The 129,871-nt window shown below is 43.5% G+C and overlaps 4 protein-coding genes and 1 long non-coding RNA gene across 5 annotated transcripts in view; 2 read left to right on the forward strand and 3 right to left on the reverse strand.

Moving 5' to 3' along the window:
* Positions 1-252: 252 nt before the first annotated feature.
* METAP1 (methionyl aminopeptidase 1) lies at positions 253-38,674 on the forward strand. Its single transcript, XM_030564415.1, has 11 exons — positions 253-451; positions 14,748-14,799; positions 17,956-18,068; positions 19,581-19,641; positions 20,914-21,005; positions 21,747-21,830; positions 27,666-27,804; positions 31,123-31,254; positions 32,941-33,084; positions 35,320-35,385; positions 36,698-38,674. The coding sequence occupies exons 1-11, from the start codon at positions 338-340 to the stop codon at positions 36,859-36,861; spliced, it is 1,161 nt and encodes a 386-aa protein (XP_030420275.1). The 5' UTR covers positions 253-337; the 3' UTR covers positions 36,862-38,674.
* Positions 38,675-41,521: 2,847 nt separating this feature from the next.
* On the reverse strand, positions 41,522-55,563 carry LOC115652419 (alcohol dehydrogenase class-3). Its single transcript, XM_030564417.1, has 9 exons — positions 55,453-55,563; positions 52,139-52,240; positions 50,997-51,138; positions 49,854-49,941; positions 47,782-48,001; positions 46,720-46,980; positions 45,834-45,969; positions 44,743-44,881; positions 41,522-41,888 (listed from the first exon to the last, which is right to left on the reverse strand). The coding sequence occupies exons 1-9, from the start codon at positions 55,462-55,464 to the stop codon at positions 41,864-41,866; spliced, it is 1,125 nt and encodes a 374-aa protein (XP_030420277.1). The 5' UTR covers positions 55,465-55,563; the 3' UTR covers positions 41,522-41,863.
* Positions 55,564-55,611: 48 nt separating this feature from the next.
* On the forward strand, positions 55,612-60,395 carry LOC115652420. The gene is made up of 3 exons (XR_004000642.1): positions 55,612-55,693; positions 57,851-57,923; positions 60,356-60,395. It is a non-coding gene; the product is annotated as an uncharacterized LOC115652420 (long non-coding RNA).
* A 1,601-nt stretch (positions 60,396-61,996) lies between these two features.
* LOC115652423 (all-trans-retinol dehydrogenase [NAD(+)] ADH4) lies at positions 61,997-91,700 on the reverse strand. The gene is made up of 9 exons (XM_030564423.1): positions 91,547-91,700; positions 75,284-75,385; positions 74,560-74,701; positions 70,552-70,639; positions 69,035-69,266; positions 68,104-68,364; positions 66,014-66,149; positions 63,270-63,408; positions 61,997-62,386 (listed from the first exon to the last, which is right to left on the reverse strand). The coding sequence occupies exons 1-9, from the start codon at positions 91,562-91,564 to the stop codon at positions 62,362-62,364; spliced, it is 1,143 nt and encodes a 380-aa protein (XP_030420283.1). The 5' UTR covers positions 91,565-91,700; the 3' UTR covers positions 61,997-62,361.
* A 37,028-nt stretch (positions 91,701-128,728) lies between these two features.
* The window catches only part of LOC115652425 (alcohol dehydrogenase 1-like), a 7,320-nt gene continuing 6,177 nt past the window's right edge, over positions 128,729-129,871 (reverse strand). Inside the window, exons 8-9 of the mRNA XM_030564426.1 lie at positions 129,697-129,835; positions 128,729-129,272 (exon numbers count right to left, since the gene is read on the reverse strand). Of these exons, the coding sequence (XP_030420286.1) occupies positions 129,248-129,272; positions 129,697-129,835 (164 nt within the window). The 3' untranslated portion in view covers positions 128,729-129,247. The remainder of the gene's footprint in view (positions 129,273-129,696; positions 129,836-129,871) is intronic.

The raw sequence follows: 129,871 nt of genomic DNA on the forward strand, positions 1-129,871 counted from the left end.
GGGGCGCAGTGGGGGGCGGGGTGGGGCCCGAGGCGCAGGGAGCGGTGTGCACGAGCGGGGCTGACAGCCTCTGGGCCGAGCGAGGACAGGACCCCTCCGCCCCGCAGAGCCGCTCAGACAGGGCGAGCCAGGACACCGGACACGCCCTTGAGCCTGAGCCGCCTGCCCGCGCCAGCGCGCAGCACGTTCCCGCCCCTGCAGCCCGGCCCTACGTGCGCGGCGAGGGGAGGCGCCGGCCCTGGCGCGGCTGGTGCTCCACCCCCGATTCAGTCAGAGGGCCCCGCCGCCTCCTCCTCCCCGGTTGCTGAGTCGCTTCTGTGGCAGCAGCGGTAGCAGCATGGCGGCCGTGGAGACCCGGGTGTGTGAAACGGCTGGGTGCAGCCACGAGGCCAAGCTGCAGTGCCCAACCTGTATCAAGCTGGGCATCCAGGGCTCCTACTTCTGCTCCCAGGTAAGCCCCTGCCGCGGCCCTCTGCCCCGGGGGGCCCCCTCCGGGGCTCACGCGGCTGCAGTCAGGGCTCTGCTTCCTGTCCGGACACCCCCGCCAGGCTCCCGCTGCTCTCCCAGCCGGGGTGCGGGGAGCCTGCTCTGAGCCGGAATCCCCGGCATCTCCCTGCATTGCTCTGGCGCTTGCCGTAGTTTCGGTTTGTCTGCGAAGTCCTGTGATTTTGGTTGCAGTGAGCAGGCGCTTTCAGGTGGAGAGAGGGGGCAGGTGTGTGACTCGGAGAGAGTGAGGAGCAGATGGGCCTGTGATCCCTCCAGCGAGGCTTCAAACTTTCTCCTCCCTTTCACTCTTTCTCCCGAGATCCGCGTTTACAATGGACAGGCAGAAACACACACTTGGGTTTTCTAGGCTTAGGCTGGATGGTGTGTTCCTTTCGCAAAGGCGAAGTGGGGGAAAGATTGTACTTGGACCCTAGAGGAAAGTTCACACCGGAAAATTAGACCCTGTAGGAAGATAGTTTACTAGGGGCCATGCCTCTGGGCTGGATGCAGGCATGTGGAAATGCTGAAACAGTTCTCCTTTTGTGTCTTTCACTACTACAGTTTAGCACCCTACCTCTCTTCAGCTCTGTTATCTGTTTCCTTCTCCCCCAAACCTCTTTTGCTGGACTTAATTAACTGCAAGTTACTTTGCAGTTCAGCTTGCTCTGTCAGATTCACAGTGCATTTCAGAAAGAAGGGAATGAGGCATTTCAATGTGGGGGGGGTCAGTGTACTTTTATTTTCACAGAAATCACGTTGTTATTGTGTAGGAAGTTAGATGATGTGGACTAGATTTTATGTGTTAAATCACTGCCTCTGTAATCCTTTATATGTTTGTAATATTCCAATCTCATTGAGATGGAGTAATTGTAGCATGAAAGAGTTTTTCTCCATGCCTCACATTTGTTGTGTCCTCTTTTAAAATATGTGCTTAATAATTTAAAATGAAACCCGATAATCAAATGGCTTTAAAAATGTTCTTGTGCCTAGGGTAACATGGACTTATTGCTTTGAAAATATGTCTTTTTTTTTTTTTTTAATGGATACGTTAATTAAAATCTTGGGGAAAAATGTTACAGGCTCTGTAGATTTAAGGTAAAATAGATATAATTCAAGCATGGTTAATCATTAGAAAGATATAAAATAAATAGTAAAACAGTTGAATCCTTGCCCATTGGCCTCAGTGAATAAATAGTAATGTTTTGGTGCGTAATTAACTGGTGCAATTAATTATCAGAAGTATTATTGATGATGAGAGAAATAAATAGGATTATGATACATTTATTTATAAGTCACATGAATCTTCCAGCTTCAGGGTATAAGCCAACTATTAACTGCTTAGGATTGGGAAGAAACTTCCCAAATAGGTAGGTTATTTCATATTTATCCTCTGTAGAATCCTGTATCTTCTTCTGAAGCATCTGGTACTGTCCATTATCAGAGACAGACTGCTGAACTAGACGTACGACTGGGCTGATCCGGAATGGTATTTCTGATTCTCTTGTTCCTAGGAGTGTTTTGTGTATAGAGGATTTGTGGGATTGGCTCCACCATCACTACCCATTGTAACCTGCTGCCTTATGCAGAACAGGCAATATAGATTCATCTTCAGTATGTACTATATATAGATATTACTTGGTGAATACAATGTGTTTTAAATTAGTAGCTAAATCAGTAAAAGTCTGTGGACAAATTCTAGCAGTATCCGTAGAGTTTTTTTCCCCTCTCAAGTCTTCAGAATGTAGAAAGGATTCTTATTTTCTACTCTTCTACCTGAATACCAAGTACTGTTGTAAGATACAAGGAAAGTTACTCAAAATTATAGTACAGCGTCTTGTTTTCTAAAGCTCAAATCATGTGACACAGATAAGCAATGTGACCTAGTGGATAGAGCACTGGTCTGGGACTTGGGAGACCTAGCTTCTGTTCTTGGCTCTGCCCCTGAATGGCTGGATAACCCTTAGGCAAGTCACTTCACTGCTCTGTGCCTCAATTTCCCCATTGGTAAAATGTGGATAATAAAACTCATCTCCTTTGAACGGTGCTTGGAGAGCTGTGGATGAAAAACAGTATAGAAAACCTAGATATTATTAAAAGCCAGGAAGCCTTGCAAGGAGCCACAGCGGGACAGGTATTGCACTACAGCTGTGCCACTGTAGTTCTGTAAAGTACATGCTGCCTACAGCAATGAAAGAGATTTTCCTGTTGCTGTAGTTAATCCATCTCCCTGAGGGTATGTCTACACTATGAAATTAGGTCAAATTTATAGAAGTTGGTTTTTTATAAATCGTTTTTATACAGTCAGTTGTGTGTCCCCCCACACAAAATGCTCTAAGTGCATTAAGTTGACAGACTGCATCCACAGTACCGAGGCTAGCTTCGACTTCTGGACTGTTGCACTGTGGGTAGCTTTCTCACAGTTCCTGCAGTCTTCATTCCCCATTAGAATTCTGGTTGGGGATCCCAGTTCCTGATGCAGCAAAAACAGTGTCGCGGGTGGTTCTGGGTACATGTCATCAGTCCCCCCTCTCCCGCCCGCCCTCCCTCTGTGAAAGCAACGGCAGACAATGGTTTGGTGCCTTTTTTCCTGGGTTACCTGAGCAGACGCCATACTACGGGAAGCATGGAGCCCGCTCAGCTCGCCGTCACCGTACATCTCCTGGGTGCTGGCAGACATGGGACTGCAGTGCTACACAGCAGCAGCTCATTGCCTTTTGGCAGCAGACAGTGCATGATGATTGGTAGCCATCGTCGTCGTACTCCTGGGTGCTCTTTTAGCTGATCTCAGTGAGGTTGGTCGGGGCGCCAGGTCATTTCCATTTTCTGCCGAGCACCCAGGAGATGATGATGGCTAGCTGTCGTACTGCACCATCTTCTGCTGAGCACCCACGAGATGATGATGGCTAGGAGTCCTACTGCTCCGTTTGCAGATGTTTTGATCCACTCTATCTATCTTTTACAAGAAATTGACCCAATTTGTTTTGTGAAATCAACGGCCTGCTAAACCCAGGGTTTTGAGTTCAATCCTTGAGGGGGCCATTCTGTGTGACAGTTGTTTGTGTTTTCTCCTTGATGCAAAACCACCCCTTTTGTTGATTTAAATTCCCTGTAAGCCATGTCGTCAATCACCCCTCCCTCTATCAAAGCAACGGCAGGCAATTGTTTTGCACCTTTTTTCAGCACAGAACCAGAAGCTGCAAAAGCAAACCCAGGCGAGGAGGCGATGGCAGCAGGGTGACAAGGGTGATGAGGACATAGAGATGGACATAGACTTTTCTCAAAGTACGGGCCGGGCAGTGTGCCCCGGCAATGTGCACATCATGCTGATGAGCTCTGCATGGTCACCTGTTCTGATCAGCTCGCTACGCTGGCCAAACAGGAAATGAAATTCCAAAGTTTCTGGGCCTTTTCTGTCTACCTGTCTACTGTCTACCTGGCCAGTGCATCTGAGTTGAGAGCGCTGTCCAGAGTGGTCACAATGGAGCACTCTGGGATAGCTCCCAGAGGCCAATACCGTCGAATTGCGTCCACACAACCCCAAATTCGATCTGGCAAGGCCGATTTCAGTGCTAATCCCCTTGTCAGAGGTGGAGTAAAGAAATTGATTTAAAGAGCCCTTTAAGTCGAAACAAAGGGCTTCGTCATGTGGACGGGTTCAGGCTTAAATCTAGGTAACGCTGCTAAATTCAACCTAAAATCATAGTGTAGACCAGTGGACGTAGTTAGGTCAAGAGTTCTTCCATTGCACCCAGGGTTAAGTTGGCTTAAGTAAGGCACTCGGATGTAAAAAATTCACAGGCCTAAGGTTCCAGAGAAAATAATAAATGCCTTGGGAAGATCCTGAATCCATTTATATTCAGTACATATTTCCACACTCAAAAATGGTTTCTAATTAGTAGTTTGTTTCCTCTTGGCATAGCCTGGAGAGGATAGTCTCTGTGTCCTCATATAGAAATCCATATACTGATTTATAGAACTGCCCAATATGGAAAATGTCTAAAAATATAAGTAATAATATATAATTCAATACAAACAGTTAAATTTATGCAATAGTAAAGCTGAGTGTTTAAATGCAAAGCAGTGAGGAAATTAAACATTTTTTTAGCTCTTTAGGGTTTTCTATAGTGCCCATAGTCATAGTATTTAAGTGTACTTTCCAGGTAAATTATATCTGGATGGCGAGGTCCTTAGTGGTCTATAGTCATCTTCATTTCTCTTTTCCCTGGTAAAGGTCACTTTTCTTGTAAATGAAGTTTTTCTCCTATCTTTCTCAGAGAGAGGAGGTTTTAGAAATTTGCCCTAAACATGGTTACTCTGAATTTGTCTGACCCTTTCTTGAATTTTGTTTCATGTCTTAGGCCCCTTTAGTCTATCTAAAATTAATCTTTCAGTTTCAATTGAAGATGGTATTCCTCTTTGCTTCTTGTCCTAAGCTGTTGGGTAATATCAATCTGTTTTGTTATCCAGCTACTCTGTTCTACCCCCAAAATTGCTTCATTTTAATGGTGGGTAAAGTCAAGGTACATTATCGTTACCTTTTCCAAAAGGTTATTGTGAGGGTTAACTTACAGTTATAAAGCATTTTGAGATCTTCAGATGAAAGGTGCTAGAAAAGTACAAAGCATTTTTTACTCTTCATTGTGTCTAAAGAATGATTATCTTTATTTATGATTAATCCTTTCCAGTAGCAAATTGAAACAGGTGTTTCGGTGTCCCAGATCAGGAAGTTGATGCATGGAGCTGAAGCAGGATCTGTTTTTTCTGGTAGTAGTAGCAAAGGCCTCTTTTTAGGCAGGAGTTCACGCAACAAATTATTTGGTGGTCCCAGAGTGCAGCCATCAACTCTTGCTGGTGGCTGCTATGGCAATTTTTCCTAAAATACTTAATTAACTTTAGGAAAAAGAAATAAATAGGCACATATGTGTCCAAATCACAGTAATTTATTTATGTACGGTTGGGATTTTTTTTTTTACAGACTTAATAATAACAACAATGAACAGTTGTCTCTATTCTTTACTGGACCTAACCAGAATAGAAACTCAAGGTTGCATGTTCTTGTCTTTTTTATTGTTGTTTCTTTTGCTTTCTTGGTTGCCTATTTTTTTTTAGATTTGCTAGCTAGAAAGTCTGCTTCTGTGAAAAGTGATATTTGTATGTTTGTTAATATCACAAACTTTCAAATATCACTTTTCACAGCAGACTTACTCAGCTGGGAGACAAATTAAGCCTTGGATGGCAATGTAGGTAGGGAGGCAGCGAGAGCCAGGGGTGATGGGGTGGATGGGTGAGGGGCAGGGGTTGGCAGCAGGGGCCATGGATGATTGAGGGAGAGGTAAGCCTGAAGCCCAGCAGCCATGGGACAGAGCCTATGGCTGCGCAGCCAAAGGCTGGAGCCTGAAGTCACACGGTTGGAGCCCAGGGCTGGGGCCAGCTGCCGCGTGGCCTTAGCCTGCTATCCACCACCCCAGGGTTGAAGATGGAAGCTTGAGCACCACAACCTCCAGGAAGGTGGGGGACTCACATTGGGTGTTTGTGGCTCCAGAGGGGGGCAGGGCCCAGTCCCTCCTTGTAGCCCCAGGGGAGAGGCCGCTGCTTTGCTATCCACCCCTGTCACCACCCAGGAGGCTGTCGTCGCAAGAATAAGCCCTGGTGGCCAGCCATGGTGGCCATATTTTAGAAACAAAGCTTTAAGATATATGAATAATGCGTGCACAAAGAGTACTGTACACACATTCCATAGACTTCTTCCTATGGAGATCTTCCTTCTAAGTAATGGTCAGACTCAGCACTACTTAAATTTAAAAACCATATGAAATTCAGCTACTGCATATTCAGTTAAGTTCCCTGTGATTTTCCTAATTTATTTATCACATTTTATTTCAAAACCAAAAGTTCTCAAACTTTCAAAAGCTCACACTCCTCATGAATTTTCTAGGGAAGTTGTTGAGTTCTCATCATTGGAGGCTTTTAAAAACAGGTTAGACAAAAATTTACCAGGGATGGTCTAGGTATACTTAATCCTGCTTCAGGGTGGGGTCGGACTAGATGACCTCTTTGAGGTCCCTTTCAGCCCTACATTTCTATAATTCTTTGTATGGGGACTATGTATTTAAGAGTATGAAATTTTAAGGCTTAACTGTTTTATGGGTTTTTTTAAAAAAGTTCATTCTCACATTTGTGCATTTAAAAAAGTTTGTTTCATATTCAATAACTAAAAGCTGTCTTAAATGCCCTCAACCCTTTCCAGTTGAGTCCCGTAGGCAATTTTTGAATATTGTGAGCAGTTTAAATATCCAATTTTAAAATAGAATGTGCCGCTTAACTCTCGGCCTTCTGGCTAAGAGAGGTGAAAACATTATCTAGTGTAACATATAATTCCACAGTAGGAAAAAGTAGACAATACCTTTCGGGGCCAGTTCCTTGACTTGTGCAACAGGGAAGTTGCACGAGTCACCTCAAGCAGAGTTGGGAATAGAACCAAGGACTCCTATATGGCAGACCCAAGTCTTAGCTACTAGCCGCAATGCCTTTCAGATTGAACTGATGTGCTAAATATATGTGCTTAGATTATTTAGCAATAGCCACTATACAACACTTGCACCTGCCTCTCTGAGGCTGGGTTAGATCCTAGGATTTCTGAACTGCAATATTTATGTAGTTGCAGGGTGGATCTGATTTAAATCAAATTGATTTAAATCACTAGTCAGGAAGACTCGATTTAATCATGGATTTCTACATAAAAGTGCATTCTTGTTGGTGGTTATAACCTTAATACATATTCTTCACAACTCATAGATGTAGTTGCATTTTTAGGAGGTACACACTGTACATTTTTAAAGTGATTTATTTTGAAAACTTTTCAGATTAGTTTTATAGTTATATCAGAAAATGAATGAATGATTGGTTATTTCATCTACCAAAAGTAATCGAAGCAGATATTTATAAAGTCATTGGGAGGTGAACAATCTCCAATTCACTAATATTTGGAGGATTTTCTTGCCATGCTGTTTTAGGAGGAGAACCTCACCAGAGAGACATTTAAATTGTTTTATTTAACCAAAACAACAACATTATGTATTCTGGACTTTCTTTTTCCAATAGCAAATATATATTTTAACAAAACAAGCATATGAATTTTGAATTTAGTTTAACATTCACGTTTTTTAAAATCAGGTTTGTATTTGTTAAAATTGTTTTTAACTAAAATAGTTTTTATAAGAAATATTTTGTGTTGTGTGTTTTTTTTTTTTAAATCAATGATGTCAGCCAGGTCAACATGAGAAACTTAAAATATTGGCTTCTGCAGCTAACTCAGTCATTTTCACTTTCATTTTCCTGTTTGTTCATAATCTGGAAAGGGAAAAAAGCTTTCCTGCTTATTGAGATCCCAAACAATTTCTCAATTTGGAATGAATTAGTCCAGAGGAAGAAGATATTATTTCTACACTATCAGAAGAAGCTACTGCTGTTAAAAATGAGATTATCGCTTCGACTCTGTCTGAATCCAAGTGCTTAAGTGACTTCCACCAATTCACTGATGTGACTTTCTTTAAAACATCATCAGCAAACATACATTTCTTGAATGGTTCGCCTTTAGCTCTGAAGTTTATTATAATTGGCATTATGGAGGGATGATTGCTCACATCATAGCCAGCTCCTCTTCTTCAGCAGTTAAGGTTTGACCCTGGTACTGAGTATTGAGAATATTTGCAAGAAAATGAGCTGGAGATAGTGCTTGTCCCATTCGCTTTTTTAACGCTTGTAATTTAACTCTGTCAATGCAGTGAGAGGCAAAAAGGCATCCTTTAAAAAGTGGAGGTTAAATCCTAGTGGGGGAAGTAGAAAGGAGGATAAACTCTGGCAAGTGAAGTGTAAAAATTATAATTAGGACGGCCAAAAAAGAATTTGAAGAACAGTTAGCCAAAGACTCAAAAAGTAATAGCAAAAACAATTTTAAGTATATCAGAAGCAGGAAGCCTGCTAAACAGCCAGTGGGGCCACTGGACTATCGAAATGCTAAAGGAGCACTCAAGGACGATAAGGCCATTGCGGAGAAACTAAATGAATTCTTTGCATTGAGCTTCACGGCTGAAGATATGAGGGAAATTCCCAAACCTGAGCCATTCTTTTTTGGTGACAAATCTGAGGAACTGTTGCAGATTGAGGTGTCATTAGAGGAGGCTTTGGAATAAATTGATAAACTAAACAGTAATAAGTCACCAGGACCAGATGGTATTCATCCAAGAGTTTTGACTCAAAATGTGAAATTGCAGAACTACTAATTGTAGTTTGTAACCTATCATTTAAATCAGCTTCTGTACCAAATGATTGAAGGATAGCTAATGTGACGCCAATTTTTAAAAAGGGCTCCAGAGGTGATCCTGGCAATTACAGGCTGGTAAGCCTGACTTCAATACCAGGCAAACTGGTTGAAACTATAGTGAAGAACAGAATTGTCAGATACATAGATGAACATAATTTGTTGGGGAAGAGTCAACATGGTTTTAGTAAAGGGAAATGGTGCCTCACCAACCTACTAGAATTCTTGGAGGGCATCAACAAGCATGTGGACAAGGGGGATCTGGTGGATATAGTGTATTTAGATTTTCAGAAAGCCTTTGACAAGGCCCCTCACCAAAGGCTCTTAAGCAAAGTAAGATGTCATGGGATAAGAGGGAAGGTCCTCTCATGGATTGGAAACTGGTTAAAATATAGGAAACAAAATGTAGGAATAAATGGTTCATTTTCAGAATGTAGAGAGGTAAATAGTGGTGTCCCCCAGGGGTCTGTACTGGTCCTTGTCCTATTTAACATATTCATAAATGATCTGGAAAAAAGGGTAAACAGCGAGGTGGCAAAATTTGCATCTGATACAAATCTACATAAGATAGTCCCAAGCAGACTGTGAAGAGCTACAAAAGGATCTCACAAAACTGGGTGACTGGGCAACAAAATGGCAGATGAAATTAAATGTTGATAAATGTGATGCCAGTTTTTGGAAACTTAATCCCAGCTATACATATAAAATGACGGGGTCTAAATTAGCTGTTACCACTCAAGAAAGAGATCTTGGAGTCATTGTGGATAATTCTCTGTAATCATCCACTCAGTGTGCATCAGCAGTCAAGAAGTGAACAGAATGTTGGGAATCATTAAGAAAGGGATAGATAATAGGACAGAATATATCATATTGCCTCTATATAAATCCCTGGTAAACCCACATCTTGAATACTTGGTGCAGATGTAGTCACCCCATCTCAAAAAAGATATATTGGAATTAGAAAGGGTTCAGAAAAGGGCAACAAAAATGTTTAGAGGTATGGACCAGCTTCCATGTGAGGAGAGATTAATAAGACTGGGACTTTTCAGCATGGAAAAGAGATGACTAATGAGGGGATGTGATAGAGGTCTATAAAATCATGACTGGTGTGGAGAAAGTAAATAAGGAAGTTTTATTTACTCCTCATGCCACAGAACTAGGGGTCCCTAATGAAATTAATAGGCAGCAGGTTTAAAACAAACAAAAGGAAGTATTTCTTCACACAACATGTAGTTAACCTGTGGAACTCCTTGCCAGAGGCTGTTGTGAAGGCCAAGACTATAACAGGGTTCAGAAAAGAACTAGATAAGTTCATGGAGGTTAGGTCCATCAATAGCTGTTAGCCAGGATGGAAAGGATGGTGTCCCTAGTCTCTGTTTACCAGAAGCTGGGAATGGGTGACAGGGAATGGATCACTTTATTACCTGTTCTTCTCATTCCAGCTGTGGCACCTGGCATTGGCCTCTATCAGAAGACTTGATACTGATGGACCTTTGGCCTGACCCAGTATGGCTGTTCTTATATTCTTATAATTAGTATATATAATTAGCTGACCTAAGCCCCAGTGTAGACAGCAGTAGGTGGGTGGAAAAATTCTTTCATCGGCCTAATTACTACTTTTTGGAGAGGTGGATTTACTACAGCGATGAAAGGAGTTCTTGCATCGCTGTAGTAAGAGTCTACATTACAGTGCTAAAATGGCACAGCTGCAGCATTTCTAGTGGAGCCTTAATCCCCTCATATGACTTGCATTCTTTTTAATTGAATTCAAGTCTGACTGCAAGAAATGATTTTGTAAATATTTAAAAGATGGTGTGGGTGTTTCTTATAAAGATTGTGAGAAGAAGGATGGTCCAGTATTTAGGATGCTGGTGACCCAGTTTCAAATCTCTGCTCCACCACATCCTACCTGTGTGACCCTGGGCACAGCACTTAGTATCTCCATGCCTCAGGCCATGTCCAGACTAGGTATTAAAATCGATTTTAGATACGCAACTTCAGCTACGGGAATAACGTAGCTGAAGTCGAATTTCTAAAATCGAGGTACTCACCCGTCTGGACGGCGCTGCATCGATGTCCGCGGCTCTCCGTGTCGATTCCGGAACTCCGTTCGGGTTGATGGAGTTCCGGAATCAATGTAAGCGCGCTCGGGGATCGATACATTGCGTCCAGACTAGACGCGATATATCGATCCCCGAGCAATCGATTTTAACCCGCCGATGCCGCGGGTTAGTCTGGACGTGGGCTCAGTTCCTCATGCGTAAAGTGAGATACTAGTGCTTCTCTACCTCACAGGTTTATTGTGAGGATAAATCTACAAAAGATGGAGGTTCTCAGGTACTGTGGTAATGGGGACCATTCAAGTATAATAGCTAGAAGTATCCTGAATGACTGCCGCAGCAAGAGCTAACCTGACATTTGCTGTATGAAGAGCAGGTCAGTGAATATGTTGTAGAATTGTCTGTTTTACAGCTTTTCATACATACTGTTTACTGATTATATGTAACATAACATTTAACCATCATTTGTAGTACACGTGTGCCAGAAAATGCTGTTGGCAGCAAAGCAATGCTCCAGTGCGTACCTGTGTGAACATTTCAATCAGCAGATGTTAGCTGGCTCCCTAAGGTAGAAGCCAGTTGGATCGACTGACAGAAGCTGACTCTGAAAGGGAAATAATCCCACAGATTTTAATATTGATTGTATTTGGTTACTCTTTTGGATTCAAGTTAAGTTGAACACATTGCTCCTAATGAGCATCAGGTTGAGCTCATGTCTAGGTACGGAATGACTGTAATTGTTTGTAGTGTTTTGAAACCAAAATAAAAGTGTGAATTTGAAAGGGGCAACATCAAATTAAAATTACAGTTCTGTTTTTCGTGCTGCTGTTTCAAGTTACATCTGAGATTACAATAGCCAAGAGTTGAGGACAGTTTTCCCTTTAGTTCTTCATTTTATTTTGTATGTAGTAATGTTCACTGTTTTCTCTACAAGTCAGTTTTCCCCTTTATGCGGTGCTCTCATACAGCAATAGAAGAGAGAAATACATTTGAAAAAAAAGGTTCATATGACTGTAAACCACAAAAATTGTCAGGAGGACTCATGGAAAATGGTTCTTCAAATGGCTTTTAACTTTTTAAAATTGATTAGATAACTTTTCCCATTGAAGTCAATCATCGTTTTCAAACATAGCGACACTTTAAAAAAATTTGTGAGTCTGTATGTTGTCTCATCTCCTCCCCCATGTCCCCCACACTTCACTACCCTGGGAAGAGAGAGGCTAATTGGGTCTCTCTTTTTTAGTGGGGGAGGGGTCTTCATTTTAATGTTAAATTGCATCCTGTAGTTTTCAGACCTGTTGTAGCAGTCAGAGGTTGAGTATGTGCACACACCGGTTTTAATAAATTGCTGGCTGTGGCTAGTAGTTTAAAATTATGATAATTCATCAGTAGCACTAGGCTTTCCTTATAAAGGAAAAAAGAGCTTATTTTTTCTCAGAAATTTCAGCTGTTGGTGTAAATCAGTGGAATTACCCTCTTCCAAACAGTTAATGTGATTAAATACAACCAAAAAATGTTCATGTGAATAAGACTTTCATCTACAAGAACAGACAGTTTAGAGCTAAGAATAGAACACCATTTGCAATTAGGCTTTCAGATATATAGAGGAAGATTCTCAATACCTGCTGTTTAGAGATGTGCGATGCTTAGCACAATGAGGAAAGTCAGTGACTTTCACTGAGGGCTGGCCTGGAAGAGTCAGGCACCCTGGCCATACTCTTTAGGCAACTCATCAAAGTGTGACTGAATGAACATCTTGAAAGGCATTGTGTGATACTGTATGTATGCATGCATGTATGTATATAGTATGCATGGTGTGTGCTATGTCTACGCTTAAGGTGACGTGTAGAGTATGCTGCATGCCCCCGAGCATGGGTATGAATAGCAGTGTAGATAGCGAGACATTGGTCAGGTGAGTAAAAACATGCCAGAACCTTAGGGTATATACTTTACATGGGTCTCTATGCACCCAAGCAGTGCCTCCCAGGCCTACCCTGCTACTTTCAGTAGTGTAGTGTCCCACTGCCTTCCTGCTGCTGGGGTCTTTCGCTGCCATGCTGAAAGGCTCCACTGGCAGGGAAAGGCTCTGGTAGGGGGAGGCAGCAGGGAAAGGCTCCAGTAGCTCCTCACCGCTGGAGCCTTTCTCCACTGCAGGGAACTGCTGCCTCTCTTCCCCCTGCCAGAGCCTTTTACTCCTTTGTGTAGATAACATACTGCAACGTGAGTGGAGTTCGTTTTTCTCTGTGGCATGTAGCTTACATGTAGGGTACATGCTGTCGCAAGTGGAGACAAGGCCTGTGTATGTGTAGAAAATCACACACAACCCATTGCTGTCAAATCCACCTCTTTCCCTACTTTCAGAAATCCATCTGCTGTTCTAACAGGGATTAATTTAGATTTCAGCTTCCATGCTGTCTTCCTCCCAAGTACCAGCCCCATTTAGAAATGGCATATGTTGGCCTGCCAGCGAGGGAAGGGGGTTCCTTTTTAGCACCTTATTCATCCACCCTTCTATTTTAATCTCTTCTTCCCTCACTGTTTTTTACCTTAACCTATTGCTTGCCCCCAAATCCTTTCCTTATCCTCTGCTTCTCTCCTTCAACTCTTATCCATTTTCTTTTTCCCAACCATTTGCTGTACCACCCGCTGCCCATTCAGTGCTAATTAATTCCTTTGCTTTTTTCCTATTTCCATGAAGTCCTCTCTTCATTCTTCTTTCCATCTGCATTTTCTCTTTCTTCTCCCCATATGCATCGTCCCATTTACACACACTTTTGCCATGCTTTACATTCAGGCTTACTATCTCCATTCATTTTTCTCCATTTCCTATTTCTGTTCTCTCTGTCTAGTGCATGCATGCACACATATACCCATATATTTTTCATTTGTGCGCACATTATGCCAGTTGAACCCTGTTGCTGCCCTTACAGAGGTACCCAAACAGAGGCAGGCAAAATGCATGCTGCAAGAGGAATTATCTTGGGATGGGATCTGAGTTACTGCAGAGAATTCTTTTCTGAGTGCTGAGTCTTGCCCACATGCTCAGGGTTTAGCTGATCGCCATATTTGGGGTCAGGAGGGAATTTTCCTCCAGGGCAGATTGGCAGAGGCCCTGGAGGTTTTTCGCCTTCCCCTGCAGCGTGGGGCATGGGTCACTTGCTGGTGGATTCTCTGCAGCTTGAGGTCTTCAAACCACAATTTGAAGACTTCAATAACTCAGGCGTAGGTTAGGGGTTTATTATAGAAGTGGATGGGTAGGGTTCTGTGGCCTGCTTTGTGCAGGGGGTCGGACTAGATGATCACATTGGTCCCTTCTGACCCTAGAATCTATGAATCTTGCCTCAACAGCCCGGGGAGGGGACCATCGTGGTCCCAGGCCTGGTTCTCAAACATTTTCATATTGCGAATCACTTCCTATGCTGGAGAACCTCTCCTTCACACCTTCCTTCCCCGTTGAAACACTAGGAAATGTGGTAAGTACCTAGCATGCATTGGCAGGGAGGTGGACTGGATGATTGAATGAGCCTTTCCACCTCTGACTGCTGTGATTCTGTGAACTGCCCGATACTACATCATCCTTGTTGCAACTATAGTGCTTGGTTACACAGAAAAGTAATAGTGGGACAATATCAAGGAGATGAGAGGAAATCAAGTTGCTGTAGTGAAATGGTTGCAGCTGTTTGGCTCAGTTCCCTCCCGTTTGCATTATAAACCTGTTGAATACAGTATTTTCCTGTCTTGACTCTGGCAGTTAAAGCAGTGTTCTTAAGTGTTGTTAGCATAGGTAATAGAATCCTTGTTAAATGTAGTTTGTCATTCGTTTTGTAGAGGTCACGTTCTGTCCCAGACAACGTTGATTTTTATATTATTTTCACTTTCAGGAATGTTTTAAGGGAAGCTGGGTCACTCACAAGTTACTACACAAGAAAGCAAGTAAGTAATCTCCTTATCCAGTCTTTATTCAGTTTTGAATTTGTATATGAAAATCAACTATTCATGCTATTGCAAGTGTTTTTTTCACACTGGTTTCAAAATGCAAAATAAGGGCTATATTCTGTCCTAAGTTATACAGTGTACTCTGATTCTACGCTAATGTGCATGCATGCGTAAGCATGGTTTTGGGTTTTTCTGAGATACCTGGCAGCGTGCACTGCACATTGGAGATTCAGCTTAGGCCCTAAACTGTTACTATAGATCTAGGTAAAACTAAAGGGTTTTGGCATATAAATCTCTTTATTTCTATTCATGCCACGCCCATGTCTGACCAAAGTACTGCTGAGAGCTAAACTGTCAACAGAGAAAGGAGAACGAGTTATGGCAGTGATATATTGCCAGACTTTTTGCATTTTGTGTTTTTAATGCCTGAGGCACAAGGAAAAAAAAAAGTTGGAATGGTTATACTAAAATTGAAACGTCCCAGACAGCCAATCAGCGTACAGCTATGCTGGACATTTAGTGCTTATGTATGTAGAAAAGCTCTGTAACATCTTTTTACATTAGCACTACCAGTGGTGGATGCTTTTGTGAAACCAGGTTACACAGTTTTTAGTAGGTGGCACAGTAGTAGAAATGCATGTGCTCGGCCTACGCTACAGGTTCCTCTATCAGTAGCACTGGTGCAGGAAAAGGCTGGCAAAGTTTCCCTAGTGTAAACTCATTTATATGTTCCACAACTGTACAGTTGTTTGTGTGTATGCAGTTCCTTGAACTCGGATTGTGGGTGTCTAATTTACATGCCTGTGTGGTTATTTCTCAATAACAATACTTCATATATTCAAATCGCTCTACTTTGGCTGTTATAATCCATTTGCTCTGACTGGGTGCATTACTCATAAAAGTCCAACATTTAGAAGAATGTAGGGAAGAAAAATACCCAACATCAAAGAAATAGATAAATGGGAGATCAGCATTAAAAATAAGTGAGAGGGATAGAAGCCAAACTCTTGACACCCCCCCCCCCCGTGACCTACCTTAAGCTTGCTAAGAGTCTTGTTCCCAGACTAAAATGTCATATTTGTTTTTATTGTTTGGAAGCAGCACAGAAAAACACTAATGAATTTTTCTAATTTAGACTCTTCCCCAGGCAACTCTTGCCACAGTAGCATTCAGTATTGGGTCACTTTGCACCATTGCAATGGCAGTACAGACCAGAAATGCAAGTATTTTAGATGCAGTGGTGCAATTAATCCACTCAGTGCTCCTGCCCACTTGTCAGTGACAATTTTGATGGCTCAGTGTAAAGCTACTCACTTTACGGTAGCATAAAGGCCTGAGAGCACCTGAGCAATTCTTCACTGGTCCTAACTCTTCCAGTTCCCCTTCCCCCGATGCCACTAACTACTGAATTCTAATGGATAATTCAAGATAATTCTAAATGCTACTATATTAAAGCTTTTCAGAAACCTGAAAACTGTTTTTGTTTTTTTTTAAATTGTCCCATGCGGGATTTACCAAAAGAACAAAAAGCCTTATGTTTATCAGCCATCGTTCAGGTAGATGCTCAAACACTAGACACACAGACTCTGATGAACTTAAATAATTGGTGTCAAGTATCAGGGGGTAGCTGTGTTAGTCTGTATCCACAGAAACAACAAGCAGTCCGGTGACACTCGTTGGGATTGCCATGGCAGACTGTTCTCATACTCCTGAGATCTCAAAATGGGAAAGCAGAAACAAGGAATCACGTCACTAGTAGCAGCAAGGCTACTCCCTTACCCCTGAGTAAATTCCTTCTCTCTCTCTGGTACTCTAGTACTCCTGTCATCTCCTCCAGCACTCTTAGCAGACTGATAAAGAACTGTGTTGCTTTAGCTTGGGGTTACGCATGAAGGAGAAAACTTATTGCACTACACCTCTACCCCACTATAACACGGTCATGGGGAGCCGAAAATCCCTACCGTGTTATAGCTGAAACCCCATTATATCAGGGTAGGGGTGGCAGGGCTCCAGTGATTTAAAGAGGTCCGGGCTCCAGACGCTGCGGGGAGCCCCAGGCCCTTTAAATGGCCGGTGGAGCCCCACTGCCACAGCCCAGGGGTAGGGGCGGCAGGGCTGTGGCGGTGATTTAAAGGGTCTGGGGCTCCCGCCGTGGGGAGCCCCAGGCCCTTTAAATTGCCAACGGAGCCCTGCTTCTGCAGTCCTGGGGTAGGGGTGGCAGGGCTTTGGCGGTGATTTAAAGAGCTCTAGGAAGCCTGGGCCCTTTAAATAACCAGAGAGCCCCAATGCTGCAACCCCGGACTAGCGGTGGCAGGACTCCAGTGGGATTTAAAGGGCCCAGGGCTCCCCGCAGAAGCCTGAGCCCCAGCCCCTTTAAAGCACTGCCTGATCATGGGGTGGTAAGACCTGGAAGGGAGCCAGGAGTCATATGTGCTGGAGAGCAGCATTTCCTCCCAGAGCTGGGTACGTGCCATAAGTCCCGGGAAGCCTCTGGCCAGAAGGTCCATCCATGGCCCCCCACAAGCCCAGCTGTAGGGATGGGAGCAGGTCGCCCTCCCAGCCCCCCTGTAGTTGCCTGCCCACCCAAATATCCCATGCTGGCTATGCCACTGTGGTGGGGAAGTAGCGGAGTGGGGCGGTTTCTGGGGCCGAGTGATGGGTTTGGGGATCCATGAAAAATTTTAAGTAAAAATGGGGGTCCTCGGCTTGCTAAAGTTTGAGAACCGCTGCCTTAATCGAAGGGGCAGAGATGTATTTTATCCCAAGAGTTAATAAAAACAAACACAGGACAGGGTATTGGGGAGTCTGAATGAAAATCACTTCCCCTCAGTAATTAGATTTCGCTTGCTTGGTGTTTCCAGTATCATTGTCCTATAAATCCTTGCATTTTCCTTAGAGTAAAAACAGATAAGACCTACATATCTAATGGGAAAAAAAACAACAGGGAAAATAAACTTGAAAACAAACAAATACACTTTCAGACTCTCTTTGTGAATATTGTAAAGAAGCCTTCCCCCCATCCCCCCCAAAAAAGGTGCAAATTGAGATGTTTGTTTTTCTTTTCAAGTCACCTTTCATACTCTCCTTATTTTTGGAATAGGTGGTTATTTTGTCCCAATATCCTGAAATTTAGTTTTATTTTTTATTTTGCAGAAGATGAAAAAGCTAAACGTGAAGTTTCATCTTGGACTGTGGAAGGTGACATTAACACAGATCCCTGGGCTGGTTATCGATATACTGGTAAACTCAGGCCACATTATCCCCTAGTAAGTGGCTACGTTATCTATTACAAGTGGCAGAAGTAATATCTGATTTTTTTTCAGATGCTTTCAGCAATGAAGTCAGAGAAGGGAAAGTCCTTGGCAATTGATCAGTCAGAGAAAGTGTGTGTGTGTATATAAAACATATAAAATTTTAAGACTACGTAGTATGATCTTTCCATTCATAGATGTCTAGTATGGGACATTTTATGGGGAAAAACAGGAAGGAGTGAATCATAAGGAATGCATGAGTTAAAATAATATTAGAGGTTGGAAATTAGTCCCACTGCAGGAGAGTAAGGAGAGGAAGTAGAATAATTAAAAATCCTCAAATAAACAAAACTTAAGTTGGTTGGAAATTTGTGAAACTATATTGGGGTAGATGTTCAAATTTATGCATCTAAATCCCATTGAAAGTTATGGATTTATGATATATCTGAGCTGTTTGCTCCAGTAGCAGTATTGTTGCCAACACCACACTGTTGTTCCCATGGCTACAAAGCATAAAAAAATTAAGCTCCTGATCTTGCAAAAATGTGTATATGTGTTTGACTTTATGCAATGAGTAGTCTCATCTAAGTCAAGGGAACTACTCCTGGTAGGTGAAGTTACGCTTGCGTGTAATGGCTGGTCTACATGAGAAAGATACACTGGCTTAATTTTAATCAGTCTAAAAACTGGTTTAGTGAAACAAAACGTTGTATAGACACTCATATTTTGGTTTGAGTGGCTTATTTTGGTTTAGCTTAAATTGGTAATGAATCAATTTACACTTAATCTATATAGGCCATTCTTAAACTGAAAAAGATGGTATACGCAGGATTTTGTGCTGGTTTTACTAAATCATTTAAAAACACACCTTTAGTTAAACTGAAGAAAATTTGTGGGTAGACAAGGCCTAAGTCTGCAAGATTGGAGCCTAAATTATGCAAAGGAGAGAAGAAACAGATACTCTAAAATACATTACAGTTTATATTGAGGCGTGGTGGCCTAGCAGCATTTTATTTGTGCATCTGTTTATCTAATTTACTTGTAGTGTAGCCTGCTTCACCAAAGTATCCTACTGATGTTTTTCTCAGTGTACTGTGGATAGGGATGTTATTTAAACAAAACAGTAAAATCTCACTAATTCATACTAATAACTGGAGGATCAATCTGCAGTTAGTGAACTTTGCAAGTTGGAGTAAATGAACAAACACTATGAAACAGCAGGGATAGTACATCTCAAAATCGACATGTGAAGTTTGATTTTTTTTTATATGAAGGCTACTAAAGGTTCTGTAGTATAAAAGCAACGAGGATGCAGACTTTGGAAGAGTGCTCTACCACTAAATCTCTGCTGAAAAATGAATGGAGAGAGAGAGAGATTTGTGTGTGTGTAAACCATACGGCATGGGAATTAGCAAGAAGTATGATTTGCCAGGTTTAATTGTATTACATTTTATGTATGTGTCTTTGCTTTTTTTATGACTATAACTGCTTTTACAATCTAACTAGCTTTGATTGTGATTCATTTAGATGCCAACGAGGCCTGTGCCAAGTTATATTCAGAGACCAGATTATGCTGATCACCCACTAGGTAATTTGAAACGCATCACAATTAAAAATTTTTGCTTTTGTTGATTTAGGCTGCATGTACTCTTAAAACTTCTTATAACAAAGTAACTGGAGAGAAGAATTTGTCTTTAATAGTCCTTTCATGACAAAATCCTTTCAGCAGTAAGGTTGCATATGTTTCATAGATACTCCAGAACTTGTAGTGAGTTGTCATAAACGGATGCATTTTGAACTCTGTTCTCTCAAAATACAGCACTAGGTCTGTGCCTTATTGAATAACAAAGTACATGTCATAAGGGTTATTTCAAAAGTTGACTCACATGACTTATTCCATAAAATTACTCCCAGTGACATCAGGGTCCCTGTTGCAAATGTACTGTAAAATGGTCTATAGATATTTTTGCATAACTTGTTTTTTTCACCAGCAATCATTGGAGAAGATGGACAAACTAAGACACCTGGCATTTTAGTGCCAGGCTCTTACTTATGGAGAGAGAGAGTCTTCAAAACCTATTTGGTTCTTCAATTATTTTGATTCTTTTTCTTTTTTACGTTAGAAAATGTTAATAAGTTAATGTTAGACAATTAAAAAAAAATATTAGAAGCCATTATTAAACCTTAGACAAACTTAAATTATTTGTGTTAAACTAAATATCAAAATAATATGAAGTATTGATTTTGATAGTCATTATTTTTAACTGAAATTGTAAAACTGTGATGTGGCACAAAGTCACAATGGGAATAAGTTGAACACTTTTCCATTGGATGGGTACAGCAATTTTTACAATGTTAGCTGCTATCAGAAGCCTTTGTAATGCTCTCTGCCTCCTGTAGAAAATTATTCATTCAACTAGCTTGTAACCAGTTCTTCAGTCACATGCAAACATATAGCCTTAACTCCACCCTTTGCAATATTATTATATTTTACCAATAGACAGACAGGTCTGTTTCCTTAAAACATCTAATGTTGGAGTTGTGTGTTTGAGCAAGACTTTGAGTAATTGGCTGTGGGCATTATGGATGATGGTATGCTGGAAATGGATGAGAGTTTGTGTGGAGATGAGGACCTGGGGAGTTCGTGTGGGAAGGCATGTGAATTTGAGGTTGGTCAGATGTTAATGTTGCCTTGACTGATGAGTTTATTGTCAATTTGTTTGTTGAAAAGAGGTACATTTGTATTACCTTAAGTACGTTAAGAGAGAGAGTGTGTGTGTGTGTGTGTGTGTGTGTGTGTGTGTGTGTGTGTGTGTGTGTGTAAATTGACCCTAAATATAATCTTTTTTTTTTTTTTAAGGCATGTCTGAATCAGAACAGGCACTTAAAGGAACTTCTCAAATAAAAATCCTTTCCTCTGAAGATATAGAAGGGATGCGATTAGTGTGTAGGGTGAGTTTGTTTTACAGAATGTGTATGCTCTTCATAAATGTAGACAACTTGTGATTTCACTAGTTTATGACGATTCTCCATAAGGGTATGAAATTTGAAAGTGCAGTTATACTCTGAAAAGTTACTGACTAAAATTGACATGCTTCTGCCTCTGTTTCTCTCCCAGCAACTCCAGATTAAATTAGCTTATTTTGCAAGTGAAAAGATAATTTTTCTACCTGTCACCACTGCAGAATCAACCTGAGATCTGAAAGTCAAGCTGGCTGCTTTCTGGCTCTGATATATCCAGTAACAAAGATTCTACAATGAGAACTTAGCCAATAATTCTGTTGATAATGTATAAGTGAGAACAGAATTCTCCCCCCCCCGCCCTACAATAGTTGTTGGTGGTGCTAACAGGACTAGGAGCCTCCAAAATAAGTAGATGTGTTGAATAAGAACTTTCCAATTGTAATTAGTTTATTGATAATAACTGCCAGGTTTAATTAAGTGGTTCATTTCACTTGGCAGGATTCTATGTCCAATTAATTATAAACAGAGAGTGGGATTTTCAAAGGTGTCTGAGTGATTTAGAAGTACAAGTCCCATTGATTTCCAAAAGTCCTAATTTTCCCTTTCATCCTAGCACCCTAGCTGTATGCACAGGAGATTGACTGCTCCTCCCTTGGGGGTTACTCAGTACTCTAGTTACTTAGGCTGTGTATATTTTTGAGTAAGTAGTTCCTGATCTCTCACTTACAGCTTGCTAGAGAAGTGTTGGATGTTGCTGCCATGATGGTGAAACCAGGCATAACTACCGAAGAAATAGATCATGCCGTTCATCTAGTAAGGCTACTTTAACATACCTTTGGATTTGTATGTGCTCTTTTATCCCTTCTATTTGGTAGGACTATGTGGTGTGTGTTACTGCCAAAATGTCCATCTGATTTTCTGTATTTCCAAACTACCTTCAACTTCCAGCTTAAAAAAACCTCACTCCCTCTCACTTTAAAGCTACTAGGTAATAGATATTACAACATTTACATAGCCAGAATGTTACATTTAAAACTCCGAACCCCACCCCAAATGTAGAGGCACCAAAGGTCCCTTACCAGGAATCACACTGGGGAGCTTAAGAGAACAGGGATGGAGCTGACTGTTATGCAGAATCCATGAATATAGCTCATGTTGACCCACTAGCCTCCCCTGCTTTGGAACCAGCTGCCGGGTACAATTCAGGCAAATTAAGGCCCAAATCCAGCAAAATACTTTAAGTCTAGTAAGTGCTTTGCTGGATGAGGGCTTAAGTTCTAAGTTATTTTGATTTTATGGTTTTCATAAAGTCCACTTAAGAATTTGTTTATATTGGGGCCAGGGTTACTGTGGAGTTTACAAAGTGTGCAGCAGTTCCCGCAGATCTTGTAATGTCGGATACAATTAGCTGATGCGGAGAAGCGTTATGTTAGCTACTTTGCTATCTGCATTTAGGGCAGCTGGGCCAAGAGCAAGAGGGAACAAACTGATTTGAGCTGAGAGGAGTGGAGGATGCTGAGCGCTCCTGAAGATTCATGTTTAATATGGTTTAACAGGGATGAAACTACCTTACTCTTAAAATTTTCAATAGGAGCAGCTAGCATGTAAATTATCAGAGGCAAAAAACATTAGTGGTGGGCTGGCCTTGCATAGAACCAACTGATAGCAGTGAGTATTGTTAATAGGGTTAATAACTGTTTCAGGAGCAATTTTATTTTTCCAGAGTTACATTGTGCTTGTCTACACTACAAAATTAAGTCGACTTTATCTAATTTGATTCCAAGCCTCTAAATCATAGAATATCAGTGTTGAAAGGGACCTCAAGAGGTCATCTAGTCCAAGCCCCTGCTCAAAGCAGGACCAATCCCCAGACAGATTTTTGCTCCAGATCCCTAAGTGGCCCCCTCAAGGATTGAACACACAACCCTCGGTTTAGTAGGTCCATGGTCAAACCATTGAGCTATCCCTCCCCCTCTTTAATTAAGTCGGAGTGCGTTCTCACTAGCAGTGCATCATGAGTAGCTTTCCCAAAGTGTAACTTGTCACAGTGTGTTTTGGAAAGTTTGTGCAATTCCTCATGGGACCAAAACATTGTTGCAGGGGAGAATGAGAACATTGCATTGGCATCCCATGATCCAGTGCTCCCTCCCTCATATCAACGGCAAACACCACAGTGGTTTTTGCACCTTAAAACTGCTGCGTGGAGGCCATAACCCCATAAGCATGAAGCCTGCTCAGTTGTGCACTCTTGCTGTGAGCATCTCAAACACTTCGTGCCTTCTCCTGCAGTATTTCCAGAGCCAAAGTAGGGTCCACTGCGCGGAACATAGTGCTGTTCTACAAACAGCCCTGGCTGCAAGCCATTGAAAAAAACAATTCACAGTTGCTGCTGGCAGTTGCAGAGCAGCTGCACTCTGAGCACCGTTTCTGGTCCCATGAAACAAGCACTGACTGGTGGGACCGCATCGTTTTGCAGGTATGAGAGGATGAGCAATGGCTGTAGAACTTTTGAATGTGGAAGGCCACATTCCAGGAACTTTGTGCAGTTTCCCCTCCCCTGTGGTTCAGATGCTCTGACAGTGGAGAAGTGGGCGGCAATCACTATTTGGAAGCTTGCAATGCCAGACAGTTATCAGTCGAGGGAATCAATTTGGAGTAGGTAAATCATCTGTGGGAACTGCTGTGCTCCAAGTGTGCAGGGCCATTAAGCCACTTCTGCTACGAAGGGTAGTGAGTCTGGGAAATGTGCAGGACATAGTGAATGGTTTTGCCGTGATGGGGTTCCTTAATTGCGGTGGGGCGATAGATATCCCCATCTTGGCACCCAGACCACCTTGCCAAAGAGTGCATAAATCAAAAGGGATACTTTTCAGTGGTGTTGCAAGTGCTGGTGGATCACGGTGCAATTCATCAACATCAACATAGAATGGTCGGGAAAGGTTCATGATGCGCTTATGTTTAGGAACTCAGGTCTGTTCAAAAAGCTGCAATCCGGGACTTTCTTTCCAGACCACAAAATGAACCTTGGCAATGTTGAAATGCCTGTAGTTATCCTGGGGGACCCCACCTACCCCTTCCTCCCATGGCTCATGATGCCATACAGAAGCCGTCTGGACAGCAGTAAGGAACGGTTCAACTACAGGCTCAGGAAGTGCTGAATGGTGGTTGAATGTGCCTTTGGTCGTTTGAAGGGGCGCTGGAGAAATCTATTAACAAGGCTGGACCTTAGTGAGGAGAACATACCCGTGGTTATAGCTTCCTGCTGTATGCTCCATGATATCTGTGGGGGAAAAAAGGGGGAAGCTTCTCCACAGGGGTGGGCAGTTGAGACAGATCACCTGGGAGCCATTTTTGAGCAGCCAGACTCCAGGGCAATAAGAAGAGCACAGCAGGGGGCGCTGCATATCCGCAAGGCTTTGAAAAGCCATTTCAGTAATGAGTCACAGTAATGTGAGCTGCTTGACTGCATTGTGCTTTCTCAAACCTTCACCTGGCTTGTATCACTGTCCCTGTAAAGCCACCGCCCCCCGCCTAAGCCCACTGCTTCTACTCAATAAAGAACAATTATTTCGTGAATCTATTTACTTTATTTAACAAGCATAAGTAAAGAGGGAGAACAGGGGGAAAAAAGGTAATCTTGGGGAAAAGGGGTTGTAAAGTTGGAATGGGAGAAACATTTTCAACTGTGTAACATAACACCACATTTCAGACCATCAAAGGTCTGTGAATGGGCGCCTTCTGTTCCTTGAACCCTCCCCCTGAGTTAAGTGAAGGGGATAATGGACTTTTCTCCCATGCCTCATGGAATGCTTTAGGGAGGGTGATTCTGCACCAGGCAATGCTGGCTGCCTGTCCACCAGGATCTGCAGACGGACTCTACCCCCCTGCTTCTGTTCTTGCAGTTCAACCAGACGCCTCAACATGTCTGCTTGGTCCCTCATCATCTGAAGCATCTCATCCTGTGCTGCACGCTCTCTCATTGCAAGTTTTCCTGCTCTCCATGTCCATGTCCAACTTCTTGGACAGTGAAATCCTCCACGCTTTCAGCTCTGTGTCAGCTGTCCCAGAGGCGTTCGTTATCTCAGTGAACATGTCCTGTGTTTTCTCCTCCTTCTAATCAGCGAAAGTCTGCTTTCAGTTGTTGATGACACCCCAAAGGACATATTTCCAGCTGTCAGTCATGGGGGATAAAAAAAGGAGCCATTGTACATGAATAAAATGTTTTCATAGTAAGGCCATTTCCATAAAAACAAACAACCTTATTACACTAGGTGCAAGCCGTAACATAATCAGACTCTGTAACCATTCACTGTGCCATTTTGCTGCTCCAGCCATGGTGAGTAGCGCTTCTTCCCCACCTCCCCGAAGGTGACTGCACTTTTAATGAAGTTTATGGCAGGCTCATGGCGGGAGCAGAGATAGCTAGTTGAACAATCAGTCTTTCCCGTAGCACCATGGGAAGCTGTTTAAAAACAGGGCAGGGAGGGAAGAGAGGGGAAATGTTTTCACTCCCAAATTGCAGAATCTCTCATGTGGGACCCCAGTCCTGTATCAGCCACTCTAAACTACTTGCTGACCCATGCTGAGCACAGTAAAGGCACATTAGCGGCAGTGTGGTTTGGTGATCTGGAATGTGTGTGTGTGTGTGGGGTTTCTACGTGCCCTCCCCTTCCCCTTCGTCCTTGTAAGAGCACTTTTAATGAGAACTTCCCTAGGTGACCCTATGTGATATCAGTCTCCTGAGGGTAACAGAGGCGGAAAGGAAGGAGATGCTGCAAGTGTCTGGGTATAGACCCGGTCCTTACGCTGCTACGCTGTGTACCGCAAGGATGCCAGCAGAATTAATTCAGGAGTTGCATGGGAAAGTGTCCTACCATGGTGGAAGAAATGAGACTGCCCTGCCCAGAAACCTTCTGCAAAGGATTGCAGAGTATCTCCATGAAAGTTTCCTAGAGATATCCATGGAGGATTCCCAGGCTATCCCAGTCCACATAAACAGTCTTTTCCAGGGGCTAACCTCTGCATAGCTAGAGGGCCCTCTTGTAAGCAGAGAACCACAGCACCTCACTTTTTCTTCACAGTAAACATGCAATTCCACTGAATGTGTGTGCCCGCTAAAGTTTAACTGGACTTTGATTGTAACTGTATACTCACCAGAGGTGCCTTCCCCAGCATCACGGTTAGCCGCTGTGATGTTCTGTGACCCACAGGTCTCCAGGGTTAAAAATATTTCCTGACTCTCTGGGAGAATGGATACACTGCTTACCTGTTTCCCATCTTCCTCTTCCTCATCCACCATATCATCCTCCTTGTTGTCTCTAGACTTTCACACCGGTGAGGTGTCCACTTTGTTTGTGGGGGTGCTGGTAGGGTCACCCCCAAGAATCGCATGCAGCTCGTTGTAGAACTGGCATGTGTGGGGGTCAGCACCAGAACGACTGTTCGCCTCCCTTGCCTTCTGGTATGCTTGGCTAAGTTTTTATTTTCACACGGCACTGCTGTGTGTCCCTCGTGTAGCCCTTCTCCCCCCATTCCCTAAGCAATCATTGCATAGATGTCAGCTTTTCTTCTGCTGGATTGGAGCTCTTCCTGCACAGACTCTTCTCCCCACACAGTGATGAGATCCACCACCTCCTGTGCAGACCAGGCTGGAGCGCATTTGGGGTGTGTAGTCTCCATAATCAGCTGTGCTCAAGCTGGCATGTGTCCAAGGCTGATCAAACTGGAAATGGGAAATCAAAAATTCCTGGGGCTTTAGCAGGGGAGGAGCTGTTTCCTGTGTACCTGGCTGCAGTGCAACAGAGCTGAGAATGATCTCTAGAGGGCTCACAGATGAGCATTGTGGAACACCACCTGGGGGCCAATTAAATTGAATTACACAACGCTGTGTCTGCACTACCTTGCAGTTGACCTATGAAAATCGAACTTAGTGCTATGCCTCTCCCAAGGTGGATTACAGACTTAATTAAACTGATGAAAATTTGTGGGTAGACAAGGCCCAAGTCTTAGGTCGGCGTAAAGGACCCATTAGTGTAGACGCATACATTAACAGGTCAATTTACGGTGGCTTCCTTTGACCTAACTTATCAGTGAAGACTGTGTCTGTATAGAACGTTTCAACTGTTAGAGAAAGACAAAAGAAGTTAGGTAATTTAAAAAAAAGTTTTAAAGGCATGCTGCCAACTTAAATTTTGTTCAGCCTTTACTTTTTGTAAAATTAAAATGTTATAAAGCTGTAGACTAGCCGAAATATTTCCATTGTTTAAAAAAGCACCCACTCCAAAATAGTTAGCTTTTAAACTAATAAATATGCCTACGAGATATTTAACAACCCAGACATTGCAGCATTGATAACTGGAAGTGAAAATGGCTATAAACAAAAGAAAATAAATGAAGCTTGTTTCATACTGTCAATATTGAGAGGAAATGCAAAAAATAAAAAAACAAACTAAACTAAACTGAGAGCGAGCATGTCAGGAGTCTACACAAATTGAGGGGAAAAAGTATTTGAGGAAATATTTTCAAGCATCGCTGCTAATACAGAGAGAATTTAAAATATCAGCCATACTGCAAATCTGTTCTACTCCTTTACGAATGTCTTTGCTAATCTAAAGTGTAATATGTGCATGTTTTCGAAATCTGTTTTAGGCCTGCATTGCAAGGAACTGCTATCCTTCCCCGCTGAATTATTATAATTTCCCTAAGTCATGCTGTACGTCAGTGAATGAAGTGATCTGCCATGGAATTCCTGACAGGCGGCCATTGCAAGAGGGTGATATTGTTAATGGTAGGTGATGTAAAAGTCAAACTTTTCAACAGCTCTACTTGCATCTAGTCTTTAGAGCTGAAACACTCAGTGGGGCAAAGTTTTGATTTAGGATCGCACATCGTGGTTGGAAGTTATTTCTTCAAGCATGTTTTTTTTCTCTACTCATTAGTTAGCTTTTTTGTTACGTTTAGCTTTCTTTACTCATTAGTTAGCTTTTTTGTTACGTTTACAAATTCATGGATTGCGTAAAATTTAAACTAATTAGAGTTGGACAAAAAAACAATTTTAACAGCTTTTTAATTATCATATATATTATTTATTATTATTTATTGTGATAGTGCCCAGGAGTCCCAGTCATGGATCAGAAACCTATTGTGCCAGGCACTGTACAAACACAAAACAAAATGATGGTACATTGACTGTTTTAATGGTAGAAATTAGTATCCTTGATTAGTTTGGGATAAATTGTTAGTAGGATGGTTTTTGATCATAGTTATTATCATGTTATGTCTATTGTATAGCATCCTAGTGGCTCAGGGTGTTTTATAGAGACACAAAATGGCAAGTCCTTTCCCAGAGGAGCTTGCAGTCTAAGTGCAATATTTTTGATTGTGATCTTCTGGGCCCGTGAATCTTTTGGCTGGATGGAGTACTTAAGAAGTAATTTTTTAATGTTTACTTTTTGCATTTTTTCTTAGCTTTGACAATGAAAATAAATGAAGCCAGTTTCACTTTTGTTCATAGACCTTTTCATCTCCGGTTCTCACGTGGGCTACTTGTGTGTATATGGTTAAGTGCATGCCCAGATGTTTCCTGTATGGGGGCCTGGGTTTCTGTTTAATTTTGTTTGTATAGCAATTTTGGATCATTTTGGGTTGAAGAGCATAACATAAATGTACAATGATATTTGATGGATACTGTCGCGGTGACAGGGCTAGCTGTATCTCTGTCTCCTTTCTCTGGTTTCTGAGTACAGCCCCATAGTATCGGGCCTCGTGCCTGCCCCTTTCTTGGGGTGGAACTCTTCCGCTCAGGCCCCAGGCTTCAGCCTTGTGTGGAACAACTGTGTTTCGCCAGAAGGCCTGACTGGGTTTGGCACCTGCAAGTTTCCCTTTGGGAGATGTGATCAGTAGTAAATACAGTGACCCAAAAGAGCTTTCTTAAATCAAAGTATTGTTCAGTCTTAGTAGTAGGAATAAAACATAAAATAAAAGAAAAGGGGTTTTAAAATACTAAAAGGACTACATGCATGTCTGTCTTTCCTAAAGCTTACCGTCCCTGTGGAAGTTTGGGAAGGCCTGACTTCTCCAGACCTCCAAGGGCAATTGTGTGTCAGTCTGTTGCCAGGGAACAGCTACTTGACAACTGTCTTCCCCCTATGGACAGAGAGTGACTTTTTTTTTTTTTTTTTTTTTTAACTGTTTAAAGTCCTTTTGATCCGTTGGCTCTCAGCACGGGGAAGACCAGTCTATAACTTGGCTGGCACCTGGAAGTAACATCTTTGCAGCTAAAAGCTCAGGCGTTGGTTTAATGACTCCCAAAAAGCTTACTGAGAGGTTGATTACGTGGATCCATTGTGATACTGTCCAGCTAGTTTCCCACAACTCTGCTATTAAACTAAACCAACATATGCACCTAGTAAACATTCCAGTCATTAATATAGTTGTCATATAGCCACAGTCAGATCCCATACAGTATTGATACATTATTGCAGTTCGTTCCCTTGTTCTTCACAGATACCTGCCGTAATCACTGTTGCAAAATAATTCTCATACATAACTCTTTTCACACGCTCGTAACTTTCTGAAACATTCCCCATTTGGGGCTGAAAACTTCCACGGTCTGTCTCTGTCAAAATTTAAATTTAGTAAACATTTTTTTAGTATATACTTTTCCCATTCAAATAAAGTTTCCATTCACACTGTCTTGGACAGGACTACAGCAAAAATAACTGAACTTTGTGATTTGGCATGGATTTAGGGTATGTCTTGATTGCAAGTAAAGGTGTGATTGTAGCACAGGTAGGGAGACCTATGCTAGCTTTAATATAAGTAGCACCTTTAACAATAGTAGTAAAGATGTGGCAGCACAGGCTTGAAGTTAGGATAGCTGCTTGGGTATTATCAGGTTGCTAGCCTGTGTTAAAGCCTGTGCTGCCACATCTTCACTACTGTTGTTATTCATGCTTGCTAGTTTCAAGCTAGTCATGGGTATTTTTACTTACGCTTTGCAGTGAAGACATGCTTTTAGTGCTCATTAAGGACTATGGGGTTTGATTTAACAAAGAGGTGACAGTTTAAAAATTATGTACTGAGCTTGCACAGTAGAAATTACTTACAATGGGCTAAAAGGTAGGGATATTGCACTGCTACTTAAATTTTGGAGTCTGGCAGAGATGCAAGAGATTCTAAGGCAGAGGTGGGCAAACTGCAGCCCGCTGGCCACATCTGGCCTGTGGGACCATCCTGCCTGGCCCTTGAGCTCCCGGCCAGGGAGGCTAGTCCCCGGCCCCTCCCCTGCTGTCCCTCCTCCCCCACAGCCATAGCTCGTCATGTTGCCAGCACTCTGGGCGGTGGGGCTACAAGCTCCAGCTGGGCTCCACGGCAGCGTGGCTGGCTCCGGCTGGCGGTGCAGCTGCCAGATGTGCTGCTCTGAGCAGCATGTAAGGGGGCTTGGAGTGGGGGGATTGGATAAGGGGCCGGGGTCCCTGGGGGCAGTCAGGGAACAGGGAGCAGGGGGTGGTTGGATGGGACAGAGGTTCTGGGGGCACGGTTAGGGTCAGGAGGTCCCAGGAGGGGGCGGTTAGGGGACAAGGAACGGGGGGGGTAGATGGGTTGGGTGTTCTACAAGGGGCAGTCAGGGCAGGAAGTGGGAGGGGGCAGATAGGGCATGGGGGCCAGGTTGGTTGGGGAGTCACAGCCTTCCCTACCTGGCCCACCATACCGTTTTGGAACCCCAATGTGTCCCTCAGGTGTGTATGTTGAATACGTTCCTCCTCCGTTTAAATTAAACAAAAAAAATGTGTTTCAGCAACATTTAAGGTTGTTAAATCAAGCACTCAGAAATAAGCTTGCTATGGCAGTATTGCACTTACGTTTTCCTTCAGCCTTTGTTAATATGAACAATTTAACTACATAACACTTATTAATTCATACCATAAAATCTATAATATGGATAGTGTGGCCAAGTCAGTGTTACTGGAGTTTTGGAATGTTCTTATTTCTGAGCACTTGGACATGTAACTCTAGCATTGCAACAGTACTTTGTATTTAATTACTATTGTGAAAAACAAGGGCCAGGAATTGAGAAGTTTTCTCTCTCTGATGTTCTTTGCAGTGGATATCACTATATATCGCAATGGTTATCATGGGGATCTGAATGAGACGTTTTATGTTGGGGAAGTTGATGAGGGTGCAAGGAAACTAGTTCAGACAACTTATGAGTGCCTAATGCAAGCAATCGATGCAGGTAAGTACTATTGCTGAAGCCTAAGGTGTAATGCTATATTAATTTTCAATATTAGAACTCTTGTGTGAACTAATACTTAGGAATTACTACTGTTACAGAACTGTACTCACTGCATGTTGCTAGTAGAATATGCTTATCTGTACAAAGCAGAGTCACTCTTAAAATACTGTATTTTAGTTTCTTTTGATGGTTGTTGCAATGTTTATTTGCAATGAGTATTGACAAGGAGAAGCAGTAATAATCTCTATTTGATTAACTGATCCATATATATGACACTGTTGTTTGTTGCATGCTAACATGTATTTGATTCTCTGCAAGATAAATAAGAGTCCTAGACCTGAGTTGCTCACAGTCTAGAAAAAAGATAGAGCGCACCGGATGCTTTGGGAAACCCAGGAGGGGGTAATTTTATAACTCCCCTCCCCCAACAATACATATTCTTTATCAACTCATATAACAAAAAGCACCATTTGAAAAGTGAAGAAAATTGGTTTTATAACTTGATAGTGCTATTAATTTACTAACTGGGAGCCTGCACCTGTAAGCTGTCTCAGTGATGGGCCTCCAGATGGGTTTAGCAGGGCTTCTCTCTCCCCCCCCCCACACCTCTAACAGGATAGAGTTCTAGTTAAATTTGTTCTCTGAGAAATATATATTGAATCTCTCTCTTTTAAAAATGCTCAAAATAATTATTCCAAACCATTTTGTTTGCTTAACTTTCTGCCTCATGTGGACTGCTAGAGACAGAGTCAAATTTAAATTTATACTCCTGAATGAATGTTTTTATCTGTTACTGTTACAACTAACATCTAAAATGAGATTAGAGAGACATTTCTTCTGTTTTTTCATTGTTTATTTTGTGTACCTGACAGCACTATGTGTACAATTGGATTCTCTTGTTGTTTGTGTGGGTCTTTTACCTAGCAACAATACAGAGAGGTTTTTTTGTTTTTGTTTTGTTTTTTAATAGGAAAATGTGATTGCTAAGCCCACAAAAATTGTCTGGGGAACTCAGGGGCAGGTGTAGTGTCTCAGACAAGTTTGAACTCTTACTTTTGAAATCTAGTTGATTTCAACTATGTTCCTTTAAGACAGGAGCTTGTGTTTATGAAAAATTCATTTTTTGATGGAGGAGGTATTTCCCTCTTTATCTCTCATTTGTCTTCCTCTGTGTGAGACTGAGACAACAGCAGACAACGCCCCCTTTGGTCTTCTCTTCCAACTCAGACTCAGCTCATTTGCACACTGAGCTTCTGTTGAATTATATTTAATGCTCTATGGTGCAAGAGGCTGTGCACAATGGCAGATGGACATACCGGCTATTGCTATTATATAGCTACTGGTAGCTGAAAGCCTGTGTTGTCACACTGGTATAATTCATAAAGTCATGTGTAAAAAATGGCTGAGAACTTAAAAATTGGACGGTAACAGACTGTGAATCCCAGTGATGCTTGTACCTGGTCATATTCTAAAAAAGGAGCCCTACGCCACACTTGTAGCTGTTTCCATCACTTCACACTGACTCACGAGACATTCTAGGCTACAGAGTGATGCCTAGACAGAGTGGCAATCCTGGAATCTTATTCTATAGAGAAATGCAGGTGGAAACCTTTGCCTGTACGAAGTAGATGGTAAAATGTGTTGAAGGAGGGCTCTTTTTAAAATGGTGCATGTCTTATCTTGCAGTAAAACCTGGTGTTCGATATCGAGAGCTGGGAAATATTATTCAGAAACACGCCCAAGCAAATGGATTTTCAGTTGTTCGGAGCTACTGTGGGCATGGGATCCATAAGCTTTTCCATACTGCTCCCAATGTGCCACATTATGCCAGTGAGTATTGTTCAGTTATCTGCTAGTGATGAATAAACATGTTTAACTTTTGTTCCTCTCATACTAAGGTTGTGCACATGGCTTGACAGGCTGTCACTTTGGATCTTTGTATTTACAGAGTGATTTCTTGAATGTTGGATTTAAAGTATGTTATGAACAAGCTGAGCCAATGTGCATCTGCTTTGAAGGGTGGGGAATGGTGGACCCTAGCTGTGGTGGATGAGTGACAGCTTACCACATGACCATTCACAATTTTGTTGATTCAGTTACTCAGTTTTCTTAGTGTTGGCTATTTGGAATGGATAGGGTTGAGCTGAAACTTGGAATTTCATTCCCAGTGGTGCAATTGCTGTAACCAGTACCCCACTTACTGCTGGTGACCTAGAGCCATGATCATCAAGTTTGGGCTGCTGTGGTAGCTGTATCTGTTTTGGATCCCTTTATCTCCACTTGAATTACTGTGTGATGTGGTGTGCTCTGAGATTTGGAACAGCAGATTTCACTGCACGCCAGTGTGTACCAAAATTCAGTGACGGGGAGGGATGTCAGAGGCTGGCACAGCTGGACTCAGTTTGGAAGATGACAGTGCACCAGCCAGCGGTTTGCAGTCACAGCAGGGGTAAAATGAGGAGTGAAAGTAGGGAAGAGAGAGAACTTGAAAGACCAGTGGAGAATTGAGGGAGGGAAGCAAAGGTCACTTAAACCAACCAGTTCTCCAATGACAAGCAACTCCAATCCACTCTAGCTGCTGAGCTCCCCTGACATGACACCTTCTCTCCCATAGCTGCCAAAATCCTTCAGCTTCCTACTCTTGACAAGCTCTGTATCACACACAGAGATGGTTGCGTTGTTGTCACGGATGATAACGTAGAAGTCACTGCCTCTTGCTCAGGCCCTTCTTAACATGTCAGCTTTAATGGAAGTGAAAAAAGAGATCATTTAATGGTATGGTGGAAAAGTAGTACTTCCCTTTTGTTTTAGTTTTCTCCTATAAAACTCTGTGAATACCCAGGCTCTGTGGAAAAGGAAGCATCTTATACCAACCAAAAAACAAATTATTTCTGGATGTTAGTGACAATGGACAATTTTTTTGATGGAGACAATAAGCAAACTTCATTTTGAGGAGGAGAGAGACATTATTTTCTTTAGGCTTCGGTGAGTGACAGAAGCAAAAAGGAAAGATTCAAAGCAGAACTGTTAACGAGAAAAGAGTGGAGTGGCCATTCTTTCTGGCTAAACTCAAATAGATGTATTTTTTTAAGGGGGGGAGGAACCCACCAAAACCACCCAATTTAGTCCTCAAACTCTGCTGAACAAGATTAGAGGAAAAATCTACAACAAGAGGATGAAACTGGTACAGAGACAAAAGGGTGAAGGCTTAGCGTAATTGCTTGTAGCATGCAACAGCAGCACATGATCAGGATAAAGGGAAACCTCTTTTAGTGTAAGAAAGATATACTGTACTATATTCAGTAAATCAGTCTGAAGAAATAATGGTTGAAATTTTTCAAAGCCATGTAGGTGACTTAGACATAACACTTCCATTAAAATTGATACTTCTCTATTCAAACTTTATTAATATACTTAAATCCCTATACTGCTTTGAAAATCTCTGCTAACATCTTAGCTAAATAAAATGTAATTCAAAAATAATATGTAACAGAATGACTCTTTACTTGCCAAAGTAAACACAAAAGAACTGTTTGTTGCCATGTCTCCTCTGGACAGCAAGATTATCTGAATCTCATCCCCTCTTGACTTTTGTATATCACATTGCTCGGGGGAGTATCAACAATGATGGAAACAAATTGACATTTTAAAATTTTCTTTGAATTTTTATTTTAAACAATTATACCATATGCTTTTTATTCAGACTGCCACTTGTGCTTTTTCACCATTAAAAAAAATTTCTGTAGGAGTGTCTACATTGTTTGCTCATCGCTTTCATGGATGAAAGCTGAAGTTTAGAAAAGACAGGAATGAATTGCAAGCACTTTGCCTGAAATAGACGCATGACAAAAATTTATACTAGATTGAGAAGGAAAGGAGGGGAGGAAGACAGAAGTATAAACTGGAAGAAAATGGGTTGCTCTGCAGTGCTGTTCTGACTTTTCCCCTCACCTGTCCTAGTTCAGGCATACACTGCATTAAAGGGATTCAACCTTCTATACACCCTCTGTCCTTCACTCTTGAAAGATGTGTTCAACCATAATTCGGATTCTGATTTCATTTCAGAAAATAAGGCTGTTGGTGTGATGAAGTCTGGTCATGTGTTTACAATTGAACCAATGATCTGTGAAGGTAAGCGGCCAGGAGTTCGAAAGGAGGCTAAGTAAATAGAGCGAGAATGTGGGTTTTTCTAGGGTTTCATTTGTTGTTATGGAACTTCCTCTAAACTAGGGGTGTCAAACATATGGCCCATGAGCCATATCCAGCCCTGAGGGCCCTTTCTTTCATTCTGCAGCTACCTTTGTAATTTACAAAGGGTTCCTACCTGCAGTTGCCTGGCTGTGGCACTTCTGAGGCACTGGGAGGGAGCTAGCATAGAGCTGCTGAGGGAACCTGTTCTGGACAGGACACAGGACACTACTCCCTTCCCCTCCAATATCCTAGCATTGAAGCTTCATGCAGCCAGTGGGGATGCCATAACCCCCTACATGCCAGGGTTCTGAAGAGGCACCTTTCCAGCCCTGTCCCTCCTCCCCTATTCTCCCCACCAAGCCTTGTTTCTCTACAAAATCCTGCAAGAGCTGGGCTCCTTCTCCCTTTTTTCCTTCCTCATTCCTTCCTGGCCCCTGCTGACATACCTTCATTCCCTGTGTTCCACTGTTGCCGAGTCCTGCAGGAGCAGGTTCTGGGAATTAGGTGTATTTCCATTCCCCCTGCTCCAGGGAACAGGATAGGGGTAGTCCTGGATGGGAGGAAGAGAGATCCCTCATTGGGAGGAAGATTGAGGGAAATGAGAGACTCTCTCACAGGTAGGGCAGGTGCGTGTGTTTTCACACACGCACCTGAGGCTGAGTAGGGAGAATTCATAAGAAGGTGGAGGGTGTGACCTGTATTTGGGGGAGGGGGGAAAAGCAGAGGTGAATTAATGGGCAGAGGGAAGGTTTCCTAATGCATTTTTTTAAAAATACATTTGTCTTTAAATGTGATATTGAACTTGGCTAGCTAGAGAGAGACACTGTGATCTGACTTGGACTCCAAAATGTTGCCTCTTGCCAGTCAACTTTATACCCTCAGCTTAGGGACTCTCACTGCCATGGTAAGTCTGCTGCCATCACAGGATGAGGTTGACAACCTTAATAAGCTCTAAAAGAGTGTAATGACTGAAGTGAAGAAAATTGACTTTGAAGACCCATCTGCATTTGTTGTCTTTTCATATGTTTTGCTGTGTATTATCAATAGCAGGCATGGTATGGCAGTGATAGAAGCCTACTAGATTATTATGCGCCAAACTGGAAGTTTTAAAAGGCTTCTGACTAATTGATTCAGTGTATAATACACATTCATATTTATAACAGTCACTGCATATATACTATTTAGAAGGGACACATTTAAGAACTCATATTGTCCATAATTTGTTTTAATCTTTAAATAATTATCTTTTTAGGTGGGTGGCAAGACGAAACCTGGCCTGATGGCTGGACTGCAGTGACAAGAGATGGAAAGCGGTCTGCGCAGTTTGAGCACACTCTTCTGATCACAGATACTGGCTGTGAAATCTTAACTCGGCGGTTGGACAGTGTTCGTCCTCACTTCATGTCCCAGTATTAGTTTAGACTGAGCTGATGGATCTGAATGATATCTTTTGTCTCTGTACTATGCATTTTATTAAGAGTACAGAACAGAGGGGGATTTTATCATTTGTTTTGTTCTCATTGACTGTAGATAAGAGAGGAATACAGCATTTGGTATATATCTTGAAGAACCTGACCCAACATCTGAAAAAAGGAGAGAAGTATTTAAAATATTTTCTGCTTCCCTTCTACTCACAACACTTGTACTGTATTTTTTTTATTTTTGTTTTTCTTCTGTTGCCTGTTTAGCACCTTTTTTCAATCAGACCTGCAGCTGTTTCTGTCACATGCATGGTATTAGGTAGAAAGTGCAGGTTACTTTCCCACTGGGAACTCAACGTATTGAGCATCAAGTCTTTTCTCACTTCTTCAGTGTGCCCGGCTTTTGTCTGTGTATGAATGGCACCTGGGATTTTAAGTGTTTCTCGTTCCAAAGACCTGCTTAGCTACTTCTGCAAAGAATGGGCTTTGTTTATAACCAGAGAGGGGGAATAGGTACTGAAAAAGAGGCACAAGTTGCCAAGACTCATCTACCTTCAAATTAGTTCTGTCCCATTTCTTTGTCAGTTGCCTCTGCTGTAATTGAGACCATAGACATTTCTCTTGCTGGAAATTTAGTGTTGATTTCCTGCTGTAAAATTACTAAAATTGCTTCCTGCAAAGAGCTGCCTTTTCTGAAGCGCAGTGGTTGGTAGAGTTCGGTGCTCCAAAAGTTCACTGTGAAACTGCTATTTCATACTTGACAGGGAAAGGAATGAGCCAACTAACCAAGGGAAAAAAAAGATTTACAAGCTCCTGTGTGTTTTTACTGAGGGGCCTCTCCCCTAGAGATATTAGGGGATGGGGATTGCAAAGTGAAAGACATTACAGCAAGATTAATTTCAAAACTATTTCAAAAGAATGCTCATGTTTGAGTGAAGAGGAAATGTCTTAGATACTACTGCTGCTGTATTAGTTGTTGTTTTGAATTTTAAGCAAGTTTTTAAGTGAATTTTGTGCTCTTGAAAGGTGTCAGGCTGACAGGCCTGGAAACTGAAGTGCTTTGCCCTCAGACCAGATACAGCGTGGGCAGCAGCAGTGCAATTTTCCCCATGCTTCTTGACTAGTATGTCACCCTTCTGATCTGAAAGCTACCATCTCCAGGACTATGGGAATTGATTAGCCTCTGCCCCCACCCTTCTCAATCTGTAGTGTCTCTGCTGAGATTTTTTTCTTTTCTGAATCAGTAATGAAAATGATTTCACCCACAGTTACAGACCTAATGTCTGTCTTCCTTATAACACTGTAGTGCCAGAAAAACTTAAACCAATGAAGACAAATCAAATCATAAAATCATGGGCATAAAGTGCACATTTTACTAGGTGTCTGACTTCTTGTCACATAGGGAGCCTGGTCTTTGAAGGTACTGAGTGTCCTCACCTCTCCTTGGCTCCACTTAAACTCAAGGGCAGTTAATGCTTCACAAAACTGGACCCATCGTGGTCACAAAGAAACACGAAACTTGCCAGAAAATGTCTTCTCTTCCCACAGTGCCTCAAACCTTTATTGCTGTAAGAGTATCATTGTGATAACATTTTCATTACCTTTATTATTTTTAATGATACAGTAAAAAATGACCTGAAATGGTTCACGTGTGTGTGCGCGTGTAGATTTTAACTAAAGAGACTGCAATACTTGAGTGGAATTACCTGTGTTCAGTGCCACGTATGTAATGTATTAAGGAGATTAAAAGTCAGGATGACTATCATGGAGATTTGCCCACCATGGCAGTCACCTGAGTGGGTACAATTGCCTTGTCTTTTTTATGTCTGCATGCATGACAGGAAGTCTTGACTTTGCATATAAATTAGTAGTTGTAGCTTTTTAATGGAACCTGTATTTTCATAATATAAAATGTACATAGCATCTCTGAGGCCTGGACATATGCAAATTTGTTTGAACTTGTCCAACTCTCTACCATAGATGCACTTAAACCAGTGTAGATAAATTCCATTAATTTAACGATGTGCTAAACTACTACAAGCCTGGTTTAATACACATCTATGTTAAGTATTTGCACCAGGATAACTAAACAGACCAATGCAACTTTTAATATAGACAATCCCTGATCTTGTGCATTCTCCAGGTAAGCTACAATTACAACAGCATTTCATATTTATACCTGCCTCTGGAAATTTCCATTGCATCTGTCTGATGAAGTGGGCATTCACCCACGAAAGCTTATGTTCCAATACATCTGTTAGTCTTTAAGGTGCCACAGGACTCTTTGTTGCTTTTTACAGATCCAGACTAACACGGCTACCCCTCTGATACTTAACAGCATTTCAGTTATCTCTGAATTAATGATTATTATATAGTAAGGTCTAAATTTAAATTAACTTTGTTTAAGACAGCCTCCTAGTTTATTTACCAGATAGCAAATCAGTCTGAAGCCTAGATCAGTTTGGTTTTTCTCCCCACTATTCCAGTATTTTTTTCCCAGTTTCTAGACATGTCAAATTGTAGTTCTCTTTACAAATGCATACTATATTTCTTTGTCTTCCAAATTTTGGAAATAGGTTAGATCTTATAAAAGATTTTAGGGAAACTGCTTAAATTTCCGTGTAGCATTTAGCAGTTTTTGCTGACTCTTGTGGATATTTTCCAGGAGACAGATTGTTATAATTAATGCTGAAGAACAATGCACTGTATGAAATCAAACAGACACCAGAAAGACTAGAAGGGGAAGTGGGGGAAAGAGAAGTACAGTAAACTCTCCATCCCTTAAATGACTGCCATCGAGCTGAGTTGGCCTACAGGCTTGTATTACTCCTAAATGGAGTTAGATTTGTCCCATAAAGTTCTTAAAATTGGTAAATCTTCCACATGCTACATTTCATGAGTAGAGTTAGTCCCTCATCAGCACTATTAGGAGAAAACCTTTTAATGATCTCTCCCTTCCTTATCTGTGTAATTCTTCAGCAGATGCTACCTCAAACAAATTCTCTATTTAATTGAACGGTCAGCTGGTCAACATATTAGGTAAGAACTTAACTATATGGCTTTTAGGCCTTTTTATTTATTTTGTGGGGGTTGGAGTCCCTATCAGTAATTGTCCAGGTATTACAAAGCTAGCTTTTCACTAATTGAGCCAGATATTTATAAGGTACAATTACAGTTAAATCCTTCTATCTCATTTTTCTAACAATGGGGGGGGGGTGTGTGGTTCTCCCCTAACTATCACGTTACTTATACCATGATATTTGCATGGTAGTAAAGGCAGAGATTCCTAGAAGTTATGGATGCTGTGACTTAACAAGGACTGATAGCTGACTGACTTTGAAGTTGCAGGTTAAGAAACCCTGCTTGGTATGGCTCCAGTGGGCCTTTTCATTCCCTACTTTAAATTTTTCCTTAGAATTGTATAGATGAAAGATCAGAGAAAGCTTTACGTCTAACAGAACTACAGCGTAGTTATAAGTGAATGAGGTGGTTCCTTCTAAAATTTGTCAGCGTGAAACCCTGTTTAAACACTGGGCTAAATTGCAACATATGAATATATAGCCAGGTGTATGGAATGATGGTATAATGGAAATCCTACACTATCTGCTACAAGGCCTCTACCATACCTTATTTACTGCAGATCTGCTGACAGTTGGTTAACTGTAATACTACAGCACAGGAACAGAACAGCACAGTAAACTGGAATTACCCAAATGGGAAATGAAGCAGAAGTGGAACAGCGAGAGATTCTTGGGAAGTTACCATGGGATGTTCATGTTACTTAGTCCAGCCCTTAGATTTGGTTAGATTTACTACCGCTTGCCCTACACATTCATGCTAGGGAGCAGTTTATTGGCTATTAGAAAGAAAGTGAATCCCCAATATCACTTCCTACACAGTGCTCAGTTTTCCTGCAACATTATTGTTGCAAGGAGGGCACTTTCTTCACCTCACTTTCATTAAGAGCAGACAAATCACAGCTCACATAGCTGTGGCTTTGGGCCTCAGACTAACAATATTATCACAGAAACCTTTGACTAGTTTTAATGATTTTTCAAAATAAAGGGTAAGTCTTAGACAAGTTTGGTTTTGAATTAGGGCTATTTACAGTAGCAGTGACAGGTTGGCTGGATGTTGGGCCTTGATTTAAATCCCTCCCTCCCGTGCCTCTGGGTTCCACAGCAGTTAAGTCAGGCTAGGAGTTTGCTCAGAGGTCTTCTCCTTAGACCCTACTATGAACGATAGTTTACATGAAGGATAAGGTCAGCTTCAGCCTGTATTGCAGTAGTTCACTGGCAGCCCAATCCTCTGCAGAAACTAAGCTTCCCATGATAAGAATCCAGTGGCTGTGGTTGAAAAAAACCTAGTTCTGAACTAAATAAAGTGGTATAAAATACTCCATCCATGGGGTTCTCTGCAATGTGACAGCTTAACTGCAACATTTAACTTTTACTGCTGATAAGCACTGCAGGAGGATCCCCCACCATGAAGATTAGGAAGCTGTTGCAGATACAGCTGGGTCTCCTCCCCATCCCATTTTGCATGGGGAAGGAGTTTCTCTGTACACCTCTGCAACCCACAGACCATTAGATCTTACGTGGTCCATCTAATAACTTTTTTAGAAGTAGAGAAAACTTTTAATGACTGTAGAGGAATGAAAGTTTCTGGGAGGAGTTTACCAAAAAAAAAACCCAAACAACAAACTATCAAGCAGCTTTAAAGATTTAGGCGCTGTCAGAATTCAGGAGTGACTAGTATAGAATAAAACATTAATTTCATGACCACAACCAGCATTACTTTCGTAACTGGATTTAGTGTTTATCATTAGTCTGAGATCAGGTTACCTATGATTTAATAGAGACTATGATCCTAAAGCAGATGGTTTTCCCATCACAATTGAATTTTCTCTCCAGCTGATCCTACACCTCTTCAAAAAGCTCCATTAACTAGTAGACACAGCATAGTGCTAAGACTGGCAGGTTCCATCTTCGGGATCCTTAAAATTTCAGGACACTTCGAATGCTTCAACAAAAGAAAAGAGACAAAAATAAGTATCAATTAACATTTCAAAACCGTGGTGAAAGTCTTCTTAATCCTACCTCATCTAAGCCTCCCATCCTCTCTCTCAAATTAATATTTCTTTTTTTATGAGTTATCTGGTAAGTTGAGAAACCAGTCAGTCATGTTGGTTAATGTCTTCAAATTCCCTACATTATACTCTTTAAACGCTCACTTCAAAGATGTAAATATGTTCTTCCACACTAAATTTAGTTTGAGAATATTTATTAAAAAAAACTGAAAATTCTGAAGTCAATTTTCAGTATTTGTGACTGTTTGTCAACTGAGTCAAATGGATGGCTTTAAATGCATTTTCTTCTTCCCCAGCCTGAATTTAAAATAGCTTTCTCTATTTAAATTTCAGAGGGTGTTCACATGGGAGCACAGAAGTGCACTAAATAGTTAGAAATTGGATACATTTTAAGTCTCATTTCCTACCTGTGGGCAATGCAGTGTCTGCAGCTGTCAGTGATTAGAAAATATACAATTTAAATTACTAGAAAAAACAAACATGTTTTTGTCTGATTCCTATCATGTCCATCAATTGATTTTCCCTTCTCCATTTATCCATGCTCTTAATAGGTAGGTGACCTGGACCATTTATTAATCCTGCTTCTATTTCTAGGGGGAAAGATTGTTTAGAAACTCAATTAGGAGTTGGATTTAAAGCTCTCACTATCCTGATGAATTCCCAGTAGTCTGGCCTTTGACTTATAGGCATGGGACTCATCAGCTTGGAGAACAAAACTTAATGCTATTTCTAAGACTGAAACTGGATGTTGCCTTTTCCTTTGAGTTAAACCTTCTTAGGCTCTACATCACAGCTGTGGATTCTGCGGTTGTGTCTATGGACAGGCTCTGTTCTCCTTCACATGCAAAGAGAAATGTTATATAAAATCCATGACTGGATCCAGCCTTTGGTTTACAGGGAGAGAACCAGATCATCCCTTTTACAAAGGTTGCCAGGGATATAAAAGTTTATTAGAGAATGTTTAAATAAAAATGATAAAGAGTTCAAAGCATCAGTTGTTGGTCATTGGGGGCAACGTACAGAGTATAGGGGGACGCTGGTATGTGGGAATTGGTTAGCACATAACATATACAGTCTGCAAGGTCCCCCAATGCGGGGTGTATGGTGGGTGGGATCAAGAAGCAGTAGGGAAGCAGTGAGGGTACATTGCTCATACAGTGGGTTACACGCAGTCATAGGTATAAGCAAGCGGGCCGGGTAATGGGGACAGGATGACCCTCGCATGGTGGAATCTAGTTCGGTGGCTTAGGGGATATAACTGGAACAGATCCTGGACTGTGTATTATGCTTTTGTGATATGTTTTGTATTCACCAGGTGGCAGAATTGCTCCTGTGCTGATTCACAATCTATAAATCATGTTTTTTCCTTCAGGCTTGTTCCAAGCTCAATGAGAGCCTCAGTTAGCTTTTCCTGAGGAAAGAAGTGTTTTGAATTTATTTACTGCTACAGCTGAGGCTTGCTTTGCAAACAGGAGCACAATCCTGCCATTTACCTAAAGCTATGGCTACACTTGACATTTCAAAGCGCTGCCGCGGCAGCGCTTTGAAGTGTGAGTGTGGTCGGAGCGCCAGTGCTGGGAGAGAGCTCTCCCAGCGCTGCACGTAAACCACATCCCCTACAGGTGTAGCGTGCAGCGCTGGGAGCCGTGCTCCCAGTGCTGCAGCACTGATTACACTGAGGCTTTACAGTGCTGTATCTGGCAGTGCTCAGGGGGGTGTTTTTTTCACACCCCTGAGCGTGAAAGTTGCAGCGTTGTAAAGCGCCAGTGTAGCCATGGCCTGAGACAAGAAGAAACTCAGGGCAAGATAACATGGGCAGAGTTAAGTCACATAGCCAGTGACTGAAGGTTCTTTAATTCTGCCTCCAGTCACGTTAGGGAAAAAAAATCCATTGGTGAACAAGATAAGGACAGAACAACTCCAGCATGTTAATAAATGTAAACTGGACATTTAACAGCTCACTACCACATAATTGTTAATATTGAATCTAACCTAGCTATCAGCCAATTATTTGATATTTGAGGAACATGAAATTCAAATCTTCTATTTAAAGAAGAACATTAGAATCTCAGAGTTTTGAACATAGGCATGGAGGTTGTTCATAACTGAACAAAATTTTGCTTTTTCAGAAGTTTACAACTGAACATTGACTTAATACAGCTTTGAAATTTTATTATACAGAAGAAAAATGCTGCTTTCCCTTTATTTTTGTAGTAGTTTACGTTTAGCAGTGCTGTACTGTATTTGCAATTTTTGTCTTTTTTTTGGTCAGCTGCTATCTGATTGTGTACTTCCAGTTCCAAATGAGGAAGGTGGCTGGTTGATTTGTTTGTAAGTGAGGTTCTAGTGTAATGCTAATTGTTCTGAATTAAGTTTGAGATTTTAATATCCAAGTACTTTCTTTTGTTGTTTCCTTTTTGGTTTCTACTTTTATTCTGGTGCTTGAAGTTAGCTTTTTTATTTTTGTCCTTTATGGCTTTAGTTCTTTTTTCCAGTTTGTTTCCTCCTCTGCTCAGACACCACAAATTGTAATTTTCCTTGCCTTTCACCTGTCCCCACCCAAAATAGAGGTTGATGTTGCAGCACTAACTTAAGAACAGAGAGTGAGCAATTAGTTGCTCTAGCTGTGCATAGCACTTCACACAGCATATCTGAAACATGAAGGGGATGCATGGGTGGGGGGAGGAGGGTCAGAATAACAGGTAGCTAGAGAGAAGGAACATAGGAGTGCCCTACAAACTCTAATTGAGCTATTCAATGTTACAGACATAAGACATTTAAACTTACCTCTTCCCTGCATGCATCAGTTCAAAAGCCTCATTAATTTTGTCAAAAGGCAAGGTGTGAGTCACAAATTCATCAACTTTGATCTTTTTTGACATGTATTCAGCCACTAGCTTTGGTACACTCTCTACACTCTTCCAACCTGAAAAAAACCCCAAACAAACTTTTTTTACCCAGTAAATTCAAAACCATACTAGGGCAGAGGTAGGAAATAAAATGTATCAACCCTACCCCCCAACAGTATTAGTCATTAATCATTAATAGTCATTAAAGCTCTGTTTTCTTGGTATGCGAGAGATCCTGGGATTATGTCATAATATCCGCACCCATCAGATTCTAGAATAGCACTGGAGTAAAGAATGCAAGAGTACAACTAAAATTACCAGTCAAAATGGAGGGCCTCATTTGCAAAGTTTCGCATTACCTTTCACTGCAGGGATCTGTGTTCAATGTCTAGCTGAGATCATCTCAGAAAACTGGCTCTGAGCCCTTGTCCTATTTTACATTTATGTATTTTGTAACTAGACCACAGCACAGCTTTGTATTGCGTGGAAGAAAGCTACATAAAAGTGGCACTTTGTGAAGACTCCAGCTGCTTTTCATTCCTGAATTATGTCTAAACAGTTTCTTCTTAAAGGATCCTGTTTTACTGTCTAAACCGCCCCCCCCCAGCTATGCATCCTCACAACAGAGCTAATGATTCCATTTGCTCAGTGATTAAACAGTGCAGTTACTTACACAAACATGTTTACATTATTCCCCATTTCCCAGGTGAGCAGTTCTTGTTATTACTCAAGTCTTCAAGTGATTAGTTGCACTTCAACCATGATACAACCATAGAACTGCACAAGAAAAATTCTCCCATTATGGCTGCTACTTGCATTTTAAATTCATAATGTGCAACAGAAGGCTGATCATTTACAGCTTGTCTGTGGGGGGACAGTTATTTATAAAAGGTAATATTTGAAAAGCCAGTATCGCATTCACTACGAATGACTTGATATGAACCAGTTTCTCTCACAAATACAGAGGAAGACAGTACTTTTCCCATCTTTTAGTAGATAAGAGAGATCATGAGTGTGCCAGAAAGTTACCTCCAAAGGCAGTCCCTTTCCATGTGCGACCTGTTACTAGTTGGAAGGGACGGGTAGAGATCTCCTGACCAGCAGCAGCTACTCCAACTATAACGCTGACTCCCCAGCCTTTGTGACAGGATTCCAAAGCAGCCCTCTTTAGACAGAAAGAAATATCTCATCACTGGTAAGAAGCATCTATTATATATTGATGCTATGTAGCCTGACAAAGATTTCACCATTTTTTTTTTTTTTTTAACATTGAGAGTAAGTGTCCGTGATGCTGTACCTAGTTAAGAAAAAAAATTGACAAGTATATATAATTTAATGGGTAAAATAGCCAATATTCCCACACCTTGCCTCACACTTCTTAGTTTTTAAAACACTGTGCACTCCCATCTCCCACCTGGAGTCAAATGGAGTCTGTCCATTTCAACGGATGCTGGATTGTACTTCGAAAGAACAACCTAGTCTATGCTGTTACTGAATTATTTTCCACCTAGCGTTACTTCCTAGCAACATTGTAATTAAGGTATTAAGTTTGTCATGTGGGATGAAAGGTGAAAATGTGAAGTCACAGGGAGTGTACTGTATTTGCTGATATTTTGTTTTTGAGCACTGCCAAGGTTTGCATGCCTAATTTTCTTCCAATAATTATATTTTAGAATATAAAGGAGCTGTTTTCCACAGTCTAAGCAGTCGACTTGTCTTTCATTTTATAATTAGAATTGGTCGAAATAGACCCTTTTAATCTACTGTATAAGTAGTACCAGGCTACTCTCAATAGAAATGAAAGATGATAGAATGCTTCCTTGTAAACAGAAAGGGGCTTGTCTTTCTTTTAAGGTAATTAACTATCTCAAGTCATACTAAACTTCCCTTTCAGTACTGCCATGTGCACACTTACCATGACACCAACATTCCCAATGCACTCAAAGGAGTAGTCCACTCCACCATCAGTAAGCTCAACCAGCACCTCCTGTATGGGCTTCTTGAAGTCCTGAGGGTTGATGCACTCAGTGGCTCCAAACTCTTTAGCTTTGGCAAATTTATCTTTGTTGAGATCAACACCAATGATCCGGGAAGCTCCAGCCACTTTACAGCCCATAATAACTGCCAGCCCAACTCCTCCCAATCCAAAGACCGCACAGGTAGAACCAGGTTCCACCTAACAAAGCAAGAGAAATCTGTTCAGGAGGGAGGAAAGTAAAAAAAAATCCTTCCACATGTATGAAAAATACAGATTATTTAAATATTAAGAAAAATAGAGAATAAAAATCTAGAGTTGTGAGTCAGATGTAGGGAAGTAAGCCAGAGATTTTTCTTGTCTACGAATTGTATTTGAAGGGCCATAATGGGCTAAGTTTACTCCTTGCCCAAAAGGTTGGCAATGGCTCAAGGTCTTCACTAGAACAGTGGTAAGTCCCCCCCCAAACAAAGAGGGAGAACTTGACACTTAATGGGATGATGGCATGAAAACAGGTGCAAGCAGAGATCACTGCAACATTTTCAATATGTACAAGTCTCCTTACTATAAGGTAACCCCAACTGACCCATAATATCCATCCACAAACAAATTCCTGAACAGTTCAAGATGGCTCCTGTCCACATCCACTTGCCTCCATCAAGACATGCTTCCTCTACCCCACTCTGCACAAAGAGAGCTGGGAGAAGGAGCAACTGGGTTTTTTATCTGACTTTGTCTGCTGAGGCTAAACAGGTGGGAAGCCCACGTCAATCTTCCTGTTTCCTACTAGGTCCAGCTCCCTGTCAAATTTGGCAGTGGAAGAGGAAGGAAGGAAGTGGTGAGCACATGTCCCTTCTCCCTCCGCCCACTCAGTGGCTCTTCCTCTGGTCTTACTTTCTCCAAGCTCAGCCTTAACAGATTTTCACTGCAGTACTTTATCACCAGTTTAATGTCATTAGTCACAGCTATGGGGAAGAGAGAGTGATCAGCTAGACCCCATACCTTGGCAGTGTTGATGACCGCTCCATAGCCTGTTGAAATTCCACAGCCCAACAGGCAAACTTTATCCAGAGGAGCTGCAGCATCAATTTTAGCCACAGAGATATCAGCCACAATGGTATATTCAGAGAAAGTGCTAGTCCCCATGAAGTGATAAATCTGCTTCCCTTTGCAGGTGAACCTGCTGGTACCATCAGGCATCAGTCCTTTTCCTTGGGTAACTCTGAAAAACCACAATACAACAACTGATATTTAATACAGTGTCACAGAAAGTGATAGGGGAGAGTCTAGGAAGTGACTTAATTTTCATCACGTAGTACAGTTTCTGAACAGTGCATGGAGATTTAGCTACATGATTATCCACAGAGTCAAAATTTTGAAGACATTTAAGTAAAGCTTGAGTTCATGAAAGTTAGAGACTACAGGCCTGTTGCAATCTTTCTACTGACTTTAACAGGCTTTGGATTACACTCCAAAGCCTCAATTCATCAAAGTTCTTAAGAATGCATTTAAGTCCCACCGACTTCAGTGGGACGTAAGCACTTCAGGTCCTGCTTCATCAAAGCATTTAATAACACTCGGACACAGACATTCAGTAAACCACACAATGCCTATAAACCATAACTGCTCTTTCCAACGCACCCCACTCCTGCCCCCCTGTATCCTCTGTTCTTTTAGTCCCAGGGTAGGCCTATGCTGCAATGGTGGGGTGTGATTTGCAATTTGTGCAGATCATACCTGAACTAGCTTTACTCTAGCTACTTTGGGTATCTGAGCAGTGAAGCTGAGGCAGCACAGGGGTCCTGAGCAGGCTCGTTTACCTGCCCAGACACATATACTGCCATGGCTTCACTGCTACTGGTTCCCTAGCTAGTTTTAAGCTAGCTTGAGTACGTTTATATGAACTAAAAAAAAAAAAAATCACGTCCTGTGATTGCAGTATAGACATATCCCAAGTCTCTTCTGAGCAGCCTCTGCCAATCCCATCACAGTGGATAGTGGTTTTGTGGTATGCATGAATGGAAACTGTGAAGTCATGCTAGTGTTTACATGTGATTTAATTGGGTCCGCTAAAATGGTAGCCACCATAATTGCTGGAGTTCTGCTGCTGGCTGAGTAGCTTACATCAGCGGTTCTCAACCGGGGTACATGTGGCCCTGGGGGTATGCAGGTCTTCCAGAGGGTACATCAACTCACATAGATATTTACCTAGTTTTACAACAGGCTACATAAAAAGCACTAGCGAAGTCTGTACAAACTAAAATTTCATACGACTTGTTTATACTGCTCTATAGATGATATACTGAAATGTAAGTACAATATTTATATTCCAATTTATTCATTTTATAATTATATGGTAAAAATGAGTGAGCAATTTTTCAGTAATAGGGTTGTGCTGTGACACTTTTGTATTTTTATGTCTGATTCTGTAAGCAAGTAGTTTTTAAGTGAGGTGAAACTTGGGGGTACACAAGATAAATCCAACTCCTGAAAGGGGTATAGTGGTCTGGGAAGATTGAGAGCCACTGGTTTACATGACTGAGATCTAAACATGCAACAACTTAGCAAAGGCTAACTGAAGTGCATCACATTTTAGGACAAAGACATTTAAAGGGTAGAAAACAGAATGTGATTCTTTTTTACAAAGGGAGAACTACTGTTCCTTGGGTTGAAGATATTGACCACAGCGAGACATTTTTTTCCCATTCAAAGGGCAGTAATTTTCTATGATAAACTACCACTTGAATCAAACAGAATTTTTAATACATCCTCGCTTACTAGATACCTTGACAAATGATAGTATTCATGGCACAGTATCACAGCCACACACAAAGAAGTGAATTTAAGTACGATCAGAAAAGGAGACCAAAAAACGACTACTAAGCTTTGAAAGGAGGGTATTGCATAACAAACCTAAAACATACATCTTTCCAGCTAAGTGACCTTGCTCTGCATTTAATCAGATGGTACATGAAGTCAAAACAATTTGATACAAATTGAGTTAACTTTGTTACATAAGTGAGCTACACTGAACAATTATTTTTCTGTGTGTATCAAGAAAAAAGTGCACCAACCTTATCTTTTGGCAGAGATTGGTTTTAGGGTTCAAACAGAACTTGCATTCTCCACATTGTGGGATGTACAGTGGGACGACTGTGTCACCTAGAGAACATAATGAGAGAAACATTTCACATGACTAACTGTTTAAAGGCTGAAAGAATAATATGGAAGAAACATACACACATTTGGTATGTGGTCAAATGTAACATGGTCAATACCATGACATTTTAATGGGGGCAATCATTCATGCAGTCTTATTTGTGCATTTGAAGTCTCCAATACACTTACAAATCTAGAACAACAAAGTACAGGTTTTGTAAAATGCTGTGTATAAAAAACCCTGATTCATCTCATGTCTGAGTAAACAATCAATTTCCATCTAAAGTTAAACAAGAACAAATAGGAACAAAGATGTAAAACCTACCTGGAAAAAATCAGAATATTTAGACAGCTGTTATCTCTAATTGTTCAATTGGTTAAAAACAAACAATGGACATTTTTAGAATACAAATAGTTTCTCCATATAGTATTACACTTATGAGGAGAGGCTGAGGGAACTGGGATTATTTAGTCTGCAGAAGAGAAGAACGAGGGGGGATTTGATAGCTGCTTTCAAGTACCTGAAAGGGGGTTCCAATGAGAATGGATCTAGACTGTTCTCAGTGGTACCAGATGACAGAACAAGGAGTAATGGTCTCAAGTTGCAGTGGGGAAGGTTTACGTTGGATATTAGGAAACACTACTGCACTAGGAGGGTGGTGAAGCACTGGAATGGGTTACCTAGGGAGGTGGTGGAATCTTCTTAGAGGTTTTTAAGGTCAGATTTGACAAAGCCCTGGCTGAGATCATTTAGTTGGGGTTCGTCCTGCTTTGAGCAGGGAGTTGGACTAGATGACCTCCTGAGGTCCCTTCCAACCCCTGATATTCTATGATAATCCTGTAAACAACTCTCTTCTGAATAGTAAACCAAGAGCACATTAGTTAGGCTACTATTGGACCACCCACATGAAAGAAAATTTTAGGCAGGTAGAGCCCAACAAAAACATCATGGCAGCTCGCTAATTCTGCTTTTCAATAGACAAGTCAGAGCAATTTATTCTTAAAAATTTCCAAAGAAATTTTAAAAAGCGGTTGTGAAGAACCAAATGTTTTCCTACCTGTCTTTAATTTAGTTACTCCTTCCCCAACACTCTCCACAATTCCTGCTCCTTCATGACCCAAGATCACTGGGAAACACCCCTCAGGATCAGCACCACTCAGCGTATAGGCATCTGTGTGACAGACAGCAGTGGCAACAACCTAAAGGAACATTATAATAATCTGAAATATTCTGGAGGTAATGAAGGAGAATCTAAAGAGAGAACTGGTATTGAACTATTTTTCCTGGTCAGTAATCCAAGACTTGTGCTAGGATGAATTCACGGATTCTGAAGACTTTTGTAGTAGTTTAACCAAAGTGTTTTTAGCTCCGGCAACTCACAAGATATATTGGACCTGAAAAAATAATCACATTGCTTTGATCTCTGCTTGTTTCTCATCCCTTCAATTCTGACGTGAAATTGGCAGCTGCTGGCTCAGGATCTGCTAAAGCCAGTGCTCTATGCCATTTGAAAACAACCTGGTACCCCAGATTTCAAATGGGATCAATCTCCAATAGTGAAAAGAAAATCACCCCGTAGAGAGGGTCCATATAACATTATAAGCACCACATAAATCCCATGTAAGTTCTTAATAGAAGAGTTAAGCAGCACACAGGACCCCATGTGGACTCTTTGCACGGAGGCACATTGCAGCCTATATATTAGTTTGGTAAATACTGCCTATTCAAAGTCTTGTTAGAATCAGAAGTGAAGATCAGGAGCATGCAAGATGCTAATCACAGTGATGAGTTTAAGGTCTGATAAATTATGACCTGAAATGGCAAGCACTGAATGATTCATACAGTTTGAAAAATTAAAATAAATAAATGAATGAGGTCAGGTTTCCACTGAGATAAAGCAAGTTTCTTGCTCAGATGGTTTAAAATTGCCACTGATCCCTCAGAATAGTAGGGATTTTTAGGCTTCGGCCCAAGACCAAAGTAAGTGTTAGGCCTCAGACCAGCAGCCATTTCATTTTATGCCATCTCAAAAACCAGACACCATCATTTTCTTTAGAGTCTTACCTAGGTATCAAACAAACAGAAAACACTATAAATTCAACATTTTTTCCTACAAGGGCAAACAAATTATTCAGCTTTATTATTTGGTCTCCTAAAGTACAAAGTGTAAAGCAGGCAATAAACATTTGCTTAAATTACCTTAATACGAACTTCATGTGCTTTTGGTGGTGCAACCTCTACCTCTTCTATAGAGAGTGGTTTACCTGCCTCCCAGGCAACAGCGGCCTTGCATTTAATAACCTAAATGAGAAAGAGGAGCAGAGTTATTGCACTTCATTTATAATATTTTTTGTGCACTGGAGGGAAAAACAAAAGAAAGGCTACTAATTTTTGGAAATAATCCCAGATATGAAGTTATAGGTCAGATCCTACCCTCAATTCTCAATGACTTTAGAACAAAGGGACAGTCGCCCTACATTTGCTTTCAGGAACTTAAACAAGAACCACCAAGATCTGGACTTAAAGTGTTATTTTAGTACTATGAAGACAATATGTTGTGGTAATGGGGGGGGGGGGAGAGTCATATGAAAAATGTTAGATAATGCTAGTGACATTTTAAAATAAACAATCAGCATTTATGTGAAGCACATGGTGTTTTTCTGCAGCTAGTGCCAGCAGTACACGTAATCAAGATTACAAAACTTGGAAAATGTAGTTAAGCCATTTGTCTCACAAGAGTTTGGATCAACAGAGAGGTCAATCTGTTGCCCCACACCCAGCCCGCTCCCATCGTGGCTTTCTGCAGCAGACTGTATGTGGCCAGCACAGAGAACTTTTATGCAATGCATAGGGGATACACAGATACTTACTTCTATGTGACCACTCTGCCAGCAGAACTGCCCATAACCAAGGCTCCATGTAGGCTTCAGCATCATGGATGAATTTCACCCTAAGACTACACTGCATTTATTTATCTAGGGAAGCTCACTTTTTCAATCAAGTAGGGTAGAAACATTTTAAAGATAAATAGAACTCAGATTCTTGAAAAAGCAACTTTTTTTTTGAATCAATGGCTCCAATTCTGCCTCCAGTTACATGGATGCACTTCCAGCTGAGGAAGTCAGCAGGAGTTACATCCATGCAACCAAGAGCAGAACTGGGTTCTGTGAGAATGAGGATCTGGACTGCTCTTAGATTTCCCTTTCAAAAGTCTGATGAGCTTCAGTTCCATTGTCTGAGGGGCTATGGAAAAATCTTATGCTGGTAGTACATGTATTAACCTAAATTATTCTCCCTTTTAACCACACAAGGCAGTATCTTTTTCAGTGAAATTCAAAATGCAATAGCTTGCCACAGAACACGGAGGCGTATTCTAATGAACTTTGAAGCTGAATTTAAGACTTTGTCTGCACAGGAAAATTGACTGGCATAGCTATAACTATTGCTTTGTGAGCAGAGTAATAATTCCAAAATTGAGTGCCAACATGGGGGAGCTATTCCAAAATAGTTACCTTATACTGAAATAGCCATAAATAACAATTTCCCCAAAGCATAAAAGGCCTTTGTTACTTCTTTCCCAGCCCTTTCCACAAACTTAAGGCTAGTTTATTCTGCATTATTGTCTGTATGCATATAATAAATGTAATATATTAACTTTGGGAAAGCAGCTGAATAGAAACCAACAAGTTACACTGCTGTGCACTTGGGGAACTGTGACTAAACTCCTGAAAGTTTGCCAGGAAATCTAGTCAATTTCTATGGATCAAAGTACAAGAGGAATTGTCAACCAGTAAATAACTTGGGAGTTTTCAATTAAGCCTTTTTTCACAATATGAAAACTGATTTACTCTTAAATGCTCACATTTAATTTGAATGAATGTTTTCAAAATGTGAATGAGTATGGGTTATTTAAATAAAGAGAAGGCTTAAAAAATAAAAAGTTATAGAATAGACATAGACCTCCCTAGTTGGCTGTGAACATTCAATGAACAAATACTACACCTCTTAAATTTACAATGAAAAAGGTAGAAGTTCATAGTTTTCCCTGCATAAATACCTCTAAAAATAAAAATGATCTTATAGCTGTAGAACAGCCATTCTCAAACTGTGGGCCAGGACCCCAAAGTGAGTCACAATCCCTTTTTAATAGGGTCACCAGTGCTGGCTTAGACTTACTGCCTGCTGTCAAAGCTCAAACCCCCACCACCTGGGGCCAAAGCCCTTGGGCTTCAGCTTTGGCACCCTCTTCCGGGGAGCAGGGTTTGTGCAGGCTCAGGCTTCAGTCCCCTCTCCTGGGGTCCTGTAGTAACTTTTGTTGCCAGAAGGGGGTCTAAGTGCAATAACATTTGAGAACCCCTGAGGGATAGATTGTATAATATACCAATCTTTTTCACAGCAACCACAAAGGGGCAAACAGGCAGATGATAGTAACAAGTTTCCCAACTAATTATATACCCAGCCTTCCAGATTGATGTATAAATACCCTTTGGGGCAAACACATTTATAACGATCATAATTCTTAGGAGTCAAAAATGCATGGATATTTCTCCCTGATCTTATCTGTGCAAGGCTACCTGTCATCTTAGGGCTATACTCCTGCAGAGACATACATGAAAAACGTTATGCATGTGTGTAATTCTACTGAACTCACTGGGGCTCCAGATCATAAGCTCTTTGGGGAAGGACCATGACATTGTATACAGCACTTAGCACCCCTGCTCCCAACTGGGGTCCTTGAGCACTACCACAACAGAAGCGATAGATAATAAATTCCATGCTGTACTCTAAACCAGGGGTCGGTAACCTTTCAGAAGTGCTGTGCCAACTCTTCATTTATTCACTCTAATGTATTACTGGCACACGAAACCTTACATTTTAATGTTTTTAGAAGGGCTCTTTCTAGAAGTCTATAATATATAACTAAACTATTGTTGTATGTAAAGTAAATAAGGTTTTAAAAATGTTTAAGAAGTTTCATTTAAAATTAAATTAAAATGCAGAGTCCCCCAGATCGGTGCGGTGTGAGTGCCACTCATGTGCCACCTTCGGCACACGTGCCATAGATTGCCTACCCCTGCTCTAAACGATGCTATGTGCTTCCATGGCAAAGCTTAAGAAAAACCAACAATACAATTTAACCTCATGCGATGGACTCTATGTAAGACCATCCTCGATGCCCAGCTTCCCGTTGCCCATACTGTGATTTAAGGAAAACGCCTACTTGTTCCAAAACCCCGGCCAACTCCAGCGTGAGCAGCCTCAGGGGCCTTGCAAACCCCAGCTCCAGCAGCTCGCCTGCTGGGAGTGCGGATGAGAAGAGCACTGCGGCCGTTTGGGAGCAGCCCGGCAGCACAGCTAGCGAGCTAGGACACGGCCCTCCTGCACGGCTGCCGCCTGCCCAGCAGCCCCCTTCCCCGCCCGCTCGAGCCCCGCTCGGGCTGGAGCTGGCCGAGGCGCGGCCGCGGGAAGCGCTCTCGTTCCTCCCCTCCCGGGGAACGTTCCATGCCCCTTACCCCGCTCGCCATGGGCCCCGCGGCCGGTCCTCCCCCGCAGCCTTGCCAAACGCGCTCCTCAAAGGGGCCGCCCGAGCCGGGGCACGCGCGCGCACTAGCTTGCTGCCGCTGGAGCCGCCTCTTCAGGGCCGGGCCACTGGCTGCCACTTCCCCTTAGGGCGATGATTGAAGCATCGCTCCGCCGGCGAGGCGCTGGGCTGCCCGTTTGCTTGCAGCGGTCACCCCAGAGAGGTGGAGCCCGGTAAGAAGCGTCAGGGACAGGGGAGCCTGCAAGGCAAGTGCATGGGCCCTACAAAACCTCGCTGTGTTTGAAACGTCAGCAGGACCGTCCGGACGCCAACAAGTTTCCGGGGGGAGGAAGGAAAACGTGACCCCTCACTAGTGTTCCTCTCCCCGCCCCCGTTTGTCCCTGGGCAGTGGGGCTCTTGTTATTGTGCAGTTATGCATCAGCTATATTAAAACTCACACCTACATCTACAAGCAACCAACGGGGAAACGCGCCTACAGTGTTCTCGTGGCGCTCTGGGGACAAGCTAGAGCCGGATGTTCATAAGACATGATGACTGTTCTTGAGGAAGATCTTCCAGCCTTTTCCGTAGGGGGAAAAGGTCTGCGGAACGTTGGAAAACTTGGAAATAAAATTATCTGCTGCATTAGTAAAAATATTGGTGCAGCGTCAGATACAGTTCTACCAGCTGGCCCCGCCCCTACAGGGTGCTCCATGCACCTATCCTGACCTGTGTCAGGGCTGCCCGGTGGCGGGGGGGGGGGTCTGCAAGTGGGGCAATTTGCCCCAGGCCCACAGGGGTCACCTGGAGAATATAGTGTTCTATAGTATTGCAACTTTTTTTTTATGGAAGGGGCCCCCAAAATTGCTTTGCCCCAGGCTCCCTGAATCCTCTGGGCAGCCCTGACCTGTGTTGTGGGAGCCTGGCTAGTAGGGTAACTATCTTGAAATGCGTAGCTAATAATAATAACGCAGAGCACTGTTCCAGCAGTGGGAGTGGACAGAAACATCTGCCAGTCTTGTCTTTATGCCCATCTTGTATTTATGCCCACCCATCTTGTTCTTGATACCCCCATGTCAAGATTCACTAGTGTCTCATGCTAGCTTTTTTAAAAAGAAGTTACATTGAAAGACGTTTTTATGCTTTATGTATTTCTCTTTCTTGTTTATTGCCAAGGTTATTTGCATGAAAATAAGTTGCTGTTACCTGGGAGTTCCATCAGGGTTGCCACCCATTGTGAATTTTATATCATTATGTTGCAACATTATTTTGTTCTTCAGAGTTGTTGCAGTAAGGGGCAACCAGGGGTTCTACATATCATCATGGTGTTTCCATGTGTCATTTGTGTGGTCACATGGCTGAGTATTCGTGACATTTTCACACTATTTTGAGGTTGTCTCATATTGTGATACAAGCATGTTTTTGCATTACATAGATTTTCATTATTCCCCTGCATAAAGCCATAGTCCCTTTTTTGTGGCATCACAACTGCTCCCCACTCAGGTATTATTTCATTCATGTAATGCCTATCCGAAACTAGTCGGAGAGAACCCTACCCTCCCTTATTTAAATCTCTCTTCAAGATTGTTTTTATTCCCATGACCTCCACGAGAATGGGAGTTTATATGCCTGCAAGGCCTTGGGGTATAACTGAGGTGTTCTTTTATTTTTTAAATATATAGAATGTATATACAGCAAATTATTACCTCATATAGAGACTTACTGGGCTATGTAGTTAACATTAGATAAGGAGAGGATTCTCCACTTTTGTCTCTCCCCTTCATACACTCTATGACACTCTACTTTCACTATTCTGATTTCTTTCTTTGACTAGCAAAATGCAGTACTAGGTATATGGGTATTTATATCAAGCTGTCCTTCCAAGACCTCTGTGAACACCACTGTCCTAAAGTAACTGAAAGTATCAAATTGGTTATAGATCCTGGACAGATCTTACGGGTTTCCTGGGAAGGCAGGATCCCCCAGACTATGTTATTTATCCCAACATACCTATCAGAACAGCTCTTTCTGTCCATCTTGAACAAAAATTTCCAGGATCAGGCTAAACATTTCTTTAGGGTTTTTTGGGGTGGGTGGGAAGGGGGGATTTTACAGCCATAATATGCCTGGCCATATGCCACTCTCTTTAGAGTGGGATGGCCCTACTTCACATTTCTTATTGGACATGCATCTGACGAATTGGATCTTCACCCATGAAAGCCGATGCTCCAATACGTCTGTTAGTCTTGGAGGTGCCACAGGACTCTCCGTTGCTTATTTCTTATTGAGCCTCCAGACTCAGCTTTCTTAAGGTCTGGTTCTGTACTGATGAGTAAGCTCTGCCTGGTTAGAGCTGGAATTGAAAAACACTTACAATTTGATTGTTGTAGGGAAGACAAGGAGCATCAGAAAATCCTCAGCTCCCATCAAGGTACGGGATTAGGCTTCACGCTACACCAAAAGGTGAATACCAGACTTTCTATTATTCCTATATGGTATTACCAACAGTTACTTCTTCCTTAGAAAATGATTTTTTGGGGAGGGGGAGAATGGGAGGGGAGATGAATAGTTAGAGACTTTGTACTTTTTACCAACTGTGATTCTGATCCAGCAAGTTGTTCCATGCAAGTGGACTCTTGTGAAGCCTCACAGGCTTCAGTGAGCCTATGTGTGAATGCAGCCATCCTCATGTAAGGGACTACTTATATAACTGATGCCTGTATTTGAATGGGAGAAGCCATGTGATGTCCTGCAATGAACTGGGCTAGGAGCCAGGGATGCCTGAATTATCATTTCAACTCGCTTACATTAACTTACTTCACAGGCGAGTTGGGAGGACAATGTTTGTATAACACTTTGAAAAATTAAGAGGTATAAATATTACTTATTTATTTCTATTGAGTAGAGCAGGTTGAAAAATGAAAACCTATCTTCAAAATGAAAATAATTTTGAAATATTTTAAGGAAGTGTACTAAATTGACCCACATTTAGTTTTTTTTCAAGATTTGTAATGGATTTAAATTTTTTTTCTTAAAAACATGGACAGTGTTATTTAAATAGGTACTGAAATTTTTGGTTTCAAAGGGAAAACCTTAGTTGTGATTTCAATAATGTTAAAGCAGAATAAATTTCCAAATGAATGGCCTGTGTGACAGTCAGATGTGCTGATCTCTTGATATAAGAAAGTACAAGGTTGCTTTTAAAGTTTTGCATTAGAGTAGCATGAAGCTGGCGTGCATATTGCTTATTGGTATTTGTTAGAGATGGAAATCAGTGCTTTGTGGATGATGTGTGATAGTGACAAGGAAAGCTAGAGCATTTCCCCATAACTTCTTACGTTCATGCTTTTAAGGTTTTGAATAGTTGGCATATGTCCTGATGCAACCTTAACTGCACAACCAAACACATTTTTTTTCTAATGTTTATATGGGTCCATTTTCTATTCTTTGCCACCCCATAAATTATACTTACTATTGCTATAAAAGTTTTTGCATTAGATTTTTTTTTCTTTAAAGAAACTCAGAAAAGGTCAGTCTTTCTCAGGTCAATTTTGGGTACATTACCTGAGTGAAACACTAACCATCCAGGGAGAAATTCAAAGACCACACTATAAGGTTATAGGCAACAAAACCATACCCCGCTTTAATTGAAGCCATACTTTTCTTCCCAATGGAGATTAATTTATATATATGTATTAAAGGTCTTTGCTAGTCCTTTAAATATGATTTTTGTTCAACCCAGAAGCCAAAGAAATTTTAGAAACGGAATATGATCAGGGGAACGCTACCGTTATATATTGACAACCTGTGTTTTACCCAAAGCCCTGACCAATCAGTGGTCAATATGATATACTGTAAGAGCAACATGTAGTTGATGAAAGGTTAGCAAAACTCCTATTGGCTCAGGAGGAGAGGATTAGGGAGTTTCATATTTTTTTACACACCAGACTCAGGAGATGCTAGTAATTGGATAAGTCTACTGGAAACAAATTGCCGTGTGTTTGTAATATGAAAAAATCAAATTAGTCCTGCATCTTAAACAACAACAAATTGTACCAAAGAGAAAATAAAATGAGCACTAGATGTCACTGTAATAACTTGTGTGAAATGTTAACTTAATTGCATAATGTTTCCTCACAGGAGCACTTATACAATTCTTAAAACTGAAAAGTTTAAAAAAAAAAATAATTGTAAAACTTAGTGATGAAGTCCAGTAACAAAAACTGGTGTTTGTAATAGTAATATTTATTTTTACCTAGTTTTAGATAGTTGTTACTTTTATGACATGGAGCTAAATAAAACAAAATTGGTTAGATTCAGTCAAATTTGCAAAACTCGACAGTAATACTCAATGGTATGGAGATTAGAATTTATTTATTTATAACACAGAGGTGAGTTGTTAATGCGTTAGTTAATATTTTAGGCCCTGGTCCCATAAGAACTTATGCACATGCTTAAATGTGAATTGAATAAATCAATTGCCCTGAATAATTCAACTGAATAATTCGACAGAACTGGTACAGGTACGTGGGGGCTGGAGCAAGTTTTATATTGGGAATACTGAAAGCTAACAAAACTGTAAACACTGTGTATGATGGAAGCTCTGCATTCAGTTCCTATTATTACTTAGAGCTGGGAGGGATGCTGTATCTCTAATGCCAGTAGTTCCAGTGGCCCTGCATTGGTGGAGAGTTAAGGATTTACCTGCAGTTTGCAGGATCAGTGCCATTGATGTTATTTAAACATTTGTCAGAAAAATGAGGCCTTGGATGTTTCCTCTGTAACTTTCACTGGGGGCTTGCCTAAACAGGGAAGTTTTATTATGTCCAGACTACCCACCGGATTGGCAGGTAGTGATCAATATATCGGGGATTGATATATTGCGTCTCATCTAGATGCGATATATCGATCCCCGAACGCACTCCTGTCAACTCCGGAACTCCACCAGGGTGAGCGGCGGAAGCAGAGTCAACGGGGGAGCCGCAGCCGTCGATCCCACGCTGTGAGGACAGGAGGTAAGTCAAAATAAGATACATCAACTTGAGCTACGCTATTCCTGTAGCTGAAGTTGTGTATCTTACATCGACACCCACCCCCCAGTGTAGACCAGGCCTTATTTATACCAATATAATTAAACTGGTATAGTTAAACCAATATTGTAATACCAGTATAATCCTCTGTGTAGACACACTTATTCCAGGATAAGAGTGGCTTTTTTGGTTTTGTTTGCACAGCTGCCCAAGTGATACAAGCTAAACCAAAAATAGCCCTCTTACATTGGAATAAAAGTGTCTAGGCAGGTTTATATTGATATTAAAATGTTGGTTTAAATACACACCTTAGCTTATACTGGCATAGCTTTCCCATATAGACACAGTATTGCTGAGTCTCATGAATTTATCATGAGACACGTGCTTGTGCCCCCCTGCTGCAGGAGTTCTCGTGATGATAAAAAGAGCTCCTGCACACATGCAGTAATTTTGGAGATGGTGACTATACGCACCACTCTCCTGTTTCCAGCAGCAGCCTGATTCCTTGTTCCCAGCAGCTGCTGGCTCTCTCTCTTCCTGGTCTCAGGTATCGGCTTCTCTGACTCCTCTCCCCTCCACCACTTCAACAGGACAGATTGAATGCTCTACCCTAGAATGCCTAATAGCTCAGTGGTTTTGGCATTCTTGATAGGGGAGACCCATGCTCAAGTCCCTGCTCCAAGCCAGGCAGAAAAAGGGATTTGAAAGCAGGCCTCCCACATCTCAGGTAAGTGCCGTAACTGCTGGGTTATTGGTTATGATAGCGTGGGTGTGTCTGTTTCTCATTCTGTTTTTTTTCCCTTTGGGAGAAAGGGCAGGCTGGCTTAGACATCGAATTCCAGAAGGTTCATGAATGTGAAGCCCTAGTAGTGGAGTTAGGTGCCTAACTTCCCTGAAGGAGCAGGGCTTCGGCCACACCCTTCTCCTCAGCATTTCTTACTGGCTACCCTAAGCAGTTCCCTACTTATCATGCTGGCTTCTGTGAATCACTTTCTTAGGTACCTAACTCTTCCAATGCATTGTATAGAGCAGGGGTCTGCAACCTTTCAGAAGTGCTGAGCCGCGTCTTCATTTATTTACTCTAATTTAAGGTTTCGCGTGCCAGTAATACATTTTAACGTTTTTAGAAAGTGTCTTCCTATAATATATATAACTAAACTACTGTTGTATGTAAAGTAAATAAGGTTTTCAAAATGTTTAAGAAGGTTCATTTACAATTAAATTAAAACGCAGAGCCCCTGGACTGGTGGCCAGGACTCGGGCAGTGTGAGTGCCGCTGAAAATCAACTCGCGTGCCGCCTTCGGCACGCGTGCCATAGGTTGCCTACCCCTGGTATAGAGAATCTATGTGCCTAACTCAGGGCTGAGGATACCACTGGGGAGCAAGTTAGGCTTTACAACGCTCAGGCCTTTTGTGGCTCTAATCCTTAGTCACTTTGAGGCTGTTTGTAGTCTTTTGCAAGATGATGCCAACAGAAATGGAATGGAATGAAAACTCTTGTCATAAAAACTAGAAAACACATTTTATATAGTTAATTATTTCATGAGATTAGATACTGTATACAAATAAAAAACAACATATAGCAGTGTTAGCAAAAAAAGCATGTTGCACTAAAGTTACCCACTGTCTACACATCCATGTATAAATATTATTTATTGGTATCATACACTTGCACAACACTTATGTCTGTGTGTTTACAGCTACTGTCTATTGTGACCTTTAGTTTCTACCTATTCCATATTATCGCATACTAAACATAAGTACTTTCCTGAATATGTAAAGAAAAGATAATTGAGTCATTAAGCAGTGAGGCAGCCTGAGGATAACGCTTAAATTCATATGAAAGTCTTCAAAAATTTAAGTTGAATCCTTAGAAAACCAAGACGGTTCTGTTGCTGCAAACAGAAAACAGAAAAATATATCAATGTTGTTCATTTATAACTTTTTATTTAACATTTGTGCATAGCATCTGCATATGGCCAATGCTCGCTTTTTACCTTATGTGACTGCTTCTCTTTTAAACACTCAGCCATTCCCACCTGTCAGTTATTGACCAACTTAGCAGAACTATTCTTGTGCTGGGAGGGTGAAGTGCTAGGATTCAGAGGTTGTTGCAGTGTGGGATGCAGGGGGTGTTTGGGGTCCCTTTTAAAATTGTCCCCACAGTAAAGGAAAATTTGGGCTAGTTTCCCTGCCTTGGATGGAGTCACTTGCTCTTTGCTAAACCTGTCGATGCCACAAGTAACATAATCCTGTGGTGGAATGTCACTAAAAGACTTGGCAAGACAAATTTTGGCTTTTACTATAGGCCAGATTGGCCCAGATGGCAGTGGCCATGGCCCCTCTAAAAGGTCCCCTCACATGCACCCTTCAAAAGTTTGAATGCAGTGCTATGCTATTAATATACTCAGTATATATCTCAGGAATAAAGTATAAATATTCCCAGCAAAAGCATAACTTAAAAAAAAAGATTGGTTTGCTCAGTGCTGATACCTCTTTTTTTAGTTTAGTTTATAAGGAAGTATTTTATTTAAATGTAGATTTCCCAGTCCCTCTACCCTCCTCTGTGGAAGCACATGAACCCCTGCCTGATACATTGGGCTGACTAGGAAACTGTTTGTGGGAGCCCATTGAAAACAGTGTCTGATCACCCTATCAGTTGTGCTTCGCTAAGTGAGCAGCAGGAATGAGGTTTTGCTGGGTTTTTAAATGATGTTTGTTTTAAAGGTGATATTTCAGCAAAGATAAGGCTGATTTAATTTCTTGATAACTACCTACCTCTTCCCCTCATACATAAAATCAAAAGCATCGTTGATTTTGTCGAATGGCAGAGTGTACGTCACCAAGGCATCCAAACTGAATTTCTTTGCCATATAATCAGACACCAGCTTTGGTATAGAATCTACACTCTTCCAACCTGCAACAAAGCAAATAACACCCCAAATCAAACAGGCTGTATTTACATAACTTGGTCATAAAAAAGATAATTTTGGTTCAGGAATAGGAACAGGAAATTAGTCAGGGAGGTGCATTTGTGGTTAGCACTTCATTGAAAAGATCAAAGTCATTCTTAAGTGGACTTGATTTGCCTCCTCTGGCCCAAGGAGGAGTGCAATCTGCACCCTCCTGCAACTGTGTCTTTGGGGAGATTGACTTCCAGGAGGAGATATTTGCACTGTGATTCTCCCCTTGAGTTCCACTGGGAGAGGTCAGCATTAATTTATGGCAGGGACTCTACGGAAGGTAACCCTCTCACCAAAGGCTGCCCAAGAGATATTCTGGATCAGCACATGTCCTAGGCACACTTGTTATGTCCTCTCCTAAGCAGGACCATCACAATTTCTGGGCTATGCTGGCTGCCTCCAGATTCCCTGCGGGGACTGAGGATACAGGCAGCCTATGTCATCTCAATCCATCCTTCTCATTGCACTTTCCACTATGGGGAGCAGCTGGCATCCTTGTTCTGCTGGTATTCCCTGGCAAAGCCTAGGGAGTGAAAAAAGCCACCTGTATTTTCTATGAAGAGAGGAACATAACAGCAGCATGGTCATTAAATCAGTGCTCAAATTGAACATTTTTTTCCTGGGAGGTTTTTTAAACTACCCCTGTTCTCTCCAGTTACTTCTAGAATTACCAAGTGGCACAACAGTTTTCAGGTAGGAGAATATACATGTAAATTAATTTAAGTTCAGAACAATTATTTAAGACTCTCTCTTGCTTAAACCATGAGGTATACAAGATTGTAATTTATGGAGCTGTCAGTCATTAGAAAAGCATTTAGACTCATAGCTTACTTTCATTCCATATGTGGAATGGTCATTGAAGTCAATGAGGATTTGGCACAGAAAAACAAAATTGTAGGCAAAATGTTATCAACTGAGGAGGGGTCACTCACATACTTCATTTCACAGAATGGAGAGCCTGGTCTCTCTAATCTGTTAGGAAGCGAGCCACCACTTTTAAAACTAGTTGCATAATTTAGAATAATAATTTGATTTTGAAGATCTACAAGTTTGATAATATTTGTATGTACAACAATATAAATTATATCCTTAACTGATTTTGGGGTACAGCTTATTTAATGGCCATTTAGACTCCTGATGTACGTATTTATACCATGATCACCATTGTGGCAAGACCATAGCCAAGTAATCAAGTGGGTGACATTTAGCCCTGTGCAGAGGGCCAGCATGAGGCCTGTGCACCAGTTCAGTCCCACTTAAGATTTGCTTTGAGGTTGTGAGTGGTGAATAGCCCTTGTGCTGGACTTCTGCCATAGTGAATTTCTCCTGTGATTCTTTGTCTCATGGTTCTCTCTCCCCTCCTATGACACTGAAAGTTAAATTGTGTTGGTTACTTGGCTTGTTGTGTTTATTGTTATTATTGCTGAAGGCAGGTAGGGTGTAGAGATGGGCTTGTGCCTTTGGAAGCTGAAAGCAGTGATCCATGATCAGCCTGACCCTTTCAGGAATTGAGTTCCACAGTCCTGGGCTGGCTGCTGAGAGAGCTCGGTCTCCCGTCCTCGTGAGTTTGACTCTGATAGATAACTGTGCTCCACAAAACAAAAAAAGGTATCATGAAAAATCTTCGTGGTGGAGGAAGATGCAGTTTGTCAGATAGATCTGCCTATGGAAATCTTTAAATGGTAGGGCCATGAACTTGAATTTGATCCAGGGTTCAGTTGGGAGCTAATGTAGTGATTGAAGCTCAGGGGTGAAATGCTCCCTGCAGACCAGTAATTCCAATCTTTTCTGATGAACACAATTACAGTGATTCACAGCTATATAAAAAGGTAGGGTGAATATACTAGACTTTGGGCTTGCAATTTTTGGAATTGCTAAATTTCAAAGGATTCAGCAGCTCCAGATACCTCTCCCCATTCTCCCCTGGTGAAATGTCTCACTGCTATGGTTACTTTCTTGCATGGAAACATTCTGTTTTTCCTATAAAAATACAAGATGGCAACCAGCTTGGCTTCCAAGAATGCTGTCTGAAAAGGGGGCAAGATTGTGCAATTTTGGATTATTTTTCTTCAGCTGGATGGTAGATAGTTTTTTATTTTTGTTTATACTTCCCCAAATGTGGTGGCAAAACAACTGCTGTCATGTTTTGGGAAATATATCTTAGATCTCAGATGAGATGGATATAACTGTTCTTCTACCCTCCCGCTTCCTTTTGGCTAAACCATGGGTTGGCAACCTTTCAGAAGTGGTGTGCCGAGTCTTCCTTTATTCACTCTAATTTAAAGGTTTTGTGTGCCAGTAATACATTTTAACATTTTTAGAAGTTCTCTTTCTATATATCTATAATATATAACTAAACTATTGTTGTATGCAAAGTAAATAAAGGTTTTTTAAATGTTTAAGAAGCTTCATTTAAAATTAAATTAAAATGCAGAACCCCCCTGGACCAGTGGCCAGGACCTGAGCAGTGTGAGTGCCACTAAAATCAGCTCGTGTGCTGCCTTCGACACGCGTGCCATAGGTTGCCTCCCCTGGGCTAAACTATGTGGGAAAACTGACCTCCAAAGAAAGTGGCATTTATTTTCTTTCCCATTATCAGCTGCATTGGAGAAACAGGGATTGATTGTCCACTCAGAGCCACTCCAACAATCGTACAAGTTCCCCAGCCCACCATGGTGCACTCCAGGGCAGCTTTCTGAAAGACAAAGCAAACTCAGATTTAAAGGGCAGAAGATGAACTCACTACTGCTTGTGGGGTTAGACTTTAGGCCCTTATTCAGTTCATAGTTTACTAAACTTCCATGGACTTTAATGGGAGTTTGAGTGAGGACTGAGATGCTAGCCAGGGGGTAAGAGGTAAATTACTGTCACAGATCAGAAATTGGCTAATTCCCAGAAAACAAAGAGCAGGAAATATGGTAGATTTCATCATGGCATTAAATGTGTTTGAAGGTGCTTAAAATGAAAAGATGGAACAGATCCCACTCCTCACCACTGCAATTCAAATAGACAAAGTTGCAAAACAGATAAGATTGACTTAACATAATTATGCAGAAAGATTGCATGAACTCTGTGCCCTCCAAAAAGTCAGTATTGTGTTTAGTCTTACCTGAACAATACCATGATCACCTGTCTTAAAGACTATGATATTTTACAGTAATTATGCTTGTTTTAGTAGTTCAGTCTTATTTCATTTGATTAAAAGTCAAATCCTGATTCCAATAAAGGCCATGATAGTACTCTCATTGGGTTGAACAGAACTAGAATTTGGCACTGGAATAATATTCTTGTAAATGATAATACTTCGTGTGACACAGTAATTTGGTTTATAGAGGCTATCCCATGATTTCTTAACTCATGAGTCCAAAATTTTGCTGGGAGATAGGATAAGTGTTGCAGGTCTGTGGTATACTTGGTACCAGTTTGCATGGGTTAAGTAGGATGTAAGAAGTTAGTAATTACTAAATAATTAAAAAGAAAAAAGATTGAGTAATTTAATACATTTCTTTTTGAAGCTTTCTGGCTTGGGAAATGGCAGCATATGAACCTGTATATTTCCAAAAGTGTGTATAGGATATCTTTGTATGCACCCCATTGGGGACAGCGTATAAAGGTGAGGAGAACGTACATTCAGTCTGCATTATTGAGGGCTGGAAATGGAATTTTGAGATTACAGGTTTGCTGCCTGATCTGGAGACCTTGTTGATTGGGGCAGCTAGTGAGCACTGGAGAAGATGCTGAATGGAAATGCTTTATGTAATGGCTTGCTTGTATGGTTCTCTTTCCCAAACAGCAGGATGGGCAGCTAGTGGGAATAGGTGAGGTTGCCTTTGGCTTTCCATATGATGCAGTGGCCAGATGAAGGCATGTTGCTATATCACAAACCTGCACAGGTCTAGGTACCAGGGAGTGAGGAAGAGGGCACGAGGACCTTCTTGTGTCTCTGTGCAGGGGCCAGGAACAATCTTGTTCCTTGTACTTCAGGTTTGAAAGAAGAGGGGAATTCTGACAGCAAAAGGCATACTAAGAATCCATCCCTGAAAAGGGGTCGGTTTCCCCTTCTCCATTAAAGCATGCAGCAACAACAGGTGCCTCATGAGCTCCTTGGGACATTTTGCTTGCCTCAGAAGCAACACCTCAGGAAGTTGCAGCTAGGAAGTGCACCTTTTAGTAACCTCTGTAAAGGCACTGTACAACCCATAGAAATTTAATGTTAGCATTCTTGTAAGTTCCATGTCAGGAGTGTACCATACTGGGAAGAAGAGCTATTGGGGGAGACCGTTATTGGGAGGATCTTTAGAACATAACACTTAGAGGGTATTTAATTGTAATGAATGATTACTGTCTGTTTTAATAAAAACAGCAATCTCAATATATCCGACTGTTTATCCCATCTAAGTGTTCGTATCACACCTATTACCGCTGTAACAGAGCACAGACCTAGACCAAAATATACACACTGTAATGGAATGCTAAACTGTATTATACGGTTCAGTCATTAGGTGGCATTGTGTGTAAAATACCTTATTTAAAGCTAACCTTAGCCATACCTGGCAGAGCAGTAAAGGATCTTATGGTGAACACATCTGGTGTGCATAAGCAAGCTCTGTGACCAGTCCATATCTGGTGCAGAAGAACATGACACATACCATGACAGCAACATTACCGATGCATTCAATGGCAAAATCGACCCCACCGTTGCTCATTTCAGTTATAACCTCCTGAATGGGCTTCTTGAAATCCTGAGGATTGAGGCAGTCAGTGGCTCCTAACTCTTTTGCCAGCGAAAATTTATCTTTGTTGATGTCAATTGCAAAGATCCGAGAAGCTCCAGCAGCTTTACAGCCCATGACAGCTGACAGGCCGACTCCTCCCAAGCCAAAGACAGCACAGGTAGACCCAGGTTCCACCTGCAATAGGAAGAAAGGTTAGGGAATGGCCTTAGAACTCTGAAGACAAAAGGAGCTTTCTAAATGTTTGTCTGTGATCTCCGGCTCATGTCAATAAACCTCAGCAAATGCACAGGTTGGATAGGGCCATATATTTTTCAAACAATTAAAAGGATAAGAAATGATCCACTGTTTGTGTGATGATATCAAGACCTTTGATTCATGACTCACCCAGACCACACCTCTCAAATGGAACTTGGTGTGTTGGCTTAGTGTTCATTACTATTAACCCCAAAAATGTGGAAACTTGAAACTGAGGTTATACGTAAACTGTGAAGTACAGTTGTGTTTTTAAAACTAGAACTGTACTAAAGATTTTAAAAATATATAAAACGCTGTGTAAAAATACAGTAACAATACACTACATAAAACTTTTTTATTAAATTCTTTTACATTATACATGCATATTTATGTATAATATAAAATGGTTAAGACTAATGTTCCAGAAGAGCATATTCTTTTTATTTTTTAATTAACCTTTAGAGACAATACTGCTCACTTTTTCATGTGAGTAAACCTACTGAATTCATTACAATCATGTGGAACAAGTTCCTAATCAAAGGGAATTGATTAGGGTAATCAAGGGGTATTCATGTTATTACAGTGAGTAGTTGAGCCTTAATTAGCTCACCTTGGCAGTATTGAGGGAAGCCCCATAACCTGTGGAAAATCCACAGCCGATCAGACAGACTTTATCCAGGGGAGCAGCAGCATCAATTTTGACAAGAGAGGTTTCCGCTACAACAGTGTATTCAGAGAAGGTGCTAGTCCCCATGAAGTGGTAAATCTGCTTCCCTTTGCAGGTGAACCTGCTGGTACCATCAGGCATCAGGTCTTGATCAGAAATAGGTGTTTTAATTTTGCTAGGGAGACAACAACAACAAAAACGGAATTTAGACTTCATTGTCCCCTGCTGTCAGCATCCCCTACTCACTGTCCTTTTGCTACTGCAGTCATGGGCAGCACTTGAACAAAGATTGTCAATTTTGCCAAATGATGAGTTGGTCTTTGTGGAATGTGAACAGTAGAGTTTAGGCCAGGGGTGGGTAAACTTTTTGGCCTGAGGGTCACATCTGGGTATGGAAATTGTATGACGGCCCATGAATGCTCATGAAATTGGGGGCTGGGTTGTGAGAGGGGATGAGGGCTGCAGCTGGGGGAGTGGGCTCTGGGGTGGGGCCAGAAATTAGGAGCTCAGGGTGCAGGAAGGGGCTTAGGGGGGGGGCAGGCAGTTGGGATGGGGGGTGCAGGAGGGTGCTCTGAGTTGGGACTGAGGGTTTTGGAGGGCTGCGGCAGGGGATTGGGGCCTGGGAGGGGAACAGGGATGCAGGCTCCAGGCAGTGCTTACCTCAAGATGCTCCCGGAAGCAGCAGCATGTCTCCCCTCTGGCTCCTACACAGAGGTATGGCCAGGAGGCTCTGTGCATTGCCCTGTCCGCAAGTGCCACGCCTGCAGCTCCCATTGGCCATGGTTCCTAACCAATGGGAGCTGCAGGGTCGTGCTTGGGGCAGGGGCAGGGGCAGGAGGAGACCAGCCATCAAACTCATTTTCATATCTGTCCTGAGCAAGGATTTTAACTGGGGTCTCCAGATGTTCTGCTGGATTAGTGTGTCACCTGGCTCGTAACAGTCACGTATTATAACTAAATACTTGAGAATAAATTTCCTGTGGCTATTACTTGGATTTAAAAGCTGGCAAAGACCAATATTTTATTCATTACATGGTCTAAGTGTCTGGCAAGCAAGATGACTAGAAAGTGAAGTGTTCTCTGACCTGACTCCTCTTGGCACAAAAAGGGAGAGGAAAACCCCCACATTTCCCCTGCAGCGTCTTTCCCTGGTATGGCGGGAGACCCATAAAGAAATGTAACTGGCTCCTATACCATCATTCTCACCCCAGTGTAAGAGACATGTCAGGGGCATGAGGGATAAGGCATGGCTAAAGCATGCTGTGCTCCAGCTACTGGCAGGTGGTGGATGGCCTATCCCATCTTGTGAAAGTTAGAGCAGTCCCTAGGATGAAGCTGCACAGAGAATCATGGAACTGTAACTGCCTCCATGATTGCCTCTCAGCACCTCCGCAGCTGTGGCCCAATGGAAAAGCCTCTCCCTACTGCTCCCTGCAAGGTAAAATATTTGCAATTCCTACCTGATCTTTTCACAAAGGTTGGTCTTTGGACTCAAGCAGAACTTGCATTGACCACACTGAGGGATGTAGAGTGGGATAACCTTGTCACCTAAAAAAATGAATATTTATTGTTTAAAGTTATTACCAGATTTTTTTTTGAAGTCTCATAGGCCCAGCCCTACATGTTCTCCATTCTTGGAACTCCTGTAGGTCCTATATATGTCTAATTCTCTGCTCTTTGTTGTTTTTGTGGATCCAGACTAACACAGCTACCCCTCTGATAATTCTCTGTTAGTTACTCAACCTCTGGTTTGCCTGCGATGTTAAATATTACATTCAATATTTTAGTTCACATGATTGACTGTTTCTAACAATGTTATTTACTCCATGTTACATTGAATGTCTATTTTCCACTCAGTATGTGACAGCCTAGCAGAACGATAATACAGGTGTTGTTATACTCCCTCTCACATACTAGAGACAGGAACAACTCTACATCTTTTCCAGGCTGGGACTGTCAACTGACCTTGTGATGGTAGGACAGCTGACAGCATGCTGGGTGCTGTACAAAACACAAAACAACAGTCCCTGTCCTGGAGGGTATATACAGAGGAAACAGGATGCACTGGGCAACCCACGAAAGGGAGTGAGTTTTATTATTAGTTATTAATTGATTTCCACTGCACACTTCTTGTGAGCAGTTAGGAAGGACTTGAGTGAGGAGGAGGTGGTGGCTTGGTGTGCTGCAGTGAAAAGGACATTCCATGTATTTTGGGCAGCATTGGGGAAGGCACAGGGCTGGGAGTGGGACAGCGACAGGGCACAGAAGGAGACAAGAGATGAGATAGATGAAAGCCAGAACTGAGTTGGGTAGAGCCTTAAAGATGAGCACAAGAAGTTTAAATTCTGTTTGTTAGGCACATGGGAAACAGTGGAGGAAGTCAAAGGGAGGGTGAGATGTTTAGATCAGAGGACAAAGAAGATAATTTTAGCAGCCACATTTTGGATGAACTGAGGGTGGTGATACAGCAAGCCAGAAAAGAGAAGGTTGTATCAGTGTGCGGTTGTGTAAAAACAAAACAACCTCCCACCCCAAAAACACCACTAAAAAAATGCCCAAGAGGTTATAGAGGGAATGGGAAAGCCTAATAGCATTACACCATTCTCATCAGATGAGAGAGGGAAGAGCCACCTGCTTTGCTCATTGTCATAGGGTAGCTGGTCTCTGTGGACAGATGGAGAGCAGTGCCCTGGGCTAGAGTGGGTAAGCCCAGTACAGATAATTAAAGAGGTCTGGGCTACAGCTGGGCCTATAGAGGGCTGCATAGGCAGCAGGGAGAAGGAAGGATTGAGATAGGCTGAGCCCGAAGGAGGAAGCTGTACTGGAGTGGAGCTTTCTCCTGTGGTGGGTCCCTAGTAAGGTGACCAGATGTCCCGATTTTATAGGGACAGTCCTGATATGTGGGGCTTTGTCTTATAGAAGTGTTTATTACCCCCCATCCCCGTCCTGATTTTTCATACTTGCTATTTGGTTACCCTAGACCCTAGAGCCAGGGACGCAGCCTTGTAGCTGCTGCTCTGGGGGGGGGGGAGCAGAGTGGAGAGAGGCTGGGGCCCTGAAGCCTGGGACCAAAAGCTGAGTTAGGACTGTGTTGTGTTTGTTTGTTAACCTCTCTTTAAAGAATAAACCTCCTTGCCTGAGACTGGGCATGGCAGCATTAGCTTTGGCTCTGGGGAGCAGTGACAGCCCTGGTGACACTCATCAATCACTTGTTGCCAACCAGCCCCAAGGGCATCAGTTTCAGAAGCTGTTCTTTCAAACTTGTGAGTGGAGAAGATTCTGAATCAGTGACTTCAACCAAAAAAAAAAAATATGGGCAACAGGAAGAAAAGGATAGAACTTGGGTGTTTCAGAAACGGAAGCAGTGAAGGCCAGTCTGTTCAATCTAAATACACGGAGAGTTCTTTAGCCAGGCAGCATAAGTTTCCATTTCTAGTTTACTCTGCAGATATTTTTCTGTTCTTTCTGTGTACAATAACTGAAGGGGACATATCTCCAGCAGGATCTATGTGAATTGCTTTGTGGTCTTTCCTTCTCAAATCCTAAACAACTGTAATCGTATCTCCATTAGCTACATCAGAGTTATTGCTTGTCACACACTCCTAGATATCAAAGCCAGAGATCAAAGCACCACCAGATCCCTAGCCTGACCTCTTGCATATCACAGCCCACCAAAACACCCAGACCCACCTACTAAACCATGGGTGGGTAAACTACGGCCCGTGGGCTGGATTCGGCCAGGCAGCCATTTTAATTTGGCCCTTGAGCTTCCGCTGGGGAGCAGCATCTGGGGCTTACCCCGCTCCGGCGCTCCAGCCAGGGAGCAGAGTCGGGAGCCGCTCCACTCGGCTCCTGGAAGCAGCAACATGGCCCCCTTCTGGTTCCTACACATGGGGCAGCCAGGGGCCTCCACTCTGTGCGCTGCCCTCACAGCTCCCGTCGGCCAGGAACCACAGCCAATGGGAGCTGCAGGGGCAGCACCTGTGTATGGGGCAGCGTGCAGATCTGCTTGGCCATGTCTCTGCCTAGGAGCTGGAGAAGGGACATGCCACTGCTTTTGGGAGTCGCTTGAGGTAAGTGCTGCACAGAGCCTGCACCCCTAAGCCTCCCCCCACGCCCCAATCCCCTGTCCCAGTGCTGATTCCACTCCTGCCCTCAGAACCCCTTGTTCCTAGCCCGGAGCACCCTCCTGCACCCCAAACCCCTCATCCCCAGCCCAGAGCCCATACCCCCACCTGCATCCCACTCCCCTGCCCCAGGCCAGAGCCCCCTCCCACACCCTGAACTCATTTCTTGCCCCACTCTGGAGTCTGCACCCCCAACCAGAGCCCTCACCCCCTCCTGCACTCCAACCCCGATTGTCTGAGTATTCATGCCCTGCCATACAGTTTCTATTCCCAGATGTGGCCCTTGGACCAAAAAGTTTGCTAATCCCTGTACTAAATCCAACAACCAATATTAGACCAAAATAATACAACCCTCCGGAAACTAAACTATGTGCTACAAGCAGAGAATTGGAAGGCCTGAGGTGCATCAGTGCCTGAGGACCCTGCAATAGCTAGGAACTGATTAAGTGAGATATACCCAGATGATTCCAGTAAGTGACCTGCCCCCTATGCTGTAGAGAAAGGCAAAAATACAGAAATTCCAGTGCCACTCGCAATGGGTACTAGCCCACCCTATCCAGTGTCCCATCTCCAGCTGCGGCCATCGCTGCTGTTTCAGAATAAGGAGACACTCCCGTCCCTCCGAATAAACTGTGAGGGGGAAATCCCTTCCTGACCCAAAGGGATGAGTCCCAAAGCATGAGATTTTAGGAACGTAAGACAAAATGGAAGGACAATCAGGCTGCTGAACCTTGCTCCCATCGTTACAAGCAACAGTGTCATGCAATCCCACTCATAAATTTGTCCAGCTCTGTTTGTTAAAACTAATTAAGTTGTTTGCCCCATAACTCCTATTGGGAAGCTGTTTCATAACCTCAGCCCTCTGATAGTTAGAAAACTTCTTCTAATGTCCAGTTTGAATTTGTTTAAGGCTGGTTTATACCCATTTATTCTTGTGCCAGCATTGTCCTTCAGCTTAAATCTTAAATCTTCCCTGGTATTTTCCCTCCTTCCCCGCAATGTATTTACAGAAAGTAATAATATCCCCGATCACATGTGGGGGTGTGTGTAGGAGGAGTTCAGTTTATAAGCAGTCTTTTAAAACAAATTTACTAGTGCCATGTCTTCTGGCATAACAGATAGCTTTGGAGACAAAATGCTTCATCCCATTGCATTTTATCCTCCACAGTGTATAACCACTAAGGTATAAACTTCTACCCTGGTAGAAGGCCTGGTTCTTCATTGTTTTCAGCAGTTTATACCAGTATAAATCATCAACAGAGCATCACCAACATATAGCCCTTGTGTCCAAATGGCGAATAAGTCCCTGACACTGCAATGGTATAGCTAATATCTCAGTACCTGGTTTAAATCTAGTCACTCCTGGTCCAGTGCTCTCCACAATTCCTGCTCCTTCGTGGCCCAGGATGACTGGAAAAAGCCCCTCTTTAAAACTGGGGCTTACAGCATGAGCATCACTACGGCACACCCCCGTGGCAACAATCTGCAAGGCAGTAACATCTTTACATTCACACTATAGGTTGATAATGGAGAATTACACCTGTGACTTGAATCAAATTAGAGAGCTGCTCTTACCATTGCAATACCATCAAGTTTAATGGGAAATTTGAGCTATTGCCTTGACAATACCAAGCACTGGAACTTCATTAGTATTGTGGTTTTGCATGACCCAACGATTGTCAACAAGTACACTAGAAAATAAACATTTGAATGTCCTTTTTATGGAGACAAATAATCCCAAAATATATGACCATTCTTTTTTTTTTGTTTTTTGTTTTTGAGAAGCAACACACAAAGTGAATTAAATCTGATTATCATGAAATTTTGCCCACATGTACATCTTGGTGTGATTTAGGGAACGAAGTGTGCTCTGGCTGCTCTGCCGCACTTCAGCAACACAAAGCAGCTGTCAACCCATCATAAATGGGCTTTTAAACTGTTTATGTTTATGACTGCTTTGCACAGCCAGGATATATTGGTGAATCTTAACTGCTTCTTTCAAATGTAGTAGCCTTCACTGCTATGCAACTCCAGTTTTACACCCATGTCAATGTAGATGACTTACCTTAACTCGAATTTCATGTTCTTTGGGTGGGGCGACTTCAACCTCCTCAATAGAAAAGGGATTCCCTGCTTCCCAGGCAATGGCTGCCTTACATTTAATAACCTTGGAAAGGAGTAAGTACATTTCAGATTTAGAGATTTTACTTTATTGCACTCTCTACAGTGGATCTTGAAAAATAAAGAGCAAGACCCTGATCTCATTCATCCTGGGGTGAATCAAAAATAATTTCATTTAAATAAATCAAAAATCAAAAATAATAAAAATGTATAGCAAATGGAAGAAAAGGGAGGCTGATAGTGAATATAAATCAGAAGTTAGGACTTGTAGAAAATTGATAAGGGAAGCAAGGGGACACAAGGAGAAATCTATGGCTAAGAGAGTTAAGGACAATAAAGAGCTTTTAAAATATAGTAGGAACAAAAAGAATCCTGACAATGGAGTTGGTCCTTTACTAGAAGGAAGTGGTAGAATTATCAATAATAATGCAGAAAAGGAAAAAGTGTTCAATAAATATTTCTGTTCTGCATTTGGGAAAAAAACACTGCTGGAATACTGTGTCTAGTTCTGATGCCCACAGTTAAAGAAGGATGTTGATAAATTAGAGAGGGTTCAGAGAAGAGCTACAAAAATGATTAATGATTAGATATTAGAAAAAATGTGTTATAGTGATAGCTCAAAGAGCTCCATCTATTTATCTTAACAAAGGGATGATTAAGGGGTGACTTGGTTACATGGGGAACAAATATTTAACAATGGATTCTTTGGTCTAGAACTGAAAGGTAGAACATGATCCAGTGGCTAAAGTTGAAGCTATACAAATTCAAACTAGAAATAAGGCATAATTTTTTTAATGATAAGAGTAATTAACCATTGGAACAATTTACCAAACATCATGGTGTATTCTTCATCACTGACCATTTTAAAATCAGGATTGGATGCTTTTCTAAAAGACCTGCTCTAGGAATATTTTGGGGAAGTTCTCTGGCCTGTGTTATACAGCGGTCAGACTAGATGATAATAATGGTCCCTTCCAGCCTTGGAATCTATGAATCTGTGAATGATGGTCCCCAGAAGAAAGGCTGGTGTAACTGAAACCAGAATTGGGATCCATACCCTATAAAACCAGCTTGAAGTTGAGGTCTATGACAAGTTTGGAATTCAAATACAAGATAATCTGCATTGTTTAGAAAGACAATTTTCCAATCTTTATTAATCTGCCCTTTTATGTTTCCATTCCACATTATTTACATTGTAAATGCATTTATTCTCATAACTTTGATACAGAAGTATCATAAATACTGTGACCCAAATGCAACAGGGCCATCAGCTCCCCTTTTCTATGTGATACTAGATGAAGAGAGGCAAAAGAGAGCATAACAACCCTGAATTGTGTGCATCATGTAGGCGATAGGGGAGAGCAGGATCATTGTCATGCTATGCCTTAGCCCCTATGGATCATGGCAGTTCTTCTGTATGAACTTCATGTATAGTCAGGGCTCTGTGGCTTGAGATGAAGCCACTCTGTGCGATGTGCACTTCTCAGGACATGTGGATTTCCCTGGGAAATAACTGCTGAATAAAGCAGAATTAATTCTCTTTTGTACCCTCTAACCACTTGGAGAGGGAGCAGAACCAATAGCAGCACAGCTCTGAAGGGAGTCATGTTGCCTGGGGAAGGGAAAGGGAACTCAAATTGCTGGTTCTGTTCAAAAGTCTGTGTAGATCCGTTGAGTGCTGATCTTTCAAGCCCTGTCTCTTTTCCTCTCCACAGTGTCATAAATGCCTCACTCCGAAGGGAAGGATTTGACTGAAATCCGAAGGGTTCAAAGTTACAGTATTCTTTCCTCCCCCCACTCCTCCCATAGTAGAACAGCATGTGCATCTCTCATTCCTTGCTGAGGCAAAGTGGTCATTGATTGATATGAAGTGAGTTTTGCCGGAGTAAAGAATACAGGAATATGGCCTTTTAATAACTCTAATGTTGTTTGCAATGTGTTCAACAATTTAATTCCTCCTTAAAGCTTAAGCATTTTAAGAATCTCCAAGAATGGAGCCACAGGATAATGAGGACAAATCTGAATATCTGAAGACACATATTACATACAGATAAATTATGTGAAAAATAACTCTTATCATTTTCCTTGGGATTTTGAACACTGGTGCTAAATAAGGAACTGTTTTGCTGCACCCATAATAGTAGGAGCAGCTGTTATAATAAAACAGAACAGGGTCTGTGGTAATAGATTTTTAGAAAGAAATCTATAGTATTGTAAGCATCTAACACAGGGGTGGGCAAACTTTTTGGCCTGAGGGCCGCATCAGATTTCCAAAATTGTATGGAGGGCCAGTTAGCGGAGGCTGTGCCCCCCTAAACAGCCAGGCATGCCCCAGTCCCACTCCCACTCCTACCCCCTACCCGACCCCTCCTGCTTCTTGCCCCCTGATGGCCCCTCCGGGACTCCTGCCCCATCCAACCCCCCCTTGTTTCCTGTCCCCTGGAGCCCCTGCCCCGACAGCCTCCTGCCACCTCATCCAACCCCCTGCTTCCTGACTGCCCCCCCCAGGACCGCTGCCAAATCCAACCACCCCTTTTCCCTGACTGCCCCCTCCCAGGACCCCTGCCCCCATTCAACCCCCCAGTTCCCCGCCCTCTGCTGACCACCCTGACTACCATCCCAAACTCCCCCGCCCTCTCTCCACCCCCCCCCCCCACTCCCTGCCCCCTTACCATGCTGCCTGGAGCACCGGTGGCTGGCGGCGCTGCAGCTGCACCACCCTGAGCCAGCTATGCCACCGCACAGCACTGGGTCATGCTGGTCTCTGCAGCCGCGCTGCCCCAGGAGCTCACAGCTCTGCTGCCCAGAGCATTGCGCCAGTGGCGGAGCAAGCTGAGGGTAAGGGGGAACCGCAGGGGAGGAGCCGGGGGCTATCCTCCTGGGGCAGGAGCTCAGGGGCCAGGCAGGAGGGTCCTGTGGGCCGGATGTGGCCTGTGGGCCATAGTTTGCCCACCTTTGATCTAACATATGTGTTCATTACTATCTGTGATTTTAGTAACATCTTGGCCCATAGTATGACAATAACTCCTGATCTTTCAGTCCTGACACAGACAAAAGGTTTTGACTTGAATGAATAAGAACTGAAGGACAGGGCCAATTATCTGAGCTGAACCAGAACCATGGAAACCCATAGAATCCTGCTTGTGAAGACTTTAGTGAAAATGCAGCATGCCACTGAATATGGCATAGATAGATACACAAAGCATGTTACTTTAGCTACTGACAATCAGCAAGAAGGAAGTTAAATACAAAAATAGGTTAAATACAAAAATAGCTGAATGAAAGGCAGGAGCCACTCGGCAGCTAGAGTTATCTGGAGCACAGGACGCTCTAGCCATGCCCAGGGTCGGCTTCAGCTTTTTTGCTGCCCCAAGTGGCAAAGAAATTTTATTTTTTTTTAAAAAGCCGTGATCGTCAGCTGATCTACCGCGCCACTTCCTTCTTTGGTGGCAATTTGGCGGCTGGTCCTTCCCTCTGAGAGGGACTGAGGGACCCGATGCCGAATTGCTGCTGAAGACCTGGACGTACTGCCCTTTCCCATTGGCTGCCCCAAGCACCTGCTTCCTGCGCTGGTGCCTGGAGCCGGCTCTGGCCATGCTTCCAATCCTTCTCCAAGTCACGCCCTGACATACCCCCTATGCAGGAGTAAGCCCTACATGCCCTGGGGGTTCACCTACACCAGCAGAATCCACTTCTATCTGGTTGTCAGTTTTCAGGCTGCTCTGCCAACATGCCAAGAGTAATCCTGCACTGGGAAGGGAAGATGATATTCAGTCTGTTCTTTTGACAAATATTATAAGGCAGTCTTGGCTTCTATTTTTAAGACTTGTACATCTAGAAATATTCACTAACCTACCCCTTAGCTGTTTAGAGTTATTATTTTTGGCTAAGACCCTGTATTCCAAGTTAATTTGTTTAAGTTATGAACTGATGTTTTAAAAGAAGGATTTCTAGTGACAGTGTCCAGATACTATTTGTTGCATGAAACCAGGCAAGGTATTAACAAGCTTCAACAGGATTTTATTTTAACAGTGGAAACCTCTTTACCAAGCTGCAGCTGCACCCTCTGGAACTCTCGCTCTGCCTCCTCAACTCCTCCCCCCTCCTTCCTGTTTCCTGTCCTTTCAGACTCCCAACAGCCAGTGCTCCCAGTTCTAATAATACAAGCAGCATCTAAACATCATATTCCCTCCTCTCTTAAGAAACTCTCCCAATTAAAATAAACATCGTTCTAACCACGGGAACAAATAGGAAACAAGACACTATACTATTGGCAAAAATATTACACTGAAAACACTGTAGATATTACATAACAGTCTCCAGTCCAGGCAGGTGGTCATCTGGATCTGACAGGCTGTCTCTCAAGCCCCGGTTCCAGTGCAATGTCTTGCTGTTATGGTTCTACGGTCTAGTCATCCAATGCAGACTGGGTGTTAGTATAATTGCCTCTTGGTGCATAGGCAGGTGCAAGTTAGGAAGCATTCCATACCCGCCCATCAGAAAATCGATAGGTGTAAGGTCCCTTCTTCTGTATGATTTTAAGAGGAGCTGTGAATTTATGGTTCCCTTTGCGTAAAATTCCAGGTTTTCATATTCTAACAAAGGAACCACACTTAAACTTCGGTTCCTTAGCACCCCGCCACTTGTCTGTGAAAGCCTTATACTTTGGTTCTGTTCAACTATTTTTCTCAGATCATCCTCAGTTGGGGCATCAGGTCATGCCTTTAACAATCCAGCAATGTTCAGTTTAGTATTGATCTGTTCCCCATGCAGTAACTCTGCGGGTGATCTTTGCGTTGTGGCATGTCGTGTAGCCCGGTATGCTTGCAAGAAATCAGTAGTGAAGGGTACTCACAATCGCCCTTCCAGTTTATCTGTTTGCAAACTCTGTCAAACTTCTGTTAAACCCCATTGCCTTGAGGGTAATATAGGGATGACCTTCTGTGTAAAATGTTCCTCTCAAGTTTCAAACTCCAGGGAAGTAAATTGACTACCATTATCTGAAACCAGTTCTTTGGGGTTACCTTCCCTGCTAAAAACTGAAGAGAGGAACTTAATTACTGTAGCAGAAGAGATTTTTTACCTTTAGTCCATTTGGTATGATGTCCATCCGTTTGCATTTGGAAAGGAAGATGACATCTGTCTGTATTTGTGCAAGTTTCTTCATGAGATTGATGGATTTCCACTCCATACGGCTAAATGCAGTGCCTTGCATGGTATCAAGTATCAGAGGGTTAGCTGTGTTAGTCTGGATCTGTAAAAGCAGCAAAGAGTCCTGTGGCACCTTATAGACTAACACGTTTTGAAGCATGAGCTTTCGTGGGTGAATACCCACTTCATCAGATGCATGTAGTGGAAATTTCCAGGGGCAGGTATATATATGCAGGCAAGCTAAAGATAATGAGGTAGTTCAATCAGGGAGGATGAGGCCCTGATCTAGCAGTTGAGGTGTGAAAACCAAGGGAGGAGAAACTGGTTCTGTAATTGGCAAGCCATTCACAGTCTTTGTTTAGTCCTGAGCTGATGGTGTCAAATTTGCAGATGAACTGAAGCTCAGCAGTTTCTCTTTGAAGTCCATCAATCTCATGAAGAAACTTGCACAAATACAGACAGATATCATCTTCCTTTCCAAATGCAAACGGATGGACATCATACCAAATGGACTAATGGTAAAAAATCCACTGCTATCTACATACTACACAGACCACAGTGAGAGATTATGCCATACTCTATCAAAGAAACTGAGGAACCACCTGATCAGCATCCTATACAGCAAACAGGAAAACATCAAAAAAGAGCTCTCCAACCTGGAGACTCTCATTAATAACCAAACTTCCATACAAACGAACTTCACTAAAATAAGACAGGAGTTCTACATTACTCACTTCACCCCTCTACAAAGGAAAAAGGACTGTAAGCTGTCTAAATTCTTACCTGCCTCATGGGGCCACAACCGTGGTACCCCCAACCCACCCAGCAATATCGTCAATCTATCCAACTACACACTCAGCCCAGAAGAAAAGTCTGTCCTATCTCGGGGACTCTCTTTCTGCCCTGCTACCCCCACCAACATGATACAGTTCTGCGGCCATCTGGAAGCCTACTTCCGCCGTCTCCGACTCAAAGAATACTTTCAGGACAACACTGAACAGCGCACTGATACACAGGTACCCTCCCACCAACAGCACAAGAAGAAGAACTCCACATGGAGTCTTCCTGAGGGTCGAAATGACAGTCTGGAACTCTACATTGAATGCTTCCGCCGATGTGCACAGGCAGAAATTGTGGAAAAACAACATCGCTTGCCTCATAATCTAAGTCGTGCAGAACGCAATGCCATCCACAGCCTCAGAAACCACCCAGACATTATCATCAAAGAGGCTGATAAAGGAGGTGCTGTTGTCATCATGAATTGGTCTGACTACCAAAAGGAGGCTGCCAGACAACTCTCCAACACCAAATTCTACAGGCCACTTCCCTCAGATCCCACTGAGCAATACACTAAGAAACTGCAACATCTACTCAGGACACTCCCTACACTAACACCAGAACAAATCAACATACCTTTAGAGCCCCGACCAGGGTTATTCTATCTACTACCCAAGATCCACAAACCCGGAAATCCTGGATGCCCCATCATCTCGGGCATTTGCACTCTCACTGAAGGACTGTCTGGATATGTGGACTCTCTACTCAGACCCTATGCCACCAGCACTCCCAGCTATCTCCGTGACACCACTGATTTCCTGAGGAAACTACAATGCATTGGTGACCTTCCAGAAAACACCATCCTAGCCACCATGGATGTAGAGGCTCTCTACACCAATATCCCACACATGGATGGAATACAAGCTGTCAGGAACAGTATCCCTGATGATGCTACAGCACAACTGGCTGCTGAGCTCTGAGCCTTTATCCTCACACACAACTATTTCAAATTTAATGACAATATATCTCTCCAGATCAGTGGCACAGCTATGGGCACCCGCATGGCCCCACAATATGCCAATATTTTTATGGCCACCTGGAACAACGCTTCCTCAGCTCTCGTCCACTCACACCCCTTCTCTACCTACACTACATTGATGACATCTTCATCATCTGGACCCATGGGAAAGAGTCTCTGGAAAAATTCCACCACGATTTCAACAGCTTCCACCCCACCATCAATCTCTGCCTGGACCAATCTACACGGGAGGTCCACTTCCTAGACACCATGGTGCAAATAAGTGATGGTCACATTACCACCACCCTGTACCGGAAACCTACCGACTGCTATGCCTACCTTCATGCCTCCAGCTTCCATCCCGGGCACATCACACGATCCATTGTCTACAGCCAAGCACTGAGGTACAACCGCATCTGCTCTAACCCCTCAGACAGAGACCAACACCTACAAAATCTCCACCAAGCATTCTCAAAACTACAATACCCGCATGAGGAAATAAGGAAACAGATCAACAGAGCCAGATGTGTACCCAGAAGCCTCCTACTGCAAGACAAACCCAAGAAAGAAACCAGCAGGACTCCCCTAGCCATCACATACAGTCCCCAGCTAAAACCTCTCCAACGCATCATCAGGGACCTGCAACCCATCCTGGACAATGATCCCACACTTTCACAGGCCTTGGGTGTCAGGCCAGTCCTTGCCCACAGGCAACCTGCCAACCTGAAACATATTCTCACCAGTAACTGCACACCGCACCATAGTAACTCTAGCTCAGGAACCAATCCATGCAACAAACCTCGATGCCAACTCTGCTCACATATCTACACCAGCGACACCATCACAGGACCTAACCAGATCAGCCACACCATCACCGGTTCATTCACCTGCATATCACCAATGTAATATACGCCATCATATGCCAGCAATGCCCCACTGCTATGTACATTGGCCAAACTGGACAGTCACTACGGAAAAGGATAAACGGACACAAATCAGATATTAGGAATGGCAATATACAAAAACCTGTAGAAGAACACTTCAATCTCCCTGGCCACACTATAGCAGACCTTAAGGTGGCCATCCTGCAGCAAAAAAACTTCAGGACCAGACTTCAAAGAGGAACTGAAGCTCAGCAGTTCATCTGCAAATTTGACACCATCAGCTCAGGATTAAACAAAGACTGTGAATGGCTTGCCAATTACAGAACCAGTTTCTCCTCCCTTGGTTTTCACACCTCAATTGCTAGAACAGGGCCTCATCCTCCCTGATTGAACTACCTCATTATCTCTAGCTTGCCTGCATATATATACCTGCCCCTGGAAATTTCCACTACATGCATCTGACGAAGTGGGTATTCACCCACGAAAGCTCATGCTCCAAATGTCTGTTAGTCTATAAGGTGCCACAGGACTCTTTGCTGCTTTTATGAGACCATATGGAACGCATTTAAAACAAAATAGTCCCTAGCGTAATATATCCTGTGAGGTTTCTGCTATCTTCATGCAACATAAGCTGGTGGTATGCGCTCTGCAAATCAAGAGTAGAAAACATCTTTGCTCCATGGAGTTCTGCAAATACTTCTTCTATGTGAGGAAGAGGATGGCTGTCAATCACAATAGCTTTATTTGGCTCCCTGAAGTCCACACAAAGGTGAATGCCTCCACCATTCTTCTGCATCACTACTATAGGTGAAACCAATTCCAAGGAGTTAATCTCATCAATAACGTCATTTTGAACAAGTTTTCTAAGTTCCTCTGAAACAGCTTCCCTGACTGAAATAGTAAGCACCATAATTTCTATCGTACAGGCATCACATGATTCCGCATTTTAACTTTTATGCAGAAACCCATAAGCATAGCTGAGTTTCTCCTCAACATGGTGTTCGGTCCCAGCTGAAACTGGTGTGTGTACCACAAGAGTGCTTTGCTAAGGAAGATCAATTTGTCCATTAACTACCCTAAGATTTAAAGCAGCCAATAAATCTCTGCCAAGGACAGGAGTGCCTTTGTGGACAATGTAGAACTCTGCAGTTACACAGCAATCACCAAAAGTAACTATTGTTGGCAGGCAGCCATGGACTGGAATATGGTTTTTCAAATAGCACACCAACTCAAGTTTGGGTTCAGTAAGAGGCACATCTTTAAAGTAATGCAAATAGATGGAATCAAGTAGTATAGATACTGCTGAGCCAGTGTCCAATATTAGCTGAATAGAGTGTGATTTGCCTGAGGTATGGCGGAAACGTTTACAGTGCACTTTATCTGTTCTGGATTATGTGCAGTAGTGATTTTGTCCACACTCAGCACAGTAACATCTGGTATTGTAACTGCATGCACCTGTTGATTGAACTGGCTACTGCGACATACTTTAGCAAAATGCCCAATCTTTTTGCAATGATTGCACTGAGCTACTTTTGCTGGACATGCTGTGTAGCTTGCAAGATGTTGTGGGGATCCACAGCAAAAGCATGCTTTTACTGTATTTTGCATTTGCTGATTCAGTGGCTTTTTATTATTTTTCTTCTTGCAATTGTTTGTCTGCAGCGATAGTGAACTTTTCTGCAAAGTAGTCACAACCTGCACTGTGCCTCCGGTATCTTTGCTCATTATTTTGGCTTCAACTGTAGCTGACTCAATCTGACTAGCAATGGTTATTGCTTTTTCTAGTGTAAATTGTGGTTCTAGAAGTAAGAGTTCTCTTACACGAAGCATGGTTGTTTTCTCAATGAGCTGGTCTCTAATCATCTCATCTGCCATATTCCCAAAGTCACAAGTTACAATCAGACTCCTCAGGGAAGCAATACACTTCATTATCGTCTCCCCTGGTTTCTGCTCACGCTGGCGAAATCTGTAGCGATTAGCTACTACATTCACTTTTGACACAAAAACGTTCTTTAATGCAGTGAGTGCAGTCTCATATTTATCATATGCAAGGGGAAAAGTGTAAAATATACACTGCCCTTCTGCTCCAAGGCAGTGGCTTAGCAGAGCACACTTTCTCACTTCAGAAATCTCTGTAGCACTGACTGCAAGCAGATAAGTCTCAGACGTGGATCCAGGCAGTAAAAGCAATTGGAGGCTCACCTGGGCTTTGCAGAAAGCATGCAGGGGGGTTCAGAGGCAGAAGATCCATCCTCTTCACCAAGATGTTGTATCAACCAGGCAAGGTACTAACAAGCTTCAGCAGGACTTTATTTTTAAAGTGGAAACCTCTTTACCAAACTGCTGCTGCACCCTCTGGAACTCCCACTCTGCCTCCTCAACTCCTCCCTCCTCCTTCCTGTTTTCTGTCCTTTCAGACTCCCAACAGCCAGTGCTCCCAGTTCTAATAATACAAGCAGCATCTAAATACCACACCATTCTAACTAGAGCAGCCTGAATTGGGTAGTTGTGTCCTCAAAAAAAGCTGAGAAAAGACACTGTGTTTGAATCAATGTGTGCACTTTTTGTAAATGACATTTTACTTTTGTTTTTCTTTTAGCCAGCTAAGAAGCATAGAAATCAGAGCTGCCAACCGGCATCATTTTAAATGACTGAGAATTTTACAAAAATTGAGTGAACTGTGACTGACTTACTAAAACCCATTGCAAAATCCAACTATATGAGTGAAATGCATCCCTGTGCAGAGGACCAGCATAGGCCTGCAGGGTTAGGGTTAAAGCTGTGCAGAGGAACAGGCTAGAGTTGGGATTAGATCCTAGTTGAGATTTAAGTGGTTGGGTAGGCCTTGTACGGGCCTTCTGCACAAGGGTGTGAATTTCAGCCTATTGGCTTGATTGATGGTTGCCCTGCACCTTGTGTAGTAATTGACATCAGCACAATTAGTGTGCAAAGTCTTGTAAAAATGCTACCAGGTCAGAAAGGTAGCATTTTATTTCCACTTTTCACTCACTCTGCAGTGCTGTTCATGAAAGCATAAGGTGCAGTGTGTGACAATTTGGGGACTCTATGTGCAGCTGATGAATTCTGCTTGCTGTTATGAAATTGTTGTATCATGGAATGCCTCTCGGTGGATCATTTGCTGACAGGGCTGTAGCACGTACCTACCAGACCAGGGACCACAGGGTCAGTCTTTAGATCTTAAAATGATCACTTATTCAGGTGAGACAAAAGGCTGGTTCCTATCCATGAGGACAGATTTGCAGAGGGAGAGGTCACTTGGCAATGATGTCACTGGGTAGGGTTCTGTGGTCACCTGCCAAAGGAAGCTGGAGGTTATAAAAAGAGGGTCTCTCAGCTGCCATTTTAGAGGCAGAGAGAGGAGAGGAGAAGAGACCAGAGAGTCCATATGCAGGAGGACGGGGGGCAGAGAAAGGAACTTCATAGAGGACTCGGATTTTGCCCAAAGAATTGTCCAGAGTGGTGGGGAAACTGAGGCAGGGAAAATACATATAGGCTTGTTTCGTACTTTGTATAGAATGGAGTGTCTCTCAGGTGAAGTAAAGAGTAATGGTGTTTAGAATCCTCTGCAAAACCTGTCTGTCGGCTTTCATTGCCATGTACCCTTTAGGAGGTGAGCTGTAAACCAGAAAGCTCACCCCTTGAGTGGGATCATGGGGAATATGCAAGAGCTGCTGGGGAGGCTTGAGGAAGAATACACTAGTTTCTGGGCCTAAGCAGTTGGGCTGCAGGGTCCCTACTGCCGAGAGGGATGTCAGATACAAGGTCTGTGCCAGGAGTGCATGCCAGGAGGTCCAAAGTCAGGGACAATGCTTAAACTGTGTCCCACCCCAGCAAGCTAAGGCATGTGAGATTCAGCATTTGGATCCCCTCACAGCAGTCTGGCAAGTATCCCACAAGGGGAGCTTGACCAGATCCCTGACAGGAGGCAGTGATGGATGGACCCTACAAAAGTAATATACTTTTTAAAGGCTGCCTTAGTGAATCTGTGTACTGTACAACAAGTGTATTGGGCAGAACTGAGACTGTGAAATGCAGGGAGGTCGGAGGGTGAAGAAATCACTGTGGCACTTTTGAGGTGCAGCTGTCTAGGAGCCTGCTGCAGAAGTGGTGTCCCTCAGTGGAGAAGCAGATAATTGTGCAGGGTGTAAAGGATTAGAAAGATAAACTGCTTTATTTGAACATGAGATTTTCTGATTATTTATGAACATTGAAAATATAAATAAAACACAACACAATTTCAACTGAGGTTCTGTATGTTTTGAGCCAACATTTCCCCTTGTCTGGCTCGCAGATATGACCAACAATTTCTATCACATCAGGGTGGACAGATTTTGCTCTCGTTTAAATCGGTAGTTGTGCTTGCTACAGACTCCTATTGAAGCTGTTCCACTTTGGATAAATAATTAAACCATCTTTGGAGCAGATGACTGCACCTGGGTCTTCCTCCTCCTATGCGAGTGCCATAGCCACCAGCTTACAGAGAAAAGACTTGTCCACATGGCGATTTAGTTCGTGGCAACCTACGCTAGCATGTCATGCACTAACTGGCTGTGTGACCTGCTACTGTGCACTAAAAATTCCAGAGATCAGGTCCCACAGGCAAGATCGGCTGGGGAATGCCTATCTTCACGTGGTTTGAGGATCTTGCTGGGGCTTAAGCATGAGATATGCATCCATATTCCGAGAGTGAAGTATAGTGCAGATGCCTGGAGGTAGAAACTTAAGTGCCTAGGGAACTTTTGTAGCAAGAACAGTACCGGGTTTACCATGGCACCAGTGGTGCCATGATGCTGGGTCCAGAGTCAGAAGGGGCCCCAGCCAGCCTGATCTCCTGGCCGGTGCCCCCTGCCCCTTTCCACCCCTGCTCTGTCCCATCCTCACCCCCACTCCTCTGAGGACTGCAGGGATCGGGCACCCTGAACTCACTAGCGGCAGTAAGTGGAGCGATCCGGCCCCAGTTCACTCTGCTCCGCTGGCTCCCAGCCATGCCGCCTGTGAGTGCTAGGGGGCAGTTCCCCCTGCCCCCCAAGCCTGGGGAGGAGATGGAGTGGTGGGGAAGGCGCGAGGGATGAAGAAGTAGGGGCCCAGCATGCGGATCCCCTTGGCAGTGGATTGGCTCCCCTGTTAACCAGGCCCATCAAACCCTCACTCTGACAAGTCCCACCTCCTCTGCATCCGTACCACTCTGATGAGCCCCCCAGACACCTTCCCCACTGGGTCCAAACCATCTACATGTGGACCCCCACCCAAATGAACCCCACCTCCCCTGCACCCAGACCCCCCCCCCCACACTGAGCTCTATCCACTTTCGCTTGGTTCCCCCTGCAGACTCCTGTTGCCTCAGCACCTGGAACCTCCCTCTACATCCAGATCCCCTACTAAGATGCCTGCACCCAGACTGCCCCACACGGAACCTTCTTACCAGCATCTGAATCCCCCCACACTAAGTCTGTCTGCACTTGGATCCTGCTGCCAGGCTGAGCCTCCCTGCCCACATCTGGTGTGCCTGGTGCAAAAGGGGCAGGGTGTCAGGGTGTTTCTGTGGCAGGAATGGCCCTTCTGCTGTGTCGGGGTCAGGTTCAGCCTCACTGCCAAGTCCCTGTCCCAGGGGGCGGGGGAGGCTGCAAGGTATTCTCCCATCTGTGTCCTGTGCTCCCCACTGCCATGGTGGAGCTTCCACATTTATTGTAAAAAAATTGCAGAATTTTAAAATATTATGCACAGAATTTGATGCAGAATTCCCTGAGGAATATGGGGCACCGTACAGCTGTGATATTGGAACTGAAGGGATGCTGGACAGTAGGGGATCTGTGGGTGGGGGAGCTGGGCTGGGGGTATGGTGTGCAGGCTTCTGTGCAGTTGTGGTAGGAGGTCAGCAGGAGGGATCTCTGGGCAGGGGGTGCTGGGCATAGCAGGTCTGGGGGCATAGGGATCTGTGGGGGAAGTCTCTGGGTGAGGGGGTGCTGGGCATAAGGGCAGGGCACTGGGCAGGAGAGCAGTGTGGAAGGGGCACGCTAGCAGCACAGGGCTGGGCAGGCCAGTGTGCATCTAGCAGTTTTGGGTTTGTAAACAGTGCCCTTGTGCTGGGCTGAGTGGGGCCACCCCCCCATCCTGTGTCTCATTGCCCCCAACCAGCCCCTTGCTCTGCACACTGCCCCCCATCATATGTCCTCTTTCCCCAAGTTGGGGCCCACAAATATTTTTGGCACTGGGCCCACAAAAAGTTAATCTGGCCCTACAAGAATGTAGGTGCTGAGTGAGTTTAGGCATCTACAAAGTTAAGTAGCACCCTAGGAGCAGTTGTGGATTGCAGTGGAGCCTAAATCTGGGGTTTAGGTGCCTATGTCCCTTTGTGGATCTGGGCTTCAGATACTATGGTTATGCCGGGCTATGTTAGTATTTTAAAAAGACAGACTATATTTATCTGTGATCAACTTTTCATATAGAATTTTAATTCAGATTCTATTAAGTTTGATGGAAATTGGGAATCTGAGGCTTTCAATTTAGCGTTCATCCTTCAAATCTTAAAATGTAATTTAAAACACAGATATGGGGCTCAAATATGCAGCTAATTAAAACAATATTTTCTGGATTGCAGAACTTCAGCTGCTTTGTAGACAAGATGTTTGAGGAATAATCTAACAATCTGATCGAACAACTGTTCAGTTAAGAGAACAATTAATTCAACTGCAGTCCTAATTTAATTTCCCTTCTAACAAAACTATTTATGTTAGGGTTCTGGTTTACTGTGGAACAGCCTCAAGCAGTTTGTTAAAATGAATTCCTCTCGGCTTCCAATGTAACTAGATATTTATAACAGTCAGGAATGGAATCTTGCAATCGTGGCAATAAGAAAAAACAGGACAAAAATGGTTGCTATTATCCAGTATTTCATCATAACGCTCCCTATTAGTATTATATCTTTACAGTTTCTTGGAGAAATGTGAACTTGGACAGAGTTAATGGAATGAGAGTGCCTTGCAAAATAATTTATTAGGTGTAACTGTCATGACCTAACTCTGCTTGATTTAAATCAAAGGAAGTTTTCCCTTATGCAAGCACTGGCCCCTATCTTCTCCTAGTTCAGCAAGTTACCACCCTGTCCTCATTGAGATACCTCTGAAAAACATTTTAACAATGCTCATTAATAATATAGAAAACAAAAACAAGTAAACTCTAAATTGTTTCCTCGTCCAGTTTTGGTAGTGTGCCCAGTCTCCTTTTTAGACCCTGCCCCTGCAAACACTTGTGCATAATCCTATCATGTGAGCACTCCCCCTGAAGTCACATAAATAAGATTACTGACATATAAATGTGTTCAGGATCAGACCCTGAGACTGTAAATTTTTGGGGGCCCTTTAAATTGGGTCAGATTCTTGTCCTTGCTCTGGTCCCGTTGGGCTACTAGAGTGGTGCAAAAGGACTGTAAAATTACCCTCAAGAGCTGATACATTGCTTTTGTGTTACTCAGGACAGGGTTGGGACATTGTTCGGGGGGGTTGCCCAGGGCTGGAGGGGGCATGGCTGGAGTGCTTTGCATTTCAGCTATTCCAACCAATGTAATGGCCCATAGGAGCTGTTCCAAGTCATGTTTGCCCCACTCCTTCCTGAGGAAGCAACAAACAGATTTCTAGCAAACTTGAGGCTGTGCACCATTCTGTTTTGCAGAATGTATTGTCAATGCTAACCAAGTAATAATAAATAATACTAAAATAAAAACTGAAGGATTGGGCCCCATGCAGCACTTAGCCCTAGGTCTGTAACATTCATATGCTATAACCCATACTAAACATTCCAGGGAAACAGTTATACTTCTGACCAGGTATGCTGTACGACAAAACAAGGAATAAAAGTCAAACCACGGCATACGTCGGGGCAGCGCATGTAGCAGGAATGTGCTGTATTGTCTGATTTGCCACATTTTGTCCTAGTCCAATTTTAAGATTAGATTTAATAAAAACCCTTTTCTGTGCATCTTAATTTCAGAAACAGCTTCTCTGCACAGTGGTGCACATCCCCCATATTGCAGCCTAGGGGTATTGCTCTCAGCCTGACCCTGCTACTCTCCATCCCAATTGTGTGACTGTCTTCCCCCCAAATCCCCAGTGAAATCAAGGAAACACCAGGACTGCAGCATCCCTTACTTTACTCTCCACTTACTGAGCTCTACAGTGCCCCGAGCAGGAGACATGGGATCCTTCAGAGCACTCTCCCTCTGTGCCACCCTTGTCACTGCTGCAAAGGAAGAGTGAACCATGTGGTACCTGCCCAGCACTCTGAGCAGATGTACCCATGCTATGCAATCAAATAGGAGGATTGGAAATCAGCACCAAACAAGCATACACCATTGTCTTACTTTTCCCACAGTGCTCATCTTCCTCCTCTCTGGAGTCTCTCTCAGGAAGGAGTCTGGGCTCAAAGAGTCGTGCTCAGATCAGCCGTGCTACCAGCACCATAGGTACAGCCCACACAAGTCTGTCTGTCCAGAGAGCAGCCTACACTGCCTTAAATAGTAGCTAGCATTTCCCTCATTCCACTCTCCTGTCCCCTCCTACCTCAGCACTCCTCCCTTTTCAATATTTCTCTCCGCCCCTTCCAGTACTTCCTTCCCTGTACTTCCCATGATTTACGCAACCTTTTCTTTGCCTGAGATGAGAAATATTAAATATTCTAATTCACAAAAGCGACTGTTTCTAACTCCATGGTAAACTACCAATGAACTTTATGAATCCCATGTATGTTTCAATGGCCTAGCAAAATACAGCTGCTGTTCATGCTGCATATCAAATACTAAGCAACAGGAACAGAGATACAGGAACGGTAGCAGCGGAGCCCCAGGCCCTTTAAATTGCCACTTGGGGAAGCCAGTCTGGTACAGTGTACAGGCTCTTGCCGGTACACCATACTGGGGCATACTGGCTTACTTTCACCTCTGCTCATATGTAAAATGTATTGTAGACGTGTTGGTCACAGAATATTAGAGAGAGATGGTCGGAGAGGTAATCTCTTTTATTGGATCACTTGGCTTGGACTCTTCACTTGGCTTGGACTCTGACTTGCCTGGTGATGGCAGGACACAGATACATTTAGTATTGTCTGTTGACTTTGAAGGGAGCAGGAGTAGTCTGTAATGGAAAGCCGCCTCTTGGTATGTGTGCAGCTGGTGAAAGGGAAGAGTGCTTGGCAACAAGATCGATGAGAGAAATATACTGGTGCTTTACTTTGCAGCTGGTGAAAGCAAAACTGTGCTAAAAATAAGTTAAAAGTAACATGAAGCTCTGAGAGACTCCTTTTTAATACAATAGACCCACTCTTATAAATAATTCTGAACTGATCTCTTATTAATGTTCCAAAAAGCAGTCATTATGCAGATATCCAGTGCTGAACGAATCCCTTGACAATTCATTGGAGCTCTACTAATAAAGTGAAGTTGTACACCTAACCTTAAAGTCAATAATTTGAATTGTTTCCTTTAGTCTCTATCATGTGTACTGTATACAGCACCAGCAATACAAATTTTGAAATTGAAATTTGAAATTACCACACAGATTTTAACTTTTCAACTGGATTAATTTGATTAATGATACACTTAGAGAGTCAGATTTATTTACGCAGTACAGACTTTATTGAAAGGGAGTCTGGGCCCAATCCTGTTCTCATTGAAGTTTACGGGAGCAGGGCTGAATCCTGTAGCCTTGAAATTTATACACCAAGAAGTTTTAACAGCCAAAACCTACATTTTGGACTACGACAAACGTAGTGGTACCCTTTTATTATTGATGATAATACTCTGCATTTGTTTAGCTCCTTTCAGCAGAGAATCTCAAAGCCCTTTACAAAACACTCTTTTTAGCATTTGTAAAGGTTTTTCAAAATCAGGGAATAACAATGCAAAGTAAGCTCTTCAGGACAGGTCTGGCTCTTTCTGTGGGACTTTTACTTTTATTCTATGTATGTGCAGCACCTAACAATGGCATCCTGATCTATAATACAAATATATACATTATATTGTAATTAATAAAGGGATGCTAGTTAATTTGTCACAGTCTCATATGCAGGGGTGAAAGTAACTTAAAGGACTTACCAGTACTCTGAAGTCCTGAGTAGGGGGCGTGGCCTCAACCAGAAGGGGGCATGGCCTTTAGAGTCCAGACCCTTTAAATCGCTGCTGGACCTACCAGCTGCAGAGATGACTAGGGGCCCCAGGGGCCATTTAAAGGGCTGGGATCTCCAGCCACTGCTGCCACCCTGGGCCCTTTAAAATTGCTGCCTGAGCCCCACTGTCAGTGCTGGCAGAGATTTAAAGGACCCAGGGCAGTAGTGGCAGCCAGAGCCCCGGGCCCTTTAAATCACCACCTAAGCCCTGCTGCTGGAGCCCTGGGGTAGCAGCAGTGGGGCTCTGGTGGTGATTTAAAGGGCCAGGAGCTCCCAGCCGCTGCTACTGCAGCGGAGCCCCAGGCCCTTTAAATTGCCACTTGGGGAAGCCAGTCTGGTACAGTGTACAGGCTCTTGCCGGTACACCATACTGGGGCATACTGGCTTACTTTCACCTCTGCTCATATGTAAAATGTATTGTAGACGTGTTGGTCACAGAATATTAGAGAGAGATGGTCGGAGAGGTAATCTCTTTTATTGGATCAGCTTTTGTGGGTGAAGAAGAACTCTGTGTAGTTCAAAATCTTGTCTCTTTCACCAAAAGTTGGTCCAATAAATGATATTACCTCACCCACCTTGTGTCTCTCTAATATATAGACAGTGATAATAGGGTTTAAATACAGCTTGAGGCTAGTCTATAGTCTTTTAGTAGTAGTATACCCATTTTCCAGATAGTGGGGGGAAAACAAGGATGTTAAGTGACTTTGCCAAGGTCACACAGAAAGCTTGTAGTAGAGCCAGTGAAAGAATTTGGGAGTCTTGGCTTCATCCCTTGCTCTAGCCCTCTGAATACATTGCCTCCTTTAGCTGTAGGGGCCAGATTTATAAAGATGTGCATGTCCTTTTGTATGTGTCTTGAATAGTCTTATTAACTTTTTTATGCCAGTTCTGTGGTAATATTATGAACCTAAGAGTTAATTTGTGAGGTCCTTATTTGGTTTTGTTGGTATAGAAATAGAAGTCAGGTTCTGGAACAAAGAGTGCTAATTTCCTTTGAACATAATTAAGCATTTGCTGTAAAGGCTGGTTTATCTATTGTGCACCATAGGTTGTAACTAACCTACTGATATACTGTCTGCTCCAGTGGTTTTGCTATGCTGGAAGGCTTGTTGACTTGCAAAATTTCATTCAGTAAGATTTCTGGGGAAATTTTTAATTTTCAAAAAGAGTTGATGTTTTTGTGCATCTCTTGGCAGTGTGTGCTAAGACTACATGAGAAAGATTTATATTTTGAGGGTAGTATTGGAAAGTGTGAATGGATTAGGTCTTTAGGTGATAAAGGGATTTATTTATTTAATGGCATTCTGCATTATAATATCACCTTATTGTTTTTATTACTGAAATAGCATGTGCTGTTTCTCTTGTCATAATCAGGCATGTAATTGGCTATTCTTGTCTCTCCATCCATAGCTCCTTTGTTTTGCTTTGAGCAACAGCCTTCAGTATCTCTCCACTGAAGTTTATTTTTTCGTTCTGTCTTGTGTACACTTGGCGATAAGCAGATCATACTTTGGCTTTCCTGTTGTGAAACTTTTTTTTAATATTAACATTATGTTGTGTTTGTGTTACTAGTTAATCAGAAGCAAAAAAGTGTTATGTGGGGCCTTAATCATTGCCTTGAAGACTTTTCACAGTATGTTGGACTTTGACATTAATCTTCAAAGAAATTTGACTTTAAAAATCCCTAGAATGTTCAAAGAGGTGCTTAGTAACTGGAGCTAGGTCACAACACCACAGAACATAACATAAGAATAGCCATACTGGTCAGACCAAAGGTCCATCTAGCCCAGTTTCCTGTCTTCTGACAGTGGTCAATGCCAGGTGCCCCAGAGAGGATAAACAGAAGAGGTAATCAAGTGATGCATCCCCTGTCACTCATTCCCAGCTTTTGGCAAACAGAGGCTAGGGACACTACCCCTGCCCATCCTGGCTAACAGCTATGGGTGGACCTATCCTCCATGAACTTACCTAGTTCTTTTATTGAACCCTATTATAGTCTTGGCCTTCACAACATCCTCTAGCAAAGAGTTCCACAGGTTGATTGTGTGTTGTGTGAAGAAATACTTCCGTTTGGTTTAAACCTGGTGCCTATTAATTTCATTTGGTAACCCCTAGTTCTTGTGTTATTTGCTCCTTCTCATAGCACTTCCTTATTTACTTTCTCCACACCGGTCATGATTTTATATAATTCTACACAGTTTGTGTTTCTCAGAAGAAATCTGTATTGAGAAAACTATTAATGTGAAACATTCCAAGCAGGTTCTAGGTAGAAAGCATAGTTCCCTCTGTTCTGTCAATTTTTTATTTACCAAGAATGCAGTAGGCTTGAGAGGTTTCAGCTAAATCAGGGCCTCATTCTAGCACATGAGGAAGCAGTTTATACCAACTGCTTCTTTTGTCCACTAACCTGTTGTGGTGTTTTTTTTTGGCATGCCTAAAACTCACAGTCACTTAAATATTACTTAATACCACTTAGGGCCCTTGTTTGGGAAAAGAAAGCCTGATCCTGCTTTATTGCACACCTCAGATTCCAGAGGCTGAAACCTCTCAAGCCTACTGAAAGTTTGGGGTGCATAAGGAAAGCAGGAATAGAATCCTTATTGTGCAAAGACCAAACTTAAGCGATATTAGGCAGGAGAAAGATCACAATGGCTTCTGCAAGATGAAATAAGGGTCTGAACACAGGTAAGGTGAAAGTGGCCCTACTACTGTATATGTCTCTTCTTCTCTGAGAAATTGCGTATGTCCATTACACTAGGTGCTGCCACACCTTGTGATGAGTTCTCCCCAGCAGTATATGTAAGGGCAGCCATGCTGTGCCCTGATGTCTCTCATGCTCCCAAGCAAGGCTAGAAAGGGCAGAGTTGCCCCTGCCTATTCTTCAGTTCCTTCCTACTGTCCATGGTTGGTGGTCAGCACATACTGTGCATCAGCTCGTTCCTCCTGTGAACTTGCCTTTCTAGCTAGTTGTAAGCTTAGCTCTAGTTAGTGGTACTTATTTGAGTCCCTTAAGCCCTCTTTTCTTTCAATTACTACTGCATCAAGGGAAGACGTGAGTGTGGGGAAAGCAGACCCACAGTCCCTTTGATAGGGTTGCCAGGTGTCAGGTTTTCAACCAGAACACCTGGTCAAAAAGGGACTCTGGTGGCTCTGGTCATCATTGCTAACCAGGCCTTTAAAAGTCTGGTTGGTGGCACAGGGGGGCTAAGGCAGGCTCACTGCCAGCCTTGGCGCTGCACAGCTCCCAGAAGCAGTGGCATGCCCCCCTCCAGCTCCTATGAGTAGGGGCAGCCAGGGGGCTCCACACGCTGCCTCAGCCCCAAGTGCCAGCTCTGCAGCTCCCATTGGCTGGGAACCACAGCCAGTGGGAGATGCAAGGGCAGTGCCTATGGACAGGGCAGTGTGCAGAGCTGCTTGGCTACGCCTCCATGTAGGAACTGGATAAGGGACATACTGCTGCTTCTGGGAGCTGCCTGAAGTAAGCCTGCACCCTTGACCCCCTCCCATGCCCCAACTCCTGCCCCAGCCCTGATCCACTGCCCACCCACCAAACCCCTCAGTCCCATCCCGGAGCACCCTCCTGCACCCCAAATCCCTGGTCCTACACCAGAGCCCACAACCCCAGCCAGAGCCCTCGCTCACCCCCACACCCCAATCCCCTGACTTAGCCAGAGCTCCCTCCCATACTTTGAACCCTTCAGCTCCACCCTCCAGCCTGGACCCCCCTCCTGCACTGCAAACTCTTCATCCCTGGCCCCATCTCAGAGCCTGCACCTCCAGCTGGTGCCCTCACTCCTTCCTGCACCCCAACCCCCTGCCCTAGTCTGGTGAAAATGAGCAAGTGAGTGAGCGTGGAGAGAGCGAGCAACTGAGAAAAGGGGATGGAATGAGCAGGGGGCCAAGGCCTCAGAGAAGGGGCAGGGCAGGGCAGGGGCATGGGTGTTCAGTTGTGTGAGTAGAAAGTTGGCAACCCCACTCTGATGAAGCTCCTAGCTCCACCTCCATTGAAAGCAGATGGGGAGTCACATAATATAATGGACATATGCAGTCACTCGAAGAAGAAAAAATGATTACTTATGTCTTGTAACAGGTATTCTTCTAAATGTGTTGTGTTAAGTCCATCACACCAGTGGCTCTCAACCTTTCCAGTTTACTGTGCCCCTTTCAGGAATCTGATTTGTCTTGTGTAGCTCAAGTTTCACCTCACATAAACTACTTGTTTGCAAAATCAGGTAAAAAACATACGAGTGTCACAGCACACTTACTGAAAACATTGCTTACCTTCTTGTTTTTACCATAATAAAATAATTCAATTGGAATGTAAATATTGTACTTATTTCACTGTATAGTCTACAGAGCAGTATAAACAAGACATTTATGAAATTTTAGTTTGTACTGGACTTTGCTAGTGCTTTTTCTGTAGCCTGTTGTAAAACTAGGCCAATATCAAGATGAGTTGATGTATCCCCTGGAAGACCTCTGCATAACCCCAGGGGAAACACATACCCCTGGTTGAGAACCACTGGATTACACGACCTGCCTTTCGTCCCCAGCACATGGGAGTCTATCATCTAAGATTCTGGTATGAAGGAACTGAAGGATAGGTGGGATGTCTCCTCCCTTCTTATTCTCAGCTTGGAGCACGAGGGATGCCTCTAGAGTACAACTAGGGAAATCTTTCCAGTACTGGTGCATGAAGTGCATGCTCACCTAGTGTAATGGACATAGGTAACACAACTGGAGAACCACCATTATGAGAAGCCAGTAATTGATTCTTTCCCACTCCATGCCATATTCTGGTGCCTGCCCTGTGGTCATCAGATGATATTGTACATTTTAAAAATTATTTCTTACAGCAAGTTGTGAGAGACTCTGTAAGAATGGGTGTTAACTAGTTCTGATCAGCAATCAGTCAGCAGCATGGACACCATTTTTCCATATTCTTACATAGTCACTGTTTCCCAACAACTAAACCAGTAGAGGCTTGATCCCACAAGAGGCTGAGCATCTGGTCCTGATACAGCAAAACACGTAATCATGTGTTTAACTTTAAGTACATGAGGAGTCTTACTGAAGTTAAGTAAGTCCTACTGGATCAGGACCACAGTACTGCTCAGTAGCTGTAGGATTCAACCCTAAGTGAGTTCTTGGGGAAGCAGGATGGTCTGCTGTTAAGACAGAAGACTGGGACCCAGCAGAGCTGGATGCTATTCCAGACTCATCTACAGACTTCTTGTGTGACTTTGGTCAAGCATAAATAACTCTGAACTTCAGGTTCTCAATTCTTAAATTGGATGAACTAATATTTACCTACCTACCTATCAACCTCAAAGAGATGCCTTGTAAGACTGTTTTTGTAAAGCATTTTGAGATTCTTAGATGGAAGATGCTCTAAAAGAGCAAAGGATTATTTATTACTCAGATACACGTATAGACAAATATTTTAAATAATGTTGTACAGTACTCCAAGTTCCTGGATGGGAGGATGAGTAAGTGTTACTTTATTAATTAAGGGCTCCACTTTGCCATTGACTTCAATGAAGGACTATTGGGGCCAGATTTATAATCAGAATAAAGTTTATTATGGCTTAATAGGAGGGAGCCTATTCAACTCATTGCTTCTGGTTCTGTCTTTTCTTTATCTCTTGCTTTTGCATTCATGCAGAATATGTTGCTAGGTTTATTTCATACAGTAAATTGAAAACAATTGCTTAAAAATCGAACGCCAGTCAATCTTTTATAGTAGGGACTGTTTAAGATGTTCTGCTTATCTGTCATTAACTAGTGTGATTTCACATTTGTCCCTTCATATCTAGAACTAATAGAGACAATAAACCTTGCCTAAAGTGGCAAATAATGAGAAAACTGATACTATTGTATCATGGAAAAATGATTTCAAATACATCTGATATAATATTTAGCAGGAAATGTAAGAATAGCTTGGAAATGACATCTGTGAAGTCTGCAACATACAGAATACAAGAGTAATCTCTCCTAACTACATAGCAACCATACACTGCAAGGTTTAACAAATTCAAAAAGTGTACCATGGTTTCAGTATACATTTCTCATTGTGTATTTCAAAGTTACTGTAATAGTGGGTGTGCTTATTAGGTTCATGTAAAGCACCTAACAAATGGGAGCTGATCTTAGTTGAGGCCTCTAAGTGTATTAGAAAAGAAATAAATTGTACTAAATAAATTGTTGCTCAGTTTTCTGGGAGAAAACTATCCTGCAGTAGAATTAAAAGGAAACTAATGAAAATTCAAGCCAAGTACAGAGAGCACCTTTAAATAGTTCTGTAACAAAAGTCCTACACCTACCCTGAAAGGTACTGTAGAGTCCCTAACCAGGCGTTTAAAATACAGTATGATATCCTGCCACCTGCCAGGGCCTTCCTTAGCCATAGGCAGAACAGGCAGCTGCCTAGGGCACCACTAGGTCTGGGGGCACCGCTCTGCTGGGAGCCTGGACAGATGGGAAGCAGTGGAGCATGTAAGAGCAGGGCTGCTGGGTCCAAGAGAGAGATGAATGCAGCACAGTCTGAGGGAGGGGATTGGCTGCTGGGGTCTCTGGGAAGGGGTGAGGGAAGGAACTCACCTGTAGGGTGACCAGATGTCCTGATTTTATAGGGACAGTCCCGATTTTGGGGTCTTTTTCTTATATAGGCACCTATTCCCTCCCACCCCCATCCCGGTTTTTCACACTTGCTGTCTGGTCACCCTAAGTGATGATAATTGGTACCTATATAAGATAAAGCCCCATATATCGGGACTGGCCCTATAAAATCAGGACATCTGGATCTGGACACCCTAGCTGGAAAGCCTGTCTCTCCCCCGGGCTGGCACTGATCCATCTCATCCGGGGGGAGCTGCACAGGGCAGGATGAGCTGCTGTGGCATCACAGGTGCTCCGTCCCTGAGATCAGATGCTGTGCTAATTTCACCATGGTCAGTTGGGCTGGCGGTGGTGCCCATTGGCATGTGATCAGACCTGAGGGTTTGCTGCTGCTGTTGCCACTCTGCACCCCAAGAGATGGATTTTGGGGTCCTGCAGTTTTCCACGTATCTCCTCCTCTACTGCAGCTGTTGGACCAGCAGGCTGGGGGGTGAGCCAAGCATGAAAGCAGTGCTGTTTCCATTTAGATTGTCATTTAACAAATTTGGTCCCCAAAAATGCTTGCTAACAATCCTGAATTCAATTTAAATATTTTTTTAAATCAATATCTTAGCCAAAAACAGAAAATTAAGTTGACAATTATTTGTGACAAGTTTGGTATGGGGAAGGGAGTGGGCCAATTTTCATCAGAGAAACAAAAAATGTTGACTGACTTTCCTATAGCCCTGTTACTGTAAATAGAGCCCTCCAACAACTGTAAATATGCTAATCTCCTTAATAATGTATAGAGAAGGGGTTGGCAACCTACGGCACATGTGCCAAAGGTGGCACGTGAGCTGATTTTTGATGGCATGCAGCGGCAGGCTGAGCAGCTGAGCCTACCACTGATCTGGGGTTCCTGTGGCTGCCCCATTGCCACCCGGGGTCCTGGCCGCTGGCCCCACTCAGCACCCACTGCTGGCCTGGGGACCCCCAAGGAACCCCAGGCTGGCAGCGGGCCGAGAAGTCCGGTGGCTGAGACCCTGGCCGAGCCACTCAACCCGCTGTCGGCCTGGGGTTCCATTCACTCAGCTGGTAGCGGGCTGAGCAGGACTAAGTTCAATGAAATAGGAAAACAAGAGCAACTAACGACAAAGTGCAAGAACCTAGAGCAGTGGTCCCCAACCTTTTTCGTCTGGCACCCGCCAGACAAAGGACCGTGGCAGTGGACGAGCATCCACCAAAATGCCCCCGAAATTCGGCGGCATTTCAGCGGTGACGCCTCTGGATGACGCTGCTTATCGGCAGCAAGCAGTGTCATCCAGAGGCATCGCCGTCGAAATGCTGCCGAATTTCGCTGGCATTTCAGCAGATGCTTGTCCGCTGGCCAGTATGCAGGTGCACTGAGAGGCCCCTGCGGGCGCCATGGCTCCCATGGGCACCGCATTGGGGACCCCTGACCTAGAAAGCCTCCTGAAGCATGGCTATCGTTTTGATTTAAATGGACTTGAACTGTATGAAGAATTGAGTACACTGTCATCTGTGTTGCCACATGCAAAATCGATGATGGACTCGTATTCTACTGACAATTCCTGTAACAGTAGCATCAGGAGAATGGAGTTTCTCAAAACTAAAACTCATTAAAAACTATCTCAGCTCTACAAGGAGTCAGGAACACTTGACTGGTCTTGCTATTCTTGCAATCGAACAAGACATCACTTTGTCTTTTTCATACGATGACATTATTTCTGATTTTGCAGCCAAAAAAGCCAGAAAGATTGCTTTTAATTAAAAACAAATCCTTGTTTCAATACCTCTTTATATAAATTTCCAATAAAATGTTGACAAAATTAAAAATTATAATATTATTTGCATCATTCTGTCAAATCAGAATTTTTTCTATAGTGCTACTTCTTTAGTGCTAGTCCATCAGCATTACAGTGTTCTTAACGACGTTAAACTGGTTTTAATAACATGAGTGTGGCAAGTTTTCCAATAGTGTAAGCTTATGTTTGTGTTGCTAAGAGCAAGACAGGCACAGGGGCACCAGATTAATAATCCCGCCTAGGGCACCATAAATCCTAAGGACGGCCCTGCCACCTGCACTGTGTAATCTAGCCCAAGTGCAGAGTCTGTGACTTCCTGTCTCCAAAACAAGCAGTATCAGGCACCCAGAGCTGAACACTCCAGATCCCGATTCAAACTGGCAATATTTAGGTTGATAGGTTTCAGAACATTAACCAGAGAGTATTTTTAGCTGTGAACTAGAATCCAGTTCCAGAACAATGGCTTGGGTTAATCTCTAATTCAATATTATATTCCTTGTATTTTTTAAAATAAAAATCCTCCTGGGTACACTGCAATATAGCAAGTTAAGCTACCACCCTGATGTTTCTACAAATTAGAGGAATCTCTGTCCCAGATCCATGGGAGAACCACTACACCACAGCTGATCACAAACTGGGTACACTGCAATATAGCAAGTTAAGCTACCACCCTGATGTTTCTACAAATTAGAGGAATCTCTGTCCCAGATCCATGGGAGAACCACTACACCACAGCTGATCACAAACTTCTCTTGCTGTTTGTTTCTTGGTGACCTAGTGTAAGATTGCATGGGTACAAGTTCAACTCTGTCAGCTACCTGCTGCTCAGCAACCCTTATGATAGTTGCTGCCCCTGTCCTGCAGAAGGTAATCTTGGTGTTGATTGCCTGACATAAAACCCAAATAGCTTTTTTACTGTTTTCTCAGTATTCTCCCTTTTCATTGTGGCTTTATTCATCTTTAAACAATATTACTTTAAAGAAACACATTTGTAGTAAACTTGTAGGTGCAATGGGATTGTTCATAAAACTGCTATAATTGCTAACAGAAAAACTATCTGTAATGCGTCTCTGCCGACTTACTCGCTGGTTGCTAGGCTTCTCTTTTGCTTTACAATTGTAAAGTGTTAATCTCACAGTTATAAAACTTAATGGAGGGGAAAGGAAATAAGGAGGAAAAAAAGATATTAGGAAATCCACCTTTTACACTCACAAGTGAAGGCAAAGCAAAAATAAAATTATGGGTCCCGGTCCAATAAAAAAAACATGGGGCAGGAGCCCTGTGTCTGTACAGAACCTTGTTATGCCAGCATGGGTCTCTTTAGGGCAGTGGAATAGTGAACTTAACTGTCTCTACTTCTAGAAGAATTCTGTGTCAGTTACGAGTGCAAAATGCCACCCTTTTTGAGGATATGATGAGTTTGTTGTGAAGTATTTTAGGTCACTGCAGGGAACAAGTGATTATGTAATGCCATAAATGGCACTCTTGCTTTTTAAGATGCACGTTCATTAGTTTCGTTGTGAGTGGGTTGCTGTCTCTGTATTTGGTTCCCCAAATGGGCCTGTTTAGGTGGTGGTATTGAGGGAAGCATAGTGCCTTGCAGAATCCACTCTTTAATCCTTACGGTGTCTTACACAGCTGGTCCCACATGCAGTGTAGCTTTGTACTTTCCATGAATTTCCTTATGACTTTCAACTAGTCTTATTTCAACATTTCCTTATGCATTGTCAATCATAACAACTGACTTGCTTTATCTGAAGTAGAAGCTAAATATCTATGCAGGAAATAGATTTTAGAAAATGTTTTGTCATTCTTCTCGTAGTTACAGGTAATGTTTCCTGGAATAGATATCCTAGCTGAAGAATATGCCTTCTGCATTATCACCACCACACTAACAGTAAGCAATTGCCTTTTTAAATGTGCTCTTCCATATATTGTTTAAAAAAATTATAGAAAAGGGGGGGGAACATGGGATTAAGTATTATGGGCCTGATTCTGATCTCACCATTTTTACAGTAGTGGAACACCATTAGCTTCCATGAATTTACTCCCATTTCACATCAGTATAACTGAAACCAGAATCAGGCATTGTATAAATAAGTGAATAAAATAGTGTTACCCATTCAGTGGATCATAGTGCATGAGGAAAATACTCTGATATTTCTGAGCTCAAGCGTTTCCGACATGAATCTCTGATTCTACCTGAATTCATTCCAAGTCTTATATTTTTTATAAAGCACCAATCACTATGGTATCTAAGTGAAATAGATATTAAAAAACATGCTGGTTTTGGTCTTGTTAGTCCTTACACACTATGTATGAGTCATTGGGCCTCGGCATCAGGGCATGCTAGGGCAGACAAAAGTCAGATTTACTGCACTGGGAAGCATCAAGTCCCAAGCCACCCACATTCCTACTCCTCTAACTGAAGGGTAAAACGTGGGCCAGATATAGGGAACAAATGGATGTGTCTGAGGAGACCTGGGATAAGTGTTATCCCCTGCATGTTTAACTGTGTGTCCTTCTCTAGACAGTGCTCTATAGCGTGACTGTGGCTAGTTATTAGAGCACAGGGCAGCTCCATTCATAGTGAGGCTCTGTTGAAGCATAAAATTGGCTGTTGACCATAAAAGAAATAAAGCCAGATAGTACTGTTGTGCAACTGACATGTCGACATTGACTGTGTCCATATCTTTTAAGCCAATCAAAAACCAGGCTTTTTGCTGTAGCATATTTTAGTTTTCTTTAATCATTCATTCTGGGGGAAAAAGTACTGTATTTACACTTATTATATTTAACAATTTCCTCTAGCTGTATATTCATCTTAAGGAAGCAGATCTTATTGCTTTAAAAAAAAAAGTGTATTGACATACAGTAATAGAAGGCCATGAGTAAATGCCACAATCCAAGTTAAACATCCTGTCTTCTGGCCTGATCAGTACAGCACAGAATAGGCTTCAACACTGGGAGTGAGGCAAGATAAGCACAGAGGCAAATCTTGGCATTAGTGACTGATGGCTGCTGCTTGTCCCTGTGGGATTGTACCAGAGTGAGATGAATACATAAATGCTTTAATTATTAAACCATGTATGTATTCAAGAGAATATGGAGGTGAAATGAAATGGGTACTGAGAAAAAAAGTGCTTTATTATAAACTAAAAATTATCAAAGGAATTAGATAGCTCAGAGAATCAGGGTATGTCTACATCTACAATTTTGCAGCGCTGGTTGTTACAGCTGTATTAGTACAGCTGTATAGGGCCAGCGCTGCAGAGTGGCCACACTTACAGCAACCAGCGCTGCAAGTGGTGTTAGATGTGGCCACACTGCAGTGCTGTTGGGCGGCTTCAAGGGGGGTTCGGGGAACGCGAGAGCAAACCGGGGAAGGAGACCAGCTTTGCCGCGGTTTGCTCTCGCGTTCCCCGAACCCCCCTGCAAACCGCAGGGAAGGAGACCTGCTTGCATGGGGGTTCGGGGAACGCGAGAGCAAACCGGGAAAGGAGACCAGCTTCGCCGCGGTTTGCTCTCGCGTTCCCCGAACCCCCCTGCAAACCGCAGGGAAGGAGACCTGCTTGCACTGGGGTTCGGGGACCGCGAGAGCAAACCGGGAAAGGAGACCAGCTTCGCCACGGTTTGCTCTCGCGTTCCCCGAACCTCCCTGCAAACCAGGGAAGGAGACCTGCTTGATTACCAGACGCTTCCTCAGGTATGCTGGGATACCTGCTTATTCCACGGAGGTCAAGAAAAGCGCTGGTAAGTGTCTACACTTGATTACCAGCGCTGGATCACCAGCGCTGGATCCTCTACACCCGAGACAAAACGGGAGTACAGCCAGCGCTGCAAACAGGGAGTTGCAGCGCTGGTGATGCCCTACAGATGTGTACACCTCCTAAGTTGCAGCGCTGTAACCCCCTCACCAGCGCTGCAACTTTGTGATGTAGACAAGCCCTCAGAGTCAATGCCTCATTTCCACTGATCTGAATCTATCTCAGCTGGGGTGTGAGCAACTTATGTAAATGGACAGCTGCTGGTCTAGGTGACATGAGCTATTGTTCTTAGCTTGAGTCCTGGAGGATAAGCCTCCAAGGTACAAAATCCATCACAGCAATTGGCTCACTTTAGTCACTTTAGCAGAGAGATTCCAGCCCACCAACTTTATTCATCATACCCAGAGTGCAGAGAACTCACACAGCCTGCTGCTGAATAGATGCCCCTCAAAGTGAATAACCTGGCCTCAGGATTTGGCCCAATATGCAGAATCTACAATGTTCAGTTTGTTAATTAAAAACAATGCCACTTTTATCCTCCATCCCAAGAACCAAGTGTGCAGAAAACAGGGAAAGGAGAACATGGGGCCAGGCGACATGCAGCGGTAGCGGGGTTGCACTATTTCCTGCACTTTTGTTTTGGAAATTTTCTTCTGTTACTTGTTTGGGGGTGTTGTAATGGCACCTGGCCTGCCTAGCAACAGGTGACTGTTGGATCATTTTAGCACATTTACAAATAAACCCTTTTGTCACCAAGAGAGTTTATTGGTATCACTGCATCATATAATCATGATTTGAGATAAAGCTAAAAACCATGATCAGCAGCAATTATACATTACTAAGCAAACACTATTCTTCTGTGCAGTTAGGTACAGTAATTCAATAGCTTCCTTATATAAACCCATACTGTAATTCTCACCACCCAATTCATTGTTCATTCTGTCATTCATAAGTACATTGCATGGCAGTCAAGCCCACACCCCTCCCAAGCACTGACACCCCCCCCCCCATTAAGTTGCTTCTCTCCCGCCCTCGCCCCGCACATTTTTATAGGTACTATTCCCCCTCTTCCACTGGGCCAGGCAAGTCCATATTGTGATTCTAGCTTGTTCCCTGTGATACCTCCCTGGAGATATTCTGATCAAATAAGGGGATCACAAGTCTCATACCCTGCTCCAATCTGGGTTGAGCTGGGTGAGTGTGACCTTTGGTCATTTTGGAAAGTCCCCCCTCTCACTGATCATTCTGTAATATGTCACCAGACCTGCTTTAAAAAAAAATCATACAGAAAACATGGCATTTAACAGATGACTCCACAGGTGTGGAGTCAGCCCACTGGTTAAAGGGTGAAAATGAGCTAAGTTCCTCAAGTCCCCTGTATATTCTGGATGTGATCAATGACCTAATATGAACTATTGAAATATTTCTCACATTTTCACTTCTCCATATTTCATTATCTCAGCATTTCTTAAAATATTCTGGGCTTTTACTGGCAAAAAAAAGGGGGGGCATTAATCATTTCACCAAGTAAGGCTTACCTCTGATTACCAAAGCTATCTTATATTCTATTAGTATAAACTGTACTTAAGGTAGAGAAACATTAAGAGTTTTCAGAGCAGCAACATTGAAGTTTATAGACTAGGCTTCACTCAGTTCCATTTCCTTCACACTCTACCCACTCCTCTTTACCATGAATAGTTTTGCAATTGCTACATCTGTGGCAGTAACATTGCATGTTCACTCTTTGGAAAGTGCTGAGATGGCACTGATAGACACTAACATTTGTCTGTTTGGAAAAAGACACAGCAGTGCTCTGATTGGGGCTCTGTTAATATATTTTCTTATCAAGGTTATGTATATGACACCATTGGAAGGCATCCGTGGGCCTTATTCTGGATCCTGTGCTCAGGCTTTTGAGCCTCGTGGCACAGAGAACATCCTTACACTGCACCATATTAGACCTCACTTAAAAAGTTAAGTTTACAAATATTTTTGCCCAACAGGATGATATTCTAATGGATTTCAAATCATCCTTCCATGGAATGTGTACATCCCATTCTTCTCACAATACAAAAATCACCAGAATTTAAGATTGCAATAGCCATTTATAATTCTTGTTTAAAACTTTGTGCAAGAAGCTGTACTCCCATGGATTATGAGCATATCAGCACATCAATACCTACCGGACAGGAACACTGCATCACTTGTGCTCTCCCCATACTTAAGGCTGCTGGGGGCTGATTCAGCTGCTTGCATACTTTGTAGCAGCCTCAGGGCTGTTATAACTTAGACTGGTTGATAATGGCCCTTCACTGTGTCACCCAAAGATTGCAGAGGTGAGAGTATGGTAAACTGATCATGGATGGGGTGTTTGGGGAGTGGCCAAAGTGTGTCTAGGTTCACTGGCTGATGTAACAGCCTCCAAGTGAATATTATCAGCCAATATAAAGTTATAGTAGTCCTGAGCATGCTCCGAGTTGGGCTGGGGCTTGACACAGCCCAGGGGAATGAGACAAAAGGTGGCATAACATTCTGTCTTTAACCACGTGCAAGTTGGCCAACTTTATGCCACATGCCTAGCCTTCCAATTACAGGTGTTACATAAATAGCAGTTATTACACACCAAATGTTACAATGATTTGTATTTTATTGCTTAAAGATATTTTATTAGTAGTGCAATATGATAGAGAGGCTGAGTAATCAAGAGCACATTTATCTCTGGTAACCTCCTCCCCTCCCCCTTCATTTTACTTGGAGCAAGAAAATGAGTTTCATTGGTTGGGGCTGTAATTATAGTAAACTAATAGCCAGCTAGCTGCTGCATTTTCATACTAGATATTGTGAATGTGCTGTGAACTGCTCTCTCACCTGAGCATTATTATTTTGTACATAAAGTTTAGGATATAGGACCTGATTTTACAAACACTATAGTGCATAATGCTTGCCACTATGACTAGTCTCAAGGAGTTTAGGAAAAGGCATAATATCTGGTAGCAGTTACAAGATAAATTAACAGATAACAATGCTGTCTTAGAGATCACACTAAAAACTCCTCACATGAACACCCTGTTTAACAGGATGTTGCAAAAGTGAAGCACCACCCCACACAAAAGCCTCCTGTTTCTTCTAATTTCTTACCCATTATTTGGACTCAACTGGCAACTATATTGCTCAACCTAAAGAAAGCTTCCACAGACAGTTACACTATTATTGTTGTTTGTGTAACTGTGGTATGTAGGACCCCTCATCAGGGGCCAGGACCCTATTGTGCTGGGTGCTGTACAAACAGAACAAAAATGATGTCTGTCCTGAAGAGCTCACGGTCTGTGGTGGAGGAAGGGATAACACAGGTGGAGTGAACAATGTGATGGTTACACAATTTTTTGGTGTGTGTGGTGGGTTTAGTGAGTGGGGGATATGCTACAGTGAAGGAAGAAGGGACATTGAAGGGAATGAGGTAAGACAGTAAGAGGAGTGACGCTGAGGTGGAGGATTGAAGCAAACAGCTAGTCAGCACAGGGCAGACAAAGTCAGTCAAAACTGCAGAAAGGTTTCCAAAGATCCCTGCTTCAGCTGCTTCTGCTCCCGTCTGACAGGTGTTTTTATTAGATGTTTTCCCCCTTCAATGTTGCTGACTGTTATAGGCTTGTAGTGGTAAGTTCAGCAATTTAACTTTTGGAAGAGAATGGCCCTTGAACAAAATAAGTGAATAAAAGATGTCCATCACAGAATGCAATGGACAATCAAAGCCCTCTCTCCATGACTTCAGGAGAGACACTGAAATCTCAACATCCAAACTAATTTATTAGGATTAAGATAGTTAATTTATGACTCATCAGCTGCCCAATATTGTCAACCCTAATCTACAGGGGCGGCTCTATGTATTTTGCTGCCCAAAGCACGGCAGTCAGGCAGGTTTCAGCAGCGTGCCTGCGCAAGGTCTGCTGGTAACACAGATTCAGCAACGTGCCCGTGAGAATTTATAATTCCTATTCCATTAGGAAATCTTTGAGCTATAATGTATGTTTAGACAGGTTTCCCCCTCAGAGCATTTTAGCAAAAATGCTATTTCATTTTAATGAAGTTAAAATTCTTATCTAACCTGTCTATAGAATATCAGAGTTGGAAGGGATCTCAGGAGGTCATCTAGTCCAACCCTCTACTCAAAGCAGGACCAATCCGCAGACAGATTTTTCCCTAGATCCCTAAATGACCCCCTCAAGGGCTGGACTCACAACCCTGGGTTTAGCAGGCCAATGCTCAAACCACTGAGCTATCCCTGACCCCTACCCTCAGATGTTAATTTTTCCTCCCTCCTTCTTGTAGGAACCTTTTATGTACTTGAAAAGTATGTCCCGTCTTAGTAGTTTCTTTTCCAGACTAGAGGTCTAGAAAAGATGACCTATGAGGGAAGATTAAAGAAACCCAATTTCCCCCCCCCCATCATCTCTCTTTTCTGGACTTCCTCCAATTCGTCCACATTGTTCCTCAAATGTGGTGCCCAGAACTGGATATAATACTCCAGTTGAGGCCTAATCAGCACAGAGTAGAGTGGAAGAATTACTTCTTGTGTCTTGCTTACAAACACTCCTGCTAATACATCCCAGAATGATGTTTGCTTTTTTGCAACAGAGTTACACTGTTGACTGATTTAGCTTGTGAGCCACTGTGATCACCAGATCCCTTTCTGCAGTACTCCTTCTTAGGCACTCATTTCCCATTTTGTATGTGTGCAACTGATTACTCCACTTAGGAAGGAACACTTTGCATTTGTCCTTATTGAATTCCATCCTATTTACTTCAGGCCATTTCTCCAGTTTGTTCACATTTTGAACAATTCTATCCTCCAGAGGACTTGCAACCCCTCCCAGCTTGGTATCATCTGCAAGCTTTATCATTGGTTCTATTCAATATCTTCATCAATCCCTGCAGGACCCCACTTGTTATGCCATTCCAGCCTGACTGAACCACTGTTCCCAGAGAGTAGTTATGAATTTTCCAATCTGTTATGCACCCATCTTATGGTATCTCCATCTAGGTTGCATTTATCTAGTTTGAGAAACTAATATTGTTTATAATGTACAAGTTACCTAAAACCTAAAGGGTTGATGTATTAAAAAAAGACAATTGGATAAAGATAATCTGTAATGCACAGAGGTACAGACCTAAGGGAACATGGACCCAAACTGAATACAACACTGGATCTGAAACTAAGAAGACAGGACTAGAGCACCAGATCAAGGGATCAGATGAGGTCATGACTATCAAGTAAGGACTTCCCAGTGCTTCAGAACATGGTAACTTGGGCCCATTTACCAGTTCCCTCTTGTCTGTTAGCATCTGGACACACTTCTTCCAGACTTTATCAGTGACCATAATGGTCTGAAATTGTCTAAAATAAGGTGAAAATTGATTCACCCAAAGTTGAGTTCCCAGCTTTTACAGCCAACAGCACTGAGCCAAATCACTCATGAAAATGGCTTTTACAAATAAAGTTACTCAATAAAAATCGTAGCTAATTACATTAAAAGGCAGAGTGCCAGATCCTCAGCTGAGACAGGTTTATGCTTGTTGCAGCTGAGAAGAGCAAGGGTAGGAGCAGAAAAATGGTGTGTAGGCCACCTGTTTTGCCTTACTCTATAGAATAGTGTGAGTTTTTAGCTCCTCCTTCCACACCTGTGTCACTTGGCAGCATGGATGGGTGTAAGGGACAAACATGAGATCTGGTACTAGTAGTCTTCCACCCCCCATTCCCACTACATACTGCACCCTTTTCTGCCTGACCCTTACCCAATCTGTAAAGCTCCCTGTGTCCCCATTTTCCACCAGTAGTAGTGCGTTGCAGTGACCATATCAGAATTGCTTTCTGCCCTACTCTTTCACAGGTGACAATGGATCCTGCTCAGAGCAGTCACTTGGCCCATCAATCACATCCAGATGCCAGTCAATGTGTGACTGGAGTACACGGTCCTCTGCAGCTTCTCCTGGAATGGCAGAAACAGTCACTTGTACCAAGAAATTTCACTGAGCTGGAGGAGCAGATTCCAGCCAAGGACCAGAATGAACTGAGCACTGATTTTGTAAGCAAGTGAGGTGAAACTTGGGGATATGCAAGACAGGTCAGACTCCTGAAAGGGGGTCCAGTAGTCTGGAAAGGTTGAGAGCCACTGATCTGGAGAGTGGGAAGAAAACACTCTCTTAACTATAAAGGGAGGTCTGACCCGCAAATAAGCAAGAGTCAGTTAGCTGTATACGGTATTACTATATTGTTTCTAGCACAATTTTGAATGGGAGCCCTGGATGGCAACTCAATTGTGGCAAAGCAATAATGGACTTTGTGGAAAAGTAATATTGCACCATGTCTGTGATAATTTCTCATAGCTTCTTTACAAGTCAGTTTTTTGATTGTTAGCCCACAATTCAAGTACAGCCTTATGTACTACAAAAGTGCATTGAGTGAGGTCTTGTATGAAAGCCTGAGATAGATATTTCTAAATATTAAATCACCAGTCGGGTGACCAGATGTCCCGATTTTAGAAACAATCCTGATTTTTGGGTCTCTTATATAGGCTCCTATTACCCCCCCACCCCCATCCTGATTTGTCACACTTGCTGTCTGGTCACCCTAATCACCAGTGTATTAGCACTATGAGGAATCAAAGCATAGCCATACTATTCACCTGCAGCCATCTTTCTGTTGCCAGTTTTAGCTTTATGTAAGCCCCACCTGTTCCCCTCACAGGTGAGAGCTTGCTTCCAAATAGTGACCTCCTCGTGGCCTAAATCTCTCCCTTATTTGCTGCTTTATTGGACCTGCCTGGCCTAAGTCAATCCTCTGAGGTCCTGTGTGGGGAGTAAACCCCATCACAGGGGCAAAAAGACATTGGCGTTATCCATGATTTAGGGGACTCATGGGGCCCCCCCCATCTCAAGTCACAGAACATGGGGTCCTTCAACCAAGGTAGTTGAAGTCTCTGGGAAGTGAATGCAGTTGAGAAACCTGCTTCGGAGAAGATTAAGTTGCTGAAGTTTGTCCTAGCAGCACATGTACTTTTGTCTGTCGCCCTTTCTAGCTTTACTCCTTATACTTGGAGTCATTTAAACCTTTGACCTAATCTTTAGTGCACTTTTATTTACCATAAAGCAATTCAGTGCTGTGATTACATTTAACATTACCATTAACCAGTTAATAAGCTATTGCTACCATCTCTTTAAAGGAGCAGCAAGCTTGATTTCTGAGGAGTGTTCCAAGAGAAGGTGCGCCACTGCAGGGAAACGTCTCTGGGGAACTGAGGAGTAGAGGTTCCTGTTTGTTAGTGGCATGGCAAGGTTTGGACTGGCAGGGTACTGAAGAGTTTAACAGGACAGGCAAACAGGGTGACCAGACAGCAAGTGCGAAATATCATTACCCTCCACCCCCTGTCATCGGAGCCTATATAAGAAAAACCCAAAAATCAGGACATCTGGTCACCCTGCAAACAGGTACATCAGGGAGCTGTGACACAACTTAGCAGTGGCAAAACTCTCACTTGCTGAGAGAGAGAGGGGTAACATAGTAATTCACAATTCTGGGAACCTTGGCTGATTGTCACATTGGCAGCTGGTTTGGGGGAAATTCAGGAGTGCATGTATGTGATATGGGTGGTGGAAGCTAAGGGGTGACCTACATAGGCACCAACTCTGTGGGTGCTCTGGGGCTGGTGTGCCCATGGGGAAGTTGGTGGATACTCTGCCCCCACCAGCAGCTAAGGTCCCCACCCCAGCACACCTCACCTCCACTCCAGAGTGCACCATGTCCCTGCTGCTCCTCCCAGCACCTTCCACCGCAAAACAGCTGTTTCATGGTACAACAAGCTCCAAGAGGAAGAGGGGAAGAGCAGGAACATGGCATGCTCAGTGGAGGAGGTGGGGAAGAAGCAGGGCAGGGATTTTGGGGGAAGGGGTTGGAATGGGGGGAGAAGAGGTAGAGTTCGGCACCCACTGGCACCAGCAGAAGTCAGCACCTATGGTGACCTGCATGCTCATTCGCTGGCTGTTAGCATCCAGGTTGTGACCATAGATTAAGGCCGCCAGACCTGCAGGGCCAGGATCACACAACCCCTTACTGGTCTGGGTTGAACCCCCAGAACGTCATACCTCCACACCAATAGCCCCTCTTGCTCTGATGATCCAGGCCAGATTTTAATATCTAGGGTATTTGAAGTACCATGCACTGTCTCCCTGGATGTGTCATGCATTGCTACATCTTTCTGAGTTTGGAATTCAGGGCTGAAGCTACAGCATTGTCATACCCTTATCCCTCTACCAGAGTCCTTCAGTCTTCTCTCCTCCATCCAGGCCCCACTCTGGTCCAGCCAAAAATGGTCATGGTCCCCAGGCAAGATAGTTATAAGTCAATGATTTTATTGATAGCTGACAAACCAGTATTATAGCTGAAGCTATGTCTCAAAAATAGCTTCATGACTAATTATGCCCCATACCCAGACATTTCTTGGCCAGCAGAAAGGCAGCAATAGCCTCAAGCCACAAAGAGGCCCCACTATTTTGAGATTAATTGGGTTGAGACCTTACACTGGGTTTACAGGGAAGTCATTTTGCCTGGTACCTCAAAGGGACCCATGATGAAATAAGCACAGAAAAGGTGACCCAAACCCTTCTTAAAAGGTGGTCATTAGTCCAAGGGCATGCAAAAAGGCTAGGGCCAAGAGTGGGGGAAAGTAGAGATCTATATTCCCTGAGTAGCCAGGGGTCATTTCCCCCAGCAGTTACCTGGGACCCAAGACCAAGAAGCTAGATTAGGGGGACTGTGGTTTGGCTGTGTCCCTCTCCCCATGTGGGAAGCTATTCCACCTCACTACACTCCTTGGACACCATCCCTTACCAGGAATTAGAGGTCAGATCAGGTGGGACAGTGCAGTCCAACAGTCTCAAGGAGCCCAGGCCCTTAAGTAGGGCAGATCAGTCTAATATTTACCATCCTGACTCCAGCAGATGGACTCAGGCTTCTGAGCTTAAGGGCTGCCACTCCAAGGTGGGCTTGGCAACAGGGCATAGGGGGACCCAGGACCCCAACCATGACAGTGTTCCACCCCTGGTTCAGCAGGGAGCCAACCAAAACACACTGACCAGCATTCAGGCAGTCACAAAACTGAATTATAGTACCAGCTATCCCTGGACCACTTCCTACTCTCCCACTATAAGGTACCTGCAGCTCAGGGTCATCCTCCATCTCCTCAAGGTATATAAGAGATAGCAATCCCAGAAACTCTTCTCCTGTGTTAGTCACATCCTCAGGCAGGGCACAATGTAGCTTCAGGCTCAAAGGCAGCCTGGAAATATCTACTCCCTTCCCTAGCTCAGGCTGAACTACATTAGAGGCTCCGCCTTTTATATTTCCTGCCCCATACCTTAGCTTCCTGCAGGAGGGTTGAGCCACCCTGATTCCACCCATCAGGAATCAGAGAGTGGTCCCTCCCCCTCCAGCTCAGTGGGAGGCCACTCCATCTCAGTATGGGGCAGGAGGAACTGAACCCTTGTTGCATGGAGAGGTCAATCACACAGGGCACTTAAAAGACTAGGTCCCAAAGATGTGAAACAGACAGTGACCTGAGCCCATATTTAAGCATGGTCCTTGAGCTACAGGTGTGTAATGACAGGTTTCAGAGTAGCAGCCGTGTTAGTCTGTATCCGAAAAAAGAACGAGGAGTACTTGTGGCACCTTAGAGACTAACACATTTATTTGAGCATAAGCTTTCCTGGGCTACAGCCCACTTCACTGGATGCATGCAGTGGAAAATATAGTAGGAAGATATATATATATACACACAGAAAACATGAAACAATGGGTGTTACCATACACACTATAAGGGGAGTGATCAGTTAAGGTGAGCTATTATCAACAGGCAAGAAAAAGAACTGTTTGTAGTGGTAATGAAAATGGCCCATTTCCAGCAATGACAAGAAGATGTGAGGAACTTGGGGCAGGGGCAGGGGGGGGGGTGGGGAAATAAGCACGAGGAAATAGTTTTACTTTGTGTAATGGCCCATCCACTCCCAGTCTTTATTCAAACCTAATTTAATGGTGTCCATTTTGCAAATTAATTCCAATTCAGCAGTCTCTCGTTGGAGTCTGTAATGGATACCCAAATCATTTGTTTGGAGGCGAAGGACCTTGATCATTATTTACAGGGAGGTCTTTCTACATGGCACTTGTAGGGGGCTTAAACCCACTGAAACAAGTGTTTAAGACCCGAGCCCTTGTTACAGGGGAGCAGGGGCATGCATGCAGTGTGTCTCCATCCTTTCTCCGGGGCTTTTTCTTCCCTTCTCTTTTCCTGCCATTTCTTTAGTGCTTCTGTGGTCTTGTCTGTTTTGTCTTTAAAGTTGCTAGAAAGAGAGCAAGAGAAAAATACAGAAGATTAGTTGTGGACTGAGTGGATATCATGATTACAGGGTCAATTTAGATTAATCTGACAAGAGTCTCCTGCCTCCTTAAACCCAAACTCCTAGTCTTCCGTACCTGTCTGTGTACCCCAGGGGAATAGACTGGCTTGGGGTGGGGGAATCTGCTGGGCTGGAGATCTGCTCCTGTCATCTGCTTTGGGGGTAGAGACCCCCACAACTCCCTGCAATAGCTGCCCGGTTGGGTTAACCTATAAACTGCGGGGGCCTGAGACCATGTCACTCCTTTGTTGTTCCCCACCAACTCCTCTCTGCCAGGGGCTCTCTGTGCCCCACTTCTTCCAGCCTTCATGCTGGGACCCCCCACCCACCCTGGGGAGCCCCTCCTCTAGCTTGGAGTCAGTTCTCCTCCCCACATCCGTGTGCTCTGATCCAGTTCTCTGCCCTCCCCCACCCAGGGCTGGGAGTCAGTTCTCTCCACATCTCAGGCTGAGACCCCCACTCCTCCTCACCCTGTGCTCATTCCCCCAATCCTCCAGCCATCCACTGTCCCTGATCAGCCAGGGGAAACCAGGATCTCTGCACATCCAGTTGGGATGCAGGCCCCCCCCCATTCGGGTCCCTCAGCACCATCATATTCGGGGAGGGGGACAGAGAGAGACAGGAGCCTGGACACATGGGTCCCATTTTGACTATCCCCACTCCCAGAGGCTGGGAGCTGCAGAGACCCTAAAGAAGTCATCCCAGATGTCTGGGTCTCATTCCCTTCCCGCTTCCCCAGGAGCTACAGAGCCCCTTTGGAGCTGTCCTGGATGTCTGGGTCACATTCCCTCCCCATGGGGCTGGCAGCATTGTCATCCCTCTCCCAGGAGAGCTGCCTTGGACACCTGGGTGGTTGAATCTGTTTCTCTTGCTGCACCTCCCACCCCCAAAGAGCCCTCTGGCAAAGTCCCCAGCTTCTCCAGCCTCCTCATACCCAAAGTGGCACCAATTGGTGACTGACATCATATCTGACCTTCCAGGAGAGCGGAGAATCCAGCCAGCCCAGAGCATGACATCTGCATGGATGCTAGCTCCGATCCGGCCCTAGGGCAGGGAGGCAGACTGGCTGGCTTTAGAGTGTGTGGGGGGGTGGGTGGGAAATGGGACATGGGGCCTTTCCTCTGTAGGGGATGCCAGAGCCCCCCCAAGCAGGGGGACTGGCTAGCTCGAGGGGGTGGGGAAAGGAACATGAGGACCTGACACTGAGGGGTGCTTTGGGGGAATTTACTGATACACACAGATGACTAGCTCCTTGTAGGTTCTGTACCCAAGTCTCTGGCTCCCAAACTGGGCATAGCGATGGCACAGGTTGTGCCTGCCCAGGGAAAGAGCCCAGGGAACATCACTTCATTCACCCCCTGCCTTTCCCTACCCAAGCCAGGAGTAGCACCCAGCTCCTCTGTTCAATAGCCCACTAGACCCATTCCTCTTTGAGAACCCGGGCATCCTGGCTGGGCCCAGTACCCGGTGAGTTCCTTTGCTAGGGCCAGGACAGCATCTCCCGTGCTGTCTCGGACCTGCTGCACCATGGCAATGTCACAGAGCACCAGGATCTGCAGAGACGCATGCTGAGCTGGAGGGCGTGGGCAGGCAGCCACCGCACTGGCTTCATCAGTGCCTGCTCCCCGGGCAGAGCCCATGACAGACCCATCCCTCCAGAGCCAGGTCAGTTTCAGAACCGCCCCCCAGCAAGTGCCTCAATCAGTGCACGTATCACCCGCACATTGGCCACTTGGACTCTTCAAAGCTGTGCACATTGAAGGTACAGACTTTGAAGGCAGCCCAGGCAAGGTGCACCCTGAGCAAGAACAGGAGCAGGGTGGGAGAGTGTTATAGGAGGGAGAGCCTCAGGCAAGCAGGAGAGGGCCTTGTGGGTCAGTGCCCAGGTAGGGAGGATACAGGAGAACAGCGATCTGGCTCATTGCTGAGTAGGCGGCTGGAACATGGGTCCTTTTGACTGGCAGATCCCAAGATATTAAGGGGAGAGAACTGTCTGGTCTGTGCTAAAGCCCCCCTGCCAAGACCCTGTCCAGGTCTTGGGAGCCCTGGCTTCTAGCTCCCCCACTAGTCTCCAATCCTCTCCCAGAGCTGAGGATAGAACATGGACATCCTGGTTTACAGCCCCCCCCCCCCATGAGCTGTGGTGCATTCTCCAGCTCTGGCCAGGTTTAAATCAAGATGGGATTTTTCCTAAGAGATCTGCTCTGGTTCAAACGGATTAATTCAAGGCCTGGGTCAGACAGGGGGACAGATGAGATGATCACAGGGATCCCTTCGGGCTTTGAGATCTATGAGAACCTTGAGCTGTTAGCAGAGACCCAGAGCAGCTCATTGTAAGGGCTGACACCACAGTCATCATCAGCTGTGTATGCCTTGGTGGGAGGAGGAGCCAGGCTGATCTCCAGGTGGACAGGGAGTTTCACCACCTGCAGCCAATCAGTGGGTAAAGCAGGGTCAGGAAGTTTATTTAAGGGCTGGATCTAGGCCAGGCTCCCTCTTCTGGGGAGGGTTATGACAGAGAATCCCCATCAGAAACTGCTCCAGCTTGCAGCTAGTTTGGGGTTTTCCAGAGCCTCCCCCCCGTCTGCTAGTGGGTGTGAACAGTCTTCTCATTTCCAACCTCAGCTGAGCCCTGGTGAGTCTATCCCTGTTGGCTTTTGGGACAACATTGTCCTTTAGCTTCACTAGCTCTTTCCCTTCCCTGGTGTACTTACAGGGAGCAACCATATCCCTGTTTTTAGGCCAAACAAGCCAAACTCCTCTCAGAAGAGTGCTGGGCTGTTTCCCTGAGCATTGTAGTTGTCCTCCTCTGTCTTAGTTAGAATTTCTATTCGGGGACACGAATTGGACCTAGGTTTCCAGATGAGGTCTGGTCCACAGCATTGAAATGTCTCAATAGTTCCTGGAAATACATGGCCTGGTACATCAGCTGAGCATCACCTGACAATGCCAGCAGGAGGACTACCCTGTGGATTCTCAAGGACGGGTGAGCAGAGACAGGGTGGGGGTGGGGGAGCCATATGGGCTTTGCTTGTTTTATCTGAATATCTGTGACTCGTGTGTGTGTTGAGGGTAAAAGTTACTATGGTTAAACTCCTCTTACTTTGCCTGCTGTGCAGTCCCCAAAGGGTTAAATTATAAATCAGAGCACCCATGGGGATCCCCGTATAAACAGCCTCTAAACCCCACCCCAGAGGTGGCTGCATCTCAGCACCAGGCAAGAGGGGTCCCCTGTCTAAACAGCCCCTGTGCCCTATTCCAGAGGTCTGAGGATTCATATCCATTCCAGAATATGTGGGCATTAACTGTTGTTATGCTGGAAGGTGATAATAGCTCTTTGATCTATAGACAATCACAGACCTGAGTGTGTGAAGAGCTTTTCTTTCCAGCTAAGCAGAAGGAGCAATTAAATGCCTTTTTGTGTAGAGATAGCTGTGAGCAATGGGGAGCCACCACCACCTAAGACACTGGACCACGTGGTGTTGTCAGTGGCTAGCGGTGTGGTGCTCTGCTCTTGTTCGCTGATAACAGTCGGCTGCATGCGTGTTCCCTCTGTGTGCTGCCCCGGCTCTGCTCAGCTGACACAGCAAACCCTGAGAAAACCCCCAAAGACCACAGACTCTGGTAAGGTACAAAGGAACCCAAGCCAGGTTTATTGTCAAACACAGCACAGTCGTAGTTTCCTGTAGACTCTACAAGATGTACTACTAATTTGTGCCCCCTGGCAATGGACCAGCTCAGTCAGTGGCAGGACTTTCCACTGCCCCCTAGACCAGATAAAGATGCATACTCCGGGACCTACTTTTATACAGTTACAGGACAGATTACTCATCCCTGCTGATGTATTGAAGTACAGCCCCTTGGCTCATTAGGTTGCTGTCTCCTCCTTTGATCATGTTGTTTCAAACAGATAGATCTATCCATCATGCTGTCCTTTTGACCCTGTCTTTAAGATGCACCTGCTTGTTTGTTGTGTTATCTGTGGAGTGTCCTGATGTCATCTTGGCACAAGTTCCTCTTATTAGCACTTATATGTGTGGATGCATCTGCTTCTAACAACCCTCTTCTCACCAACTTCTGTGAGTGAGGCCTGCCTCTGGTTGGCCTCAGGCCTCAGACGGGGCCTCTGACACAAGAGTTTGTTTCAGGGCCTCATCTTACTACACATGGCACAGCTGATCAGAAGCTGAGGGGTGTCTCTGGGATCGGCTGTGTTCTGGGCAGCAAGTTAGCAGACAGTAAAGGAAGCCAGGCCCCTGGAAGGAAGCAGAGAAACAGCTCCTTTGGGCATGGGGTGGGCTGGAGAAGCAGGCTTGGGTTTCAGAGCAAGGAAAGGGCCTAGGTGGTGTGATTCCCTCGAGGGATAGGACTCTGTGTGTTCTCCATGAGTAACTTGGATTGTGCCAGATGGAAATAGTTCAGCACAGTCCCAAGTAACAGCAAACCACAGGGGCCAAAGGAGTTAGCGTAATGTTGCTGATCATGTGTACCTCATAATTCTCGTCCACCCCCTGGCGCTACCATAATGCTTTTGACAATGTGCACTATAAAAAGGAGAGGCTGTTACTGTAATGCTGCTGATAATGTCTACTTCATACTGGGGCACCTCCCAGGTGGTATGATAATGTTGGGGCATGCAAAAGGGAGGGACAAGCAGAGGCACCCCCCCCCAGTAGTTGTTGGAGACACTGAACTCTGGTGGTGAGCAGAGCAAGCTCCTGCTGGAGCTGAGGCGGCAGGAAGAGAGGGAGGGAAGAGCATGCTTCTGCCAAAGTGGTATGTGGTGGGGGGCACAGTGCCCAACAAAGGGGGTCAAAGTTAAATTTCTGCACATGTCTGTGGATAATGTGAACTTTGTTCTGGGACAGGTGCTCCCATACAGGGGGTTCCCCCCAGGCACTATAAAAAGGGGAGCCCGTGGGCGCTATTGTAATGCTGCTGCTAATGTGCACTTCATAATGGCCTGCCTCGCCTCCAAGGTGCTACTGTAATGTGCTGCTGCTAACGAGCATATAGAATCATAGAATATCATGGTTGGAAAGCACCTCAAGAGGTCATCTAGTCCAACCTCCTGCTCAAAGCAGGTCTAATCCCCAACTAAATCATCTCAGCCAGGGCTTTGTCAAGCCTGACCTTAACTGCCACTCAGTCCTACTTCTTGTGCTGCCAAATGCTAAGAGAAAAAAGTTTACATTTATGGGAGATAATGCTGCCCGCTTCTTATTTACGTCACCTGAAAGTGAAAACAGACATTCACATGGCACTTTTGTAGCTGCTATTACAAGATATTTATGTGCCAGATATGCTACAAATTCATGTAACCCTTCACTCTTTGGCCACCATTCCAGAGGAATTCCATGCTGATGATGCTTGTTAAAAAAATAATGCATTCATTAAATAGGGTCTCCTCCTTGGTTTTGGGCTTCTATGTGCTACCCTAATACTGCTAATAATGCCCATGCCTTAAGTGAGCCCTGATTTTGGTCAGCACTACTGTAGCCCACACAACAATGATCCCAAGCAGCCAAGCTGCGCTGGCTCCTGGCTGTTGCTGCCTTCCCCACCTTCAACTCTTTCTCATTGCTGCTGTCAGATCAGCACCCTACAATTCCAGGGGAGTAGGAGTCACATCACCAGAAGAGCACAGCCTGCCTGGATGGTATTACTGCTGGAGTCACCTAGAGCAGAAAGTGTTGAAGAGTGCAGCAAGAGGTCACTCCCTCAGAAAGCCCAGCAGCTGTTTGACTCTGGGCTGGATTCTGCTTTTGATTTCTTCTGTGTAACCCTGCTAACTCCACTTCAGACTGGATTTTGATCTTGATATCCCCCTACCCTTTCTCTCCCCTTTGGGTCATTCTGGTTTTATTGGGGTCTGAGCGGAGCACCATTGACCACTGTATAGCTAGGTCTCTCCATGAGCTGTTCAGGGCCCAGGGTCCTTTGCTGAATTGTCACAACATGTTTGTAACCCATTGGTTTTTCCATTGTTTTGGGGGCATTTTTTAATTCACAGAAATAATTCTGCATGAAGAGAGATGCTGAGGCATATCTCCTTCCATTCAAAGCGGTATCAAATGCCAGAGGAGAGGGTGGCCCTTATTTAAAGGCAAGGGAGTGCAAAGGAGAAACCATTTAAGCAGTGAATGTACCAACATTAAGGCCAATGTCCGAGGGTGGCCGGCTTCTTTAAGAGGTGCCAGGGTTTGGTCTATACATGATGAGCTTTTTAAAGAAGGAACCCGCCTGTAATTAACTGCCTATGTGGCTGGGCAGTGTTGATAAATTATAGCATTGAGTGCTTGGCTATGCTTTGGTTTGTAATGAAATATATAGAAGAGCTCAAATAACCAATATCAGTCAGGTTTATTGCAAAAAGTCAACAATGGCATAGTACAGAAAGAAAAGTTCAATAAGATACCATGACAGAACACACCCCTGTATTCACAGCCAACACACTATTGTAAAAATCTTTGTACAAAATACACCTGCTTGGGGTACCATGTGAGAAGTAAAACTTGCTGGTCAATAATATCATGGTAAAATGTATGTAGCAACATTATATGTAAAGTTATGAACATAAGCCAAAATCAATACTATGTGTTTACCAGACATGTCTGGGGAGTGGGCAAACCTGTTTCTCAAACACAAAAGACAAGTTGATACACCAGGCAGGTGTCATCACCTATCAAGTGCAGTGCTGGATTAATGCAGGGGCTTTAGGGGCTGCAGCCCCATGACCCTGCAGGCCTGCTGGCCGGATGCGGCCCACTGCTTCTTTTCCTCTGGCCTGCGGCAAGTCTCTGTGCTGCGGGCCGGATGCCAGTCCCTGAGCCTCCACACCCCCCCCTTGGGCCTGGAGCTGCGAGCACCAGCTCAACAATGTGCCCCTGCGGCACCTAGGTGAGGGGTGTTCTGGGAATCTGTGTGCTGCCCCCAGCTCTGGCTCCGCAGCTCCCATTGGCTGGGTACTCCAGGAGCTGCCTGAGGTAAGTGCCTCCCGGTTGGAGCCTGCACCCCAATCCCCTGCCCCAGCTCTGAGCCCACTCCCTCAACCCAAGCCTCCAGGGGATCCACAAAATCTAATAGCCCTGAGCCCACAGGAGAGTTAATCCAGCCCTGATCAAGTGCTCATTCTTTGGCAAGGAAGCAGGGCAGGAACACACAGATTTGATCTTAGCAAACTACAGTATGAAACCTCTCCCCTACCAAACTCTGTGTGTCCTTGCTCTCAGGTTAAAAGAGCTATTAACCAGGGGATCATGCTCAGGAACATGGTTTCCAAAGGGTGACTGAGCTATAAAAGAGGGGCAAAAACATCCCAAGTTATCTTTTCTTGTCCACCTCTCTCTCACCTAAGCGGACAAAAGAAAACAGCCATTGGACCTCAGGAGCAGATCCTGTCCTGTAATTTGGTCAGCAATGCTAATGAAAATCTGTGGTAATGATTTCACCTTGAATCATGTCTAGTTTAAGTTAAGTACTAGGAAGCATTTTATGTTTGTCTTGTAACCATTTCTGACTATAACTTGTACTTAAAAAAATCTGTTTGTAGTTAAATAAACTTGTTTGTTCTTTAATCACAAATCATCCAGCATTGTGAATTGTGTGGGGAACTCCATTTAAGGTGCTGTAGCTCGATGCCGTCACAGAGGCAAAGGACCAAATATATTTGGACAGTGCGGAACAGACATTTCTGCAGGGAAGACCAGGAGTGTGTCGGGATCACTGTGCATGTAGTAATTGAGGCTGCCAGGAAGCCAAAGCATGGTCAGCAGGGGTCAGAATTGCCAGATCTGGGCCGTGGCGATACACAGACATTCAGGGTGTGACCTGCAAGTTGTTTGGCTGTTCAAGAGCGGCCCTGCTTGGGAGCCACGGAAGCAAGGCATTGTGAGGCATCCCACATTGCAGGGGAGGTCCTGTATTTCTAGGATGATTTTACAAGTTATAAAACTCTTCACATGTCAGTAAAATCCAGCCCATCAGTTGGTTCCAATTCTTTCACTTGTTACTCCTGGATGAATTGTGCAGAATTTGTCCCTCACAAATTTCTTTGCTTCCCCACAGAAAAATGACTCTTTGATAAGGAAGCCACAAGAGCGGTCATGCAACCTTCCCCAGCAGTATGTTTTGGTGTCCAGGGCGGCAGGCAGAGAGGTACCTCATTGTGGGGCAGGAGGCAGGACTGGGGAAGACCTGGCTGGTAGCTCCTACCATGTGCTGGGCTCAGCTGTTAGTCCCATCTGGGCTGGGGAGGATGAGACTTCCTCTTCCCCTGCACGGCATCTGGGGTTGTCAGATCCACCCCCAGATTTCTCCCCAGCTGTAGGAAGCACTGTGTGCACATCCCCCCACCCCACACTTCCTGCACCCATTGGTCTTCAGCTGCAGGGGGAGGGATCACTGTAGAGGGAGCTACTCCCCCATCTGCCCAACCCTGTGCATCCAGACCCTCCTCATATTCAGACCCTCCCATGGAGCCTCAACCCCCTGCACCCAGAGCCCCCTTGACGAGCCCCACTTACCCAGCATCTGGACCCCCACACTCAGACCACCCCTTCTGAGCTCTATCCTCCCACACACCCCCTTCCACTGAGCCCCAACCATGTTCACCTGGACACCCCACCCGGCCGAGACCCATTACCGTTGCACCCAGAACCCTCCAACAAGCCCCTGTGGATCCAGGTCCTCCCCCTGCAGCCAGATCCCCCACTGAGCTGCCTGCACCCAGACTGCCCCACCCAGAACCCTCTCAACCTGCACCTGGATCTCTATACACTAAGTCCCTCTAGACTTAGATCCTGCCTTGCTGTGCCTGCCTGCCCACAGCTGGTGCACCTTGCCAGGAGGGGACGAGCCCTGGGCTGTTTCTGGGCCAGGCCCTGTCCTTGTGCTGTGTCAGGGTTGGGTGCAGCCTCACCGCTGAGTCCTGGGGGGAGCTGCACAGTGATCTCCCACCTCTGTGAAGCCAGTGGCCTGTGCTTCCCAGTGCCAGGCTGGAGCCTCCACATTTACTTGACAAATAAAATTTGCAGAATTTTTACTCTTTTGGTGCAGAATGCCCTCAGGAGTAACTTGTTCTATACCAGTCATTCTCCTTGTTTTGGATACTAGCATTCCAGGTACTAACCCCAGAAGGTACCTCTATAGTTTGTACTGGGGCAAAATAGAAATGTATTTGGATTTTTGACAAGTGACTTATCTGTTTATGTCACAGGCCAAGCGGTACTATTGCAACATGTAGCTTACCTCTTTTGCATTGCCTGGGCATTCAGTTCTGCCTACATTTTGGTTACAACACAGAGCCATTGAGGGCTTCTGCAATTCACCTCCTGAGGCCGGGGGTTCCTTGTTTGATGGGTTAATGAAGGGCTCAGTGGCTAGTCACAAATCTCTGCATTGACTCATTGCCACTGATCTGGTGTCTATGACAAATGAATATGTTAATTGCACCTGGCAAGGGGGGATACAGAAACCTGAGTCTGTTATGAACATTCTGGTTCTCCCTAGGCATCTCAGGTGAGGTCTCACATGAATGCTGGGGACATACTAGTCATTAATATTGTGGTGAAATGTTGTACAGATACTATGTAAGGAGTTGTGTGTGTATATACTGAAAATGTGTTTAAACTCTGAAAGGTATGTTTCTGTTAGGATGTGAATGTAACATTGTAAAATAAGAGACTGCATGCCTGTTTCATACAAAGTTTATGTAATAAAAGATGTGAACTCTACAGAAAAGGAGTGTGCAGGTGAAAACAGGCCATGGGGGATTATCCTGCCTTGGAGTAAAGACAATGAACATCAGAGGTATATGTAGAAGGCACAAGACAACCCTTCATCCTGCACTTGGCAAGCGAATGGACAGCATGGGTCGTAGGCAGCCTCGGTTGAAAACTGCAACAGACTTTGGATGAGAGAAATGTCTTCAGCCAGGAGGTTAACCTGATAGTTTGTGTCTAGAAAGTGTGCTATGATTTTGGTTGTTTAGATAATGACTTGTTTTCAACATTCTTATTATACTGTGTTCTTTGTTAATAATTTTCTAATTTTCTGTAATCTCAGTGCCTGGGGTTAAGCCAGGTGCTGATCCTGAGTTCAATTTTACAAGCCAGTATGTATTCAAAGTGTTCAGTGGTACAGGCTGGGCCCTGTAGTGGGTGTGTGTACCTAGCTCTTCCTGGCCAGGGAGTGCATTGTAATTGGGGGGGCGGGGAAGGAGAGGGATTTGGGAGTGGCTCCACAGCAAGACTTCCTCATGCTAAGGGCAGAGGGTGTGGTAGTAAGCAACTGTCTTCTGTGCAACCTGTACTGGTGCTGTACCCTTTGCCACCTTGTGGTGTCACATCAAGGGGAAAGTTGATGTGTGGGTTCTCCCATCCCTATGCTCTTTGTACGAGTTCAATGATAATGACAGAGGGTTGGTTACTGTAAACCCTGTGCCCGTCTGCACTTATTTCTCATCTCTGTCTGCTTTTGGGGTGGGGCATATTGTGTCTTTGTTCTGTGTCTGTGCAGTACTTGAGCGGGTGGCTAGCGTAATGCAACCTGGGCTATGCAGTCTCAGCCAGCTGGGAGAGGCACCATAAGCAGCTGAGGTGAAAGCAGCGGTCTGGCACAACCCAATGGCCCAGGGCCTGCAGCTCAGCAGGAGGCTCCTGAGGCAGGCCTAGGTCGTGGAATGTGACTTCCCCGCTAAGACCCATCAATCAGCCTCCGGTGCCACCAGCTGGTCTGGCTGGCGCATGCGCATTTGGGAACAGCGTCCCGTTGGGCGCCTCCCCACCCAATGGGGAGCCGAGGGCGGGGTACAAAGCCGGAAGCGGCTCAGGCGCGAGGGAGCGGCGGCTGCTACAGCATCCAGAGCAAGGAAGAGGCCGGAGCGGTGCGGTGCGTGTCTTGCCGGGCGCCGAGAGCTCCATGTGACTCCGGCGTTTGCTAACAGTAAGGGACGGTACCGCTCCCCTCTCCCCCACTGCACCGAGAGGCCCGTGCCCCGCCCCGCCCCGCCTCACGGGTGTGGTTTGCCGCTGTCGCTGCTGGGATTAGTTACAAATTTCATTGCAAAATGATCCGTTGTTCTCTTACTACAGATTGGCTGCAACCTGGGGGATCAATAGTGAATGTTCAGTGATTGCTGCCAACCCTTTATGATGGTCACAGTGTTGGAAATTGCTTCCTTAGAGTTCTACAGCCATATAATTTTGCCATGTCTTGCTCTGGCACCTATTAATCATACATTGTTACAAATTGTGATTCTGCTTTTATGATTTCTCTTTAACTTCCAGCGTGGGGAAGGAATTTCCCCCCCACCAATTTAATTGAGATGAGTGCACATTACCTTTCTTTCACAGGTTAGGCATTCTAGACCAATCCACACAAGCAATCCCAGAAGTCACCTACTACAAAACAAGACAGGCCCAAAGGATATAATCCCATTAGCCATGCCATCAGGGGCTCATTCACCAAACTTCTACCAATGTGATATATGCCAGCATTGCCCCTCTGCCAGTAACAGATTTTTTTTTTTTTTTTTAAAAGAGTTTGACACTACTTACTATAGATACAGACTGTGGGTTTGGCTACACTTGCAGCTGTACAGCTCTGGGAGTTTAAAGCTGTCTGGAAAAGCGTTATGGGAATATTCTGGAGGTCAGTTACAGAATAATAAGATTTACACTAGCACTCCAGTGCTGTTCTCTTTATTCCTCTCATATATGTGGAGTACAAACAGTGCTGTATGTACCTTTTCCATTTCCAATGTCTCTCTTTTGGGATAGGGTGACCAGATCTGAACACAGTATTCACATACCATGGGTTGTATCATCTTGTTTCCCATATTACCTATGCAGATGTCTAGGAATGCCTACATACTAGCCTATGGGGCAAGTGTACCCTAAATTTCTGTAGGGGGGGGGGGGGGGCGGATGAAATTTGCCTCCACCTTCAGCTATGTATGTGATACTTGTAATCTTAATTAACTGTTGGGGGGGGGGTGGTCAAACTATGCTGGTGCCCATACCACTATGGCTAAACTGCTGTTTTTAGCACACTAGCTCAGGCTGGCTAGTTTCTAAGTCTAGGAAGGTTCTTGTGTAAGCACTTGAGTGTAGGTGCTGGGGATTTTAGAAAAAAACACTAAATATTGTGAGCTCACAAGAAAAAATAGCAAGAGTTGAATAGTGCTGTGAAAGCTGTTGTGCAACCCTTGTAAATAATCTTTTGGAACACTGACAATTTGTGATAAATGGCTGGAATGCCACAATTGTTTACAGACCAGTCTAAACAATTCTGGTTTTTGTCTGAAATGGCTGCTCAGTTATGTTTCTCCATGTTACCTAAAACTAAAAATGTGGTTGAGCCTATTTATTAGAAAGTCACAATCTCTGAAAATCACAGCTTTCATTAAAAAGTACATTTGTGGAGAAAAGCTTTTACGTTTTCTGAGCAAAGTGCACAATACGTGTATATATTAACTCACTCATCAGTTAAGGCTAAGATTACTGATATTGACTGAAGTAGTAACGGATAATCCCATCCTTTCCAAGTTGCACAATCTCTCAGACTGCAGCCATATTCCACTGTTGGTTTTCCCTTTTTATAAAAAGGAGTAAAAATTCTCCCACAATGGTGTATTTAAGCAGTGCAAATTAGTATGCAGGGTTTGACAGAAACATTGTAAAATGACAATTTTCATTTAATTGCTTTAATTAAAAACTACATTCCTCTCAGATCAACCCAACAGTTAATTTAAACAAGCAGGAATACATTTGATTTCAGAGTTTTGATTTCAGAGTTTTGAAACTGCAAAATGAGCAATATTTGTGACTTGGTTACACGTCATCTATTGGAGGTAACAATTCAAGCATTCAGTGTTTGGTTGTTGGCATTCTCAGTCATTACCCCACTTTGGGGGCCCTGACCCATAGTTTGAGAACTGCTGCACTGGAGTTACCTGTTCCTGGATTCATTAACACCTCACCAAATGCTAGACAAAGACCTAAAGGTAGTACAATAATTAAAAAAAAAAACCAAGGCATTGGTGTTGGAAATGTCAAATACTGTAGATTTCATATGCTTATAATTGTACTAATTAAACAATGAGGATTCAGCACAGAAAGGGACAACAGGGTAAAAGATTTAAAGAAATCACCAATGGAGTTTACTCAGCTATTAGTAGCAAAGAATCATCCAAGACTTTCCACACTTTGTTTTATGAGGAGATTTTGGATGAGATGTGTCATGCTGTTGATAACCCCCAGGCGGATCCTAAAACAGCAGGACAGTGCGGATACTGAAATTAAGAGAGAAAAAAGTCAGGTTAACATGCTATTGGCTGAACTATAAATGCATAAGGATCCCATCTCTGCTTTGGCAATTAATCCCAGAATTTTAGTCATTCCCTTTCCAATCAGCCCTTATGCATATCATAGTGGCTTTTTTAATTTCTCTATCACTTATCAATTTGAAATTTTCTGTAAAGCAGGCTCTCCTAAACTGTGGCTCAAAGACTGGGAGTGGATGGGTCATTACAAAAACTATTTCCCCCATGCTAATTTTTCCCCCCTACTGTTACTGGTCTGAGAAGCAGAACCTTAATAGAGAAGGATGCTGCGAATACTGAAACATAAAACAAAAGCAGGCAGTGACAATAGTTATTAGTTATGTTTGCTTAGCTGCATCATAGCATATATGTAAGTTTAAAAAAACCCACTCACCTCTTTCCTGACTGTAACAATTCAAATCCTTCATTGATTTTATCAAATGGTAAAGTGTGTGTTATTAGCACATCTGGATTAAATTTCTTCTCCATATAACCAGACACTAATTTGGGGATAGAATCCTTAGTCTTCCAACCTGGAAAAACATATGATGAGTACTGAAATCACTAGT

Source organism: Gopherus evgoodei, chromosome 5 (assembly GCF_007399415.2).
Source record: "Gopherus evgoodei ecotype Sinaloan lineage chromosome 5, rGopEvg1_v1.p, whole genome shotgun sequence".
Taxonomy (NCBI): domain Eukaryota; kingdom Metazoa; phylum Chordata; order Testudines; family Testudinidae; genus Gopherus; species Gopherus evgoodei.

Excerpts from the sequence above, each read along its gene's own strand:
- LOC115652419 (XM_030564417.1), bottom strand. Across the intron at positions 48,002-49,853 it reads AATCTCTGCCAAAAGATAAG|AGTTACCCAAGGAAAAGGAC; the intron begins GTTGGTGCACTT and ends GTGGTTTTTCAG. Across the intron at positions 44,882-45,833 it reads GAAAGGGACTGCCTTTGGAG|GTTGGAAGAGTGTAGAGAGT; the intron begins GTAACTTTCTGG and ends GGTTTTTTTCAG.
- LOC115652423 (XM_030564423.1), bottom strand. Across the intron at positions 69,267-70,551 it reads AACCTTTGTGAAAAGATCAG|CAAAATTAAAACACCTATTT; the intron begins GTAGGAATTGCA and ends TTGTCTCCCTAG. Across the intron at positions 62,387-63,269 it reads TTTATGTATGAGGGGAAGAG|CAACAGAACCGTCTTGGTTT; the intron begins GTAGGTAGTTAT and ends TTCTGTTTGCAG.
- METAP1 (XM_030564415.1), top strand. The coding sequence starts at position 338 with ATGGCGGCCGTGGAGACCCGGGTGTGTGAAACGGCTGGGTGCAGCCAC. Across the intron at positions 19,642-20,913 it reads TTATGCTGATCACCCACTAG|GCATGTCTGAATCAGAACAG; the intron begins GTAATTTGAAAC and ends TTTTTTTTTAAG. Across the intron at positions 27,805-31,122 it reads AGAGGGTGATATTGTTAATG|TGGATATCACTATATATCGC; the intron begins GTAGGTGATGTA and ends TGTTCTTTGCAG.